This window comes from Phyllostomus hastatus, unplaced genomic scaffold (assembly GCF_019186645.2).
Source record: "Phyllostomus hastatus isolate PE091 unplaced genomic scaffold, TTU_PhHast_1.1 phas_contig_948, whole genome shotgun sequence".
Classification (NCBI taxonomy): domain Eukaryota; kingdom Metazoa; phylum Chordata; class Mammalia; order Chiroptera; family Phyllostomidae; genus Phyllostomus; species Phyllostomus hastatus.
The window spans coordinates 2,725,227-2,847,122 of NW_025333993.1; the positions used below are offsets into that span (position 1 = coordinate 2,725,227).

General features: G+C 57.6%; 2 protein-coding genes across 13 annotated transcripts in view; one reads left to right on the plus strand and one right to left on the minus strand.

Moving 5' to 3' along the window:
• WDR4 (WD repeat domain 4) overlaps window positions 1–4,794 on the plus strand; it is a 13,837-nt gene extending 9,043 nt beyond the window's left edge. For all 7 annotated transcript variants that reach the window (XM_045852438.1, XM_045852439.1, XM_045852444.1 and 4 more), the window contains 4 exons: window positions 722–786; window positions 1,595–1,778; window positions 2,609–2,678; window positions 3,181–4,794. In XM_045852438.1, the coding sequence (XP_045708394.1) occupies window positions 722–786; window positions 1,595–1,778; window positions 2,609–2,678; window positions 3,181–3,371 (510 nt within the window). In that variant the 3' untranslated portion in view covers window positions 3,372–4,794. The remainder of the gene's footprint in view (window positions 1–721; window positions 787–1,594; window positions 1,779–2,608; window positions 2,679–3,180) is intronic.
• Window positions 4,795–29,902: 25,108 nt separating this feature from the next.
• PDE9A (phosphodiesterase 9A) lies at window positions 29,903–120,512 on the minus strand. 6 transcript variants are annotated; one of them, XM_045852616.1, is made up of 19 exons: window positions 120,387–120,512; window positions 97,063–97,133; window positions 95,726–95,803; window positions 89,833–89,876; window positions 63,144–63,198; window positions 62,240–62,310; window positions 55,203–55,287; window positions 48,809–48,890; window positions 47,418–47,492; window positions 44,101–44,187; window positions 42,991–43,095; window positions 42,591–42,673; window positions 41,358–41,514; window positions 37,232–37,345; window positions 34,912–35,016; window positions 34,032–34,160; window positions 32,521–32,619; window positions 31,017–31,089; window positions 29,903–30,143 (listed from the first exon to the last, which is right to left on the minus strand). In XM_045852616.1, exons 1-19 carry the CDS (start codon window positions 120,453–120,455, stop codon window positions 30,133–30,135), a joined length of 1,593 nt encoding a protein of 530 aa, XP_045708572.1. In that variant the 5' UTR covers window positions 120,456–120,512; the 3' UTR covers window positions 29,903–30,132. The 6 variants fall into 6 exon arrangements, with proteins under 6 accessions (XP_045708572.1, XP_045708570.1, XP_045708573.1 ...); XM_045852614.1 differs by having other exon boundaries at window positions 97,063–97,214; window positions 120,387–120,479; XM_045852615.1 differs by lacking the exon at window positions 29,903–30,143 and having other exon boundaries at window positions 31,062–31,176; window positions 97,063–97,214; window positions 120,387–120,479.
• Between the last annotated feature and the right edge of the window lie 1,384 nt (window positions 120,513–121,896).

Here is a 121,896-nt window from a genome sequence, read left to right on the forward strand (position 1 = left end):
CTCGGCCTCGGTAGGCTGAGGCCGAGCCTGACTCGGGGCAGGGCCCCCGGGACCCCCAGCCACGTGCCTGCAGGGGCCGCCTGGTCAGTGGCTCCAGCTGCTCTGGTTGCCCGTGGGTGCCTCCTGCCTGGGCTTCTGCAGCCGTGGAAGTTGTGGCAGACAGAGGCCTGGTTAGTTGTGGCCGCCCGTCATCTTCGTGCCCTCACTTACCCTGGTGCCCCGGCTGTGCGGCCGGCGGGGGTCCTCTCTAAGAGGGGGGAGAGCAGGCGATGGGGGGGCTGAGGACGAGCAGGCTTCCCACCCACTCAGTGCATCCGGCCTCCGGGAGCTGAGGGCAGCCCTGCTCCGGCCGGGGGAGTGCCAGGCCCTTCCTGGTCGGCCTCTGTTGGCCGGCATCAGCGTTTCACCCCCGCTGTGTCTGACCTGAACAGTCCCTCCTCCCCCTCCTGTTCTCCGTGCCCTTCTGCCCTTGCTTTCTGACCGACTCTGCTGGCTTCAGAGACGTTCCACAGTCCGGGGACGGCCGTGGGCCGCGGCGTGCTGGAGTGACGGTGAAGCAGGCGGGCAGCGGTGGGCAGAAAGGCCCGGCGCCGTCCTCCCTTCCTCCTTCCTGGGCCACCCGTGGGCGCCGCCAGTCTGCCGGCAGTGTGTGCTCCCAGCGGGCGTGGAACAGTGGGCGGTGGGTCCCCGACACGCAGCTGATCCGCTGTCCCCCTTTCAGAGGTTCGCCGTGTCCAGGATCACTTACTGGAGCCGGGACAGCTGGGTGGCCCTGCTGTGTGACTGGTAAGCTCGCTGTTCCCAGGCCCCCCCCCCCCCGCCGCCCCCGCACCCCGCAGCTGGTAGGGGGCACGACACAGACCGCCTTCCCAGCTCGGGAGGCCTGCTCGGTGTGCGGGTGCCGCAGCGGCCTGCAGGGGTCTCCCTTCCCGAGGGCTGTGGTATGTGGCTGCGGTCCCTTTGTGATGGCGTTCTTCACACGCTCCTCACATCCACCGTTTCACAGTAGCAAGGCTTCCGTGTGTGACCGAATCCCACCTGGGGGTCGGCGGTACAGAAGCAGGGCCTCTGCCTGGTCTTCCGTGTGTGACCGAATCCCACCGGGGGGGTCGGTGGCGGTGGAATCGGCCTCGTTCATTCCCGCCCGAGGGCCAGTGGTGGATGAGGCGGATTCAGGCAGCACTCGCCACTCAGCGGCTTCCTCCTGAGCGTCCTCTCTGTGCCCCCTCCTTGCTGGTCCCGTAACAAACAGGTCCTGGGAGGGCATCTCAGCTTGTCTTAGAAATGAGGGCGCAGGCTTCGGGAGGGTAACCGTGCTGGCCCGGAGGTGTGCCGCCTGTTCCCCCCCCCACCCCCGCAGGTAGAAGGGCTGTCTTCTCCACACCGCCCTGTTTGCCCTCGCTGCCGCGCACGTTGCCCCAGGACTCGGTGATGCGGGCGTTTCTTACCTCTTGGCCTGTGGCCCAGGGCCCTGGGAGCGCTCAGCGGGTGCTCCTAGCTCGGGGTAGCCGAGACGTTGGCAAGGGCCAGGTCCCCGGCACGGGCGGGCCTGGGCTGCGGGAGTTGTGACACTCTCCCTCTTTCTCGTGGGAAGCCTCCCCGTGGTCTGTATCTTCCGGCTGGACGCCCCCGGTCGGCAGCTGGTCTGCAGGCAGCAGCTGTCTTTCCAGCACCGAGTGTGGGACGTGGCTTTCGAGGAGAGCCAGGGGCTGTGGGTGCTGCAGGACTGCCAGGAAGCCCCGCTCGTGCTCTGCAGGCCTGTGGACGGCCGGTGGCAGGTGGGTCGTGCTGGGTCCCCGCTGTCCCCTGAGCCTGGGGTGGGCGTGGGCCCCAGCTGTCACGCCGTTCCGCCTGATCACACCTGAGTGCCAGAGGGTGTGTCCAGGGTTGAGGAGGTCGTGGGGCCAGGGAGCTGGGACACTGGCCGGCGTGTCATGGAGCCTGCAGGAGGCTTTTGGGGACCCCCATCTGGCATGCTTTCTCTGTGCCTGTCCTGGTCACACCGGTCTTTTTAGCAGAGAGGCGGAGACTTGGCGTGTGTCCTTGATGTCTGCCGCGTAGCAAGGCCTTGGCCTGGGGCACTGGTCCCACTGGTTAGGGGAGCCCCCGGGTGTGGCGAGAGGCCTGGGAGCCGAGCAAACCCGCGCCTTCTTTGGGTCGGTCCCCCCCGCTGACAGAGCGGGGACGTGCTTGCCCTCCTGTCCCGCATCTCGCAGGACCGCCATGGCCGCAGATCTTCGCGGACCTCCGCGTCCTCTGCAGTTGTGCGCTGGTATGCGCGCTCTGGAGAGAGCCCTGAGCCTTTCAGGTCGTGTTACCGGAGAGGTGGCAGTGCACAGAGTGCCACCGGCCGGCCCCTGGCAGGCCCGCCAGGCTTCGTAGATAAAGTCACACGTGACACGCCAGCACGTGAAATGCCGGCAGCCCTCACGTCGTGGGTGTTCATCCCGACGAGAGGCGGCGGCCGCTGGGCTCGGTCAGCCGGCTGCACCCGGCCTTCACGGGGCGGTCACCCGCCTCTCCCGGGGCCCGCAGTGGGGAGCCCGCAGCGCTGCCCGTTACCGCGCCAGCAGCACCTGCTGACACAGGTTCTCCCTTTGCCTCCCAGACTGTGCCTGAGACGGCCGCGGTGCAGAGGGTCAGTGCTCACCTTCACAGGAACTGGGCCATGCTGGAAGGTGAGGGCGCCACGGCCACGGCCACGGACGGAGCCGTCATTCTGGGAGGTTCTGCAATGAAACCCCGTCTCCAGCGCGGGTTGTGGGGAGGCTCGGGGAAGAGAGTGCGGGGAAGGCAAGTTGACCTTGAGAACCGCGGAAGGGTGAGAGCGCCTCGGGGACTGGGAGGTCACCCGCGCAGGGCAGGCGGAGGTCATGTGTGGGGGCACAGGCCTGTGCGTCACTGACGGGCCCCGTGGAGTTTCCCTCCAGGTGAGTGGTCTCAGGAACAGCCAGCTTTCGTGCTCTGCTAGAAGCAAGTCTGGGGTCCCGCTGATAAGGCTACCGGGAGTGGGCCCCCTGGGGGCCAACGTGGAGAAGGGCCAGAAGTCCACAGAGAACTCCAGGTGGTCAGGTTGTCGCCGGGCCCATTCCCTGCTGTGGGAGGGTCTCCGGGGCCCGCCAGGTCCTGCCACCAGAGGTGGCGTCCCGAGTCACCATCTGTGCCGTTCCTCCCGCACAGGCTCTGCCGGCGTGAACGATGGCTTCAGCAGTCTGTACAAGGCCACCTTTGACAACATGGCCACTTACCTGCAGAAGAAGCAGGAGAGGCTGCAGCAGCAGCTGCGGAAGAAGCGACACAAGAACCCGCCCCCTGGGCCCAACAGGCAGACCAAGAGGGCAAAGTCCGGGGAGGCGTCCTGGAGCGGCTAGTCCTGCTCCTGGCGCGGCTCATTCTGGCTCGTCCTGGCTCGTCGTGGCTCTGGCGCGGCTGGTCCCAGCCCCCATGCAGCTCGTCCCAGCCCTGGCGCAGCTCGTCCCAGCCCTGGCGAGGCTCGTCCCAGCCCTGGTGCGGCTCGTCCCAGCCCTGGCGAGGCTCGTCCCAGCCCTGGCGCGGCTCCTCCTAGTCCTGGCGCGGCTCCTCCTAGTCCTGGCGCGGGTCGTCCTTGCCCTGGCGCGGGTCGTCCCAGTTCTGGTGCGGCTCGTCCCAGCCCTGGTGCGGCTCATCCTTGCCCTGGCGCGGGTCGTCCTAGTCCTGGCGCGGCTCGTCCTAGCCCTGGCGCAAGTCATCCTAGTCCTGGTGCGGCTCGTCCTAGCCCTGGTGCGGCTCATCCCAGCCTCGGTGCGGCTCGTTTTTGCCCTGGCGTGGCTCGTCCTAGCCTTGGTGTGGCTTGTCCAAGCCCTGGTGCGGCTCATCCCAGCCCCGACGTGTGTCACCCCAGGCCCTGCTCAGCTTGTCCTAGCCCTGGTGTGGCTCGTCCTAGCCCTGGTGCGGCTCGCCCAGCTCCGGAAGACAGGTTTTTCTCTCCCCCCTTGACGGCAGCTCCCAGGAAGGAAAACGGGGACGTCACTGCCCACTTACACTTGGTGAGGGCTATGCAGCTCCGCAGACACTGGGGCTGTCCCAGTGATGGGTGGTGTCCTGGGCTCCAGAGTGTCCTGTCGCTGACAGAGGCTCTGCTGAAGGTGCCCTTGCTGCCACTGGAAGGCCGCACCCTGTGCTGGCTCAGCTGGACACCTCCCCCCGCCCCAGCGGGCAGCGGGGAGCCCGGGAGCCCTTCGCCTTCACGCTGGGGGGATGTGGGCCTGTGTCCGCAGCGCCTGTTGGTTCCTCTGCTCTGTTCCATAGTGCCGCCCACGCTTGGCGCGCCCTCCCCCGGGGCACTCCACAAGCAAACGGTTTTACACCAGCACGATGGGTGTTTTCCTTTTGTTCCTGTTGGCGGGTCCTTCCAGGCAGCGAACTGCACCGTCCACCCTGGTGGCCACTCGCCACGGTGGGCCATCGCAGCCCAGGCAGCGTGACGGGCGCGGCCCTGGCCACGTGCTCCATCCCCACGCAGCAAGGGGCTCCCGCTCGGCCGCAGGCGTGAGAGCTCGGCGGCCGTGCTGGCGGCGAAGCGGACTTGCCTCAAGACGCGCGGGCGCGGGAGCCAGGCCGGAGGCGCCGTCCACTGGGAGGTGGTTGCTGGCATGTGTGCGTTGTTTTGACGGGAGCCGTGTGCACACGCCCCAGAGGACAGGGTGGCGGCTGGATCCCATCACCGGTCAGTGACGATGAGAGCTGCTCGCAGCTTCTGGGAATGTTCAGCAGCGACACGTGGATCTAATTTCAAAATACATTGAGTAAAACCGGTTTTGATGAGTGTGCTGTGGGCGACTGAGCCGTCCACTTTCGGTCTGAAGAAAAAGGTGGCGCGGGGTTCCCCGGGTGCCGGGAAACAAGCCGTTCCACGACGCAGGGGCTGGAACGCTTCCCGCTCTCCTCACGTGCCTTGCTTTTCCCTGCACATCTGTGTGAAGACTGTGGTTTGCCACGTGCTCAGGCAGAGGGGGGACCAGGGGTGCAGTGGGGGTCCCCGGGCGGCAGGGGGGGCCCGGGCCGTGGCCCTTGTGCGGGAGGGGCTCCGTGTCGGGCGCGGGGAGCGCTCTCGTCAGCCACCTGCTTCAGAGCGCCTGGTGTGCAGAGGGCTCGGGTGTGCCCTTGTGGGTGTCGGATCTTAAGGCCGGTCAGCACCCCGGTCTGCAGACCCAGTCCTGTGCACTGCCCGGCTTTGTACGGCCTGCGGGCTGAGAATGGTTTTCACAGCGTCAAATGGTTGTGAATCGGTTAAAAGGATGACAGTACTTGAAAGTCATACGCAATTCAAACCGCTGTGCCCCAGAGTAGAACTTTACGGGGTGTGGTCACACCCGTCCTCTCGGGTGGGGGCCTGCGTTGTCCCTGCTCCCACAGCGGCCACATTGCCTGTTGTCCAGCCCAGGGCCCCAGCCTCCGGGCCGTGGGTGGGCTCCGGTCCGGGCCTGTCCGCAGCCGGGCCGCACGGCAGGAGGTGAGCTTGAGTGTGACCCTCCTGGATCCTCCCGAAACCCCCCCCCACTCCGATCTGTGGAAAAGCTGTCTGCCACGAACCCCATCCCTGGTGCCTCGAAGGTGGGGCACTGCTGGTCTGGCTCTCCACTGAAAAGCTCACTGACCCCCGTTGATGAACTCCTTTAAAATGAGCTGGCCCGTTCGTTTGGTAAAAACCGCAACCCTGCTCTTCTGCGTTCAGGCTGACGTCTCCCCCTAAACCTTCATGGTGGTCCCTGCTGGCGGGCAGCTCGCGTCGGAAACACGTGTCTGGGTCCCGGTCATCCGGGCGCAGGGGCAGGTTGGGAGGATCCCTGGGTTGGGGTGCGGAGGGGGTAGGGCTGTCTGAGGCCGGTCCTCTCGCCCACACACACCTGACAGGCAGTGACAGGCAGTGCAGGGTGGCGCCCAGGGGAAGAAGGGTCAGGAGAGCGGAGCGGGGAGGGCCACGGTCATTTATGTCTTCCTGGTGGTTGCGTCCACGTTACTTCCATCCTTACCAAGGTCATGCGTGGTTGGACAGACCACATTATGTGGCCCGCTTGGCTGTGACCACGACCCATTCCACCTTTTCCTCCACCTCCACCCCCACCCCCCCGTTCCTTCTCTACTGTGGGTCGGTCTCCATTCGCCCACACAGGCACCCTTGCTCCCCTCTGTCCCAGGACGCGAGGACTGCGTGGACTGCGGGCTCCCGGTGGGTGTGGCCAGAGGAAGCCAGGCAGCTGGTGTGTTGGGGGAGGGAGAAGGGGGGCACAGCCCCCTCCTCTGCAGGGTCCCTCCTGCTGGGCTGTGTCCCGTCAGGACAGAGGCCTATGGGGCTCCAGCCCCACTGGCGCCAGGGGCAGAGACAGCTTCCTTCTTGGTTCTGAAACCCTGTCCACGCCCCTGGGAGTAGTCCTCTCGTCAGAGGTCCCGGCCAGTCACCGGTGACAGGAGCTGTATTCCTGGGGAGGCCCTGACTGGTAATCAGGTCTTTCCTGACTTGTCCCCAGTTGTCCCAGAGACTTTCCTGGTTGGTAAACCCATGACAGTCGTACGTTGTTAATTAAAGGGTTTTACGACTCTTAACGCTTCATCTGGAGCAGCATGTCCCCGATCTTCCGTGTCTGGCTTTTTAAGGAAGGCAGGTCCACCGCCGTCTCACAATTTGCATCTCGCAATCTTGTGTTTTTCCTTAAGATTTTACTAAAGGAGGGAGAAAGAGAGGGAGAGAAACATCAGTGTGTGGTTGCTTCTTATTTACCCCCCACTGGGGACCTGGCCCACAACCCAGGCATGTGCCCTGACTGGGAATTGAACTGGCGACCCTTTGGTTCGCAGGTCGGCACTCAGTCCACTGAGCCACACCAGCCAGGGCTCAAAGCAGTTTCTTGATTTGTCAGTTTTGCCTGTGGCCCTACTGTGGGAGCTGAGGACTTGGTTTTCTTATACACCCTTAATTGCATTTTTCCCTTTTTGTCAGTTTTTTTTTTCTATTGTGCTTTGTTCCAACTCACTGATTTTTAAAAACTTGGCTATATCACCTTTTTTAATTCTAAGGGTTCTGCTGCTTTTTTCATGTTAAGTGCAGTATACACCTGGGAAGTGCACCTGGAATACACAAACTGAAATGTCACCAACTGGACACACTTGTGTGACAGTCCCCACCAGAAACAGAGCATTTACCAACAGCTGAGAGGTCCCCCTGGCTCCTTCCAGCCTTTCACACTCCCTCTTCCCCGGTGAAGCCTGAAGCCGGGGCTGATTAACAGATTAGTTTGCTTTGGCTCAACTTTCTGGATGAGATTCATCTGCGTTGTTGCACTGGCTGTAAGTGGTTCATTCTCATTGCTACATAGTATTCCCATATGTGGAGATACCACAACGTATCTATTCTGTCAGGAGCATTTGAATAGTTTCCAAAGGGGCTGCCGTGAGCATTCTGGGCTCTGTCTTCTGGAACATGTGCAAACGTTTCTGTCCCGTGCATATTTAGCAGTGGGATTGCTGGCTTGCAGTCGTGTTTAGCTTGGATGACATTGCCTGTCCTCGTTCATTCTAAGCCCGCCACAGCGTGTACAGTTGGGTGCATTCTCGTGCTCAGCATCTGAGGTGATGCTGTCGAAGTCTGCCAAGGCGCAGACTTGGCAGCGCGGGCTGTTAACGTGGGAATCAGTGAAGCGGCCGCCTGTTTCCAGACTTAAACGCGACCTTATCCTTGGCAAGGTCACCTTAAGAACAGCGGGAATGACCCACTTCGGGGGACGCCAGCCATAAGGTGGTGAGGACACGCAAGCAGCCTGTGAAGAGGTCAGTGGGCAAGGAGCTGAGGTCTCCCAAGAGCCAGTGACTGACCGGCCACCCGGACGGAGCCACCTCGGAAGAGCTTCTTTCTACCGCAAACACGGAGCGCTGCGCACTCCTCCCGGCAGCCCCGGGCCCTCGGACCCTCCACGTGTGGACGTGTCCTCTCGTTTCCAGTGTCCCTTGTGCTTTCTCTGATCTCTGGTTCTTTGGGCGTGCGGTTTCATTTCCAGACGTTGGACTTTTTTCTTAAGATTTCTTCTGTTACTGGTTTCTGTTTTTTTTTCCCCTTTAATCCTCACCCAAGGATATGTTGATTGATTTTTAGAGAGGATGGGGGAAGGGGGAGAAAGAGAAACATCCATGTGATAGAGGAGCAGCAGTCAGCTGCTTCACACGCGCCCTGATGGGCATCGAACCTGCAGTCTAGCAGGAGCCGAACCGGCGATCTTCCAGCGCGCAGGCTGGCACTTCCGCCCACTGAGCCACCTGGCCGGGGCGGTTCCTGGTTTGGACCCCGCTGTGGTCTCAGGACGCACATCGATGTTACTCCTTGCACGTGTGCTGAGCTCTGTGCGGTGCTCCGCACGGTGCTGGCTGTTCCGTGCGCCCTCGGCTGAGTGTGTTCCGAGTCCTCGGCTGGAGGAGCGCCCTGGGGACGCGGACCAGGTCAGGCTGGCGGCCGCCTCAGTCGCCGTCAGCTGGAACTCCGTCGTCCTCCTACCTTTGTGCACTCAAATGTCTAGCTGCAGTTGTGGTTTTGTCTCATTATCCAATGTCCTGCTGGTTTTGCTTCCTAGATTTAAATATTCTGATACGTTAGCTCTGGCTGGTATAGCTCAGTGGATTGAGCTCGGGCCTGTGAACCAAAGGGTCACCGGTTCGATTCCCAGTCAGGCCACATGCCTGGGTTGCAGGCCAGGTCCCCGGTTTGGGACATGTGAGAGGCAACCACACACTGATGTTTCTCTCCCTCTCTTTCTCCTTCCCTTCCCCTCTCTGAAAAGAATAAATAAATAAAATCTCTTTTTTAAAAATTTTATTTACTTTTATTTTTTTTAGAGAGGGAAGGGAGGGAGAGAGAGAGAGAAACATCAATGTGCGGTTGCTGGGGGCCGTGGCCTGCAACCCGGGCATGCGCCCTGACTGGGAATCAAACCTGTGATGCCTTGGTTTGTAGCCCGCGCTTAGTCCACTGAGCTACGCCAGGCAGGGCTAAATAAAATCTTAAAAAAAAAAAAAAAAAGAAAAGAAACCAGGGATCCTCGGAGAAAAGGGTGATTCCAGGGCTGGGGCAGGGAAAACCCACGCTGAGCCGGAACGTTTTATGGAGCAAGAAAAGAAGGACGAGCTTAAAACCCATGGGCACTGGCTGAGAGAACGCAGGGGCCAGCCCGAAGGGGCTCCTGTGGGCAAAGCTGGAACGGTTTGAGCCGGAAGTAACTGAGGGCAGGACTGGATGACACCCCACAGCATGACACACATACCCACGGGTCCATCCCGATGTGAATCAGTCACTGAACAAGTAAACAGCTGCAGAAGGGGTGGCTCCTCCGTACAGGAGAACCCCAATCAGTACATGTGCAGAGCAGGACCGAAGTACAAAACCATCACCAGGCAAACGCCACAGTAACAATTGTTGCCAGCAAGACTTCAAAGCACCTCCTCCACGGTATTTATTAGTTACAAAGGGAGCATGATGCCTTTATGAGGGAAAAGCCCGGCAGACACCACCCTCGCTGGTGATCAGGGTCCCCCGTAGCCCAGCGTGCGGACGCCACGCCCCCGCCCTGCGGCACTGAGGGCCGACGTCACTGCCGCGGAGCTCCTGCCGACACGCACAGCCCCCGGGTCAGACAAACCCACGCAGGGGGGCAGTCTGGGCCCTCACCCTTCCGAGGCGTCATGGCTGCTCGGAAAGACGGGCTGAGCGAGGGGTGGCCTCGGTGGGGGGCACACGGGGGCCCCGGCAGCTCGGTGCCGTGTGGGAGCCTGGGGCGGGCCCTGGAGCAGGAGGGGGGTGTTGGTGGGAACGGTGTTTGACCACTGGGTGACACCCGGGCGACACCCGGGCTGTGCGTGTGTGTGGGAATGAGCTGGCAGAGGAGGAACAATGGGTGAGCTAAGAGGGAGGAGAGGCTCCCAGGGGGGAAGTCCACAGGGAGGTGGCGCGGGGTGGGACCCACAGCTGCCTTTGCGTGGTTGGGTGCGTTTTGGGGTGGGGGCGAGTGTACACAGTAGGATGGGGGGCCCAAGGTGCTCCGGGTGCACACCAACGGGGGCATCACACACTGTCCCTCGAACAGGGTGCAGAGGGCTCCACCCCGGAGACTCTGCCTGGGCTCCCAGCCATCACTGCCTCCCCGGGACCACGCTCGAACGGGGGCAAGTGGGGCCCCCACCTCGGGTGGGTCCACAGGCTCAGCAGAGAAAAGGCTTTGGCGACCCCTCTCAGGGCCCACACTTGGAAGTGCCTCCCTCGGGGTTTTCTCATCCCCCCCCCCCCCGCTGTGCTTGGGGACAGCTGACCCCACTGGTCCCTTTTGGGGTTCTCTCTGATCCTCTGTGCCCCCACTTCCCGGGATCCGCTGGTCCATCCCTCACTCACTGTCTTCGGCCACACTCCAGCATGTACATACGTGTGTCTAGCTTCTGCTCGCCCTTCCGTGTCGTGACGGCCGAGCCAGGGTGGGGACAGGCGGGTAACCTGAGAAGGGGTGGGAGGGGGTGGCTCAGAGCCCCGGGTGTCGTCTTACTGATTTGGACTGGGCAGCAGTCCGAGATCGGGAGAGAGAGCGCCCCTCAGAGGGCTGGCGGGGGTCTGCTCTGCCTCTGGTTTAGAGCCTGTTTATTGTGCCCGCGTGATTCGTATCCAGACCTGCCACCTCGGCCCAGCCCTTGGCGCTTCCCACGTTGGCGTGTGACCTCTGCCTGGCTCCCTCTCGCGGCAGGGCCAGGCGGCACCTGTGAGTGTCCCTCCGGGACCCCTGGGGCTGTGGGCAGCAGGTTCGCCCTTGCCACCGCAGCAGGTGCTGGTCGGGAAGCCTGCGCTAGGACCCAGCCTGCTCACCAGCCCTGTCTGGTTTCATCTGTTCACCTGAGAATGTCAGTTCACCAACCAGCCTGCTGGGGAGCTGCCAGCCAGCGTGCACCTGCCACAAAGGTACGGCACAGGACTTTGTGAGCAGACATCGCGACCTGATTTGTCATCGTCCCGACGGTGTGTTGCCACCTCCACATCCGGGTCAGCAGCCCCAGGAAGTCCCCCCACCTCCAGGCTCCTGTGCCCACTCCCCCCACGCCCTGGGACCACAGCCCTGGTCTCTAACACTGCAGATTGGTTTTGCCTGCTTTTGAGCTTGGTGTGCTTGGAGTCGAGTTCAAAGTCTCTTTTGTGTCTGGCGCTTTCGGTTTGTATCACAGTGTGGAGAGCCACCCACGTTGCTGCGTTGTGTTCAGCTTGGGCCACTGCGTCTGTGCGGTTGTGCAGTTGTGACTGTTCTTGTGTGTGTCATGTGTGATGAATGCCTGTGTGTGTCTTCACGAGTGTGAGAGGTCAGTCACAGCATGAATGAATGAATGAATGAATGGATGATCTGGGATTGGAATTTCCAGTAACACTTCTTTGGAACTCCAGCTCATAAGTTTCACTTGACGTTGGGCAGGGTTGGCCGGTCCCTCTGACCGGCACGGGCCACACCTACCCATGGGTTCTGTGGTTCTCGTCAGGGGACCACCGTGGGCCCGAGCAATCAGTTGTGAGAGGTGACTCTTGATTCTGAAAATAGCCTTCTCCCTGAGATCTTCGCATTTTAGGGAGAGTGATTTTGAGGACTGCGAGGGCTGTTTCCATGGATACAGGAAGAAAAATATTATTTCCCCAGTACTGCTGACCACCGGGGGAGGCATTCCCAGGGTCCATGCTGCTGCGTTTTCACAGCAGCTGCCATCACCCCACTTCGCAGACCCGGAGCCTGAGACGCGGTGACAGGTGGAACCAGTCTGCCTGCCTCCCAGGTCCAACCCTCCCCAGGACTGGATTCTTGTCTCTGTGAGATAAGGCGCTGTTGTCTTTCTGTCCCCGAGCCTGCACAGTCCCCCCCCCCCCACATAACAGGCACTCAGAGTCATGTGGGGGGCTCCTGGGGGACCGTGAAGCAGCAGCACCCCGCAGCTGCCCCCCCACAGCCGGGCCGGCCGAAGGCTTTCAGACTGAATGAGTAACAGAGGTGGGGGGAGGGGGAGGAACGGAGGACTTACTCATTTCCTCCTGTAATTTGGCTGTACATATTTTGAAAACATTTACTTAGTGGCTCATAGGGTCAAGGTTTCCTAAAAGAAAAATTGTCCGTTTATTACTAACCAAGGACATGCGTCGTCCCTGGTCATGTTCTTTGCCTCAGGGGCTCTGGTACTTGGTGCCGAAATTGCAACATCAGCTCCCTTTTGGTTAACACTTTCTTGGTGTATTTTCTCCAAGCCTTTCCTTAATCCTTGCTTCCTTATAGTTAGATGCGTCTCTTGTAAATGGTAGGTGGCTGGGTTTTTCCCTCTGCTCTGAGAGAGCTGCCTTCTAAGTGACGAGCCTGTTCCATTTACATGAAATGGAATCGCTGGACCCGCCTTGCTGGGTGCTGTCTCCTCACCGCGTCCTCCCTTACGGTGCCTTCTCTCGCCCCCTGTCCCCGGGTTCAGCTGAGTTTTTACCCATCCCCCTCTCCACTCTCCCCACCTTCCCGGCAAAATGAAGATAGGAACTGGTTGTTAGAGAAGATGACATTATTCACTGAGCTGACTGCGCGGCTGCGTGTAGTGAAATGAATGTTTTACTCGGTGATGAAGTCCTGATGTTAGCTGGGCACAGCGCTGCTCAGCCAGAGGGCGGGGCTTTCCAAACAGTAGGGGGAGTGTTGTGCGCTGTCCTCCTTCCTGGAATGCAGTCGCGATGGCTGGCCTCCCATCCATCATCCGGGCCCACGAGGCACTGTTCTGAGGACGGTGGAGCGGGAAGATGCTTATTGAACCAGTGCACGTAAAACTTAGGGGTCAGGTCTCGCTCTAAGTATTTTACAAATGTCAACTCATGTCATCCTCACAGCCAGCTCTGCTGTCCTCCAGGTCACTTCTCCTCAGCCCCAAAACAGTTCACCAAGGCTCAGATAAGAGGAACGTGGCAGGCAGGAGCGGTGCGCCACTGACTCTGTACTGGCCCTCCCCTCGCCATGCTGTCCCTCCATGTACCGCCCTCTGTCTTCATCCCCTCTGTCCTGCCCGCCTTCAGATGTGACGTTTAAGTTCATCTTACATCTTTTCCCTTGCTTGATTTCTGCCATATTCCCCTCTTTGTGGCTTTTCCATTCTAGCCATTTACTTTTGGAAGACAAAAATAAAATCATAAAGCACGCAGAGAGAGGTGCTGGACGACTCATGGGGTGGCTGTGGGCTTCCGGCTGACGGGTCATGGCGGTGGCAGCAGCTGGAAGGTGGCGGGAGAATCAGAGTGCCGAGAAAAGGGTAACTGCCAGCTGGGCTTGGTAGACTCGGCCAGGTGATCTTTCCTAAACTCGGATGAACTGAAGACATTTGCAAACAAGCAAAAAGCAAAGGGGATTTACCGTGAAAGGAAGCTTTCTTCTTGCAAAAGAAAGCTGAGATGCAAAAGGAGAGGTGGACAAAGGAACTGGAAAATGTGGGTGAACATAAACAAGTATTGACTACGTAAAATAACACTGATGATAAAAGAGGTTTACTTGGGCCATTAACAGACCATGGTAGCCCTGGCTGGTGTGGCTCAGTGGATTGAGCGCCGCTCTGTGAACTGAAAGGTCGCTGGTTTGATTCCCAGTCAAGGCACATGCCTGAGTTGTAGGCCACAGCCCCCAGTTGGGGGCGTGTGAGAGGCAACCACACATGGATGTTTTTCTCCCTGTCTTTCTCTCTCCCTTCCCTTCTTGCTATATGTACATAAATAAAATCTTTTTTAAAAAGTTTAGAACACCATGGTAAGCCCCCAAACACTGGGCAACAAAAATGCACTTAAATAAAACAAAACTTAAGTATCCAAAGATATTTGCCTTTTGCAAGAGGGCAGAGTTAGTAACTTGACTTTGTTAATTTAAGTATACAGTTGAGAATATGGAATGCACCAGCAAGAAGGCTAGAAATAGTGGCGAGAAGAAATGAAATAGAAAAATCTTAACCCAGAAAATGAGGAAAAACACCCAAACGGGCCTTGGAAAAGCCTGCGGCTGGTGCTGGGGGGGGCCAGCGCCGCCCCTCCCCCCAGCGACCTCCTCCCTGTCCCCTTCTCACTGGAGTCAGTAGCTGCCCCATGAAGTCACCTCAAGGGCCGTGAAGAGACGAGACTTTACCTGCCAGTGGCAGCCAGACTCCATCAGAGGACTAATTCCAATTACGTTGTCGCTAATGTGTTGTTAACTCACCAACTTTTTTCTCTTTTACCATTAAAAAGCTTCCAATCCAATCCTTTCCTGTTCTTTTTTGAACCGTTCTTGCTTCTGCTGTGCCAGGGAAGCAGGACAAGGCAAACCTCCCCTCCTCCCTGGGGGCTGTCCTTCCCCGCCCAGAGGGGTTTGGAGGCCTTTCCAGTTTCCTTTTCACAGGTTGGGAGTCCTTGCTGGTGGAGTCTTTCTTCCTCCCCTTTCGCATTCGAATAAAAGCCACTTCCTTAATGGAAAGAGATGAATTTCTGATGGAGGAATTTTCCGTGGGACCGTGGGTGGCAGGAGGACCCTCCCTGCCTGTGTTCGAAGGCTCAGCTGGGGGTGGCACCTCTTTGGGGGGCACGTGTGCAGATGGGGCTGCAGAGCAAGGGCTGTGAGGAGCACACTGTTCAGAGCAAAGACGGAAAACACCTCCCAACCCGTTCCCAGCAGCTGAGAAAACCGACAACCCCAGGGAAGGAAGGGCAAGTGCAGTGTGCGTGTGTGTGTGTGCATGCACTTACATGTGTATGCATGCATGTGTGTGCAGAAGCGTGTGCTTGTCTGGACCCTTTGTCAGGGAAGGAATTCACACAGTAGTTGCTCTCATTTCCTAAACACTCCAGATGCCTTGGATGGAGCCACCTGCGCCAGAGGGCTGTCCTTGCCCCTGCCTCCCGCGAGCACGCTTTCCCCAGCAAGGGCCCTCCCGCGCCCGGCTGCCCAGGGCCCTATCTTGAAAGCACACTGGTTCTCGAATGTGCAGGGCAGCCGTTTCCATGCATTTCTTCAGAAGGTAGTCTCTCCGGAACTCTGCCTTTTCAGCTTGGTTCATGTCCTTGTGTCCAGAGGACAAACCTTATCCACTTCGGAGGGAGTGATCACCGCACTGACAAGTCAGCCTTCCAGCCTGGGGGGACCTGCCTCCCTGAGCTTGGAGAGGGCCCACCAACCCTGCAGGAGAGCCCCCCTGCCCTGCCCCAACCTGGCGGGCTTTTGCTTGAACTCCCTCCTTACTCTCTGGCAATCACTAAAAGCCAGTTCTCCAAAGAGCTAATTTGCCAAGTGACCAATTCCCTGAACTGATTGTTTCTTTGCACTAATTCATTTTAGTTGAACAGTTTTCAATTCGTGTTCCCATCAGTATATTCAGACCTCTGCCCCGGTGCCCTGCAGGTGGAGGGGCAGAGAGCAGGGTTGCTGGGAAGGCCCTGGAGAGGACGGTGCATGCACAAAACCTTGACTATGAAGAGTTCTGATCAACCTGTTCCCTATTAAAGTAATTGTCATACAGCAAATATTTCATATTGAAGAATAGATTCAAGATGACAGTGATATATATTCCATAATGTGTTTTTTTCTTGTAGATTTGTTCTTCCACTTTTTCAGTCTGAAGGCGTGAAAGAGGTTGCCAGTTGTCTGTCCAGTATCCATTCTCTCTTTTCCCTGTAACAGAAGGTCTTGTGTTTTGGGGGGACACTGTTATACCCAGTAAAGATGACACTTCCTAGCCTTTGTGAAGGTAGGGGCAGCTGGAGAGTTGTCAACTGACATATCTGGGTGGAGTCCTGTAAAGAGACTCACCGGGGAGGCATGCTCTTTGCTCTTCTGCTTACCTTCTCCTTTCTGCCTGGAATGTGGTCACAATGGCTGGATCTGCAGTGGCCATGTTGGGACCATGAGGTGACCTTGATGCTAAATACTGAAAGACTGAATATACAAGTGGACAGTGGCCAAACTATGTATAAAAATAAGACTCTGACCCCACAGCCTACAGCAATCTGCCCAGGAAACCAACTGGTTCGTTATCTGTAGTAACCAGCCCAGGGAGCCGGCTGCTGTGAGTCAGACATGTAGGAAGTCAGGCTGCTACCCCTAGTGACCATTCAGGCAGCCAAACGATGCCCCCTGTTGCCAGGGATAAAGATGAAGGGGTCACGTCATGAAGAAGACATCACAGTCTTTAACGTGCACGTCCCAACAACAGAGCTTCAGAATTTGTGAAGAAAAACCTGAACTGAATGTTGCAATAAACAACACACAATGACAGCTGGAGACTTCCACACCGTTTTTCAGTACCCAGTGGAGTACGCAGACAGAACGTGTAGACAGAGGCACAGAAATCAGTGCCTCTAGCCTCCCGCTAGCCTAGCGCGGGGGCTGGACCGTCTGGTTAGGCGCTGGCTGGTTTGGTTTGTGGTTGCCATGGTTATCCTAGTGCCACAGACTTCAAATCCCGCCAGGTGTGGGCTGTAGTGGCCTACTGGCGAGAGTGGGGCCTGGCGGGCTGGAGGGTTCTCAGGGTTCCCGTGCCCCCCTCGGCTTTTAGCTGCCCCTGCTTGTCTGTCCCACCGGAGGGGTCCCTCGCCAAGCTCTTACCCCCTCCCCGACAGCCACTGGATCTTTGCTTCTGCCCCTTCCGCAGCAGCTTCGGTCTTCTGATTGTAAGAGTCCGGGAAGCACGTGGGGCCTGTCCCTGCCCCAGGAGCCTCGGAGCCCTCCACGCCCACCCGTGTCCCCTGAGCGCTCTCTCGGGCCTCCTGCCCTGTTCCCGTCTTTCTGGGAAGCAGCCGGTGGGCACCCGTGGCGGAGAGCTGGCCAGTGTGTGCAAAACTCCCCTTACTTACGGGACCCCCAGCTTTTCCCAATTGTCATTCCTACTAGTCTGTCGGGATTTCTCAGCATTCAGTTGAGTCTGCCTCATCCGTCCGTATGGCAGCCACCTCTTTGTTTCGTGCTGCGTCAAAGACGAAACCATTCTCTCTCTCTCCATTTCTCTGTCTCCCCTTAAAGGGTCTTGTTTCTTTTTGGAATTCAGTTCACTGTGTTCCTCCGTGACTCATCTGTCTGATGGCTTTGAGGATTATCTGAATTTCGTCGTCGTTAGTGTGGGAGTGATGTTCTTTGCGTTTTTTTTTTTTTTTTGCATTCTAAGTGGAAATGGAAGTCTCTGTTATGCATGTGCAAACCTAGCTAACCACACTGTGAGCTCATTTTCAGTGGAAATTTCTGCAGCAGGCATCACGGGTAATGGCAGGAGCCCTCCGGGCTATGTATGATGCGATGAGGCCACAGCAGGAAACAGATGGCACAGAAAACTGGGTCACTGGAGAAAGTTACAATGCTGGGGGCGGGGCTAGAGAACCCAGTATGTTGGCGCTAGCGAGAACAGGAGGCTGTGGCGCCCTCAGGTGCGGAAGGGTAAGGGAAGAGGCTGTTTCTCGGGTCCAGAGAGGGGACCGGCAGGGGCTGTGGCCCTCAGTGAAAGGCCTCAGCCAACCTGTGGCTGCACACAACATAAGCAAGGAAGGTGAAGAACACTGCACTGTCGCCAACCAATAGGATCTAATCAACATTCATAGGACACTGTCCAACCCAGGCACAATCCTGACTCTTTTCAAATGTCCACGGAACACGTACCCAGACAGATGGCATCGTGAACCATGACACACCTCTCAACACATCAGACACAATTGAGGTCATGCCAGGTGTGTCCCTTCACCCCAGCGGACTCCAGCTGGATTAGCAACAACAGAACGCTAACAGGAAAGTCTCCCAACAAGTGGAACTAAGCAACACACTTCCAGATAATCCACGGTTCAAAGAGGAAGTCTCAAGGGAAATAAAAAAAAAATATGTCAGACTGAATACAAATGAAAGGATAACCTATTAAGTTTAACAGTGCAGGGCTGAGAAGGAAATTTACGGTAGACAATGCTTACACTAGAAGGGAGAAACAATCTCAAATCAATGATGTGGGCCCTGCTCTCAAAAAAAAAAAAAAGGATAAAATTAACCCAAAACAAACAGAAGGAAGGCAATGATAAAGATTAGAGAAGAGAATGAAATTGAAAACAGAAACATAATAGAGAAGGTCAATAAAATGAAGAGGTGGTTCTTTGAAAAAAATCAATAACCCTTTAGCAAGACCGACAAAGACGCAAAGAGAGAGAGAGGTACACAGATTGCCAAGGTCAGGAATGGAAGAGGGCGCATCACCGTAGACGCTGCAGACTTCAAAAGGAGAAAATAAGGAGACACCTCAGACAACTCCATGCACACACATTTTATGACTTAGGTGAAATGGACCAATTCTTTGAAAAACACAAACTAGCAAACTTACCTATAATGAAAAAGATAATATGAATAGCTCTAGAACTATTAAGGAAATTGAATCAGTGATTTAAATAATCCCCCCAAAGAAATCCCTACAGCCAGATATTTTCACCGGAGGATTCTTTTAAGCTTAAAAAAAAAGATAACACCAGTTCCACACAACCTCTTGCAGAAAATAGAAGAGAAGAGAGTGCTTCCTAATCATTCAACAAAGATAGTGTTACCTTGATACCAAAACCAGGAAAAGACAGAACAAAAAAGGAAAATTACAGACCAATATCCCTTATGAATATAGACGCAAAATCCTTGACAAAATATTAGCAAATAGAATCCAGCCATCTATAAAAAGAATTAATCACCATGGCCAAGTGGAGTTTATTTCAGGGATAAAAAGTTAGTTCAATGTGCAAAAAACTGGTCAAATGTAATCTACCACTTTAACAGGATAAGGAAGGAAAGAACCACAAGATCATATCAATCAATGTGGAAAGAATTTGACAAAAACATACCACCCATTCAATGTAAAATCTTTCAGAAAAACAGGAACAGATGGGAACTTCAAGTTGATAAAGAACATCTACAAAAAGTATACTTAATGGTGAAAGATGGAATGATCTCTCTCTAAGATCAAGAACAAGGCAGGATGTCTGCACTCACGGCTCTTATTCCACATGGTGCTACCATTCCAGCCAGCGCAATAAGGCAAGAAAAGGAAATAGAAGGCACACAGGCCAGGGGAAGAAATGAAACGGCCCTTGTTTGCTGATGACATGATTGTCTACATGAAAAAATCCCAAAGAATCTATGAAAAAAGCTCTTAGAACTAATTAGTTAATCAAGGTCACAGGATACAGGACCAATATACAAAAATCGATTGTATTTCAATGGACTAGCAATGAATGCACAGACACTAAAATGAACAATACAGTTTACATTCACCGAAACAAAAGGAAGTACTGAGGTGTAAATGTAACAAGGCAGGACTCGTGTGCTGGAGACGACAAAGTGCTGATGAAAGAACTGAATGCTCGTGGATTAGACAACATAGTGAAGATGTCAGTTCTCCCCAAATTGAAATACAGGTTTTAATGCAACTCCTACCCAAACCCAGCAAGATTTTACAGATACAGACAAGGTTATTCTCAAATGTATATGGAAAAGGAAGCAACTAGAATAGCTAGTTATGTTTAAAAGGAAGATGAGAGGAATCAGTCTATTGATTTTTAAGGCCTATTATACAGGGGGTGGGCAAAAGTAGGTTTACAGTTATAATACAAATTGTACTATAATAAATGTACAAATTATAATCGGAACTGTACAAGTATAATATAAGAATAAACTCTGTTTCGCATACTCACAACTGTAAAATCTACTTTTGCTCACCTCTGGATAGCTACAGTAATCCAGACTTTGTGATATTGGGGAAGACACTGAGGGATAGACGGAGATCAACGGAATGTAACAGCGAACCTAGAATTACACCCACACAAATATGCACAAGTGATTTTTTTTAATCCTCACCCAAAGGATCTCAGAGAGAGAGAGAGAGAGAGAGGAAGGGGGAGAAGAGGAAAGAGAGAGAGAGAGAGAAATGTTGATTGGTTGTTCCCATTTGCACCCCAACCAGCAATTGAACCCTCTATCTAGGTGTGTGCCCTGCCCGGGGAGCGGACCTGCAACATTTGCGTGCAATAGGATGACGCTCCAACCAACCGAGGCACCTGGCGAGGGCCGCAGTTGATTCTGACAGTGGAGCAAAAGCAGTCCAGTGGAGAAAAGAGTCCTTTCAACAAATGGAGCTGAAGCAATGGAACACTGAAAAAATGGACCTCAACCCTGACCTCACACTTTGTATAAAAGTGAACTCAAAATGGACTGTGGATTAAAGTGTAAAGCCATTAGACTTTTGGAAAAAAAACATGGAAGAAAGTCGTCAGGATCTAGGGCTAGGCAGAGAGTTCTTACACCTGACACCAAATGTAAGCTTAGTAAAAGGAAAAGTTCATAAATTGAACTTTATCAAAAGTAAAAATGTCTGCCCGGTGAGTGATGATGTGAAGAGAAAGAAGGATGAGCTGCAGACTGGGAGGAGATATTCGCAAACCACACGTCTGACAGAGAACGGGTATCTACAGTATGCAAAAGACTTCCACAACTCAGCAGTAAAAGAAAAAAAAAAAGTAACATAGCAATTCCCCCCCTTGCCCCAAATAAGACATGAGCACACATTCTGCCACTGAGGACATATAGAGAACATCCTTCCTGACGTTCAGCATCTCAGCCGTCGTGCACTCGCACATTAAAGCCACAGGGGCCTAGCAGAATGGCTAAAGTGAAAAAATGAAAACACAAAAAACTCATGAAAGCGTGGAGAAACTGGATCACCGGTGCATTGGGAAACTAAAATGGTATATCCATTCTGGAACAACAGTTTCTTTAAAGAGTAAGTGAGCAGCCCTGGCTGGTGTGGCTCAGTGGATTGTGTGCTGGCCTGTGAACCAAAGGGTCACTGGTTCAATTCCCAGTCAGGGCACATGCCTGGGTTGCAGGCCAAGGTCCCCAGTAGGGGGCGTGCGACCACACATAGATGTTTCTCTCCCTCTTTTTCTCCCTCTCTTCCCCTCTCTCTAAAAATAAAATCTTTTTTTAAAAAGTAAATAAACAATGACCATATTACCTAGTGTTCATACCCCTTGGCAGTCATCCCAGGGAGATGAAAGGTCGTATTCAAACAAAACCTCTTAGTCAATGTTTATAGCAGCTTTATTGGGACGAGTGAAAAACTGAAGTCAGCCCAGGTGTCCTTCAATTGGTAAATGGTTAAACAGACTGTGGCCCACTAACATCATGGGACTCTACTCACCACTAAAAAGGAACAGATTCCTGACCCACACGACAACCAGGTGAGTTTCCAGAAAATGATGCTGAGTGGGAAAAGCCAGCCCCGAAAGGTGGCACACAGCATGTGGTTCCATTTGTATACTATTCTTGAAATGACAAAATTATAGAATGGAGACGAGAGGAGTGGCCGCCAGGGGCTGAGGCGGGGGTGCGGTGGAAGGAAGAGGGCATGGCTATGGGAGGGCGTCATGCGGGATGCTTGTGGGGATGGAATGTCCTGTATGGGGACTGTGTCAGTGTCCACACCCCCCGCATGTGATCCTGAACGAGAGTTGTGCGAGACGTCACCCCTGGGGAAGCCTGGGTAAAGGGCCCCTGGGATCCCTCTGTATTCTTTCCTACAATGGCATGGAAATCTGCAGTTATCCAAAATAAAAAGCTCAATGTTTTAAAATAATCATTTCTGCACTGGCTGGTGTAGCTCAGTGGATTGAGCGTGGGCCTGCGAAGAAAAGGGTCGCCGGTTCAATGCCCAGTCAGGGCACATGCCTGGGTTGCGGGCTGGGTCCCCAGTGGGGATGCGCTAGAGGCAACCACACATTGCTGTGTCTCTCCCTCTCTTTCTCCTTCCTTTCCCCTGTCTCCAAAAGTAAATAAATAAAATATTTTTTTAAAAAATGCTCATTTTCTCGGTTATGGAACTCATCAAGGAGAGGTTAATGTCCTAGACTCGTACATGTTTCCCGGCACACCCTGAGCCACGAGGACTCTCCCTGTGCAAACTGCCCTGAGCCCCGCTGCCTTCCGGACACCTGCTGGTCCGGTCCAGCGCTGGGCCCCCCAGGGAACAGACTCGGGCTGGAAATGAGAGTCTGGCAGGGATCACCCAAGAAAGCGGTCCTCTGGTTGTCTTTGAATGGTGCTTCCTGGATTGGGGGAAGGTGGGGCAAGCCTGTGGGCAGGGAGGGTGTCCTGGCAGGGGTGGACACCACCTATGGACTGGTCGGTCACTGGGCCCCGGCCTTGATGACGAGGGTCTCCCGCACCTGAGTCAGCGTCAGCTCTCCTTATGGGGAATTTAAAAGAACCACAGAAGTTCCTGCTGAGGGGGCTGTGGAGGTCCTGAGAGGCTAGGGGGCTGCGCCTGGAGACACAGCAGGAAATGACCCAGGAAGGACAAGTCCCGGGTGCGCCGCCTAGAGTGTGGGGCTCTCTCCGGCTCACGAAGAAGCAGTGTTGGCCTTGGCCCATGTGGCTCAGTTGGCTGGGCATCGTCTGGTGATGCAAAAGGTTGCTGGTTCAATTCCCCATTGGGGCACACGCCCGGGTTGCAGGTTTGGTCCTCGTGAGAAGCAACCGATCGATGTTTCTCTCTTACACCGATGTTTCCCTCCCTTCCCCTCTCTAAAAACAAATAAATAAAACCTTCAGAATATAAAGGAGCAACGCTTGTTAGAAGTGACCAACTGCACTGGGAACAAAGAGTCTTTCCTCACCCTCCTGGTGGGCGCAGGTGACAGATGTTGACTCACCGGCCAGGCCAAGCTGCGGCGAGGAGGCTGCGCGGCTGATAAACGAAGGTGTACGGGGCCTGTCGGTTTGCACCCCTCGCACCCCTCCCCGGGGCTGCTTGACCTCACGGCTCTGCATTCCTCAGCAGTGGCTGGTGACGACTGGGCAGGTGTGGTGGCCTGTGCAGAGGCCAGGGGACTTGAGTGGCTGGGACCCAGGAGGGCTGGGTTTGCCCCCTCCGTGGGCCCCCTGCCCCAGTTTCACCTCCTTGTCCCCTGCCCTGCCCCGCTGACTGGCCTCTCCATTTCTGATAGAACTACTGTCACAGCAAAGCGCTGCTTTAGCCACTGAAAGGACCCTTTATGGCCAGGAGGAAAGAGCACCCCTTTCCCTTTCTGCAGTAATGCTAATATCCCCTCCCTCCCCATTTCCCACTTAGGCCCTTTGATTTCTGAACAAAAGCGGATGCATTTTCCTAAAGACAAATACATTGGGAATCTGGGTGGCTGACGTGGTGCACAGTGGCCCGCCACAGCCACAGCCACAAGATCATAAATGTACCGCATGGCATTCCCCCCCCACACACACACTATGTGAGACCCTCTCTGAAGTGCCAGGTCTGAGGTGCTTGCAGGGAGGGCATAGCTTGCCTTTTACCTCCTGTTTCCTCTTCCAGACCTCAGGTCCATTGTGATGCAAAGCTGGTAACTCTCTCAGCTGAAAACGGGAGCACTAAACCCAGTAGCTTGACCAGGTTAGCTGTATCGGTAACAGTCCAAGCTCTGCCGTTTAATTCCTTTAGGTCACCTGCGTGCATCCCTTCGAGTGTCCATCGAGCAACCTTGAGCACTTCTTGCCCACACCAGGCTGGGCACCAGCATGAGACCCGAGAATCTGTCTCCCTCGAATTTACTGGTGCCCACCCTCATCGACCCCAGTGTGCTCTGGGCAGTCCCCGAGATGCCTCTCTCACCTGTCACACATTAGCTGTTTAAGAGAACAAAAAAAAATTTTTTTTAAAGCTTCCTAACCCTGACTGGTAATTTTGCAGTTTATAGCTCAGGTGACCTGATGGAATGTCTGGTCTGACTGACACCTTTGCTCATATCAGGTAGGTGTGGGGGAGGCTCCCAAGTTCACGGACAAGGTTAGATTTTGCAGGTGCCCAACAGAATGAAAAGATCAGGTACTAGTTAATAAACAAGTTCAACCACCACGGTTATCCCACAGACTCCACACTAACCTCATTCAGTTCAAGTCGCATGATGGATTCTGGGTGATTAAACGCCTAATTATGGCCATGAACTGCAGATCTAATCAAGCCCCAAATGCTGGCCCCATAATCACAGTCCCACTCAGGGGAGCTCTGAGGGAAGTCAGGTGTCCGCTGGGAGGGGGCATGCAGACTGCAGGGTGCCCTGGGGTCTCCAGGTGGGGCTGGGCAGAGCACCCCCAGGCTGGGGCTACAGGACCACCCAAAGTGTGGCTGCTTTTCCGTTACGGGTGGGGTTTCTCTGACCATGAATATAAAGAAAACGAATATCGCCTGCGTGTAGCTTAGAGACATGTCTTGCGTGTTCAGCATTCATAGCCTCTCACCGGAGACACGGCTGGCCACGGAGCCTCAGGCCCGCGGTGTGGCTGTGCGGCTGGGCCGCCCCACCAGAACACACCGTTGTGCCCGGCTACCTTCCGACTGAAAAGCGGTGCATTTCCATTGTGGCAGAGGTGGGAAGTGCAGGAAAAAAGGCCCGTGGCACTCTCACCCGGAAATAACCTCCTGTGAAATGCCCGTTATTGATATTTTCCCCAGCAAAACTGGGACCAGACCGGACAAGCCGTTTTGTGCCTATTTAATGAACATCTAAAAATCAAGTTCAGGGCCCTGGAAACACACAGTTTTCGCTCTAGCTGCAGCCTGGCATACCCCGCGGAGGAGCCCCGGTGTCTTCCAGGCTTCTCCCGCTTGCGAGACGCCGGTGTCCGCCCTGCCTGGCGTTGCCTGCAAACGCCAGGTCCCCTCTGAACTTCTCAGAAAACTGAGTCGCCCTGCTCTGCCACCATTTAAATTTATTTATTTATAAAAGATTTTATTTATTTTTAGAGAGAGGGGGGAAGGGAGGGAGAGAAACATCCGTCAGTTGCCTCCCACACGCCCCTGACTGGGGACCTAGCCCACAACCCAGGCCTGTGCCCTGACTGGGAATCGAACTGGTGACCCTTCAGGTCACAGGCTGGCCTTCAACCCACAGAGCCACACCAGCCAGGCCCTCTCCTACTATGTTAAACAGCAAATAGGACACTTTCTGTGAGCACAAAGGGCGTCAGAGTCAAACCTTACGCTCATTATAAAAACAAAACAAAACTCTTATGTGCTGTTCTGCAAAATTATTGTTTAAACATTCTTTACCTTTTTGTTAGGTTCTTCTGATGAGTTGGTACAATAACGATGTAGAAAATCTGGTGAGGCCGAATCACACCAGTGGTAAGAAAACGTCCCTTTGCCTGCTCACGGGTCCGGCAGGTGAACTGCAAGGCTCCCCCGACCCCCGAGGTCGGGGCCTGGATCCCATCAGCGCTGGCGGGCAGCCCGAGATGAGCGGGCGGTGGGCCTGGGGCGGTCGCTCCCTGGAAGCCAATGCAGCTTAGGAAGCTGAGCTCCCTCGATGGGCGATGGTTGAGGACCGCAGCATCAGAACCACAGCGAAGGCACGGGTTCAGCTGCTCTTTATTGGCTGGCAGGGTGCCTCCACACCTGAAATCAGGTAACCCTTGGCAGGCTTAGGGAGAAAAGGGGGTGGGCATCTGGTGGTGGAAGAGGTTAAAACAGGACTCTAGAGAGGACGGAAGGATGACTCCACCGTCTTTGGTTTGAAACCACAGTCTCCCTCCCTCTGGCAGAGGGCAGAAAATGGCCAGAAGTTCTTTGCAGCTCCTTCTGTCAAGATCTGGACTAGACCCAGTGACCTGCTGTGGCCGACAGCGTAATAAACGTGTGCCCAGACACTCTCGGGGTGCTCGAGCACCGGGGCTCATGCCTCTGGTTGTGGGTCCACTTCGCCAGCACGTGAACGAGCCGTGTCACCCAGCCACACGGCAGACGCGTGGCTGGGACTCCAGCGGACGTCAGGCAACCACTGCCGGACACGTGGGTGCAGCCATCGGGAGGAGCGGCTCCAGGCAGCGGGGCCAGGCCGACACCCTGTCTAGGCAACCCGGAGGACCGGGAGAAAGGATGAACATGTTCCGCGTCACTAAGTTTTAGGGTGGGGGGTTACCCAGCAGAGGCTGCCCAATGCACTCTCCATGTCACACTCTGACGGCTGAAGGCCGCACTTCCAGCTGGAGTCTGACCAAGCCTGTGGTCAGAATTTGTCTTCCAGGCTCCTTAGCTTTCTACCCACCGGTTCCTCCTGACCCATTCCTGCCAGCTCTTCTCTCTGAGTCACCCTGCCCCCGTGTCCCGGTCCCCTCCCAGAGACCCCACTGGCCCTTCTCCGCACCTGCCTCGGACCCTCCCTGGGTCTGCTGGTCTGCTGTCCCACAGGGGCCTGCCCTCTGCCCTCCTCAGGTCCCGCTCGTTGGGGGAAGCCTGGCCAAGAGGAAACGGCCCCAGATGACAGAGCCACGGCCCTGCCCTGGCAGGGGATGCACGTGGGTGACTGCCATAGCCCACGGAGAGGCGGAGGCAGGCTCCGGAGGGGTACCTGGCGTCGATGGAGAGCTGGGTGCTGGGTATTATGCCCAATGTCCGGCACATTATTTCGTTCGATCCTCACCACAACCCAGAGAGGTGGGAACTGACAGATTGGAAAACATACTACGAGGGTGCAGGGGTTCGAACGGTGCCCCTCCCCGCAATGAACATAGCCCCTGGCACCTATGAGTGCGACCCTATTTGGAAACTCGTTCCCTGTAGAGATAGTTAGGTTAAGATGAGGTCATATGGATTACACTGGGCCCTCATTCAGTGACTGCTGTCCCTATAAGAAGGAAATCTGGACACAGAGACACCCAGAGGAGGAGGCCGTGTGGCAGTGGAGGCAGAGGTTGGGGTGATGCGGCCACAAGCCAAGGAATCCCAAGGGTTGCTGGCAGCCACCAGAACTGGGAAGAGACTAGGACAGGTTCTCCCCTGGAGCCGACAGGCCCCGCAGACTCGCTGGGTCTGGCCTCCGGCCTCCAGAACTGAGAGAGAGTAAACTCTTATTGTTCGGAGCCACCAGGCTTGCAGTGGCCACAGGACACTGATGCAGAAGGTGTGTAGCCCACACAGTCGGGGAGCAGAGGAACCTGGAGTGGGGTTCAAACCCAGTCCTGCCAGGCTCTTTCCAGAGCAGGCAGCCTCTGGGGGACCTTCCTCCTGCTGGTGGGAGCTGGACAGCCCAGGAGGGCAGGAGCAGCCAGGTCTGGAGGCCCGTGGAGGGGACGCCGCCAGAGGAGGCTGGCTGGGACCCCCGGACACCCCTCAGGGTTCCCCTTCAGGATGGACGGGCCTGTCCCAGCCTGGCAGGTCGAGTATGAACAGAAGGAGCATTGCTGCGTGGTTCCTTCCCGACCAGTCAACCGTGGGCAGCACACCATGTGTCTCAGGCTGGCAGGCAGCCCTGGCCTGTGGAGCCGGCGGAAGTGGCCCTCGTGCTGGGCGCTGAGTGCCACGCTGCCGGCCCCTTCCTCCAGCTCGGCCAGCACCCAGGGGATACACAGCAGCTGCTGAACAGGCGCCTCTGGGCACCCACCAGCCGCAGTGAGAAGAGGCAGGGTGGTCAGCCGGCCACCACCACGTAAGGATTCCTGCTGTTCCATCCCAACTGGGATTTTAAGTTTTTTGTAAAATTATTATTATATTTTTTTAAGATTTCATTTACTTCTTAGAGAGAGGGGGAGGGAGGGAGGTAGAGAAGGAGAGAAACATCAGTGTGTGAGAGATACACTGATTGGTTGCCTCTCGCATGCACCCAACTGGGGAACCGGCCCTCAACCCAAGCATGTGCCCTGATGGGGAATCAAACCTGCGACGTTTTGGTTCACAGGCCAGCACCCAATCCACGGAGCCACACCAGCCAGGGCTGTAAAGTTATTTTAAAGGAAAAACAGCAGAGATGACTCCAGAGCTCTCATTGCCGTGAACAGCCATCAGATGCTGAGGGGGCCTGGATGCCACGTCTTGCTGCTCCGGGAGGGACCCACCGTCTGCCTCCCCCGCCTCTCTCTGCATCTGCCCCTTTGCTCCTTAGCGCAGTCCAAATGTTCCCTGATTCTACCCCGTTTGCTGCCAGGTCTGAGAAACTGCGCCAAGGAGAGACGCCAGACATCTTTGCATCGTGTTAACTTCCTTTCTGGCGGCGGGGGCGGCGGGGGGAGGCTCGGTGTGGAATAGGCACAGGTGGGCGTATAAATGTGCGTGCACGCACACACACACACACTCTCACAGAACACACGCGTGTCACTGTCCCCCCACCCCCACCGCACACACTCTGCAGGATGACCTTCCTCTCTGACGTGATTCCTGGGGGGCAGCAACCACAGATTCAAATTCACTTATTCATTTGGCAAATGTCTGAGCTCCTAACACGTACCAGTCACCAGGGCTGGTCCTGGGATGTGTGGGGACCTGGGAAATTACTTTTTGCAGGGTACGTGTCTACAGAACAACGTGGGTCACCCCAGATCAGCTCTGGGCTGTCGGAATTTCAGCGGGAGCAGCGGGGCTGTGGGGCAGGTCCTCTAGAGAGTGGCTCACGGATGCTGTGGCTCTCAGCCCCCCCCGGAGGGCTCCCCCTGCCTCCTCCTGGTGCCCACTGGTCTTTCAGAGGTGAGTCTGGAGCTGCCCTCAGGCTGTTCCTGCCGGTTCCCAGGTGTCCTGTGTGACCACAAGCAATGCAGGAGCGTGGAGCTGCACAACAATCCTTTATTTGCTGGTTTTCCCACTGGCCTGGCCGGGAGCTCCGAGGGTGCGGCCCACAGGGCACCTGATCCAGAAGGGGCACCAAACCCATTTAAGGACCAGAGGGAGGAAGGCAGGGCAGGAGGGCAAGGGGCGTGGCGGTCCCACCGCAAAGGCCAGGCATGTTGTCATTCAGCAGGAGTGGGAGGGCTCCGTGTGTTTTTAAAAGAAAAAGCAGCCCTGGCTGGTGTGGCTCAGTGGATTGAGTGCCAGCCTGCGAACCAAAGGGTCACCGGTTTGATTCCCAGTGAGGGCACATGCCTGGGCTGCTGGCCAGGTCCCCAGTAGGGGGCGCATGAGAGGCAACCACACACTGATGTTTTTCTCCTTTCTCCCTGCCTTTCCCTCTAAAAATAAATAAATAAAATCTTTTAAAAAATAACAGAAAAAGCAGGCACACGGCCTGGGAGAGGATTTTCTCCTACTTACAGGTGTGAAAATTGGAGAAATGCAGCTCTCAGAACAGATGGAAAACCTCCCAGCTCAAAAATGAACCCTGCGAGGATGGGAGCAGTGCTCTGGAGCGCACCAAGAGGGCGTGAATGCTCCGCGGACACAGAACCGGCCAGGTCATGCGTGCAGACGCCCTTGAAAGGTCCGTTCTGGAGTGGAGGCTCTCTCACAGCTGCTTTTGTCCCTACAGCGGGCATGGGTGGGGTCCACAGCCCCGGGGGGCACTGGGGTGGTGTAAGCTCAGGCGGCGGCGCAGAGTGGGGGCTCAGGAGGCACCTGTGGCCCCTCCCACACACTGGGGTCCTTCTGTGGGCTCCGTGCCAGCCAGAAAGCCCCCACTGCTTGTCCCGAAAACAAAGGCAGGAAGGAAAGGTTAGCGTCTCCCTTGCAAAAGACACTCAGATGTGCTGAGTCACCGAGGCCCCTTTTCTCCTCTGAGTTACGGTCAAGGCTCCATGCCCACCTCGCGTAAGCAGGCGCGGGAGGTGCCGTCCTGCGTGGTCTCGGTCTCGTCTGCAGGGTGACAGGCTGCCTCGGGCCTCACCTCCCCGCACAGGCACCAGCGCCCCCGCGCGGCTCACAAACACAGGACGCGCATGCGCCCTGCGCTCCGGGCGGCGGTCTGACGTTTCATGCGGGATTTACGCGGAGGCATGCGCAGAACGTCGACTGGGCAGGCGCTCTGGCCGCATCTGGGGGCACGCACAGCGCCCCGTCTGCACGGAGGGGACAAGGGGGGGCTTCCATGGTCTCTCAGACACACCACGCCACCAAAGAAACAGTACAGTACCCGTTTCCATATAAGAATATATTATTTAAAAGGTAGTTTAAAAATAAAAATTCTGTACAGCATCATGAATTTCAGTTTCGTTTTTTTTTTTGTTGTCATCAGTGAACAAAGTGGTTCTTAGAAAACGTGGTCGTGGGGTGCCGGGGGGTCAGGATCAGTTCTTCACCGGGTGAAGGCCTCGCTGGTGGGTCGGGCGGCCCGGCCCCGGACACCCACGGGCGCTCCCGCTTCCGTCAGGCACGGTCTGCAGGGAAGGGAGAGTGACTGCGGGTTTGTGTGTGTCGGGACTGCCAAGTGCACACGATGTGGCGAATGTCGCAGCATTAGACACAGACTGTGTTTGAAAAATGAGGCCGTCGGACATATTGTCGAACACATTTAGGCAAAATAAAACAATTTCGATCCCTTTTCCAAGCCATTCAAAACCCTGATGCGGCTTCAAAACCGTGAAGAGCCGGCATCCGCCGCGCGCTCTCGGGCACCAGCACCCTGCTCAGCGGGCAGTTGCTGAAACAGCAGCAGTGACGGTGTGATTGCCTTCACCTTGGCTCAGAGAGTTTGGGCGGCCTGTGCACGACACTGAGCTTGTACCAGCAAAGCCTGGCCCCAAAGCTTGGTGTGCCGGGTGCTGGGGCCTCCGCTCCCCTCACAAAACCAGACCCGTGTCTCATGCCCGGCACCTTGAATGCTCTACGAACTGAGACTCTCTCTGAAACGGTCCTCTAGACACACTCGCGGTGTGACCTTATTATTCGGCCGAATGAGCTGGGGCGCCTCCCGCAGGCACTGAGCCGAATGGCTGATGTCCGCAAAGGCGCGGGAACACGATCACAGCGGTGCCAGCAAACGCTTTCTTTGTGAAAGGCTTTCAAGAAGCGTTTTCCTTTAGAAGTGGTGCCCATGCTAATTCCTGACCTTTCTCTATGAACCAAAGCACGCCCCCCCCTTCCTTCCCAGCCCAATTCTAATGGTCATAAACAAGGACAGGAGTGTCGCGTATTGAAACATACTTGGCATTCAGGTTTCCTCCCTCCTGCTCTTCCTCCCTCCCCAGACTCCAGGCGTGTCTCAGTGATTCGGTGGGAATTTCTGAGCCATCCACGCGCAGGGGCACTACCTTCGCTTTTTTTCGCGTCTCTGCTCTTCTCCCTCGGCTTGTCGGGGCCCCCGCCCGGCCGGCTCTCGGTCGTCTGCAACCAGGACAGAGCACACAGAAGGCAAGGGTCAGGCTCCGGGGACACGGAGTGACGGCCGTCTGCTCAGGAGCTCCCTGTGGACTGAAGGGGCTGGAGTGTGAGGCAGAGACGAATGCCCGCAGCCTCGCTGTGCCGGGACGTCCGTGCGAGCCGTTCAGACGCAGCTCTGCGCGCGAGCCGCCTTCCTGCTGGGGGGTGGGGGGGCTCACCCGGCATGGTCACTGTCTGGCGCTTGGGCAAGGTCACACGGTGTGCACAGCCCCGGGGACTGGTGGTGGTGAATGGGGAGTCCATGGCCCTTTTACTGCCTTTTCGGGTCTGTCCTTTCTGGGGGCAAGAAGGTGCCTGGGAGGGTCCCAGGGGCCCCCACTGGGCAGCTGAGACTGGGAGCAGCAGTGACGGTGTGGCCCCATCGAGATGGCTCGTGGATGGCCCAGGAGGGTGAAGGCCCTGTAGCTCTCCTGCAGGGGGCCTGGGCGGGGCGACGCCTCTTCTGACATCGGTTGCCTCTGTCATTTGCTCGTAAGCTTTTAGCACTTCAGGACCTGTGACTGTCTGCTGGAACCTAACTACAGAGACCGAGGCGGCTGGTCTGCATCTCCCGAGCTCCTGCAGCACGCCCAGCGCTGCTCCGCGTGGGTTGAGAGAGACGAGAGCAGCACAGGGCGAGCCTCATCAGTGCGTGGTGGGAGGGCCCAGTGCCAAAGACGTGGGGGCGGGACACGCCGTAACAGGGAGGGGGGGGGCCTGGCTGAAGTGAGCTGTGCAGAAGACACGGTACAGGTGGGGGCACTGCCAGGGCGGGATGGGGTGAGGCCAGCCAAGGCCAGATGGGGACGGAGCCTGAGGCAGTAGGGAGACTTCAGGCTGCGCTGGGGCCTCTGGAGACGGAGGGAGGGGCCACACCTGCGGTGGCTGGAGGTCAGGTGGGGAGGTTCTTGGGTGGTCCCAAGAGGCAGGGGGCCCTGGCACAGTGATGTGCGCAGACTGGCTCGTGAAGCTCTGTGGAGAGCCTCCACCCCAGCTCTGAGCCTGGGGACTGCACCAGCGCCCAGAGCGCCCTAACGCCAGGCCTGGTCTGTCTCCCCGGACCCTGGGAGGGGCCGAGCTGCCCCGTGTGAGAGTCCGTGGCCTGAAGCTGGGACACGGTGGTGGCTTTTCCCTCGCCGGGGGCGGGGGGGGGGGAAGCGTCTCTTTCCACCGCCCCCTCCTGGAACCAGGTCCTCACTGGGGCAGGCAGAGGGGAGGGAGACACTGTGGCCGCGGACCCTCAGTCCCATCCCAGGTGGGCAGCACCATTCCCTGATTTGACCGACGTGGCTTTTCTTCGGGTGGGCGTGCGCGCCCGGCCGGAGGGGCCACCCCAGTGCCGCCGGCAGGGTGGGGGGAGTGGGCGGCCTGCTGGCCGGAGGGGGCCGCGTTTACCTCTAAGGTCTTGGCATCGTCTAGTTGCTTCAGCTCCTCGTAGCGGTCTCTGGACTCCCACAGGGGCTGCAGCATGCTCTGCTCGACCACGGGGAAGAGCTGGAGTGGGGCACAGGCTCAGTCAACGGCCTGCCACCGAGGCCACAGGAGCGTTTGGGGGAACGCAGGTGGCAGGTCCCGTGTCTCAATGGACTTCGAGGGAAACATGCCTCCAACTGGTGCTTTTGGGGCTCCCGGGGGTGCCGCCTGCCTCAGAATCCGGGGTGATGGAGGTTCTGATGCCGCCCGGGCAACGGCTCTCGGAGCCCCTTCACACCTGCCACCTGCCCACCTATTTCCAGAGTCCCCGTGGTCTCCTGATTGTCATGGGGGCCTGGTGGAAGCCACGCCCTTCCCTCTGCCTCCCGTGTCCGGCCGACTGTCTGTGCTGTGGTGTCCACGGTGCACTCTCCCCTCTTCCACGTGCCACCCTCACCCACTAGGCCCCTGACAGTCCCAGAGCCCGAGCGGGCTCCGCTCCCACCTGTCCCCCGGCCTGACAAAGGGGCTCTGATCTCCCGCCTGTCCACCTGGTGGACTGGCCCCAGTCTGTGAGACTCAGCTCAGGGGTGCCCCTTCCCGTGGAGCCTTCCCCAGCTCTGCAGCCCTGGGCGCACAGCCTCCCCCCCTCACACCCCACACTTTCTGTCGCCTGCCGCGGGGCAGGGCGACCTCCGCCCCTGCCGTGAAGGCGCCATTTCTGGAGAGAGCGCCGAGCACAAGAACGCAGCTCCCAGAGAAGTGACGGTGCTGCGGGGTTCCAGGAAGGGCGTGTCGGGGGAGTAGCGGGAGGCTGGTGGCAACAGCATGGGGCTGAGGCTGGGACACCCCAGGGGGAGGGAGGGTGGCCTTCGAGGTAGAGGCTGGAAGAAAGGTGGGGGGGAGAGGAGCTGCGGGCAGGCCATCCCGCAAGACAGAAGTGCTAGAGAGGCTGGGGGACCACGGCCCCGCATGGGGCAGTGGGGAGCCATGGACGCTTCGGGGGGAGAGGCGGAGACAGTCTCCTTGCTGAGGTCGGCCTGGCAATGCTGTGCACTGGGTAGAGTGGAGCGACAGGAGAAGGGGACCGATTAGGAGGGGACAGTGAGAGGAGAGGATGGGCTCGTGGCTGGTGCCCCGGGAGTGCAGGGTCTGCAGTGGCTCTGAGCGGCGCTGTGGCACTGTGGCACGGTGCAGGAGGGCCCCATGGGAGCGAGCGGGGCCGGCCATGCTGGCTCAGAGGGGGAAGCCAGGAAGCTCTGAGACTGCGCTGCAGGGTGACAGGTCGGAGGGGTGAGGATGCGTGTTGGACATGCTGGTGTTTAGGTGGAGGGTCACGGCAGGTGGGGTTTCTGTCAGGCAGGCAGTGACAGCTCACGTGCGTGTGTGCGCGAGCATGTGCATGCATGTGGGTACAGGCATGTGTGTGCATGGCTGTGCACTAGTGTGTTTCACGCTGTCGTGTTGTCCAGCGTGTGGTGACGGCCACTCACCTTGGCCACTGTCTCAAACATTGGGATGAGGACGAACTTGATGAACCCGATTTGGGCTGTGGCTTTGGTCACTTTGTCCCGGTCCATGAAAGGGGCCACGGGAAGGCCTTCCGACTTCTCTCGGTCGCTCTGGGGAGAGCAGCAGCAGAGGGTGACATTAAAGAAAGGGACATCTGTGGAACCTGGGGGACTCTGACAATCAGTGCTCTTTGAGAAGGAGGAAGATGAGCTGCGACACCACAACCAACCAAACCGCTCTGCGCTGCATAAATTAGCAGTAACGGTTACTAATCGTTAGAAAAAAAAACGGTGATTTCCTGAGTGCTAACAGGGTGTTCACTCGTCGGGCAGGGCCACGCCTGGAGGGGAGGGGACAGGTAGAGGCTCATCACCTGGGCCACGAGGACGCTCAGTGGCAGAAGCAGCTTGCGGAACCCCCGCTGCGTGTTCTCTTGGGATGTAATTACCAAGCTGTTGTAGTCACAGCTTATTATCCCTTCCAGCACCTTCCACGTTGGCTGGCCTGGCTTTCTGCGTCAGAGCCTGCCCGGGACCCCCCTGCCTCTGCAGTTCTTCTTGACCCTCAGGCTGTCTGTCCGCCACCCCCACCCCCGGAGCGGCTGGATCGGTGGGACCCCGCGGCAGTTTTACAGCTTTAGCGGCTCCAGGCTGCCCCTGCCCTTCATGCTGCGGGTTACAGCCTCTGCCGTTTTTGATGGGCGCCTGCGGAGAAACTCCCGCCGCTCCATCTGCTGGCCCACGGCGGCCCGTCTGTCACGTCCGCGTGGGGACCCCACGGGAGGGGCCGGGAAGAGTGACGGGGGTGGGGGTGGGGTGGACTGCTGCGCACGGGGCACTGGAGCTCGGATGAAACACTCACCTGCATGAAGTACTCCTCCAGCAAGCAGTCCACCCAGGGCTCCGCGACTTCCGTCGGACGCACCTCGTTGGAGATGTCACAGCATTTTATCAAGATCATCTTCAGCTGCAAGGAGAGATGTGGCGTCAGGCGGTGGCGCACAGAGCAGGACACATCCCTGCTCGGACTGGACTGCCACCCAGGCAGGGGGTGGGTGGGTGAGCGGTGCTGGCTGTGATGGGGGGAGCTGAGCTTTGCTGCCCCCTCCGAGGCCAGGCCAGGTCACCTGTGGTGGGGGTCCCGGAGGTCTGCAGCTAGACCCTCAGCCTCAGCGGGGGAGGAGGGGGGTCACTGCACCCCGCACAGGCTCAGAATGTTTTCCTGGAGAGACCTGAGGGATAACACAGCTCCTTTAACCCAAGGACATTCTGTCACATGAATGTACACGGTAAAGGTCAAAGGTGTCTTCTTGATTACTGAAGGCACAGAAAAAGCATGGAGAGGCATCGTTAGCGATGAATAATGGGGCCACCGCAGACAAGCTGCTAAATTAGGAAGATCATGTTGCCTACGGCGTGAGGAGAGGATTCGATGCTTGTTCTAACCCGCCTGGGAACTTCCACCTGAGCTCCCCGGTCCTGCATCGATGCCTGGACATACGTCAGCCCTCCGTCACCCTCTGAAGGACCAAGGGGAGAATGTTCACGCATCCAGACCACTGGTCACGACCAGACCTCCGGCATCTGACTGACAGCCGTGCTGGACCGATCCCAACCGGCTGGGGCAAAGGGTGCTGGGCTGACTCTTCCCAAGAATGTACTTTTTGCCATAAGAACTCTTAGCTTTTCTCTCTTCTTTGGGACACTTCTGGGTGTCTGCCTAGCTGTATTTCTGGGCTGCAAACCCTGAGACCTTTGAATAAATCTTCACCTTTTGTTTCTAGCCAAAGCCTCCAGACTCTTTCTGAGTTCGTCTGACATCAGGAAGCAGAGGTTGAAAGGGTAATAAAAGTGGAGAGTGTGGGGACCCCCGAATGACAAAACAGCACATTGGAAACATAAGCTGAAGGGGACCCTCACGTAAAAGCAGGGAGGGCATAGCCTCAGCTCGCCATTCCCCCGACGGGAGTGGCAACCGCAGTGCTGCCTGCCGACCCCATGGGCATCCTCGGGGCGGGATCTGATTCCTCCTGCCCCCTCCGGCCCAGAGGGAGCAAAACTGCTCCAGTGCCAGAGACAGCACTAGCTGCTGCCCTCTGCTCCCAAGCCTGGCGTCTTCCCTGTGCAGGCAGGGGCTCTCCGCCCGTGGACCTCAGCCCCAGCCGCCATCCTGGAGAAGCCCCTTCTTCCCCACTGCGCCCTTCCAGGTCCTGCTCTGGCCCCCCTCTCTCCACTCCCCAGGCCCCAACGGTGGCCCCCTCAGCACAGCCCCGTGCCTGGCCACATCCTGTCTGTGCTCTTCCCCAGCTGGACGCATTTCTGGTCTTCTGGGCCTGGTGAGGTCTGGGTACGCAAGGGTCTTTCTGATGGAGACTTGTCAGGCCAGAGAATTCAGCCGGACCGTTCAGGTGACCAGCCGGGTGAGTGCCTTTGGGACTAGCTGCGGCCCAAATGACTTGCCCTAGGCCCAAGTGACCGTCACCTGGAATTGCCCGTGTTTGAGCTCCGAGTGTCGGCTGCCACTCAGGGTCTGTGGCTGAGCTGGGCAGGAATGTCCTTAGGGGTCGGGGGCCCCGAATCTGCCTGGGCTGGTCTTCCAGGACGGGGGCCTGGGGAACGGGACTTGGCAAAGGACAGCTGCACTCAGCGCGCCGCCTGGCACGGCCTCAGCTGGACCTCGAGGTGGGCACTGCCTTCCAGTCCTTCCCTCATCGCCCTGACCTGTCACTCCCGGGCAGACCCTTGTGTCCTGTGTGAGGCGTCAGGCCGCTCGGGGACGCTGCCCCTGACACCAGGCTTTGGCCAGCCCGGGCACGGCCGTCCCGGAGAGAGCTGAATCAAGCCTTCAGGCCTCGGTCACCGAGTGCCGCAGTCACCCTCCCGGGGGCTGGTATCCAGTGTGTTTTCTGGGGCGGCATCTTTGTGGGAGAGCCAACTTTATTCTAGGAGACCAGAGCCAGGCGAGTTGCCCTCACGTACTTGTTATCTTCAAATCGGAATGAGGTGGCGGACAGACACCGCCGCCCCTAGGGGGCCCCTGCCAGGCAGCTTTCCCGGGACAGACGGGGGACTTCGTCGGCACCTCGCTCCAAGGCAAGGCCAGGATTTTGGTTTCACGAATCTGAGTCTGAGCTGGAGGGGAGGACTCATTCACCAGCAACCCTCCCGCAAAGCCTACTTACAAGGGTCATGTGCTCCTCATTGCTGTAGTCGAAATTCTCCATTTTTTCTTTGAAGGAATCCATGATTTCTGCATGCCTTGCCATGTCAGTGGCCAGGATTAACGTGATCATCCCCTGAATGGTGGGAGAGCAAAGCGTGAACCCCGGGCGTCACCCCGACGATTCCCCCGCGAGCGCCGGCCGTGCACGGGCCCTCTGCAGGCACTCCGTCATTCAGTGCTCACGCCAACTCTGCGTGTGTGTGTGTGTGTGTCTGGGAATGACTGCCCTCACTTGTAGACGCAGAACCTGAGACTCGAGGAGGCCGAGGACGCTGCCTGGGCCGCAGTGGGAGAGGAGGAGGCTGGGTTCAAGCCCAGGAGGGAGCCTGATGCTTCCCAGGCGGTGTCCGCAAAGCAGCAGCAGCCGCACTCCGGCCTCCCAGGAGGGCTGGCTTGGGGGCGGCTGGCTCAGCCGAGGATGACGCTTCCCCCGCTTTAGTGACCCGGACACAGGGCGTGTCCCTTCCAGATCGTGGTGGAGGTCGATGACCGATTTTCCAAGGGTATTTTTTTTCTATTGTCTGGTCTGTATGTGATTATACGCGTGTCTATTGCTTGGGAATGATGGCGTTCCTCTGTTTACAAATATGTAAGTGAGGGTGCAGTGAGCTCTTAATATAAACATTTTATTACTTTGTTACTCAAATATTGGTTTAAAAATGATGTAATTCAAAACCATGACCATCTGACCATCCATCCATCCCACCCACTCATCCACCCATCAATTTACCCATCTAACATGTCCATCCATCTGTCCGTCCGTCGATCTGCTCATCCATCCACGCCCTCACCCCCCACTCACTCATCCCGTAAGCATTTACAAACACACCTCTGTCCTGGGTATGGTGTGCTGCTTTTTCGAGAAAATAAAGCCACAAGCACCAAACGCAGAACTCAAGTCAGCCACTACAGGTCATCTCAAATGCATTTGGGGGCAGGGGGTCACCACTGGCATTTCGAATGGTGCAGTTTCCCTGTAAAGATTTAGTTGTGTAACAGTGAAGGGTCTCTGCCTGCGAGGAGTTAGTCCTCAAAATATCCCATGACAAAGTTTTATTAAAAATCAGAATGCCTGAAGTTGTCCCAGAGACTCCTTACACTGTTTTTTTATTCTTTTTTCTTCTTGTTGTTCTGATTGCTTGTTTTTTGCTTCCTTATGTTCCAAATCATTGATTTGATTCTCAGCTTCATCCACTCTGCTGTTGATTCCCTGTAAATTATCTTTTATTTCAATGAGTGTAGCCTTCATTCCTGACTGGATTTTTTTTATGCTGCTGAGGTCCTCACTACGTTCCTTGAGCATCCTTACAACCGGTGTTTTGAACTCTGCGTCTGATAGATGCTTATCTCCATGTTGTTTAGCTCTTTTGCTGGAGGTTTGATCTCTTCTTTCATTTGGGCCATGTTTCTTTGTCTCCTCATTGCGGCAGCCTCTCTGTGTTTGTTTCTATGTATTAGGTAGAGCTGCTTTGGCTCCGTGTCTTGGTAGCATGGCCCAACATTGCATCATACAGGGGCCAGAAGGAGAAGAAAAAGAGCAAGAAATTAGAAATCTCTTTGAAAAAATAATGAAAGAAAACTTCCCGAATTTGGTGAAGGAAATAGACATGCAAGTCCAGGAAGCACAGAGAGTCCCAAACAAGATGGATGCAAAGAGGTCCACTCCAAGACACAGCATAATCAAAGTGCCAAAGGTTAATGATAAAGAATCTTAAAAGCGGCAAGAGAAAAGCAGTTAGATACCCATAGGTAAATTCCCACAAGACTGTCAGCTGATTTCTCAAAATAAACTTTGCAAGCTAGCAGGGATTGGCAAGAAATATTCAAAGTCGTGGAAAATAGGGACCTACAGCCAAGATTGCTCTACCAAGCAAAGATATCATTTAGAATCAAAGTGCAGATAAAGAGCTTCCCAGACAAGTAAAAACTAAAGGAGCTCATTATCAAACCATTATTATAGGAAATGTTAGAGGGACTTATTTAAGAAAAAGAAGATCAAAACTATGGACAATAAAATGGCCATAAATATATAACTCTCAACAATTGAATCTGAAAAACTAAGCAAACAAGAACAGAGACAGAATCATGGATATGGAGAGTGTTTTGATGGTTGCCAGGTGGGGGGGGGTGTGGTGGAGTGGAGGAAGAGGTGAGGTGGTTGAGAAGTGCAAATAGGCAGTTATGGAACAGCCATGGGGATGTAAAGTTCAGTGTAGGAAATGGAGCAGCCAAAGAGCTTATATTCATGACCCATGGACATGAACCAAGGTGTGGGGGTTGCCTGAGGGCGGGGGGTACTGCGTGGAGGGGAGCAAAGGGGAAAGAATGGGGCAACTGTAATAGCATAATCAACAAAATAGAATTTTAAAAAATTGGGACGCCTGATTTTACCCTCGGAAAAAGTCTCACGTGAACATCAGTAAAGCGTAGGACGCAGGACAGCCCAGAGTGTCCCCCTGGGGGACAGCACAGGGAAGATCCCGGCTGTGGGGTAGGCCGTTCCTCCAGTCAGGCCCCTCCCTCCCGAGGGCGGGACACCGATGCCGAGTCTCAGATGATTCGCTTCTCTGAGCCGTATGCATTCCAGGTCGCTGGGCAGCCCGCAGGGGCAGCTGCCACTGTTTGCTGTCTTTAAGTCTTCAGATCTTTAGGATTTGCCCTTTCCCTGCTCCAGAGAAAGGTTCCCTAGGGCTTATCAGAGGGCTCGTTTGGTGGCTCCACAAACCTGGGACAGAGGCCAGAGCGCCTGGAGATAAGGGGAGAACGGCACCAGGAGCCCGTGACTCAATGACAACAGTGATTAAGCACTGTAATTAGCTCTGCGCTTCCTGGAAGCGGGGACCAGTGGGGAAACAATGGTTTACGAAGCTGGTTTCTGATAGAGGGAAGCTTATCAGCTCTCCAGAAGGGAGGTGAGTGTTCTCCCAGTGCTGGGTGCTGGACTGTTTACTGGGTGCCTCTCCACGCACGGCTACGGGGACCTCAGATGGGGGCGGGTTTTGTCTGTGGACTGCCAGAGTGCGGCTCCCGCCGACACTGACGGCGGCCCCTGTGCCGTGCACGCAGCCTGGTGACTGAGAAGATCGGAAAAGTGTTCCCTCGGGGTTCTGGGGCCCGGAGGTCTGAAATCAAGGTGTCGGCCTGGCTCTACTCTTTCTGGGGTTCAAGGGGAGGATTGTTTCCATTTCTTCCAGCCTCTGGTGGCTCCTGTGTTCCTTGGCTGGTGGCCACATCCATCCAGTCTCTGCCTCTGTCATCTCGCGCCCTTGTTGTCCGTGCCTGTGTCTCCTCCTCTTCTGTCTCTTCCAGAGACACTGGTCACTGGGTTTGGGGTCCACCTAGCTAGCCCAAGCTGATCTTATCTAGAGACCTTAGCTCACTTACAATGGTGAAAACCCTTTTTCCAAAGCAGGTAACGTTCTCAAGGTCTGAGGTTCAGGAGGCAGACATACCTTTTTTTTGGGCAGGGGGTTGGCTACCATTCAACCCACTGTGCTCCCCCAAGGTATCACCCTGATACCTCCCCGCCCCTCCGCAAACTCCAGGGGGTGGAGTGCACACTCGTGTCTCTACCCTCCTGTGTGAAGGGGGTGTCATTTGTGGTGAGTTGGAAGTGTCTGTCTCGGGACAGATGCCGCTCTTACCCTCCCCCCCAAGTGCCCTGGGAGGCAGGAAGGTCCCTTATCTGACATGGGCAGTGGAGCTGGCTGGGTCCTGGGGTGGCTGGGGAAGGCAGCCGGGGGCTAGGGGACACTGGTCGGGCCTGCCGTGTGTACTCCTGCTCCCTGGGCGAGTCACCCAAGGCTGTGAGCCTCGCTCCCCGGGGCCGCGCTGGAGGAAGGGCTTATCTCAAAGGGTAGGTTCAACGGTGGCTGCGAAGTGTCTTGGTGGAATCCCGGGGACATGTGCTGGGGCACCACGTGGCCTTGCAGGCGGCGGGAAGGAGGGCCGGTGCCCCAGGATCCCTGGCGGGCACTGCGGTGGCTGGGAGCCTCAGCCACTGGGCGGGGGCTCTCTGTGGCCGTGTCTGCTGTCTCCCCCTAGACACCCCTTCGCTCTGCAGTCGAGTGCTCTCCCCCGCGCACCTGTCTGATCTGCTTGAACCCGTCCGGCTGCACGTTGGAGAAGATGTTGCACTCGGGCTGGGCGAGGATCTGGAAGGCCACGGCGCAGTGGTGGTTCTCCAGGGGCGAGATGTCATTGTAGCGGACGGCCAGCTCTGTGCGGGCGTTGATCTGGTACCTGGGGCGGGGGCGAGGGGACAGGGGCCTCAGGAGGCTGCACTCGAAGGCACCTGCGAGTCAGGGCCACACGCCCAGGTGTCTGAGCGGTGCCCGTAGGGGCTGGAAGGCAGTCGTGCGGGGGCTGGTGAAGGCGACTGCACTCTGCCTGCACCGGGAACTCACTTCTCCTGCCTCCCCCAACTCGCTGCTGCCCCTTGAACGAGACAACCCCAAGGTTTTAGAGTCCCACCAGGTGGAAGCCACCCAGAAACCTCCATTTCTCCCTGCTGAGGTGCCCTGAAGGTGACCAGGTCTTTCGTCCCGGCACCTTGCAAAACATTTCACTGCGTGCAGAAGGCAGGCAGTTGGGAGACAAATGGGGTACTGGGGTGCAGGCCGGTGTGGGACCACCACTGGGAGTGGGCCACGGGGGAGGGGAGGCCCACGGACTTCCACACCTTGGAGTCCATTCCGGTCCAGGAAAGGCTGGCAAGGTTCTTGGGCACATATGGGGTCATCACCCACACCATAAACTCGATACACAAATGCACACACTTGACAGAAAGCAGCCGTACGTCACTGCAAATGCAAACCACTGCCACACTGTCTGCACTTCGGCAGTTAGGTGGGGAGAGCTCTGTGCCCTCGCCCCCCTCCCCCAAATGAGAGTGGACCAACGCTCCAGCAAAGCCCCCACTGCCCCCACTGCTGGTCAGCCCGCTCGGTCCTAGCCCTCAGCCTTGTCCCTGTTGGGAACAGGCTGCGGAGGCTGCCGAGGGGCAGTGAGATCCAGAGAACGAGGAAGGTGGGCAGCCCGCCATCCAGTCCTTATGGGGGCATCGTGCCCTGCTTCGGGGGGTTGGGAGGCCTGGAGCCGGAAGGGCTCTAGGCCCGTGCGGAGGAGCAGCCTGGAGCCAGGACTGCAAAAGGGTGTGGCAGCCTCTCAGGGTTTGGTAACCTGGAAGGGCCCTGCCCCAGAGAGGCCCAAGGCCACGGGCAGAATCCCACAGTGGGGAGCTGTGTCCTAGGGAGCCCGCACTGACCGCTCCGACGCGGGGCTGGTCTGAGCGCCCTGGGAGGCCGTCGCCCACGTACGTGTTGTTGTATCCCGGGTGGTCCAGGTCGTGGCAGATGGCTGCGGTCATCAGGATCAGGATGTCCATCTGGGAAAACTTCTCCTGCATCAGGGAGGGACGTGGGTGAGGAGGGGCGGGACAGGGTGGGGGGTGAGCGATGTGGGTGGGGTGAAGCCCCCCCAGCCCCCCACCTGGTGAGAGAGGACCCACCGCCCACCCTCTGGGGTGGGAGAGGAGGGCCCACGTGCTCCCTGAATCAGAGGAGCCTCGCCTTGGAGGGCGCCGCCACGGGCTGGGTGGCTTCCCTGGGAGGGTGCAGGGGCCGCCGGGGAGCCCCGTGGCTGTCCCCTCCGGACGGGGGGAGGCCCACATCCCTGAGCGGAGTGTCACCCCCCACCAAAGGGCCCCCCAAGACCCACCTGGAGCCCGCAGAGCCAGACCATGCTGTACATCATCTGGGCCACGCAGAAGCAGTGCCGGAAGTTGTGGAACGGGTTCTGCCGGTAGTTGTCCTGCACGCAGAGCTGCAGGGGACGACAGGGCACTGACTGCCCCGCGCCTGCTGCCCGCCCTGCCCCCCGAGGCCCCCTGCTGGCTGTTTCGGACGCTCCCTGCCCCATGCGCGTCTGAACCCGAGGCCAGCAGGGTTCCCGTGGTCACTGAAGGTGGGGGCGAGGTGGCCCCAGAGGGCGGGTATGGCCACAGGCCTGCCCAGGCTTTCAGCTGGGCTCGTGGACTCGGGTGTCCCAGGGGGTGTCACCCTGGGACACGGGGCTGAGGGGCGAGCTGGAAGGATTACTCGAGGGACCCTGGGTCCCTGTCAGCGTGAGACCTTTAACAGGTCTTTGATGTTTGGTTCTCAGTAATGTTTTATTTTCAGAAAGCTCTGCTGCTAAACACACACGCATACATGCACACACACTCCCACAGCACATACTCATACATGCATACCCAGACACACACACCCACACCCACATACGAACACACACACGAACACCCACACGGACCCACGTCAACACACACATGCCCACATGTGCACACTTATACACAATGTCACAGACACATACTCACAAACTCACACCTCTGCACAGGCTTACACTCTCACGCATGCGCACACACATTCACACATGCTCCCACCTACAGGCATTCACAACACACTCACACATGTGTTACGCATACTGGTGCACACACTTACAAATGCACACTGACACACGGACCCACGTGCACTTTCCCCACAAGCACGTACAGACTCAGGCACTTACACACTCATGCACATTTGCACATGAGTGCTTATACGTGCCCTGCTTTGGAGCACGCTGCTGCTCGTGTCCGCCCTGGGTCCTCACCGTTTTCTCGTTCATGGGAGCAGGAGCTCAGGGGCGGAGAGTGCGGTGGGGACGCAGAGACCGGCCGGCTGTCCTGGCAGAACTCTCAAGGACGCCCAGTGCCATCGGGAAGGTGCCCAATGGTCACTCCCGTGTAACTCGATGAAACCGTGCTCAGGAGGGACCGGAGGGGCCGCCACTTACCAGCCACCTCTTGAGCGTGATGGGGTTGATGCCGAAGTCTCTGACCAGGCTGAGGTCGTGGTACATGTGCTCCAGGCAGCTCAGCATCTGCGGGCGCGGGAGGGGCCAGGATGGTCCAGTGCAGGCTGCCCGGCCCCCACGGTCCTGGGAGACGTCCGCAGGGCACGCCGGGCAGCTTCTCCAGGCCCAGTCCCGGGGGTGGGCCCCCCCCCCCACGGGCTCCTGAGAGTGAAGCCTGCCGACTGAGGGGGTTCAGGACCCCCCAGAAGGGATGCGAAGTCGGAAGGGCAGTCAAAGGAACGGTATGCAAGAAGGAGCAACCAGCGACGGGATGAGAGGCGGCACGCCCCGCCCAGAGCGCCGCCCCAGAAGTGCCTTTACTTACTTCCACCCGGGAGACACGGTCTCCGTGGGTCAGCATCCCAGTGCGGGGTTCTGGGACGCGGCTCCACCGAACACGCGCCTGGGGGCGGAGCCTCACAGACAGGAAGGCCCTTCCCCCGCCTGAGCCGGGGCGGGGGGTGAGGGGCTCTGGGGACTGACCTCCTGGACTCGGGGGGCCCGCGGGGCCCGAGGTCACCATTTAACGTGCTACAAGCGGAGTCCAGAAGGTGAGCCCGTTCCGGGTCAAGGTCCCCTCCCAAACCTTCCTTCCCTGACGATCTCCTAAAGAAAGCCCTGCCCGAGCTAAAATAGATTTTGTGTTCCATCCCAGAGAAGATTTATCACCCCTGTCATCGCCTACTGAAACGGCGCTCAGAGCTTTGGAGCTAATTAAGCGAGGGGAAATGGACTGAATTATTTTAAATAAATGAAAGTTTGACAAAGAGAGCCTTGCCTCCTGGGATGCAGAGCCCGGGAGACAGACATCTGAGGAGCAGGGACAATTAAGATGTCACTTGTGGAGGGGGGCAGCGCATGACACCTGCGAGCGCTCCTCCACCAGGGGCCGCCACCTGTGCCCTGCCTCCGTCATACCCGCCCGCCGACCCGGGGCCCGCACAGCCACAGCGGGCCTCAGGGCTGAGGCTGCAGTCGGATGCCCCCCGCCCCCACCCCACCAGCCCGGGCGAGGCCCCAGGCCACCCCGGGAGCTGAGTGAAGTGTCTGCTGTGAGAGCCGCGTCAAGAGTTGGAGATGATCGGCAGACAAGACCGCCTGGTGCCACTTCTGCGGTGGGTCTGGAGCAGGCATGACGTGGTCATGCACCTGTTCCCTGGCTGGTAGCCCGGATGGTGTGGCGGGTCATGGTGGGGCAGCTGGACGACGGGGAGCATGGAGGACCCAAGGGCCGGCCAGGAGGCCCAGCCTGTATGCCCAGTGCTCGGTGGACAGGCAGGCTTGTTCCTGCAGCCTGCCAGGGACCCCAGCCACATGAAGTCACGGCCTCCTGGTCCGTGAAGGGGGGACGCTGGGTGAGGCTGGGCACAGCGTCGGCCCTGCTTGAAGGGAGATTTATAGCCCCTGTCATCGCCACCCCCATTGGGGGCTCCGACCTTCTCGGGGTGCCAGCTGCTTTGTGGGTGGCCAGGTGCAGTTTTGGGGGGGCCCAGTGAGCTGTTGATGTTTTCGGGTGTGGCCCTTTGGTTGTTCATCTTTGCCGCCCATTGTCCAAAATTTGTTGTGTCCCCAGGTTTGTGGAGTCGGGGTCCGGTCTTTGGGCATCTCTGGTGTGTCACCGCAGGCGGCTGCAGACTTTCTGGAACCCCTCACTAGTGCCGTGGAGCTGGCTGGTGGGCGCCCAGGCCGGCAGGCGGCCACGCGGTCTGCCTGTGCAGCCAGCCACCCCACGTGTCAAGGTCAGGGAGGCGACCTGCCCATCACTGATGCGTGAGTCCCTCACCCTCTCAATGTGCGGGCACATCGGTCCCCGCTCTGGTCACGCAGACCTGCGTCAGAGACAGGGATGGCAGCGAGCGCCCACGCACGCAGGTGCTGAGCCCTCGGCGGCCCCGGCTCTGCTCTAGCTCCTGGTGGGCTGAGGTCGAAGCAGCGTCAGGGACGGTGCTTTTTCTAGACGTTGCTAGCAGCGGGGCTTGTCCACCTGCTGGAAGCAGGGGTCTGCACGTGCTCGGCCATCTGCTGTGGCCTCCTGCCCACGGACAGGCCAGCCCGGGTCGCTCGTTCAGGGGGAGCCACTGGGACTGGAGGTCCTCCTCATGCCTCTTCCATTCCTCCGGGCTGCACAGCCTCCCGCGCCCGGTCCCTTTGTCACCGTTATCAGGGACGTGACAGCGTGTCGATCTGGCGGGGGCGGCCGCACACGTGCAACGCCTCCTGCTCCCGCAGAGCCACGCTCCCGTCCTGTGCGCCGCTTGGTGGCCGGGGGTTTTGGGGCACACGAGTCATCCGGCTTGATGTTTGCTGGGGCACAGTCCCTCGGACACAGGCTGGCTCTTCTCAGGGTGGCTTCGGGGGGTGGAGGCGGAGTCTGTGGGTCTCCGGTCGGTGCCGCCGAGGCGTCTCCTCTGCTGGGAGAGCAGGAACGAGTGCGTGAGCAGGGCTCCCTCGGGTGCCCTGGGTGCTGGGCCGGGCCAGGGAGCATTCGGGGTGCAGAGTCTCCTTCTCTGCGATCTGCAGGGGGGCTGCCACCGCCGCTCTCGTCCCGGTGGGCAGCTGGCCGGGGGCAGCCTTTGTGCGTGTCTCTGTGAGTGGACGCCTGGGAGCGTCCACAGAGTTTTGTGGGCTGACGTCTGTGATGGGAGGACTTCCTGTGTTCTCGAGGTTCGGAAAGAGAGGGGCACGACCGATCTGATCCGGTAGCTCGACCAAGCACAGGAAGTCTCCAGGTTTTGTGTTTTCTCAGCAAAGGGAAGCGTTAAAGAAACATCTCCCTGCAGGAGATGCCCCGCTGTCCCAGATCTCGTCCTTGCGCACGTCCGGGGGTCACGGCCGCCTGTGCCAGCACGACTCTCCCGCAGAAGCCCGCTCTTAGGGAGCTGTTTCTCCACAGCGTGGGTGGGGGTCTGTGGGCAGCAGCTGGCCCGCCGAGAGGGTGTTTGTGGGGTCAGCGCATGGCCCCTGGGACTCACGGCGACGACACAATGATGCTCCTTGGCCGGGGGGGGGTGCCGCCGGACCCCAGGGTTTGAGGCCCCTGCACTTGACCGCCTGCCCCTCTGTCCGACACCCCTCTTCCTGAGTTCTGTCTCCAGGGCCCCCCTGAGTCTACCGGTAGTCAGTTTAACTAGAACCTGGAGAGTCAAGTTTAAAAAAACCGAAAAGAACAGAGAGGAGAAAGACGAGGCGGAAGCATGCGCGGACGCCTCCCCCACGTCCCGGAGGTGCTGGTCCCGGGGGACCCCTCACTCACTCACCTCGTTGGGCTCCCAGAGCCACACGTCGAAGGTGGGCTTGCGCAGCGCCTCGATGGTCTCTGGGGACAGCAGGTACTGGAAGGACAGCGGGCGGCGTTAGCCTCAGCACCGAGACAGAGGCCGGTCACCTCTGGGGGGCGGCGGGTGTTCTCTCCTGTCCCCCCCGTCAGGGGCTCTGGGGCACAGACTGGAAGGCTACACTGTGTTAAGAATCCTGGACGGGGCCAGTGCTAGGGCCAGGCATCCCGGCGGTGGCTGCCTGCGTCAGGGCCAGAGCGCCGGGCACGGCGACGCGGGCAGGAGAGGCCGCTCGGGGCCGGCGGAAACGCTCCATCCCCTGACCGCGGTGGACGGGACGCGACCACACGGGCGTGTCCAAACCCACAGCGCTCTGCGTCTGCAGAAGACCAACTCCCTGCACGTGCGTCCCAGCTCAACCTTGACTCGGAAAAAACACGGCAGAGCGAAGCGAAGGGGAGAAACGTACTTGGTATAAATAAATTCAGCTAAGGGCTGGGAAGCTACTTTTCTTTGTTGGAGGGACGCCCGTGAGCCCAGGCAGGCTCTGCAGGTCACCGGAGTCGGGGTCCATCGCCACGGGAAGCGGAAACTATGACTTTAGATGTAAAACCGTCACGGTGTTCCCCCAGGTTTTGGGGATTTGCTATTTTTTTTTTTTTTTTAAGGAACTGCAGGAGAGCACTGAAACCCTTTCGTTTTGACCTAAGCTGGGCCTCTTGAGCCCCTGGGGCTGAACGTGAGATTTGGGTCACGTTTTCCCACAGGAAATACACCAGAGTCCGCCTGAAACCCTCAGACACCCTGCAGGGCCCGGGCCCCGGCCCCTGCGAACAAGCAGGGGTGCGAACACTCGCTCTGGAGGGTGTTGAATTTCAGTTTGGCCGGCTGTTCACTCATCAGCGAAGGCACTGTTCGGGTGGGTGGCCTTTGGAGCTTGGCTGAAGACCCTCCTCCCCAGTGCCCAGGGGCTGCTGCTTTAACAGGGGCCGAGATCTCTCGTAACAGAGACATCTTTTGTGACAGAAAAGCAGAACTTCTCATAACAATGGTGTACTGTTCAGGGACAGGAAACCCAAGAAAGCAGATTTTTAAAGATTTACTTAAAAACCTAGCTCTTACATCCTGGTCTGGGGCCGCTTTTGCTAAACAAATGTCAGGGAGAAAAATGTTCGGCCTGAGAGTAACAGGCGCATCAGCCCCACAGCCTGGGGTCAGGGCAGGAGCGGTCTTCACAAACAGGCGGACCTCAGGGACCTGCTGGGGCCAGATAGCCGGGGTGGCCGGGACGGGCGGGGCGGGGGGGGTGGGGACCTGTGCCCTGGGGCTGTGGACAAGGCCGCTGTCTCCTCCCAGGCAGAGCTGCACCTTACCTTGGGGTAAGCGGGGACATCCCGCCGAGGCGTCAACTTCTTGCTGTTGTCCAAAAAACTGTACTTGCAGGGGCAGCTGGTCCTTGGGGGGGAAAGCAAAGATCAGTCCGTTGCTCTGGTCTCGGCGTTCCCGTGGGCGGTGGGGACCTCCTCAGAGCAAACACGAGCGACCCAAACCCCAAACCAGACCACGAGCAGAACCCACACACCCTCCCGGTCTCATCTGTTGTGGGACAGTAGTCATGAAGCCAGTGGTGTCTCACTGTCAACCCCCCAGGGGCCCCACTGGGCCTCCACAGGTGACGCTGGGGGCTGGGGGCACGCCACCCGCATTGCAGACCAGCTCCCGAAACCATTAGCAAAGCACTCCGCCGTAAGAACTTCAAACAACATGGAAGTAGATAAAGTAAAATAAAAAAAAATCTAAGTCCCCACTTCACCCACTTCTTTCCTCTTAAATCTCACACCCTGAAAATGCCTCCTGCTGCTGGGTGTCCTTCCAGATTCTCCCAGGCACGGGCATGCAGGGACAGCCCTTGTGCTTTTAAATGAAGATGGAATTGTACAAGCTTACTCTCTGGCAAGTAGCTTTTTAATTTAATTATTTAAAAGTTAAAAAAAAAATCGATTCCAGAGAGAAGTGGGGGAGGAGAGAGAGAAAAAGAGAGAAACACTGATCATTGCCTCCAGCGCATGCCCCTGGGAGGGCACTGAACCTGCACCCCAGGCATGTGCCCTGACCAGGAACTGAACCCGCGACCTTCTGGTGCACGGGTCGTCATTCCCACCAACCGAGCCACCACAGTGGCCAGGCTGCCACCTAGTTCTACTCACTTAACCCACCACACACTCGGTGGGTGTTGACCTCCCAGAGATCAACTCCTTTAAGAGCAAGCCCTCCTCTGGTGCCCCAGGGTATGGCCGCACTGCAGCTATCACCCCAGCCCCCGGACAGACCTCCGGGGTGGGCCCGATTCTTCCCGCTGCACACACCCTGACAGCTGGATCTGCTCTCTGGCTCTGTTGTCTCCATCGCCCAAGGTCAGCGTCAGCCAATAAGAATGGAACAAAGGAGCCAGGTGTGCTCCGGATGGAGCGCCACCGTCTGGCACTGGGAACGGTGTGCCAGCCTGTGGGGTCACCCCCCGGGCGACGGGGGGGGCTGCTCCAGGAGATCTGGCCACTCACTCTGTGGCCTCCTCCCCACCCGGGGACCTTAACGTCCTCAGACATGAACATGCTCGCTATCCTCCCGCCGCTGGGGAGCACGAGGGGGTAGGGGTGTCTGCGCCCCCTCGTTGAGATTCCCAGGCCGGTGGGCAGGGGCCAGCCGGTGTGCAGCAGCAACTTGTGTGGTTCGTGAATAAAGTTCCACATTCGGGGAGAGCCACCGAAGACCGTGGAGGGGGAACCCCGGAGAAATCCACACCCTTTAAGCCGTGTGTCCGCTCAGGGGAGTTCATCTTAAGAATCAGACACGAGCAACAGCTCCGAGCACAGAGGGGCTCATCGCCCAGTCGTCTGTTGTTACGAAACAGTGTTTCGGACGGCAGAGCCACCGTACTCGCCCGGGGGGCGAGTACGCAGGAGCCCCTTGGTGGTGGGGTGGGGGGCAGCGGGGCTGCACTGCGCCTTCTGGACGGACGTGGGAGCTGGGTGTGGGTGACCAGGTGACCTACTTAGCGCTCACAGCGCTGCAAGCGACAAAAGACGACGACATAATATTCCTTACTTGTCCTTCAAAACCAGATGCCTACACACCAACGCTCATCCGGGAAGTCGGTGCCCAGGCTGTAACTGGGGACACGGCGGCTGCCGTCCGTCCTTGTGGTGACTCTCGCCCCTCACCGGGCTGGCCTGGTGGGTGCCCGGGGAGGCCGCACCTCCCCTTTTTGAGCAAACAGCCTTCAGCATCACTTCGGGGCACGGGCCACTCCCACTCCTCCCCTCATCCCCGTGGTGCTCACAAAAACCACCAGCGTTGCTCAGGACAGCCCCCGCCCCCGGGGGGAGAGGCTTTAACGAGAGCCACAGAATGAACCGAGAAAAGGTGCCAAGCGAACGATTTGCACTGTCACCCCGTGAAGGAGAACCCCCCCACTTCGCACATTTCTGAGGGTGAGGGACTCGGTCTGTGCACCGACCAGACGGCACCATCGTCACCTCCTCTCTGCTCTTGGCGCCTTCCTAGGAACCCCAGTCCTCGCGTGCCTTTCCCCGCAGGGCTGCGGGCGCTTCCCCGGCAAGACACTGAGACCGCTGGAATCCAGCCGCCTCCTCGGAAACCCCAGCCTTGGGAGCGCCGGCTGGGTGCCTGGCAACTGGTGCCAGGGTCTCCCCACCTCCCCGGGCGACCCTGCCTGCTCCCTCTGCGCCCTGTTGCCATGGGAACCAGCATCCTCCAGCTGACAGAGCAGTTGACACGGTGCCTTTCCTTTTCATTCTGTTTGGGGCATATTTTTGCTTCATTTCCTGGGCTCTCAGCCTCCGCCCCCCCTGAGGCTCAGTCCAGCGGTCAAGGCCATTTGTTTGGGATAAAGTGGAGATGATAGACTCCTACAGCCCTCAGATGCCACCCATGTTTCTGCAGCCCTTGCCTGCCTGGGGTCACCCAGCAAGCTCCACTCTGTGCCCTAAATCTGAGCAGGCAGCTGGACCTCTTTCCTCGTGGGGGAGAAAAATGAGAAACCCCAAGGCGAGTGTCCTGGGGGAGTGCAGCCTATTCTGGGGGTGTCTGTGAGCCTGCCCACCTCCTGACACCGCTAGCCACTGCCTGCTGCTCCCCGAGAGGAAAGGGGTCTGGCGCGCGCAGACCCTGGCCCCGAGGCCCTGTCAGGGGGGCCCTGTGTGGGTGGCTGTGGGTCAGCACTTCAGGCTCGTGAGCCATTGGTGGCTGGGGACAGGGTGGGGCTCGCCCGGCCAGGGGCCTTTTTCTCTCTGTCCTCCCGGAGAGGCAGGCTTGGGTCGGCAGCCCGGGACAGAGCCGCTCAGAGGTGCAGTTTCTGCGCCCAGCAGTGCAGGGGGGGTCGCATTTAACAGGCCGGGTCCCAGGACGCCGCAGCGCTCCACGGCACCCCTGCACGACGGGAATGGGACCCGCCGTCAGCAGACACAGAGCGTACGCAGACCGCAGGTCGTGCTGCTCCTGGGTTTGTTTCCCCCTGAGAAGGGGAGGGCTGTCCCCCTCCGGCCCAGAGCGGGCTGCTGGGCTCCCGGGCCAGGGCCCGGCGCGGGTGATGCTGCTCCGGACCCAGCCTGAGCCCAGGAGCCCGGCCCCCTTGGTTCTAAACGTGTCAGCGATGGTTGAGACGGCTCCCACCCCCAGCTGGCTCTGTTGCTGATCGAAGAGTCACACTGACGCGTCTCCCGTCTGTCACCTGAGTGGGACGCTGCGGAAACTGTCTGCTGAGAATGTTGCCTTCGGGAGCCGTTAGGACGCTGGGAGTCTTTTCTTTGGATCAGGGAGCTGTGAGCTCCAGAATGTGCTCTCGGGGGGCGGGGGGGGGTGCAGAAGGGCCCCGCATTACCACGGTGAGCACCCCCGCACCTGCCGCCCCTCGGCTCAGCCCCACCTGCCCCGGGGCGTGCCCTGCAGCTGACGGACAGACGTCCTGTCTCCAGGGCCCAGGTCGGCTTCCTCCCAGGTGCTCTGAGATCAGGTGCGCCCGCCCCCCGGTGTGTTGCGGGCTGAGTTGTACCTCACGTAAGACACACGTTCAAGTCTTAGCCCCAGATCTGGGGGTGTTACTTCATTAGGAAATGGGGGTGTTACAGGTGGGCTAACTAGTTACACCTGGAGTCGGGTGGGCTCTCACTCAGTGACTTGGTGTCCTCCTCAAGAGGGAGCATGTGGACGCAGACCCGCACACAGGAGAGGCGGCCACGTGCAGTCGGCCTCGGAGACGGGAGCGATGTCACTTCGACACAGGGAGCCCCAAGGACTGCTGGTGCCCGGGGCCGGGAGAGGCCGGGGACAGAGCCTGCCAGGGGGAGCGCAGCCTCACCGACACCTCGATGGGAGACTCCCGGCCCCCAGAACGGTGACACGATACATTCCTGTTGCTTTAAGCCCGAGTTTGTGGCATTTGTTACAGCAGCCGCAGGAAATGAACACAACTGGCATGACATCTTGGTTTTCCCTTGCGATTGGACCTGTGGGACCAGCGCACACCAGAAAGCCCCCCGGGAGCAGCCCCCCGCCACCCCTTCCCTCCTGGCTTCTACAGAGAGGGAGGGGGAGGGAGGAGCAGGGGCACCCGAGACACGCAGGGGCCAGACCAGCGGGGCTGGGGCTCCGGACTTGCCCTGGCTGCTCCGAGGGGGTGGCATTTAGTCATTTGAGAAGGGACCAGAGGCTGACGAACGCCAAGCGTTACATGGGCTCTGGGGTGAGACCTGTGGGTGGGTGGGTGAGGCGCTGCTCCCAGAGGTGGGAAGGAACCCAAGGGGACACGGTCCCAGCCTGAGACACGCCCTTGTTGGGGGGGGGTGTCCTTCAGCAGCTGCACGGACACGGGGCTGACGCGCCAACAGGACAGGCTCCTGGAGCCCTCAGTGTCAGGCTGGACACCAGGACTCGAGTTTGGACCCTCTCCTCCCTGACGCCGAGGACGACTGGGAAAGCCACTGGTGCTGCACCCGCATCCCCTTCCGAGGCCGCCTGCCCCGCCTGGGCCTGGACAGGTGGGCAGCCGTGCCAGGTGGCCCCTCCCCGTGGGCACCACATCAGGTCACAGCCCTCTGGCCACGGTGGACGTGGTGCTCAGCCACGACGGCCAGTCTGAGGCCTGTTGGGAGGGGCCGGGGCAAAGCGTGGCCGACAGGCCTGGCTAACTGGGCAACGGACTGGCCACAGGACGGAGGTCTGGCATGTGGCAGGTGGGGCACCGGGGCAGCAAGGGGGAAGCTGAACCATGTAAGTCAGGAGCCAAGGGTGACGCCATGACAAGGGTCACATAGGGTCTGAGTGTCCTTCCAGCTGCCAAACCAGGTTCCAGCCCCGGTGCTGCCCTGAACAACTAAGTCCACAGCTCTTACGAGGTCACAAGAAGGGCCGTCTCCTCTCCCCTAAAGAGCTCTTGCTACAGGACGGCGAGGATGCACTATTCACACCGTTTTCTGTGGTCGCAAACTCCTCTGCCCCAAATCAAACGGAGTGAGACCCCCTGAAATCCAAGCTGCGAAGAAAGTGTGTCATGAACGTGACCTGGTCCCTGTAGGACACAGGCCAACAGGGCTCTGAGCCCGTCAGGTCGCCCCCGAGCCCACCCGAGGAGGGCCAGCCCCGCCAGACTCTCATGGGACCGGGCTGCGACCATCAGGGACCCTTCACCGCCTGCCCCCGGAAGACCCTTCAGCGCAGCCTCACCGCCTCCCTAAGCAGGCTGCACTCCACACCGTGAACCAGGGAGAGGTCGCCCACCTGTGGGGTGACTCTGTGGGACAGCCGGGTGCATCTGCAGGGCTGCACTGGGGTTCGCCGGTCCCCCTTCAACCCTGTGCAGGCCCGGCGGTAGCCTCTGCCGCACCTGGTGGCGTGGAGCTCCGGGGATGCGGGGCCACGTCATGACCACGCGGTCCCCTGGGTGGGAACTCCAGGCAGGGCGAGAGTCCAGCAGAGCAGGCTGGTCCCTGAGAGCAGAGCCCTCCGGCCAGCCGCACGCAGGGGGTGCCCCGTGCGCTGGCTACGCTGCCGTCACCTTTGCCGTGAGTGGGCACCTCTGCCCTAAACGTGATATCTGTGATTATGGTTCCGGTCAAGGGTCCTACCGTGCAAAAATCCCACTTTGGAAGGGGCTGTGATGAAGGCTGGGGTCTTTTTTTTTTTTTTTTTTCAGGAATTTTGGCTCCCTGGGGGCATGTGTGATGGTGTGACGGACCCCCTTCTTGTTTGGCAGGACGAGTGACTTCTGTGTCCAGGACAGCTGGAGGCCTCTCTCCTCCCCTGACCTGCTGCTCCGTGCTAGGGGGACTTCCAGCCCGCCTGGGAGGGGGACTTCTGGGGCACCGGGACACTTGTCCGCTGTAAGCCGAGAGCCTTTTCTTTTGACTGTTCCCTGTCTTTGAAAGTGGAGTCAACTTCTTTCACTGTGGGGGAGTTAATCCGCACTCTTTGATCTGGAGGATTATTCCCCTTGATGCATAGTCAGCATCCCAGCCTCAGGCTGCAAACTCGCTTTTGTGATAAGAAAGCTCTGTCATTGAAAAGCAAATCCCCAGAAGAGCAGGGCCGCCTCCAGACTGCGCTCCCCCCCCCACCCCGCCCACCCCCAAGAGCTCCAGCTGTGCTTTTGGGAAAACCAAGACCCGAGCCCCACCCCCACCCCACCCCCACATCCAGGCGGAGCGCCGCCCTCCCCCACCCTTCAGCTGGCTCTCGCAGCGCAGACCTTACCTGTTGCTTCTGGCTGCCAGTTCCTCCCTCATCTTTTTAATGTCACTCTTGCATTTCTCAATCTCCACCACTTTCAGTCCTTCCACTGGCGACCAAGAGAGACAAGGGGTTACCATGGATACACAGGGAGGCTCTTGTGAGGCTGGTAAGTGGGGGCCACCTGCCCATGTCCCTGGCAGGAAAGCTGACTCAGTGCAGGGGCTCCCACTCCTGCCGGGGCCGCTGATGCCCAGGCCCCTCCCCCCATTCAGCTCCAACATCCTGGGCCTGTTCCGTGGCCAGGCATGGGCTCTGGCCCTCATCTGTGGGTTTCTGTGGGACGGAGGTCCCTTCTCCCTGCACCTTGACTTTTCCTGTACCCACTTCTAGCTTTCTTTCTTCATACCCCTGAGCTGAGGGCAAGGGACAGAGAAGTCTCTAATCAAAAAGAAAGGAAAAGTTGCGGCGGGGGTGGGGGGTGGGGCAGAGTGTGGCCCCAGGGCACTACAATGCAAGGAAGGCTCCACCAGCAACTTCCCAGCAATGGCCACGACAAACGTTTCGTTGAGACGGGAGCAGTTGGGGGTGAGGGGGGAGGGCGTGGGTGGTTAACCCCTGCAAGGGTGGGAAATTGCCAGGTCACGTTAAGGGCGCACAGAACGTGGGCAGGAGGGCATCCCTGGAGCCCCAGGGCAGAGCCCTGGCCGGAAAAGCCAGGTTCTCATCAAAGAAGGAGCTGCAGCTTAGGTCTCCAAGCCCAAGTTCAACTTCCAGACCTTCACTCCGCCCCAGAAATGCTGCCCCGAGGCAGGCGGCTTTGGAAAGGCTTTTAGATTAGAGTGGTTCACAAGAAATAGAAAAGATTGGCTTTGTTACTTTGTAATCACACCTCAATTTTTATGCAAAAAGACGCGGCCCACGATGCCACTCCGTTCCCCTTTTCATCAAGCGTGGATCTGAATACGGCTAAAAATAAAACGCTGAGATTTCTAAGGAAAACAAAGCAACGGAGAGACTTAGAGACTTTGGCAGTTCCTCCTGCCCCCCAGGAAGTGCTGCTCTGGCCCCAGAGCGCATGCCGGGGAAGCTCTCCAGGGACCGCGCCGGGGAAGCCGGCTGGAAACACAACCTCCCCTCCCCGGGCAGGTTTTCTCCACGTTTCCAGGGTCGGGGCGCAGTGGGGGGGCAAGGCTACGTGAAAACACCGCTTCTTTCTGCCCAAAGGGACCGGAATCCAGAGGACCTGACGTCCAAATCTGGTCCTGGTGACGTCCTTCTGTGCCACGCCTGGGCCACTGTCCCTCCGGTACCAGGACACAGGACCAAAGCCTGGGCCTTCCATGCAAGTGGTTCAAACCAGCGGGGTGGCGGTCTCGGTGGCCGACGCCAGGTGCACTGCCGCCGCTGGGGCAACGACGCTGGGTGTGTTTCTGCTCGCTCTGAGCTCTGAGCACACGCCCTTCCTCTCGCAGCGCTCTGCCGCACTCTGTCCCGTGTCGCAGACCCCGCCGGGAAGTCCGGGAAAGCCACGGGTCCTCTTCCCAGAACAGACGCGTCGGCACACAGCCGTCACGGTCGGCGCTCGGGCAGGGGGATGCTGTGGGTGGCCTCCCAGGGGCTCCCAGACCTCGGTCCACGCTGCAGGGCGATCGCCCCGCAGAGGGAGAGCCACCGTGGAGCTGTGTCTGCGGGTCTGCCGGGGACACACGGACGTCGGCCGATGGCAGCCGATTCCACACGGGTGGCCAGACGGGCCTCAGCCTCACCGCCACAGCGAGGGCAGAAAATCCCGAAGAGAGGGCACATCTGGAGGAGAGACCCGGCGTGTGGCGAGGACTCGGATCCGAGAGGCGGGACAGACACGGGGGAGAGATGGAGTCGCAGCGTAGGGCCCACGGGAGAGCTGACCCCCCCCCCGGTGGGGGAGGTCCACGGTTACATTTATTATGTCTCCGACATCATTTTATACGAAATGACGTGTGATAGTTGTAGGAAACAGGAAATACAGAGCGTCTCGAAGAGTATTTGAACATTTATCTGTGATCTTATTGGGACAAAAAGCAACCTGTCTAACATTGCATATATTGGCATGCATCCTTCCAAACATCCCCCCCTCCCCATGCATTCTAACTGTCTGTCTTAATGTGAAAAAAAACAAAATTGGGATCACGCTGTGTGTTCTGCTTTCTCGCTTGCTTTTCCCCATTATCCGTACGTCAGGGGTCGCCTAGCTCCCGGGGTCTGTGGGTGCGTGATGTTTGACCGTCCTGATACTGCAGTGGACGCAGCTCGGACTCCCTGGCCAGTGACTGGGGGCGGTGTTACAACGCAGCCCCCTGGGCCACACAGTATCATCTCCCTAACCGTGAATCCCAGAGATTCATCATCAGGGCAATTACCTTTATGAAGGGCCTGGTTGCCAAGGAAATGGATGGTGAGTAACAAGATGGCGCAGGTCCTGCATTAATCAACCGAAGAGCACAACAACCAGCCGTGGAACTGAAGAGCGGCACGTGGGGCGGTGGGCCCAGACGGCGACCCAGCGCACTGTAGGCCGGGCACCAGCAGACGCGGCTCCTGCCTCCCAGCCCCTTTCGCAGACATGGGGCTGCTCTGGGGAGGCTGCACAGCCCACCGCCTGGACCCACGGCAGCCCCGCCCACTCCGTCCAGGGAGGGAGGAAGCCCAGCCAGGGAGCTGGGCCTCCCCCACAGAGCCCTGCACGGACTCCACTGGATGTCAGTGTCACACATGTGGCCCTATCTGTCCATCTTGAACCTTAAACAGAGGTGGGCACAGCCCAGAAACCCAAATGACAGCAGAGGCCCCCCAGCCCCATGCAGCACAGGAGGCTGAGGTTTATTCTCCCTGGCTGGGTCCTGGCCGGGCAGACTGACTCGCAGGAGCACCCCTGGACGCCAGGCTGTCCTCCCTTGGACTTTAGAGGTGGTTCCTCGGACAAGCCACAGGCCGCAGAGAGAGGGGACCTCTAAGGATGATTTTCTAAGAAAGACTCTGGCTTTGGGGACAGGGACTCCGGCTTCGGGGACAGGGCCTCACGCGTGGGCAGGAGCAGCAGAACAGGTGCAGGGGCACCTCTTCTGCACCGGCCTGCCCGGGCTCGCTGGGCTCGGGGAAGAGGCCTTGGGGGCGGCCAGGCCCTCCCTCAGCTGCAGAGCTAGTTGGAGCTGTTTAAGGCCACGGGAACCGTGTTTCAACACTTCCTCCAGGGACTTGGGTGAGAATTCGCATGCAGCACATTTCCCGAGTGACAGGAGGACAGCGAGGCTGGGTTTCAGCGTCGAGTCTCCTGAACTGTTTGCATGGCCCACGGGGCCAGCGCTCCCCGTGGTCAGGCTCCGGTCCAGGCCCGGGCACAGAGCAGCCCTGAGCCCACCCGCAGGGGCCCCGGCGCAGTGGCCAGTGTCCAGCAAGCGAGGAAGGAAGGAAGGAAGGAAGTGGGGCCCCCATGATGCTTCATCTCCAACCAGGAAACAGGTGCGGACTGGAGTGTCCCCTGTTTACAAAAGATCTCTGAACTAAGCAGGACCCCAGACTCCTTGAAGGTGACAACCATCTTACAGGGAAAGGAAAAGAAGCTTTTAACGTGAACGAAGGAAGTGGAAACATTTACATTGGATTCAGAAGAAGCATGTGTTTGAGAAGGTGGGAAAGAAGCAGGAAATTCCATTGAAAACAAGCCAAACCATGTCAGGTTCCCCGCAGGTGGCCGGCACCGGCTGGATGCCTTCCCCACCCCGAGACGCAGAAAAGAGCTCGTGAACGCCAGAGTGCACACGCGTGTGCCCACGGCCATGGTGTATGGACGTGTATGTGTCTGTGTGTGTTCCCACAGGTGGGCAGCCGGGGGGGGGGGAAGCAGGGGCTACCTGGAGCAGAGGCTCCAGAGCGGGGTCCTGGGGGGCCTGCTGTCAAGCCCACCGTTCCTAGACCGCTCCCGCCCCCTCCCTGCCCCCGGGAGAGGCCAGCTCCCTCCCCGGCATTCCTGCACCCTGCACCCTGCACCCTGGTGCTGGAAATGCGCGCGGCTGGCCAAAACAGCAGCGATTTCTACCCATGCGGCGAGCCTGGGCGTGGAGGAGACGGGGCGAGGCCTCTTCAGGTATTCATGCTAATTTGCTGGATTTCTGCGGTTTACCCAAAGGCCCTGCGGGCAGATGCCCTCCCGCCGACGGACGAGGCAGTTCTGAATTCTGGGGCTCCGACGGGCCGGGCGAGAAGATCCTATGGGCCGCGCCCTTTAAGGGTCCTCAGTTCGCATGGTGCTTGAAGGCAAAATAAAAATTCTTCTTGGCCCGATCATCGTCCCCGCGGCCAGACGTTGGAAGCCGCCCAGGTGGAGGTCAACACAGTTTCTCTCTAGGGGTTTTGAAAACTCCTTCCTGGCCTCTTCCGCTGGCCTGTTTGCAAGTGACGGTGGGCTCTGGGGCCGGCTTCCGTGTGGGGAGTGGGAGCTGAGACGGGCAGAGGGCGGGAGAGGGAGGGGAGGAGGCAGAGCAGGGGACACCTTCCCGCTGCCCCCGGACATCTGCACGCCCGACGGTGACCTTCCCCTCTGTAAATGGAGACGGGAACTCGGCAGCAAACGTGTTTCATTGTCTGTGTTCCTTGGCTGAACCCCTTCCCGTGTCTGGAGGTTCCCACTCGGCGGGGCTTGGTGGGAAGCCGAGCGCGCCTCCCACTGCAGAAGGCGGAAACGCCAGATGCTCACCGCGGGGGTCTGAGCTGTGCTCCCCGCCCAAAGACGTGCTCACACCCCCAGTCCCAGAGCTGTGCACGGGACTTCATCTAGAAAACAGTTCTTGGCAGATTTCTCGCGATGAGATCATCTCGGACTAGGGTGGGTTCTAAATCCAAAGCCAGGTGCCCTTAAAAGAGATCGGCGGAGGGGACTTGAGACACAGAAACGCAGGGGACAGAGGCCCCGCGAAGACAGTTTGGAGTGGTCTGGCCATGAGCCCAGGGTGGCTGGTAGCTACCCGCAGCTAGAAGCGGCCTAGAACAGACTCTCCCTCAGACTCCAGAGGGAACTGACCCTGAAGATGCCTCGATCTTGGACTCCCAGCCTCCAGAGCTGTGGGGGAATTCACTTCTGTGGTTTCAAGCCTCCCAGTCTGTGGCACTTGGTCATGACGGCCTCGGGACACTCACGCACTTTTTACGGCCTCTCCTGCACCTAGGGTGTGGACACACGGTCCCCCACTGTCCAGACTTGGAATCTGGAGCCAGGCCACGCGGGGAGAAGCAGCCCGATGTCTGTGGCAGTGGGCGCGGGAGCCGAGGCTCGCTGAGAACAGAGCGCGGGGTGCTGCCGCGGGCACCACACGGGCGGGGCTCAGACACAGCCGCTCAGTGTCCTCACGGAGTCCTCGAAGCTGGAGTTTGGGGCGTCTTTCCTGTGGCATAGCGGGGCCCTGTTCCTGAGCCCTCCTGGTCGCCATGGCAGCTCCCCAAAATCCTTGGGGGGAAAGGCCCTTTTCTGTTTAACGCAGCCACAACCGTGGTCTCTGGCTGCTGCTGCATGCCCAGCTGCAGGCAGCCTGCCTCCTAGCCGGCGTTCTCAGGCCTCCTTGGTGGTGGGGGGGACCCCGGCCGGAAGTGGAGGATGCCGACCTGTCCCAGAAGGGCAGGCAGCAGGCAGAGAGAGCCGCTGGTCCCACGTTTATTCACTTTTCTCATGTGCTGAGTGAACTTGAGCACAGCGCTGATCTCTCTGTGGCTTCTCCATCATCCACGGGGGGAACAGGAAACTGTTTTGAAGTTGGCACGGCGAAGAGGACTTTAAAAAATGTCAACGCCCTTTGAAAAGTAGGGCTGTGTGAATCACGTTTCAAGTGACCTAGGTGAATTGCTCTTTGCATGACCCTAAAAACCCAAGCAATTCACGTACGATAATGAAAGGCGACCTTAGCAAAGTCCTCAGGATGTGAATCAGCAGGCTAGAGTCTGGTGCCGCCACAGCCCCGGCGGCCTTGAGTCCGCATTCTGTTTAGTCATCCTCCAAGGTCACAGACGCGGGGCTCTGAACCGCCACCCTTTGCCCTGACATTGACGAAGCGCCGCCCCCTACCCGCCCCGCCCCCACCACTTTGGGAGCGGGATGGGGATCCACGAGGCACACAGGATTCCAGCACAGCTCCTGACCTGTGGACGAGGACATAAAGGACGCGTGATGTGAAGCTGTTTCCCCCCCAAGATTTTTAGCTTCTGGTCACGGAATCAAGACTTGAGTCGACTCTTCGCTTTCCAGCAGGTTGTCCGCTGTCCCTCGGGTGGGCAGGGGAGCGGGAGGTGGTGACAGCAGACCTATCCCCCCAGAACTGCAGGTTGCGCAGGTCGGTGCGCCCTCATTCATGGGAAAGGAGACACACGGGGGTTCAGCGGGAGCTCCGGTCCTGAGGGGCCTAGACCGCGGCCTTCCTGCTCTCCTTCCGCCCGGGGGGAGTGCTTTCTTTTACATCATTTTGTTGTTGTTCGGTTACAGCTGTCTGTGTTTCCTCCAACACCCTCCAACCAACCGCACCTCCCTCCCCTGCTCCCACCCTCCCCGTTGGCTTTGTCCTTGCGTCCTTTACAGTGGTTCCTGAAACCCCTCCTCCCCACGGTCCCCTCTCCCCTCCCCTCCCCTCTGGCTATTGTCAGATCATTCTTATTTTCAGTAACTCTGGTCCTATTTAGTTTGCTTTTTTCTCTTGTTGATTACGTTCCAGTTCAAGGTGAGAGCATATGGTATTTGTCTTTCACCGCCTGGCGTATTTCACTTAGCATAATGCTCTCCAGTTCCAACCACGCTGTCGCAGAGGGTATAAATGAGGAGTGTTTTCTGCCCAAGCCCTTACTGTAACATGTTCCCGTGTACTCGCTACTTTTCAAAAACTGGGATCAGCCTCGGGTCTAGCCTGTCTGTCAACATTCATTTCTAGGCGCTTCACAAAGAAAAGACCTCACACTCCCCTCGCCTCTCGCCACCGGCTGAGGAGGTCAATTTACATAGAAGTTCGAAGACACGGAAGCAAAAGGAAAGGAGCTCCACTCACGTTCCACACGCTTCTCTAGCACTGCCAAGTGGTTTGCAACTTCTGCTTTGAGTTCGTTGATTTTAAATGCTCTAGGAATAAAAAAAAGAAGACAAGACGTACGTCATAACAAGACCCTCGAAGTGGAAAGGGGCTCGGCCAACAGCGGTGCAGTTAGTGCTGCGGAGGAGGCAGGCAGGTGGGCAGGTGAGGCGCGGGCGCTTTTAAGGAAACTTGCGCGGTCTGGAGGTGGGAGGGAGGAAAGAGAGATACCCTCAGACTATTTGGAGGGTGCATGTCCCCCAAGGTACATGGCAGTACCCTGCCGTTGGGGAAGGGCGGTGTCCTTCCCCAACTGGACAGTGAGGGGGTGCTCTGCTCTCAGCTGGGACAGCCCTGCCCTTGGGCACAGACCATGTCAGGGGACCTGGTGAGCCCTCTCCGGGGTATTCAGTTAAACAAATCTTAGGCTTTAAGAAAGCACCACCCATAGGCCTTCTCCCTGTGTGAATTCCCCTGGGGCAGGCCTGGGAAATGGCAAGTACTGACCCCAGCAGTGGGGGGTGACCCAGGATGAAAGGGACCCACGTCTGCACAGCATCTCCGTGAGAAAGCCAGTTTCAAAAATGGTGGCGATGCCTGTGGACTGAACTCTGAGTCTCCGAAGAGCCAGGAGAGACAATTCTCGGCAGTACGAGCTCTCAATCCCAAAGCGCCCACCTCACTCGGCCTGTGATAGGAGGCAAGTGTTTCCTGGCCCCCACCGAAGTGGCTAGTTACAGAGGTCACGGGAGGACTGAGTTAGGAAGGCAGCTCCTGCAGGTAGGTGTCTGCCGGCTGAGAGGGCCTCGGGGGAGAGGCCGCCGCTGTGACAAAAAGAACAAGCATCCACCTCCGGAGGTTATGTTATTTGAAGAGTCTGTACCTTGAGAATTGCTCTGCGACCTGGGTCAGCACGCTCTGGATTAACTCTTCTTTTTCTACAGACCAAAAGAGAAAGACAGATGGAAGAAGGACAGGGTCCGAGGAATAGCGCAGCCCAAGTCCGCGTGCTGTGGGCCCGTGGCGCCGACGGCTCGGGGAGGAGCGGCCTGCCTCACCTGCACCGAGGCCCTGACCCCCTGGCAGCACCTGGCCCTCTCCACCCACCTCCACATGCTCTTTCTTTCCCTCCTGGACCGTCCCAGGCTGCCCACCTGTCTTTCAATGGCCTCTCAGCAGAGCGGCCACGGCTGTCAGCACCAGCTATAAAACGTAGGCAGGTCAGGGCTCTAAATGGAGGATGTTTTCCTGCAGTGACCTGGTGCATTTTATGAGGGCAATTGCTATGACAGAGTTCAAGGCATATTTGAAGTGCAAGACGGGGGGTTCTCACGGCGGTCCAGGGAGCGGAAGCAGGTGAAAGTCGGCCCCTTTGTTGCCTGGCACGCAAAAACCGGGCTGGGTGACTGGTTTTACGAGGGTGAGTTCCCAGGCTGAATATACCCTGCCTGGCTTCCTGTTTCCTGCCTGGCCCAAAGCCAGATACCTCGCAGGGAGGAGTGGATGCTCGAAGACCTGTCTTCTCCAGCAGGTCTACGCTCTCGGGAAGGCGGCGATCGCTTCCTGGCCCCAGCTGGCCGCCAGTTCGGGCCCCAGCGCACTGAGAGCCTCCCCGAGGCTGGGTCCCGCTTCCGTGGGGTCTGTGCTGACTCTCTGCCGAACCCTTCACCGAAACCGAAAGAAACCTGCCCAAACACACACAGAAAACCCCAGTACTCCAACTGGGCAACAGGACTTGAGAGCTACACACGTTCCCTGACTTGGTGTCCCCATTCCCAGGAAATAACCACACACGTGCACAGGGATGCCTGTCAGTGGTATTTCACGAGACGAAAACTAACACCCTCACACCCTTCAAATGGCACCAAATCCACGATGGCGCACCTGTGCTGCGCAATCACGTGCTGCTCTCAGAAATAATATCTCGGAAAATGGTCATGTCTATTGTTAAAGCAAAAACAGAAAAAAGACTGTAAACCAGTGCAATCCCATTTTTGGAAACATTGGGAGGATATACTCCAAAATAATAACGGTAGTTATTTTTTGGCTGTAAGATTATATGCACATTTTATTTTCTTCTTTTTGCTTCTCTGTATCCTACACATTTGTACAGTGTGGCTCAGTAGGTTGAGCGCTGGCCAACGAACTGAAAGATCGCTGGTTCGATTCCTGGTCAGGGCACATGCCTGGGTTGTGGGCCAGGCCCCCCCCAGTCAGGGGCATGGGAAAGGCAACTGATTGATGTTTCTCCCCCACATTGATGTTTCTCTTCCTCTGTCTCTCCCTCTCTTTCCCTCTCTCTAAAAAAATAAATGAAATCTTTAAAAAATAAACATATGTTAATTTCACTTAAAAACTTAGGAAATTAACCCATCTACATGAACCTCCTGAGAACTCATCCCGAACGGAAGGTTCCCAAGGCTCCCTCTGAGTGAAGTATTCCATGACTCGGGCGAGCAGAAGGAAAACATCCTTGGGTTACATCCCTCGCCACGATCAGAGTAAAACTGTCAGGGACACTTGCACGGAGCCGGGTGCTGAGCTGCCGCTGACCCAAGGCCCTGGGCTTCTGGGGGGCCCACACCCGCTGGGGAGAGAAAGACGTGACCGCACTGGTGAGAACCAGCAGGGAGAGGCTCCACCTGCCTCCCTGGTGAATCAGCCGGACTTCAGATCGCTTGTGCGGAAATCTCTGGCACAAGTAACATAGCCTTAACCTCCAAGAGTCAATGACCTCGAGGTCGTGAGATAAATTTAGAAGGCCGTGAAACAACTGGCATTTATAGACTACTCCACCTAACAATAGTGAAACAGGCGTTTTCTTCCAGGTGTCTACCAGGCATGTGCCAACACAGATCACGTCCTAGACCGTGAAGAACTGAAACCATGTAGAGCATGTTCTCTGACCACGAGAGAATCAAACTAGAAACTGGTAACAGACGCACAGCAGGAAAACCGCCACACACTGGGAAACTAAACAGCACACATCTGAGTAATCCACGGGTCGAAGAGGAAGCCCTCCTCTGGGAAAATGTAAAAAGGCACCAAACCAAAGGAAGATGAAAACACAACACGTCGAAATTCAGCCGTGAGACACAGACGGCGCCATGCCGAGAGGGTCGTTCACAGCACCAAACGCTTCCATGAAGAGAGAACGGTCCCCACCCAATAATCTAAGAACCCACCCAGAAAAAGAAGAGCAAAATAAACCCACAGCAGCTGCAGACGGGAGGAAGGAAATAAGAAAGAGCAGAAATCAATGAAATGGAAACCAGAGAAACAATCTAGAAAACCCATGAAAGGAAGAGCTGATTACATAAAACATCAATAAACTGGCGAACTTCTAGGAAGGCTGACGGAGAACCTCGGAGAGAGGACGCAGACTGCCACCACTGGAATGAAACAGGGAGCACCACCACAGACCCTGCAGATGGCGAGGGCAAAGGGAACGCTCCGAACAATGTCACGCACGGAACTCGGACATCTCTGATGACCGTGGGCTGACGCCTAGGAAAGCACAAACCACCCCGCTCTTCCATTATGAAACGGGCAAGCTGACGAGCCTGTAACTACTCAGGAAGTTACATTTCACATTTAAAAACTCCCCCAAAGATATTTCCAGGGGCGGGACGCTTCGTTAGAGAATTCCACCAACCATTTGAAGAAGGATTAACACAAATCTAAACAATTTCTTCCAGAAAAAAGAACACGAGTGGAAAACACTTCCTGATTCATTTTACAAAGCTAGTATTCATTTGATTCCCAATCCAGATAAAGACAATCAAAAAAAAGGATAACTACAGACCAACATCCCTCATGAAAACCAAGGTAAAAGTCCTTAAAAATATTAGCAAACGGAATTCAGCAATAGATAAAAATAAGTATGTATTTAAGTGGGGTTTAAATGAGATCAAGTGGGGTTTGTTTCAGGGATGCAAGGCTGGTTCAAGATTCCCAAATCAATCAATCAATGTAATCTACCATATTTACAGGCTAAAGAAGAAAAAACTCAAACGATCATATCAATTAATTCATAAGACGTGCTTGACGAAATTCAACGCCTGGCCATGACGAAACCCTCAAAAAACAGGGAAAGAGGGGAACTTCTTCAAGTCGACCAAGAACCGACAAAAGGCCACCAGCGAACGTCGTCCTGGCCGGTGAAGGACGGAACGCCCTCGCCTGAGACTGCGGCCACGCGGGCTCCGCTCTCCCGTTCTCGCTCCGCACAGTGCCGGCCTGCCAGCCGGCGGGCGCAGCAGGCGACAAGAGGAAGTGGAAGGCGTGGGAGCTGACGGGAAGAAATAAAACTCCCTTTCTGCTGATGACCTAATTGTCTACATAGAAAATTCCCAGGGCTCTACAAAAAAACCAAAACAAAGCAAAACCCTCTCAGGACTAATAAGTGAGTTCAGCAGTTCACAGGATATAAAATAAACATACGTAATCGGATAAACATACGTATTTACACATATGAGCAATGGTCATAGAGACACTGAAACGAAACCACAGTACCATTTGCAAACTCTTAAAAACTTAGGTGTGCCCTGGCTGGTGTGGCTCAGTGGATTGAGCGCTGGCCTGCAAATCGAAAGGCCGCTGGTTCGATTCCCAGTCAGGGCATGTGCCTGGGTTGCAGGCCAGGTCCCCCAGTGGGGGCGTGTGAGAGGCAACTGATTGCCGAATCTTTCACATATCCATGTTTCTCTCCCTCTCTTTCTCCCTTCCCCTCTCTCTAAAAATAAATAAATAAAATCTTAAAAAAAAACACCTTGGGTGCAATCAGGACAAAGCCTATGCAGAAGGGGCATGCTGAAAACCACAAAACACCCAGGAAAGAAGTTAGAGAATACACGAATCAGTGCAGAGACCTAGCTGGAGGCTTCCACGGGGCAAAGGAGTCAGTGCTCCCCAAGTGATAGACGGGTTTAACACAAGTCCTATCAAAACCCCAGCAGATCTTCTTTGTAGAAGCAGACAAGGTTTTCTAACATTTATATGGAACTAAAAGGGAACTAGAATAGCTAAAACAGTTTTGGCAAAGAAGGTAAAACGGGGGGCGTTGCCGATCTAATTTGAGAACCTATCCCACAGCTGCAACCACCAAGACTTCGTGATGCTGGAGACGTTCTGAGGGGCGGACGCAGAGGCCCGGGAACCCGGGATCATGCCCGCGCACACACAGGCACAGCCGATCTCTGGCCAGCGCGCAGACGCATTCGATGGAGGGCGGGGTCTTTTCAACAGGCGGTGCCGAAGCAGCTGGACATTCACAGGCAGGAAAATGAGCCCGACCTAAACCTCCCAGTTTACATAATAACTAATGCAAAGTGGACCACAGATGTAAAATATAAAACTATAACCCAGGGGTGTCAAATGCATTGTTGCCGGGGGCCTCATCAGCCTCGTGGGTGCCTTCAAAGGGCCGAATGTAATTTTAGGACTGCATAAATGGAACTACCCCTTAACAGTTAAGTGAGAGCTCAGCACTGCTGCTGGGTAGAAACAAGGTGCCGGGCGGATAAAACAAGGTGGAGGGCTGGATTTGGACTGAGGGCCCTGTGTTTGCCCCCTGAGCTGTAACACTTTTAGAAAAATAGGAGAAAATCTTCAGGATCTTGGGCTAGGCAGGGAATGCTTACTGGACACCCAAACCCCAAACCATAAAAAGAAAAATCGATAAACCGGACATCTTTACCCTGAAAACTTTTGTTCTGAGAAAGATCGTGTTCAGAGGTTGAAGAAACAAGCTTCAGTCATGGAGAAAACATTGGCAAACCACACAGCTGACAAAGACTTGGATGCCGATTTTGGAAGACTGCCCAAACTCACCAGTAAAAGCCAACCTGAAACTGGGCAAGAGACACGAGGAGACGTCTGACCGCAGAGCACACGCAGACCGAAAGGAAGGAGGACGGGAGAAGACGCGAGGGTCTTTCACCATCAGGACGTGCACCCTAAAACCACGGAGCGACTCACCGCACACTGACCGAAAGGCGGACCCAGAAAGGAGTGACCACCCCAAATGCTGGTGGAGGTGTGGAGAAACGGCCACACACACGGCGGGTGGGCATGTAAAATGACGCAGCCCCTCGGGGCGACGGTTTGGCAGCTTCTTAAAAATTCTAAAGGTGCAACTACCGTATGACCTAGCAACTGCACCCTGCAGCAGAGAAGTGGAAACTCACATTCACACAAAGACCTGGACGTGAGGTTCCGAACACCTTTACTGGTCCCGGCCCCAAAGCGGGGACAACCCAGACGCCCTTCGGGGGGGGGTGGCCAGATAAACGAGCTGTAGTGGGTGCACCTGGGAACACAACTCGGGGCCAGGCAGCACAGGCTCGTCCGTACCCACCACAACCTGGACGAACTTCCAGAGCACGACGCTGAGCGACGAAAGCCGATCACCAAGTCACCTATGGAACGACGGTATTTAAAGAACACCCTTGAAATGACAGGATTGTGGACACTTGAGAACAACTCTGGGGTTTCTGGGTGAGGGAGCTGGAGGGGAAGGGTCGTGGGTGTATCAGGGCAGAGTGAGGGGATGGCAAGTTCTGCGTCTGGCCCGTATCGGCAGGCACAGTCCGACGGTGACGCCGAGCTGCAGCCTGCACGGGTGTGGCCATCGTGGGAAAACGGGCAAAGGCGCCACGGGCTCTGCCTGTGTTTTTTCTTACAGCCGAGTGTGAATCTTTAATTATTTTAAAATAAGAACGTTTAATAAAATGTTTTATAGAGAAAACAGAAGAAAAAGTTAAGGAGGTATTTTCTTTTGGACTTTGGAGGTGGGGCCCTTTGAGCATCATCGCATTTTAATGCCCAGATTTGACCTCCAGCCCACGTGGCCATAATGCTTCCCGTCGCTTTATCTCACACTTTCTCTCCTCCTGGCGGTGGCGTGGGCCAAGGGGCAGATGGTCATTTGCATTCTGGTCCAGGGAACACCCACACCTCAGCCCGCGTGCCCCCCAAGGCCAACCTATCAGCTGTTCTCAGAAAGGGCTCAGGTGCAGGGCTGGGCTTCTAGCAAGGGCAGCCTGGGCACCACGGCCAAGGTCGTGTGCTCACGCTGACTCTGTGTGTGTGAGGCCTTCCCTTTAGACAATGCACGATCTGCACGCCTGGGGGAAGGAGCGAAATGCTTCTGTGCACAAAGGCCAGCCCCACCCACACACCCGCACACACCCAACCTCGGTCCGGAAGTGGGGGCCTCGGCTCCCACCCCACTCACGCGATTCCTGTGGTGGCCGCTGTTTCCTCCCAGCGGATTCCAGCACTTCAAAACAAAGCGATTTTACGTGTGTCAAGCACTCGGGGCAGGGCCCGCCGCGAGTGCTGTTTGTATCAGCTCTGGTTGTCATTGTTGCTCCCACCACATCTCCAAGTGGCGCTGGTGGCCGTAGGTGGCACTACATCACTACGGCAGCCCTTTCTTGCCTCCAGCGCCTTCCCCGGGGAGTTCCTAGTTCCCGGGGGTGACAGGCTGAGTCTGGGGGCACCACCTCCAGGTGGAGAAGAGGCAGCACCCTGTCTGTGATGTCTGGAATGTGGCCCTCAGTTCCTCAGCACCTCTGGAAACCTCCGGGAGCCCTAAACTCCTAGATTTAGGGGCAAGAGGTTAAAAGAGATTTACTCGCAAAAGTTAGTCATTCCCAACCACTGTGGCCAAACCACACCTTATCTGAAAAAACCGGCCCTTCCTGGTGTGGTTGGACGTTGTTCCAGGAAAGTGAAAGTTTGCTGGTTCGATTCCAGGTCAGGGCACCTGCAGGGGTGGCAGGTTCCGTTCCTGGTTAGGGCACATGTGAGAGGCAACTGATCTTGTTTCTCTCTCACATGGGTGTTTCTCGCCTTCTCTGTCTTCCTCTCTTCCCCCCTCTCTAAAAATACATGAATAAAATCTTAAAATAAAAAAAGAAAAAACTGACATTACATGCGCCCTCCCACCTGCTCCTATGCTGGCTGCATGGCATATATGAAATTTTTTTAAATTAATGCATAGTCAAGTAATTTTGTTTTAAGAATTTCCTTTTCTGTCTTCATTTTTTTTTTTTTTTAGAGAGAGCAGGGGGAGAGAGAGAGCAAGAGAGAGAGAAGGAGATAAACATTGATTTGTTGTTCCACTTATTTGCATATTCGCTGGTTGATTTTTGTGTGTGCCCCGACCTGGGATCAAACCCACAGCCTTGGTGTACGACCATGCTCTAATCAACTGAGCTACGTGATGAGGGTGAGAATTTAATTGCTTTACGAATATCCAGCAACAGCCAGGGGTGCTGGCAATTCAAGGTTGGACACAACCGGGTGTGTGGGGTCCTTGTGGACTCAGATTTTTTTTTAAGATTTTATTTATTTATTTTTAGAGAGGGAAGGGAGGGAGAAAGAGAGAGAGAGAAACATCAATGTGTGGTTGCTGGGGGCTGTGGCCTGCAACCCAAGCACGTGCCCCGACTGGGAATCGAACCTGCGACACTTTGGTTTGCAGCCTGTGCTCAATCCACTGAGCTACGCCAGCCAGGGCTTTGGACTCGGAGTTTTTAAAGGAGCCCGGGAGAATGGACACAAGATTCGGAGAGACGGGCGGTCCGCACAGAAGGAGGCCGCGTGAGTGCCAGCGGACGTTCACAGCCCACTCGCACGTTCCCCAGAGGAAACTGCCCCTCGAGAGCAGCTGGTGGATTGTCTAGCAGGGTCCCTACGTCTGGGCACGCAGCAACGCTCAGGCACCAATGACCCTCGAACCACCAAAGGACAGAGGTTTCGGTGGGCTCGTCGTCAGCCTCTGCGAGTCTGGGCTGCTGGTCTCCAGGTCACAGCTGGACCGGCCAAGTCTGGAGTGCTTGGGTTAGATTGTCTGGCTGGCCTCTCCGGTGACAGGCACTGCTGGGCAAATGCCGGGGCTGGCAGAGCGTCTCCCATGTCAGAGAAGAGTCTAAGCTATTCCAGGGCGGTCTCGGAGGCTAGCAGAGGCTGGGTCCGGTTTTCAGGGTGCTTCCCAACCAGCCCAGCCTCGGGCCGTGCATCTGCACTTAGCGGCCTCGGGACCTGACCGCTGGAACAGAACCGAGGGGACTGGAACCTCCTAACCCCTGGAGATGACTGCGGAGTTGCCTCTCGGGGTTCGTGGACAGGGCGGAGCCCGTGGGCTGGGCGGACAGGCCCCTCCCAGCTGCTCTCATGAGTGCCCAGGGCAGAGTCTACCGGAGTGCTGCACTTCCCGATGCCCGGAGGCTGGGGCCCCGACTCCACCTTGGGCTGCTGTGGGCAGTTCAAGGAACCCGCCTCTGCCACTCCCACCCCTTCCAGGAATTGTTTACTTGCTTCAGAGACGCCGGGGCTCCCCAGCACAGAAGGACATGCAAACCTGCTCTAACTGACCCACAGGCCAGCAAAACCCGTCACTCCAGCTCGAAAGGCCAGTTTAACACAACGCACTGATTCAGTTCGCCAGCCCGTTGCCTGCCTTATCGCTTCCTCCTGTGCTGAAGAGAATGGCGGTAGTCATTCTTTCATCCTCCGCACACCTGAGTTGGTTGGGGTGCCCACCTCTCTCCCCGTGAGCAAACGAATGCAGACCCGGCCCCAGCAATCCTCGGGCCCCCGACCCGGGCACTGAGGGAAGACGCACAGGTGTCGGCACGGGCATTGGAACCCCACATTTTGACCCCCCCGATGGTGCGATGAACACCAGCCGTGAGCATGCGCGAGGTGCCTTGGAGTTCACCATTGGTCCCCATCTCTCTCAGTACGTGGGCACCCGTGGCCCACACCACTGTTGTGTTCCGATGCTGTTAATATGATGCAATGAGCCGTGGTCCACCTTATCAGCCTCACCTGAAGCCACGGAGTGAGCTGCTGAGCATCCTCCATGGAGTGGTACGGAGCAGGTGCCCTCCCAGAGCACCGGAAACCGCGCACTGCTACCCCTTCGGGAAGGGGCATCTTGCTTGGCATGACGGAAAACCCTCACTGCTTGGACCCCAAAAGACAGATGCCCCTGAGGCTCTGATTGGGGGGTGCCTTTATTTCTGCTCTTTCCAAGGCTCTGCTTAGGAAAGGCCAGGAGGGGGACTCCCCCTTTGCCCTTCTTGACTCCTTCTTGGGGTGTCACCGCCCTCTTCCAGGGAAGCTAGAGGGGCGCACTCACCTGTCCCGTTCTTGCTCTCCGGGCCCCTCCAGCCGGTGGAGGATGTCCTGACCCAGGGCTCAGCCATGGGCAATTCACTGTTTATGAACGTCATAAAATAGACATGCAGAGTGAGGACGTTTCCTTTATAACCCAGGAGCACAATAAAGTTACGTGGTGAACAGTGACCTCGTCTCGCTTCTTAAAGGCGCAGGAGCCCTTTCCATGGTCTGTCCCTCCGAGCAATCACTTTTGTTTATAAGCAGCCAAAGGGACCTATGTCCCAGATGACTTGTGGTATGACTTTAACTGGATGCTGTCAGCCATTCCGACCTAATGGCTCCAAGGACCCCGCTGAGCACATCTGAAATTCTGGGGGGTGTTTCATACCTGCCTGGGCTGCTCCTCAGGGACAGGGATCTCAGAGGGGACCCTCCTACTCTGCACAGTTTGAGTTTGACTTCAGATGGTTGGGTGTGATTCTCCCTACGCCCTCCTCCTGTCCATCCCCCGACCCCCGCCTCCACCCTCCGCTTCTCCTCAGGCTTAGTCTGCAAGCAGAAAAATGCCTGGAAGGGGCGTGGCCTCGGGGACAGCTGGCTATGCGATTTTCCTTTATTGTTTTACAGCCTGCGCCCGACCAACCGACCGTAACCATCTTGATTGGGCCCTTATTATGTGCCGGGCACTGTCCTAAGTAGTTTGCATACATTGATCATTTAATTCCCCTAATAACCCAAAGCAGCTGCGAGATCTAGAGTCAAGGCCAAGGTACAACACAGCCAAGTCATGTTCCCACGTACAGCTACAAAGATGGGGCAGCGTCACACTTACCCCGGGGAGAGGCCTCTGACCTCACTCTTCCTCCCTCTGAGCCAGCCCCACCCCCACCCCGCCGCGGTGTGATGAAGTCACCTCCGAGGCAGAGGCACGTGAGTATTGACAGTGTTTTGAGAATGCCCTCAGATGGATTCGAATGTGAGAACGGGCAGCTGACTGTACATGCAGGTGGGACTTTGTCCCTTCTGGGATAACTGGTCCCTGCGACAAGGCACCCCATGGGAAAGTTTAATTGTGGTGAGGTCAAAGGGGGTCAGCCCTGGTTCACCATGTCTGGGCTTTGACGGTGAGTCTGGTGACGCCACGAGACTGGTGGTTATACAGGTAATGCTGTCGGGGTAACTCGGTCCAATAAACTAATCGATCACGGTGCCAATGACAGGACTTTTGCTAAAAGCTATTAAAGATGGAGCCTTTCTTGCAGACCAAATGTCTTATTCCATCTGTGGGCTTTTACACGTTGCACGCAATCGTAGCGGCTGTCGCAAGATAAATTTAAAAAATAAAGCCCTAAGTGACACAGATATTGAAGTGAGCAGATGGAGCCCTTAATGCCGCCATTATAAGCGCATCCGAGGACTACAGCAAAAGATGTTAGGAAATAGTAAACAGGTGGGGGACCTCGAGAGAGAAATCTATGAGTCAGAATCAAATAAAACTTGTAGAATTTAAAACTACATCCGAAATAAATTCATGGAGGGGCGTAGCGCAGTGTGGAGTCCGCAGGAGAGTCAGGGAAATTGAGGACAGATCAATAAAAACTATGCAATCTGAAGAGCAGAAAGAAAAAGGATTAAAAAAGCTAACAGAGCCAGTGGAGGGACCATAGCAAAATTCCTAACGCATGTGTAATAAGGGGTCTCAGAAAGAGAGGGAGAGAGAATGGTGCACTAAATACGTTTAAAGAAATCATAGCTGACCATTTTGCGAATCTGGTGAAAACACAAATTTACGGACCATGGAAGCTCAATGAACACTACGCGGAACGAGCAGAAAGCACACCAGGGCCACCGCTAGCAGGGCGCACTGCTGACAGCAGCCGTAAAGGAAAGGCACCTTGACAGCGGCCACAGGAACAAGACACGTTCCGTGCAGGGGGATGACGATAAAATAAAAGCGGACTTCTCATCAGAAATCATGCGGGCCGGAAAAAAAAAGAATCAACACCTGCAAATGCCGTTTAAAAAGCAAAACCGGGAACCCAGAATTCTATACCTTGAAAAGCCATCCTGCTAAAGAAAGGCATGCTCAGAGAAACGAAAGCTGAGGAATTAGTCACCAGCGGTTCTGTAGGCAAGAAATGTCAAGGTCAAAGTGGAATTCCTCGGCTGAAGGGCTATAACACCAGTTAGAAGCTAGGATACACAGGAGGGAATAAAAGCACCAAAAATGGCAAACATGTATTTTTTAAAAATTGTGCATACATTTTACTGATTATGCTATTAGAGTTGTTCCCATTTGTTCCCCTTTACCCCCCTCCACCCAGCACCCCCACTCTCTCAGGCCACCCCCACACCATTGTTCACGTCCAGGGGTCATGCATGTGAGTTCTTTGGCTGCTCCATTTTCTACACTGTACTTTACCTCCCCACGGCTATTCTGTGGCTACCTATTTGTACTTCTTAATCCCCTCAGCTCTTCGCCCGTTCTCCCACAGCCCCCTCCCATCTGGCAACCCCATCAAAACACTCCCCGTATCCATGATTCTGTCTCTGTTCTTGTTTGCTTAGTTTGTTTTTTAGATTCAATTGTTGATAGATATGTATTTATTGCCATTTTATTGTTCATAGTTTTAATCTTTTTTTTCTTAAATAAGTCCCTTTAACATGTCACATACTAATGGTTTGGTGATGATGAACTCCTTTAGTTTTTTCTTGTCTGGGAAGCTCTTCATCTGCCCCGATTCTAAATGATAGCTTTGCTGAGCACAGCAATCTTGGCTGTAGGTCCTTGCTTTCATGACTTCGAATATTTCTTGCCGATCTCTTTTAGCCTACAAAATTCCTTTTGAGAAATCAGTTGACAGTCTTATGGGAACTCCCCTGTAGGTAACTAACTTCTTTTGCTGCTTTTAAGATTCTCTCTTTATCTTTAACCTTTGGCATTTTAATTACGATGAGTCTTGGAGTAGGTATCTTTGTATCCACCCTGTTTGGGACTCTCTGTGCTTCCTGGACTTACTTCCTGGAAAAATTACGTAAGTCTTCTTTCATTATTTTTTTCAAATAGAGTTCCAGTTTCTTGCACTTTCTCTTCTCCTTCTGGCTCCCCTGTGATGTGAATGTTGGAATGTTTGAAGTTGTCCCAGAGGCTGCTTATACCACCCTTATTTTGGGGGATTCTTTTTTCTTCTTGTTTTTCTGATTGCTTGTTTTTTGTTTCCTTATGCCCCGAATCACTGATTTGATTCTCAGCTTCATCCACTCTCCTGTTGTTTCCCTGTAAATTGTTATTTCAATTAGTGAATCCTTCGTTTCTGACTGGATCTTTTTTTTTTTTAATGCTGCTGAAGTCCTCGATGAGTTCTTTGAGCATCCTTGTAACCAGTGGTTGGGACTCCGCATCTGATAGATGCTTATCTCCATCTTGTTTAGTTATTCATCTGGAGTTTTGTTTTGTTCTTTCATTTGGGCCATGTTTCTTTGTCTTTTCATTTTTGCAGCCTCCTGGTGTTTGTTTCTATGTGTTAGGTAGAGCTGCTATGACTCCTGTCTTGGTAGCATGGACTAATGTAGTAGGTGACATGTAGGGTCCAGTCTCCCCTATCACCCAAGCTGGGTACTTGAGGTGTGCCCTTTGTGTGGGCTGAGTACACCCTCCTCTTGTATTTGAGCCTTGGTTGCTCTTGGCAGATCAGTGGGAGGAATTTTCCCAGGCTAGTCGGCTGAAAGGACTGGCTGTGACCCCTGACCACCAATATCTGCCCTCCATGGAGGATCAGCTGTGCAGGGATGGGGTGGTGGTGCTTCAGCATGGTTTGTTGCTGTCCACTGGGTGCACAGGCTCTGGTATTTCCTGGGTGGTGCAGGCCAAGGTCAGCCCTTACCTGTATTTGGCCCGGGGCCACCCTGCCTGGGCTATAAAGCAATCTGAGATAGCTGCCACTTATAGTGGGCCTGGAGAATCCCAGGCAATTCCAAGCTGTGAATCTAGGCTGGCTGCTGCTAGTGTTGGGCCTGGGGCCACTTAGCAGGAGGTACAGGGACTGGGAGCTCACTGAGGCCAGCTGTTGCTTGAGAGGATTTAGGAAGTTGTAAAGTATGAACCAAGACCAGCCACTCATATGGTAAAGTTTCTCTTAACAGCTTGGGTGGCCCTTAAGTTGGGTGGGATGGAGTCTCAGGGGATCTCCAGGATGGAGCAAACAATGTTAGCCAGGTTGATGGAGTCTCAGATATGGCACCCACCTGCTGGCTCTGTGGCTCTGTTGGGGGAGAGTTCAGAAAAGTGACAATGGCCTCTGCCCATCTTTCTGTCTGGGAGAAAGCTGTCCCCTAGCTCCTGCCTTGATGCTAGACTCTTCGGTTCCTCCCTGTCTGCCACTGGTGCCTTTCAAGCTGCTGCCCCAGTGCTGGGGCTCAGAGGGAGTGGGTCTGAGCAAGTTTGTGTGTGGGTTCTTTAAGAAAAACTGCTTGGGACTCCAGTAGTTTCTTCTACCAGCTCAGTCCCCACTCGTTTTTGCAGTCAGAAGTTTTGGGGACTTATCTTCCTGGCACTGGAACCGAGGTTGGGGGTGCCTGGTGTGGGACTGGGACTCCTCACTCCTGAGATATCCTTCCTGGATTTTTATCCACTGCACATGGGTATGGGACCAGCCCGTTCCATGTCTCCTCCTCCTACCAGTCTGGATGGATGTGGTTTCCTCAATTCCATAGTTGTCAGGCTTGCGTTCAACTTGATTTCTGACAGTTGTGAGTGATGGCTGCTCTATAATTTAGTTGTAATTCCAATATGGCTGTTCAAGGGGATGAGCCGTGTTTACCCATGCCACCATCTTGACTGGAAGTATCCCTTTAGATTGCAAACATGTATTAACTGTAAAAAAATTATCTTTAAGTTTCTTTTCGTGATTTCTTCAAAAGACAACTGGCTGTTTAAAACAGAAATCATAATATTGAATCATGGAGTTTATAATGTATGTAGATTGCCTCCGTCCATCTGGGCTGCGCTAACAGAACACCATAAACTGGCTTATAAACAACAGAAATTTATTTCTCACAGTTTTGGAGGCTCGAAGTCCAAGATCAAGGTGCCTGCCCAGATTTGGTGTCTGCCGAGGGCCATTTCCTGGTTCGCAGATGGCTGTCTTTGCACTGTGTCCTCACGTGGTGGGAAAAGGGGGGAGGTGTTCCCAGGGGTCTCTTTCGTTAGGGCACCAATCCCATTCACGCAGGCTCTGCTTTTGTGAGTGAATCACCTTCCAAAGCCCACCCCTCCCACCGTCACATCGGGGGTTAGGGTTTCAACGTATGAATGTGAGCGGACAGCAAACATTCAGTCTACAGCACAGACGTAAACTATACGGAAACAGTGGTTCACAGGTTGTGGGGAAGGAAGGACGTAAAATTATACTGCTGCAAAGTCCCTGCCTTTATTGGGAAGTGGCACAACATTAATTATGATTTAAAAATGGGCAAGAGATCTACAAAGACATTTCAATAAAGGAAGAGATACAGATGGTAAATGAGCATATAACAGGATGCTTCCTATCCTCTGTCACCAGGGAGCTGCAAATTAAAACAACCAGGAGATACCACGGCCCACCTATCAGAGTGGCCACAGTCCAGCACGCGGACACCACCAAATGCCGACGGGGATGCAGAGCCACAGGGACTCCCAGTCACCGCTGGTGGGAGTGCAGAGGGGTGCAGCCGCGGGGGAAGACAGTTGGGCGGTTTCTTACAAAACTGTCTTCTAAAGAATGGTCAACATAGGCTACCACACGATCCAGAAGTCACGCTCCCTGGTATTTACCCAAAGGAACGGAAAACTTACTTCCACACAAAAACCTGAACACGGTGCTTACAGCGGTTTTATTCACCATTGCCAAGGCTTTGAAGCAACGAAGATGTCCTTCGATAGGTGAATTGATAAACTGACAAAAAACAGAGCTATGAAGCCGTGAACAGGAATGGAGGAAGTGTGACTGTGTGTTACTAAGTGAGAGAAGCAATGCCCTCTGTCTGATTCCCGCTCCATGACGTCCTGGAAAAGGCAACACTAGGAGATGGGAAAAAGGTCATGGTGTCCAGGGATTTGGGAGGAGGGAGGGAGGGACGAACAGGCAGGGCACAGAGGACTTTTAGGGCAGTGAGACTACTCTGTGTGATACTATGGGGGGGTCCACGTCATCACGCATCTATCAAAACCCACAGGATGTGCCCCACAGAGTGGGAACCCCGATGTCAGCTGTGGGTTGGGGTCAATACTGTGTCAGCACCAGCTCATGGGTTACAGCGAGGGTGTAATTCTAACGCAGGGGCGGGGTGCTGGGAGCGGCGGAGGGAGCTTGTGCGGAGGCAGTAAATACGTGGGCACTCTCTGGACTTCTTCCTCAATTTTGCTGTGAACCGAAACTGCTCTAAAAATAAAGTCTGTAATTTTTTTATAAAGGTTAAGGATGCATCATGTAATACCTAGAACAACCACTGCGACAAAAAAAATAATGCTAAAAAGTATAGCTAAACAGCCAGAAGAAGGGTGTTTATAAAATAGAAAACAAAAATTTATCCAATTAAGCCAAGAGAAGGCAGAACAGAAGGAGCAGGAAAGAAAACCGAGATCAATAAAAAGCAAACAGCAACATGGAAGAGCTAACCCCCACCATATCAAGAAACACATTGCATAGAAAGGGATTCCAGAAGAAATAATACCGACATTACATAAAGCCTTTCAGAAACCAGAGAAAGTACGTTTTGTCATGTTTCCATACGGGGCTGAACACAACGTGCTGGAAGTTGACTTTCTTCTCCGTTTTCTGAATGATCTGACGTAACGTTGGCAGTTTCTTACAAAGTGAAACACACTGGTCATGGCCACCAGCAACATCCCTCCTCAGTGTCACCCAACATGCCCTCAGTGACACGTCCACAGTAAGACTCACGCGACGCTTACAGCAGCTGAACCCCAATCTGGGAACTGCCCAAACGCCCATCAGCAGGCAGGTTAGAGGACGCGCTGTGGACACCCACGAAGTGGGACACTACTCAGCAACACAAAAGGAAACCACCAACTGCGTGAATCCAGAACATGCAACACTGAGTGGAAGAACCCACTCCCAAAGGGGCACACGCCACAGGATGTCTCACTGGGAAACTCGCGGTCAGGAGAGGACGCAGCTTTGTGACGGCGTGTGCGGCTGACTTGAAAAGAGGCACAGGCTGGCTGGTGTTGCTCAGTGGATTGAGCGCAGGCTGCGAACCAAAGTGTCCCAGGTTCGATTCCCAGTCAGGGTACATGCCTGGGTTGCAGGCCACAGCCCCCAGCAACCACACATTGATGTTTCTCTCTCTCTCTCATTCTCCCTCCCTTCCCTCTCTAAAAATAAATAAATAAAATCTTTAAAAAAAAAGAGGCACAGGGAACTTCTCTGGGGTGCTGGCAATGTCTTTAGTCTGGATCGGGGCGCACTTCTATCAAAGCCATCATCCTGGGCAATTTCACGCGTGTGTGCCTCACGGCTGTTCCACCAGACGTGGACGCCTGTGGGTCCTGCCTGGTCCCGTAAGTGCCCAGAGGCAGGGGGCGCTCCGAGTGGCTGCCTCCTCGAGGTGCCGGCAGGAACGTCCAGAGGTCATCGTCGTCTTCACTACACTAGGTTCTCAGGTCGTGACCCTTGGGTTCCGGTGTTCGTGCTGGCCACCCACACGGAGCGCAGGAAGGGTCCGAGCGATGCTGTGTCTGTGGGCTAGACCGCCCCACAGGGGGCAAGAACACATACTTCCACGAAGGCACAGGAGACAGAAAGGGAGGAGCCCCCCAGGCATCGCGGGAGGACGGTTAGCTCTCATTTCATGCACCGCATCCTATCTGTTTTAAAAATGAGGCAAGCCAGGACGACGAAGGCTATGATTAGAAAGCTGTCTGCCGTGAAGTTTCACTAAAAATAGGGACTATTATGAAGGAGCTGCATTATCGCTCACACGCAACGTGCCCGTGCTCCCATTTCAAGCATTAGCTTCGCTTGCAAGTGAAAACCGAGCCAGCGGCTCGTGCGTGGGTTTAGCCTTCGGAAGCATCCGTGTTCTACCGAAGCCCAGCAGTTCCGGGGACACGGAGCTGCAGCCCTTCGCACACGCCTGCAGGCAACTCTAAACGCCAGCCACCCTTCCCTGAGCACCGACCGGGCGGCAGGCACTGCGCTAAGTAAGCATTTTGCTCCAATCACTTCATTTATCCCCTTAAGAACCATGTGAGGCGCGTATCCGAATCCCTGCCCTGCGGGGGCCACTGGAGCGCCATGGGGTCGGGAGTTTCCCTGGGCCCATTTCTCCCCCCGCCCGGCAGATGCACGAGGGCAGAGGGGTGGCCCATTGTCCTTACCCTCCCAGTGCCCCAGTCTACGGCTCTTAGGTTGGGGCCCTCGAAAGCAGGCTGGAGCCGAGGACTTGGGTGCCTGTGATGTATTTGGGGGTGACCCCAGGAAACCCTTGGAGGGCGTGGGAATTGAGGCAAAGAAGGAAGTAAGGCCGCAGAGGGGGCGTCAGGGAGAGGGTGACCGCGGGGGCGGGGTGACTGCTGCCACTCCTGGCTCTGGGGTCCCTCTGGTCAGCGGCATAGATGACGCTGGAGAACACGCGGTCCCACCGCGGGGCAAGGGGGCCAGCCTCTGTGCGTCAGCTCCCTCTGCCTCCAGGAGGGCCATGCTGGGGCGGACGCCCTCTGTGCCCCTGCCTCGCAGAGAGGAAGTCCTTGGGCAGGCGGGGACTCGCCCTGGCACTTCAGCAGACACGCCTCTTGTTGTCCCTTCCCTCCAAACCTCACGGCGCCGAGAGACTGGTACGACTCTTGTGTGCTCTGCAGCACCGTCTGTTAGCAAACCTCTCTGTGGCTCCTGAGATCCCGGGTTTGGGGGTGTCTGAAACAACCCCCTCCCCCACCGCCCACCCCTCCGGCTCAGCCACCTATGGGGGCCCCATGAGGACGTGGAACCCAGCCCTTCACCCCAAGTCCTACGCGGGCAGAACTCAGTCCTCAAGACAGCCAGAGCCACTCACACTGGCTCTGGCTTCCGTTAAGTTCCTTCCCTTAAGGGGCCCCCAGTCCGTCTCCCACTGGTCCTCGCTGGGCTCCAGAGTGATACAGAATCCCCTCCATTCTTCCCCCCGGGACAGTCTGGTACGTTTCTGCACGTGGATGGCGGCGGGGCCTCCAGTCTTCGCTCCCCGGAGCCCATCCCTGTGTCGTCCGCCCCTCACTCGGGGGCTTCCCAGCCCCTGGCCCTGCGTCCTGGGTGGCGCCAAGTGGCCAGTGCCCTCTTCCTTCTTCTGGAATTCCGTCCTCGGGTCTCAGGGCTCAGCCTGTAGCCCCTCCTGCTCCCTCCCCCCTCCTGGGTGAGCTCACCCAGCCGCACAGCCACACACATGTCCCACCCCCGTGTCACACCCCCAGCTGGGGGGGGGGAGCTCCAGGCTCCTCTCAACACGTCTCCTCAACATTGACTTTCAACAGCCAAACCACGTCCAACACGTCCCAAACCGGGCTCCACTCCCCTCTCCGTACCTGCGCCCCCCTCAGCGCCACCCTCACGGGGACGGGGTGTCACTCCACTCTTTCAGTGGCTCAGGCCGGACCCCGGAGGCTTCTCTGACTCGTCGGTCTTCCCTGTGTCTCTTCTACTCGGGAAATAACCTTGACTCTCCCTTCACAAGACGCCAGGATCTGACCACTCCTCACCACCTCCACGGCCTCCCCCTCCCCCTTCTGGTGTGGCCTCTACATGGACCGCACTGTTACCTGTGATCTGCCCCCAGCATCCCCCGGACCTCACGTCCAAATGTTCAAGCTCCCAGTAGCCAGAGTGGAGGACGCCTGGGGAGCGGCCTAGCGTCCAGTGATGACCCAGGGTGGGAGGGGTCATGCCTCAGCAGCAGGACTGAGCTTCCTCCACAACCGTCCGGGCAACCTTGAGACCACGTCCCAGAGGCATCAGACTGACTGGCGAGCGACCCAGCTGCTGCCAGGGCAGAGCCTGCGCTCTTTTAATGAGGGAAACAAGACCCAGACGACCAACAGTATGGCAAAAAATGCAAACCCGGATCCATGCAAAGAGATGAAGACAAGCATCCCTGAGTGGAGAAAGCAAAAGCGCCAGCAGTGTCTCACGAGCTTCTCCGTGAAGGCAGAAGCAAGCGGCACGGAGAACGGGGTGGGGGACAGGACGCGCACAGCGGTCAGGCGCTTACGCTGCTGAGAGCACAGAGACTGTGACGACCGAGGATCCGTAACGTAAAACCAAGAGCAGCCACGAAGAAACACAGTAATGGAGTGTAGGTCACAAACTGAGAGTGGAGAAAAAACGGAACGAAGAAATCCTCACTATCCCCCTGGCTGGCATAGCTCAGTGGATTGAGCTTGGGCTGCGAACCAAAGTGTCGCAGGTTCGATTCCCGTCAGGGTACATGCCTGGGTTGCAGGCCATGACCTCTAGCAATTGCACATTGATGTTTCTCTCTCTCTCTCTCTCTTCTTCCCTTCCCTCTCTAAAAATAAATAAAATCTTTAAAAAAAAAAAGAAATCCTCACTATCCAAAAGGCGTAGGAAAAGAGAAAAATACCAAAAAAGGATGAATGAGACAGGCAGAAAAATGAATAGCCAGGCAGTAGATTTAAACTCAACCGTATGGGTAATTGCCTTTAATGTAAATGGTGAAAAACTCCAGTTAAAAACTGGAATTGCCAGCATCGATAAAAGCTGCCCGTCAGAAATCCAGTTCAAATGTAAAGACGCAGATACACTAGAAGTAAAAAGATGGGGAGGGATACAACACGTGAGCCCTGCGCATAAGGAAGCTGGGAGTGGCCATGTTTACGTGAGACAAACAGCACTGTAAAACAAGGAATAGTGAGTACCGAGGGTAAGGGGCAAATTCCGTCAGGATAGAGGCGTAGATCCATCAGGAAGACACCACAACCCTAAATAAGTGTGTGCACAAAAACAGAGATTGAAACTGCATGAAGCCACAACAGAGAGAACTGGGAAAAGAAACACATCCATGATATAGTGGATATTTCAAGCTCATCTTTCAGCAATCGGTAGAACAAATAGACAAAAATTAGTGAAGGTGTAGGACGCTGAAACCACACTATCAATGAACTTGACCTAACAGCAGAACAGGCAGTCACCACGATATGCCGTGTATCTCAAAAAATTTAAAAGAAAGACCTAAGTTATACAGGGTTTACTTTTGATCACAACAGAATTAATAGAAACCAACAGCAGAAAGGTAACTGGAAAATACCCAAATATCTGAAAATGTCATAGTATACTTCTAAATAGTAAACAGAGTATAGAAGGAACTACAGGGTAAATTAGAAAATATTCTGAACTGAGTACAACTGAAAACACAGCATGCCAGAATTTATGAGATGCAGCTAAAGGATGCACAGAGGGAGATCTGTAGTTTTAAATTTTATAAAAAAGGAGGGGAAGGGTGGGAGCAAGGGAGGGAGGTGGGTTTGGCTGGGGTGGCGGGGAGTGGTGGGGGAATATGCAGACAACTGTAACTGAACAACAATAAAATAACTTTAAAAAAGGAGGATCTAAAATCAGTGATTGAAGTAAGCTTCCACTTTTATTAGATAGAAGGAGAACAGCAGATTAACCCTGGAGCAAATTAGAAGGAAGGGAATAAAAAAGGTAAGAGAGTGGATTGAGCGTGGGCTGCGAACCAAAGTGTCGCAGGTTCGATTCCCAGTTAGGGTACATGCCTGGGTTGCAGGCCATGACCCCCAGGAACCACACATTGATGTTTCTCTCTCTCTCTCTCTCTTTCTCCCTCCCTTCCCTCTCTAAAAAATAAATAAATAAAATCTTTAAAAAAAAGGTAAGAGGGGAAATCAATGACACAGGAAAATAAATAGAGAAAACCAATGAAACCCAAAGCTGGCTCTTTGAAAAAGAAATCGATAAAGCTTATAAATGTCTACTTAGACTGATTAACTTAAAAGAAAGATAATATAAATTACTAATATCTTGAATGAAAGCAAGGATTTCATTATAATCCTGTGGACACAAGACAGATCACAAGGACATATTTCAAACTCTGTCATGCCAATAAATTCTTAGATGAAAGGAACACAATCTCTTAAAATGAATTCCCAAACAAGTACAAAACCTGAGTACACCTGTCCATTAAAGAAATCACCCTGACCGGCGTGTCTCAGCTGTTGAACACTGTCCGGCAAAGCGGAAAGTCCTGGGTTCTGATACCCGGTCAGAGCACATGTCTGTGTTGCAGGCCAAGGCAACTGACTGGTGTTTCTCTCACACATCACTGTTTCTCTCCCTCTCTTTCTCCCTGTTTTTTCTTCTCTCTAAAATTAAAAAGAAATTGAACTCAAAATTTAAAACCTTCCCTCAAAGAAACTCCAAGCACAGATGGGTTCACTGGGTATTCTATTAAGCTCTTAAGGTAGAAATAGGGCCAACTCTATACAAACTCTCCCAGAAAAATTGCTTGTCTCTCATTCTTTTTCTGCGGTTTTGTTCTGTTCTTTCATTTGCGCCATATTCCTTTGTCTCCTCAATTTGGCAGCCTCTCTGTGTTTGTTTCTGTGTATTAGATAGAGCTGCTTTGACTCCCTGTCTTAGCAGTGTGGCCTATTGTAGAAAAGTGCGCCATTTAAGTTGGATGGGGCGGAGACTCAGGTAATTGCCAGGGCGAGACAACCTGTGTTACCACTTTGTGGCTCTGTGTGGAGAAGAGCTCAGACAGGGGACAAGGCTGCTGTGTGGGAGGAAGCTGTCTCCCAGAAGTACAGAGTCCCAAAGAAGATGGACCCAAAGAGGACCACACCAAGACACATCATAATTAAAGTGCCAAAGGTTAAAGATAAAGAGAATGTTAAAAGCAACAAGAAAAAAGGAGACCGTCACTTACAAAGGAGTTCCTATAAGACTGTCAGCTGATTTCTCAAAAGAAACTTTGCAGGCTAGAAGGGACTGGCAAGAAGTATTCAAAGTCATGGAAGGCAAGGACCTGCATCCAAGATTCCTCTATCCAGCGAGGCTAATATTTAGAATGGAAGGCAGATAAAATGCTTCCCAGATAAGGTCAAGTTAAAGGAGTTCATCATCGCTGAACCATTACTATATGAAATGGTTAAAGGGACTTACTTAAGAAAAAGAGGATCATAACTATGAACATTAAACTGGCAACAAATTCACAATGATCAAAAACTGAATCTAAAAAAACAAACCAAGCAAACAACCAGAACAGGAAGAGAATCACAGAAATGGAGATCATTTGGATCACAGAAATGGAGATCAAATGGAGATCAAATGGAGATCAGCAGGGAGGAGGAAGGGGGAGGATGGGAGAAAAGGTACCGGGAATGAGAAGCATACATTGGTAGGTACAGAGTACACAGGGGGAGGGTAAGAATAGTACAGGAAATGTGAAGCCCAAGGACTTACATGCACGACCATGGACATGAACTAAGGGGCGGGACTGCTGGAGGGAAGGGGGGTACTGGCTAGAGGGGGGCAAAGGGAGAAAAATTGGGACAGTTGTAATAGCATAATCAATAAAATATATATTTTAAAAAACTGTCCCAGAAAAAACATGAGGAGGCCTGGGAACACTCCCTGGTTCACTGTACGAGGCCAGGCGAACATCGTAAGAAAAAAACTGTGGACCAATATCCCTCATAAACTTCACACAATATCTGCAAATTGAATCCAGAACAAACAGGAAACATACCATGGCTAAATGGAGTTTGTACTAGGAATGTAAGATTAGTTTAATGATGTAAAAACCTATCAGTTAAATTCACTATTCATAGGACGGAGGGAAAAAAAAACCCCCACATGATTCTCTCAGTAGAGGCAGAAAAAGCATTTGACAAAATTCAACACCAATTTATAATGAAGACTCTCAAATAAATTAGGAATAGAAAGAAGAAAAGCTCTCAACCTGATAAAGGACATCTAAAGAAAATTACAGCGAAAGTCATAATTGTTGTTGGAAGACTCCACACGTTCTCTCGGCCACTGAGTGCTGAGCAAGGATCTCTGCTCTCACACCTTCCAGCCGTCTATGGGCCAGACATCCTAGCGAGTACAGTAAGGCAAGAGAAAGAAATAGAAAGCATCCAGATGTAAGAGCAAGAAGCAATTCTCTACAGGCAGAGGTAAAAAAATCAGGAAATCCATAAAAAGGTACTAGACCTAACAAGTGATAGTTTAGCTAGGTCAATACACGATAGCAATTATGTTTCTATACACCAAAAATGATAAGAAATTAAAATTCAAAAATCCACTGACAATAGCATTAAAAATATAAAATACTTAGTAATAAATGTATCAACATGTTAAGAACTTCACACTGACAACTATGGCATACTATTGAGAGACATTAAAAGAAACCTACATGAAAGATACCCCATAGGCATGGGTCAGAAGACTGAACATTAAGACAGTAATTCTTCCCAAATTTAATCCTATATATTTATCCAATTTCCATCAAAATCCCAATAGACTTTTCTTTTGGAGGCAACTGACAGACTGATTCTAAAATTCATTTGTAAATAAAAGGAACTTGGAATAAGCAAAACATTTCTGAAAAAGAAGAGAAATGCCTGGACTTGCATTTCCTGAATCCAAGACTTACTACATAAGCCCTGGCTGGCGTAGCTCAGTGGATTGAGCTCGGGCTGCGAACCAAAGTGTTGAAGGTTCGATTCCCAGTCAGGGCACATGCCTGGGTTGCAGGCCACGGCCCCCAGCAACCGCACATTGATGTTTCTCTCTCTCTCTCTTTGTCCCTCCCTCCCTTCCCTCTCTAAAAATAAATAAATAAAATCTTAAAAAAAAGACTCACTGTATAAATCTACAGTAATCAAGATGGCGTGACATCGCTCTAAGGACAGACATGGAGGTTAATGCAACAGAACGGCGAGTCCTGAGGAAGACTCGTACATACACAGTCAACTGATTTTTGACAAAGGTGTCAGGACAATTCGATGTGGAAAAGGATCGTCTTTTCAACAAACGCTCTGGAGGGAATGGGTGTTTGCATAGAGAACATGAACCTCGGGTCTTTCCTCTCCCATTTGAAGGTGGGCTGGACCCACAAGGCCAGAATGGGGGACACACTCCATACAGGCTTCTCAAGAATGCCGAGTTCCTGACAGCAAGGAAAGTCTGAGAACCCGTGAGAGCGGAGGAGGAGCCTGGGGAGACGGAACGACGGGTGGCTACGTGGGGACCTGGGCTGTCTGCGGGGACGGAACAGGCACGTCAGGGGAAAACAGGTGAAATCCCTAAAAAGCACAGGGTTTAGTTAACGATGATGTGAAAAAACTTATGATGAAGTCAAGGGATTAATAAGCTTTTTATGTTCGACAGCATTTTTGCAGTAGAAAAAGCTAAAATTCATTTTCTATTCTAAATGTACTCTCCAGAGAACGGAACTGTTTTCTTTTTGAACCCCCACCCGAGGACATGCTGACTGATGTCAGGCCGAGGGGTAGGAAGGGGGAGAGAGAGGAAGGGAAACATCGATGCGGGAGACGTGGGCGGGGTGCCTCTCGCACGCACCCCGGCTGGGCACCGAACCTGGAACGCAGGCATGTGCCCTGACTGGGAATCGAACCACAGACCTTCTGGTTTACGGGACGACGCCCCAGCCCACTGAGCCTCACCAGCCAGGGCCTGACTTGTTTCCCTGAAGAGCTGCGCAAGCAGAAAAGCGATGTAAAGCCACCAGTGCTCCTGGGTAAACATCATCACCTTAGAAACAAGAGGCGGGTCCAGAGTCCTCAGCGTCCCATGCGCACCACCTGGCAGGCTACCGGTGGTTTCAAAATCCTGCTCTGTCGCTGTCAAGCTCACAAAAATTAAAATTGCATGAACATTCAATTTGGAAAGGGAAAAAGAGACCTCCACTCTCGCCTCACACCACACACAAAAATGAACTCGCAATGGGTCACAGACCTGCAAAAGCGAAAACTATAAAAGAAAACATAGGAGAAAACTTCCTAATTATGGAATAAACTAAGATTTCTTAGGTAGGACACAGAAAGCACAAACCAAAAAGGAATAAATTGATAACTTAGGCCTAATCCAAGGTTAAGATGGCTGATCATTAATTAAGAGACACTAATAAGACAACGAAAAGGCAACCTGCAGGCTGGGAGAAAATATTATAATGCACAGGCGACAAAGGGGGTGCCCCCCAGATACACTGGGAACACTCACCGCTCAGCAACAAGAGGGAAGCAGCCGCCACCGGCACCGAATCAGGAGGGTTTGAACAGACACTTCACTGAAGAATGATTATGAATGACCAGCAAATACTTTAAAGACACTCACTGTCATTAACCACTAGGAAAACAGGAATGGACACCTAACGCAATTCCACCGCACACCGTTAGAACGAGTAACATGAAGACTGCTACTACCAAGTGCTGGGGAGCGAGTGGAACAACTGCCCCCCCCCCCGTGTGGGTGGGAATGCAAACTGGTGCAGCCACTTTGGAAAAACCGACACGCGATTTTAAGAAATAAAGTGAAACGTGTGCTTCACCGTACGACCCAGCAGTCCCATGGAGAGGAAAACATGCGTCCTCACACACGTTGTCACGGCAGCCCGGTCCAGAAAGCCCCGGACTGGGGACAGCCCAGACGCCCTTCCGCAGGTGGCTGCATGACCCAGCCGGGGTCCTTCCCCCCACGGAATAGCCTCCCCAGTGAAACGGACTGACCTACTGACACGCGCAGCACCCGGGCGAGGGGAGACGAGCACACAGTGTGCGATTTCTTTTATCTGATTCCCTTCAAAAGATAAATCTCGTCCACGGTGTCGGAAAGCAGGTGGGTTGCTGATGGGGGGGGTCAGTGGGAGGGGGCACGAGAGACCTTTTCCAGGTGATGTAAATGCCGTGTGCCTTGATTTTGGTGCTACTTACAGCGGTGTCTACATTTTCCAAAGCTCACCAAAATACACGCTCCAATAGGAGCGTTGGCCTATGCATGAGGCTTACGTAAGTGACAGGGAGAGAAGGCCCAAGAGGAAATGGGAATTTAAAGCAGCAGCGCCACTGACTGACAGACATCCCAGGGGGGCGGCTGGCTGCAAACGGCCCACCTCTGTGGCTCACGGTCTAAACGGGCAGGCCGGGCTCGGCCCGCGGGAGGACACGAGTGGGCTATCTATTGCCCAGTGTCTGCTCAGTCCTCGGAGAGAGGGTGGGGGGTCCCTCAGCAGTCGTCACGAGCAGAGTGTATGTAAGGTTGTCTCTGCGGCTGCGTATGGCTTTAGGGCCTGCAGGAGCGGGGGCTTTACATGCTAATGCGCAACTAAGAGAGATTCATCCCGCGGGCAGCCTGGAGCCTTCCGCTCTTCTTTTAATCGTTAGGATGGTGGCAGGGCCTTACCGGAGAGCTGCTTGACGGCCACGGGTCTCACTTTGTAGGGCGTGCTGCAAGAGAGAAGACAGTGCACCGTGAGAGGCTGCCGAAGTCGGGCGCGGCTCGTCTGGTCCCCGAGATAAGCTCCCGGGTGAATTAGAATTCAGGGGATTAGGTGTGTATATGTTTTTTCAAATTAGTTCCTTCGGCTGTTCTGCTGACGCTCTTCGTTCAGAAGAATTCTAAATAGTTCTAGCAGATGAGTGAAATGATGAACTTCCCTATCATGTTCCTATTTGGCCAATGACACCAATCTTGTCCTCAGTGCCACTGTGGCTGCTCGGGCGTGGCGTCCAGCTGGGGTGGTGGGGACTCCACCAGAACTGCCCACGTCCGCCCCAGCCGCTGACCAGGATGCGGGGGGTGCTCTCTGTCCTCTCCTCTCCTGGTGCCTGCATCTCCCGAGGGGGCCACGAGGATGGGGCCAAGGGCTCCATTGAAAATACACTGGCATCTTGGCGATGCCACCTCAGAAATCATGAGACCCAGACAGGATGGGGAGAGACTACCGGTGACATTCAAGACCGATGAAAGGTCAGTCGCTGATGTACAAGGACCTCTGGCAAAGGGACGGGAAAAGACAATTAAGCCAATGGGAAGTAGGCAAAGGATGGAAAGAAGCAATAGCTATTAATAGTAAAAAAAAAAAAAAAAGGAAAGAAGGAAGCAAGGAAGACTAACCTTAAGAAAAATGCCACCAGGCCCAGGGAAGCGGACTCTCATGAGTGTCGCTGGTGCAAGTGTGGCCTGCCACGGCCCTGGGGAAGGCAAGCTAGTGACCCCAACCAGAGTTGAAGGTACAGAACCCTCTGTGGATGTGGGGGCAGATGCAGCCTGAGCTGTGGCTGGAGACAAAGCTGAAGCTGTCCCATGTCGGGCACATGGCAAGGGGGCGGGGCCCTCAGGAAGAGGCAGTGCTGCTGAGGAAATCGGAGGCAGCGGGGACAGACAGAGACCAGAGATAACATGGACGGAGTCCAGGGAAGGAGCCGGAGGCCGAGTCCACAGGAGCGAGCCAGGCCTGCTGAGCACCAGGCGGTGTGGCTGCCACGCACTCACGGGGTCGCCGGGAGCCAGAGCAGACTCCACGGCTCGTGACAGCAATCTGCAGTCGCAGCACGTGAAGTTGGGAACGGACAAAGGGTCAGTGCACGCGGACATCTGCGGAGGTCATTGGCTCCCCACACTCACTGGGTCACTCCTCCCCTCGGTGACTGGCTCCCCGAGGGCTCCCCGTGAGCAGGTCCCGGTGATGGAAAGGCGAGCACGACAAACACGCTGCCGTCCTCCCGGGACTGCCCTCCACGTTCGCGTGCAGACTGAAAGGACGTGTCTGGCCATGGTCTGGAAGGCTGGCACGGAAACGCTGTGGGCCGTCTCCACAGGGGACAGATGCTGCACTAGCTGTCCCGGGGAGGGTCACTCAGTGCTTAAAGATGACCTGGAGGGATGCCGTGGGGAACAAGGCTGGCTCCACACAGGGATGGGGGTGGGGAGGGACAGAGACGGGTGTCCTGGCTGAGGACAGACGCCCCACGGACAGGACTCAGGGGCGGACTCAGGCAGGGGTCCTTCCATCACCACACAATCCCGAACGGACTCTGACACTCCCCGCAGAGCCATCGCAGTCGCGCGAAAGCGTGCAGAGGAGAACCTCTCGTGGGTGACCTGGGGGATGGGAACCTGAACTGGTGACTGAAGCGACAGTGGGCGTGGGGCCGGGCAGTGAGCCCGAACGTGCCAAGCGGCCACAGGGACCTTCCAGGCTCGTGACCCACAGATGCCGGCGTTGCCTTGCGGGCTCCCCGAGATTCCTCCGGGCTTCCTGACCCCCATCCTGACTTGGAACAGCGGGGCTGCCAGGACCGAATCGGCTCCTGGCTCATCTACCACCAGCAGCCTCTCGTCTCGCTCTTCCTCAGCAACCAAACCGATGCAGGCTACTCTCAGGATCCACTGGCCTTGAACGTCTACAGTGTTTGTTTTGAAAACACTACCGCCTGGGCGCCCTCTTTTCAAATACGCTGAGTGGGGAAGGCGCCCCGCCGGGACCCAGGGGGCCCGTCTCCCAGGCTGGGGGACGACCGAGCACGCCACCTTCATGGGCGCACAGCTCCTCGTCCACCAGAACGCTGCACATGTGACACCTTGGCTGGACCGGGAAACCAAAGGAGGGCTTGTGCGAGGGCACACGGGCTGTGGCCCTCTGGACCCCTCCTCTCTCCACGCCCCAGTTCTTCTCATGCCCTGTGAGCGTCTGTTTCTCTCCTCGGAGGAGGCCTTGAAGCCACTGCTGCAGAAATGGACGGGGTGGCGTTGTCCAGAAGCAACACCTTGGTGGGCTGGCGACCAGGGGGTCCAGAACGGTCCCCGTCCAGAAATGACCATGGGGACGAGCGGCTCAAGGTTCCTCCGAGCGTTGTCGGGACAACACTGGGAAGTGTCTCTTTGTACTCGCTGGTCGCCAGGGATCAGCGTTGCTGGGTAATCCGTCGCCGGTCTAACCAGCTCCCCGAGAGACGGAAGCCACTCAGCCCGCTGCTAGAAACCAGAGCCCCCGACTGGCGCCAGCAGGCTGCAGGCGAGTCACAATGCTGGTCTGGACCTTCTCTGACCGAAGGGAACAGCCAGGGGCCTGGGGCGGGAGGGGGCCCTCGGCGGGTTCTCGCCTGCCTGCCCGGGGAAGAGGAGCAGCTGGGCATGGAGCTGCCGGCGGGCACTCAGGTGTCTGCGGAGGGAAGGCGAGTGTCCTGGTGGCGGCGGTGGGCCCTGATGCGGTCGTGTATGTGGGCACCGGTGTTTCGAGGAGGACTCGGGCCACTCTGACAGAGGAGTGGATGACCTCCTGCAGCTAATGCAGCCTGGAGAATGCCCCGCTGGGGCACAGTACAGAAAGGCTGTGCTGGGGGCCAATTTTCCCGGAAGGCAGGTAGGACTCAACCGCGGGGTAACCGGAGGCACAAGCCCGGAGTCTGTGTGTGGGGAGCCGGGACCCGAAGTGACGGTACACGCTGGGGGGCAGCCGGCTGAGGAAGGCATTGAGGCCGGACGCGTTTCAAAGGAAGACCCAGAAGGTCACGGTGTCTGGTTTGCAATGAGCCACAGCGTTCAGACAGAAGAGATGGGACCCCCGGGGTCCCCGCGTCTGATCAGGCAAGAGCCCTTGGCATTTGGGGATGACATCACGAACTGCTCACCCTGTGAGCGGGAGATGGGGGGCGATGCTGGCACTGGCACCCAGCCCTTCCCACCAGGTGGGTCCCGAGCCTGAGGCTGGGGGGCAGGGAGGTGAAAAGGCCAAGCCGAGAGGCTGAAAATGTCTTCAACAGCAGAGGAAGCTCGAGGGACACACACAGCCTGACTCACGGCGCCCTTGACCTGGCCGTCGCTGCTGAGAAGAAACAAAGTGAACCCTGCACGTCTCCTAGAAGGGAAGGGCCCGTGCGTCTGTCTGCAGACACGGGCAGCTCCGGCTACCGGCGGGCTGAGCACCAGCCTGGGGTCGAGGGTCACCCCTCAGGGCTTCCACACTTTCTATCAGTGGTTCTCAGCTGGGCTGCATGGGGAGCTTTAAAAACCCCTCACAAATTCCCGGTTAATTGGTCCTCGCTCCCTGGTGGTTTCAACCGGCAGCCGGGGCTGAACATTATGCGTTTATAATGCTGGACGAGTTAATGCTGTGTGTTTAGAAGGGAGAGGACCCCCCACAGCGATGGGGCAGGAGAGAGGGAGGAAGGGGACAGGGAGGCCATGCGGGGGGCCGCTCGGACGTGACTCTGGGGAAGATGGGCCAGCTGGGGACACCTCTGAGGGCGGGCGCCACCTGTCCCAGGCGAGGGTGTGAAGCAGACAGAGACGGGGCAAGTCCAGGGGAGGCGGCAGGTCCCCAGGCGGGAAAGGTCACATCTCCAATGTGGGGAGAAGGCGAGGGGCTGAGGGTGGTGGGAAGCACAGAGGTCAGAGGAGGGGTTCTGCTGGGGTCCCAACCGACACCCTCACTGTCACCTGGAAACCTGCAGAAACGCTGACTATGGGCCCAGACCTGGAGGGTCAGAACCTGGTGGGCGTGAGAGGGCAGGGAGGGGCATTCTGCTGCCACAAGCCACCCCCCTCCCCAACCTGGGGGTGCTGACCAGCACTGCGCAGACGCTGGCGACCTTCGGCGATGGCCAACAGCTCTGTGAAGAGAAGGTGGTGGAGACCTCACGGACCAGGGTTCCCCGCCTCTGACCATGGACGCTGGGCAGCCCGTTTCTGTGGTGGGGCCGTGCTGGGCAGGGTGTACCTTGACCTCCTCGCACTGGACGCCTGCTTGTGACAGCCACAGTGTCTCCAGACCTGACCAGGTGGCCCCCTCGCCCCCACCGAGAAGTACTGACATAGAATTAAGTACCAAACCAGTGACAAGGAGTGACCGAGTCTGAATAGACAGACTGCAGAGAAACGGCTTTGGAGCCAATTAGCAGCACTCCGTCCGGGGAGCCCGGAGCCCATCACTGGGGGGCAGAAGCTCCTGATGGGTGAAGTCAGGGGGGCTGATGGGCACTGCGGCCGCAGGAGGCCTGGCTGAGGCGTCCGGGTACATGGGGAAGGCCAGTGCTGGCCACAGTCCCCTAGGGCTTTGCTCTCCCCTCACCCCAGGGTGCTAATTGGCCTGCTCCCTGCCCCAGAGCCTCGGCTGTTCTCTTTCCTCAGGGGGACGGCACCCTCGCCTGGGCTTGGGGGGGTCTGCACCCAGCCTAGTGGGGGATCTGCACCCAGCCTAGTGGGGTGGCGGAAAGGCTGGCTCCTGTGGGCGGGGGGAAGCGAAGCAGGTGTCCATCCCTGGGCGCCCAAGTGTGCACGTACTCGGGGTGGGGTGAGCCTGCAGGGGAGGCCCTAAGGCCCCGACCATGGGGAGCCCCAATATTTCCAAGCTGCCACGAAGCAGCTGCGAGCCCACCAGCTGCTGAGTGTCGGAGGGGCTGCTGGGCACAGGCTTTGTCCTGCGGGCTCAGAAAAGCTGGCACGGCTCCCTGTTGATGGGACATCCCGAGGTCCGGACTAACACCGGTCTCTTAGGACCAGAAGACATGGACTGGGGACCCAAGCGGCTCCCCAACCCCTGTCACACTCCTGTTCCCTGCGGAGAATGCTGTTTAAACCCTGCCTCGCCCAGCTGCCGGGGTGGAGGGGGGACCGCTGGGGACTCGGCAGGCTGCTGGGCAGAAGGGCCGGCCAGGGGTGGAGTGGCCATGGCTCTGAGTCCTTGTCCTTTTCTCCTCTGGCCACACACAGCTGGGCTTTACCACCTGGACTTACAGCCACAAATGTGTTCACGGCTGACCCCCGCCCAGGCCCTCCCCTTCACCTCCTAGCCAGGGCTCCCTCCCCTCCCCAGTGCAGAGAGGAGTTCTTCGGGCGGGACTTCATCAACACCAGGATTCGTTCCACTGGGGAAACTGTCCCCCGGGGGCGCTGGTCAGCGGATGTCCTGCTCCCCTTTCTGAGGTGGACAGGGGGTGGTGGTGAATATAGGGTCCCCCAGCCTGGTTCCACTACTCATCACTCTGTCCCCCCCGTGCCTCAGTTTCCCCATCTGTGAAGTGGTGATAACACCGATCCGAGCTCCCGGAGCGCTTGCTGGGAACCGGGTGCGGAGCCCTGGCGCACTGCAGGTGTTACCATCTCGGCCAGGAAGCCTCGGAATGAAGACCCCTTCCCCGCCCCTCCCACCCCCACCCTCCCACCTCCAGCTTGAATTCAGACTTCTCCAGCAGTAAATTATGAAAACCGCCGCAGAGATCCTCGTGTGGGCGGGGAGACATGTCAGAGACACGACAGAGGAGGCAGGATGGGGCGAAAGCCGCCGGCCGCTTACCGTTCGGAATTTGCGGGCATGGTGGGGTCGATGGAGACCATGGCGTCGTCCGTGGTCAGCAGGGAGATGGTCGTGTTCCTGGAAGACACGCCGTGTCAGCGCCTCCCCCCAGGACGGTCTCCCTGGGGCGCATGTACCCTCGAAGGGGCCTCGAGCAAGATGGGAGCCCGGAAACCCAAGGCCAGGGGCTCACCCTTCAGGCCCGAGGCTCTGTTTGTGGATAAAGCAGAAGGCTGGGCAGTCCTAATGCTTCATAGACTTGCAAGGAACTTCCAACGGGAACCTGAAAGTCTAATTTACTGAGCTGGAAGGTTACGTGAAACTGGGGTAGAATGGAAAGAAACACTGTATCGGCTCGTGATGGATTCGCTCTGCCTCCCCCCTTCGCCCCTTTGGGTGAAGCCCACCTACACGGGCACGGCTTCTCCCACGGAGCAGCTGCGGGTGGGTAAGGTGGGCCTTCCCGCAGCCCCTCACCCCAGGGGGGGGCGCTGCCTGCTCTTCGGCTGTGTGTTTGTGAAATCTGTGCAATGCGGGGGGAGGCACTCAAATCTTGGGGTCGTCCTGGAGAACAGCATGTGTGTATTTCCTAGCACAGGGCTCGTGAGGGATGCCCCATCTCTGGGCTACTTTTGCCGCTGCAAAGTGCCTGCCGTTTGCTGTCATTTCAGCTCCAGACCCCCTTTCTCACGGGTCTCTGACAGCCTCCCATGGTGCTTCCCGGCCACCTTGTTGACCCAGATTCTGACTTTAAAGGCAGTTGTCATGCCCAAGCGACTCTGGGTTGCTTCGCAATCAAAAAGCCGCCACAGGAAGACGCACTTGCTCTAACGCACTGTGGATGTGGGAAGATAACTCTCATGGAATTCTGACGGTTCCATCAGGCAGAGCACTGGCCTTTTCGACTCATTTCAGAAGTCGGTCCTTCCCCAAATACGGATCTGCTATGACCCACCCCCTGAGACAGGAGACACCTGCTGGACCATTTGGGGACGGGGGGCCGAAGCCAGACATGGCCACCCCCCTTCATCCCTTCTGCAAAATCAAATGAACAAACGAAAGAAAAAGCAAACTCTCAGTGGTGCCGGCTGCCTAACTCCGCCCAACGGCTCCCTCCTTGCGGGCACAGCGGTGCCTGCAGGCGCCTGTGGGCGGGCTGTGGCTGAAACCGCCAGGGTTCTGTAGCGAGGTGGGCCCGTGGGCCTCCCACTCCTCTCACCCCTCCCTTCCCTCCTCCCCGGGCGACCCGCCCTCCCCGGGTGCCTCCCTGTCGAGGCGAAGGGGAAGACACGGAGGCAGAAGGGTGCCTCGCGGCAGGCCGAGGCCGCGCCACTCACCTCGGCAGGCCGGTGGCGATGCAGAAGAGGTCCATGATGTCGCTGGAGTTGCAGTACTTGCTGAAGACCACCTGCAAGACAGAGGGACGGGCCGTGAGGAGCGGCGGAGCGGGGTGGCCAGTGTCCGTGCTGATGTCAGAGTCCGAGGGTTTCTTTTAAAAAAGAAATAAAATAAGCCCTGGCTGGCGTAGCTCAGTGGATTGAGCACGGGCTGCAAACCAAAGTGTTGAAGGTTCGATTCCCAGTCAGGGTACATGCCTGGGTTGCAGGCCATGACCCCCAGCAACCACACATTGATGTTTCTCTCTCTATCTCCCTCCCTTCCCTCTCTAAAAATAAATAAATAAAATCTTAAAAAAAAAGAAATAAAATGTAACCGCGGGCACTGGACCGTTTCACAAAATACTCCTCATTCAAAATACTCCTCCTCCGGTGCATGTAGAGAGCATGTGACGAACCTCATTCCTTTGTCATTGGGAAGGGTTGTAAGAACAAAGCTACCACCTCGTGAATACCACACACCTGTCACCGGGGTGTCTGACTCACTGGAGACAATCTGGGCCTAGGGATGTCTCACCGCAGGGAGTCCCCAGTGGCCTCAGGAAGGCCGTGATTTGTAAAACAAATTTTTTAAAGGTCTTTACTTAGAAAAATTTGTCTTTTAGGATTGGGGCTGAGGCGGCATGACTAAATCAAAGAGGAAATCACAGGGAGGAGGGATGCAGAATGAATCACGCGTGACCGCCTGGGCGCCCGTGCAGCCCATGGGGGAGAATGCACTGGTATCAGCGCCTTCTGTCCACGGGGTCTCGAGTCCCACCCTGGGGGGCCCTGAGCACAGCGAGGGAGGTGGTCTTCACGGCTGGACAGCACAGGGAACGGTCCGCGCTGCAGCCCGCTTTGCCACGAGCCTGGGCCGGGCCGAGAAGCAAGCCTGAGTGGGTGGTGATTTTTCAGCTAATATCAGTTTGCATCTTTCTTTATTGGAAACACTTAAATATAATGAGCAGATATTTCCTCCCATAAAGGCAGCTGTTCTGTGACTAACACCACTTCCTGTGTGCCGACGGCCTGGCCACGCCGAGACGAAGTCACCGTCAGTGACGGTGCCCTTGGTCTGCACTGCCCACCCTGCAGCCGCGGTCCTGGCTTGCAGCCCTGGACTCTCGCAGCAACCGATCCCCGCACCGGTCTCTGCTTCCGGTCTCGCCCCCGGGCCCAGCCTCGGTTTCCGGAACTCAGATCTGGTTGTGCCACCGAAGGTCCACCTCCTCGCCTGCCCACGGGAGGTTGCAGGGTTTTTCCTTTCTAGCCTGAGTCCCTGCCACGCCCCTATCTCCGGCCTTCACTCCAGTCCACGGGCGTCCCCACCCCTGGCCCTCTCTCTGCTCCGGCCACTGCTCCAGTCCCTCCTCCTCCCCTTCCCTTATTCTTTCTCTGTTCCCAGCCATTAGGACTCAGTGACAACATCTCCATAAAGCCTCCTGACCCCACTGCCAGAAAGCCTGGCCTCTGACCACGTGCCAGGCCCGCGTTCTCATGACAACGCACCACCAGGGGTCCCAGCACAGGCCTTGGTGTTCCCAGCTGTGCTGTAAAGGGTGTGGTGTGGGAGGGCTGTGCCTGGGGTCCTGGCCGCTCACACACTGGCATGGGAACATCCCTGACTTTGCCGTCTTGAACCTTGTGAAGTTCATTTCCATCCCTGGGTAGGTCAGGTGGCACTACCTCTGCCCAGGAGAAGGGGCACCTTTTGTAGTCAAGGCAGACAAGGCTCCTTTATAAAGGTCCCCACCCCTGGAGGGGCTCAGGTGCACAGACACCACATGTCCAGCAGGAGTCCTGTCCCAGCCCTTGGGAGTTCTCGGGGTGGGGGGGCTGGAAATGATCTCGGGGGTTACTTCTCTGCAGTCTCACCGGGCAAGACAGCTTCAAGCCATGGGCTTTTGGAGGCTTGACTGAAGGAGCCGCTATCGACAACAGCACCTCAGAGGGCGAGGGGGCTGCTAATGGGATCGCAGCCCCTTACGACTGGGGGGCTCCCTGACTTTGCAGAAGGAGCTGGACTTTGCCGAGGGCAGCCGTTGCACAGACCACAGCGGCTGGGATGAAGGCGTGGGAGCCGGGCTGCCGGGCTGCCTGGCGGCCCCTGGACGCTCCCTCCGCCTCTTACCTCTGCGACTTGCGCGAGCTACTCGGCTCCTGTGCGCTCCAGCGTTATCTCGCACGGAACAGGCCAAAGCACAGCGCTGCCGCCCACCGACAGGCGGCTTGACTCAGACACTTGCCCGAAAGGCTCTGCGATCCGTGAGAGGCCAGCGCGTGACTCCGCTGAAAAGGGGCCCTTCGGAGCCCCAGAGAACAGGACCGTGGGGACAGGCGTCTCACAGCCTCATCTGGACGATGTCCAGACCGCGCCAGTGCGCCGACCGGGATTTCCAGAGCTCTTTGTCGTTCAAGAACAGACAGTTTGATGGCGTGGCTAACCCGACACCCAGCGGGAGGGCATTGCAGGACCTTCCACTGTGCTGGTCTGCTCTTTTCTGGATCGATTCTGGATCAATTCTGGATCGATTCTGGATCGATTCTGGATCGACGTGAAGCAGCTCTTTCTATCCTCAACTCTTTCATTTATTTATTTATTTATTTATAGAGGAAGAAGAAAGCGAAGGAAGGAGAAAGTGAGAGAGAGAAACATCAATGTGTGGTTGCCTCTCGAGCGTCCCCTCCTGGGGGACCCGGCCTACATGCCAGGCATGTGCCCTGACTGGGAATCGAACCAGTGATCTTTGAGTTTGCAGGCCCGTGCTCAATCCACTGAGCTACACCAGCCAGGGTGCTATCCTTAAGGCTTAACAACCTAAGAGATGCTTTTGCAAAACGAGAAGAAACAGTTTCAAATGGCATCTGATTTTTATTGTCTGCCCTCCCCTAATACAGGAACTTTTAGTAAGCCTTTACTTTTTACAGCCGTGTTGTTATCTGCAAAGTGACCCTAAGAATCTGTCCCCCTTCTGACCAGGGTACACCTGGGGGAATCAGTTTTGAAGCCAATTTGCTCATTTACTCAGGTGTGGCCAGACTCCTATAAGGAGCTAAGTGTGACTACAAGGATTTGGTGCTTGCCAATCCCCCCTGACCCCCCCAGGGCACTGACCTGACCCCTGACCCCCAGGCCCTGCTGTCCTGGTAGGAAGAAAGGCCTTACCTACTGGGAGCACAGGGGCCTTGGGGTGTTCTGGGGACCCCGACAAGAGGTGAGTTCAAATTTGTAAGAGAGTTTTGTGCCCAGACCTTCCCAGCCCTGGGACAGCGCACAACCGAAGCCTGGCCAAGCCCCGGTGTGAGGTCTTCCGGCGCAGCCAACACCAGGAGGCCCACACGGCCGCCCGCCGACCGTCTCGCCGCCCCGCATAAACTACGCAGCCAGGCCTCGGGAGGCCGACCCCGTTCTGTGGTCCGGAACAACCTTTCCTTCAGAGTACTTTCGACAACGGGCTGGGAGGCTGGACGGAAGTTTGGGACGAGAAGAAAAGACTCCACGGCGGGGGGGGGGGAGGGGGGGTCTCCCGTGGTCACCCGCGCTGCATCCACTGGCAAATGTCTTCCGACATTCTGCACAGACACACAAGGCTCTTTGATTCCTCTCTCAAACCGGCTGTGACAGCTTAGCAGGTCCCTCGCTCCCCTAATGCGCTGGGTGGAAACCTTTGATGCGCGGCCCTTCTATGCCTTTGCCTCGAGCATTCAGTTAGTTAGCGAGCCTCCAGCAGGGCCGAGGCAGGCGAGAGGCCGGGGTGAGGCGGTGGGGGTGTGCACCCCCATGTCGGGTGTGTTGGGCAGGGTCCCGCCGCCACTGGGCAGGGTGTCCGAGGAGCTCCGGCCCACATCAGGCTGCTGGCTGTGGGCACGCAGCCCCCACAGTGTCCGCCCGTGCTGGACGGCCTGGGGAGACTCGCCCCTACCCCACCCACCCCCTCACCCCCCGCCCTGAGGAAGCCTTGTCCGGAGGGCACCAGGCTTTTTGTCCCCAGGCCGACTCATTCCGCAGCTCCTTTATCCTTTATCCCGAAACAAAGAGCGCCAAAAGGGGGGGAGTTATAAAATAAGTGAGGCGTGGGGGCAGTAAGATGAACGAAAGGGATTTCGTTCCCACAGAGATTTGTGTCCCGCTGCCCCACGTGACGCACACCGAGGCTGGAGCTCAGGACTGAGCGTGGCAGGTCACCCCCAGCTCTTTCGTGTGGTCTGACTGGCAGCCTGTGACATTAAAACAAGGCCCGAGACAACGAGAGGGCAGAGGCCTCCCGTCCCCGGATACTGATCTTTCCTTGGAGGCAGCTGGGCCTGTGAGCGCCGGGAATTGGAGACCACCCCGCCCCCCTGGCCCCTGCAGCACAGAATAACTGACGCCGAGCATGAACCCCAGGGCGAGCCCCAGGCCGAGGGGTCTCCACCAGGGACCGGAGGTACACAGAGCCACACAGGGCTCCCACCGGCCCAGTCAGTGGGTGGCAGCCAGGACTGCACCCCAGGCCGCCGCTGTCCAGTGTCCACACCTGGGCACGGCACCCACGACGCCACTTCTCTGCTTGTCTTTGACGTCCACACTCCACCAGCGGCCTGGCAGTAGTGGTGCCGCGGCAGGCGCCGGGGGGCCAGTGCTCCTCCCACAGTTACTCCTTCTGCCTGCCGTCTTCTCTCCCCCCCAACCTGGTGAGCAAGACCATTCTGGAAGCAAAGGGGGTTCACCACATCAGCTCTGCCTGCCTCTCAGGGCTGTGAGGAGAGACACACGAGGCAACGCGTCTGAAAGGAAGCGCTCAGAGCACCTGCTGCTCGAACGCGAAACTCAGTGTCACGCCGTCTCTCTCTCAGGTGCCCGGGAACCCTGCAGTCCCTGCTCGGTCTAACACCTTGACTCTGGATGCAGGTCTTCAGGGGTCTCCGAGCTGCCGAATGCATCATCTGGCTGCACTGTGCTTGGGACCCAATTTTATGTTAGTGGGAATTCAATCTGCCGAGTTTCCACAGCTTAGAGCAAGAACGTCTAAGGCAGCTCCTCTGTTTCCTGTGTTTCTTGGGGGAGGGAGCTGCCTTTGACTCTGGAAAGTCAAGGGTGAGGCCGGGGGGGCCTCCACCCCAAGTTGCACGCGCACAACTGCGGGGTCCTCTGCTTTGCTGGGACTGACGGACAGCCAGACTCGACCAGGAAGAGAGGCGAGTGCTCCTGGAGCACATGCTGGCTGACTCCCTGGCTCAGCCCGGGCTCAGGACCGGCCTTGATGCACCCGTCGGGGAGAGCCGCAAGCTGGGGCCTGGTGCTCGGTCAGGGTGGGGCCGGGTTGGCTGGTGGGCACCTTCCCGGCAGGCGCCCTCTAGTCCTGTCCTTAGGAGTGGGGACGAGGGCTGAGACCCGGGGGCCTGCAGCGGCCAGCCAGTACCTGTCACAGCGCAGGAAACCTCTACCAGCTGCCTCTCCAGCACACTCCCTACAGCCCTGGACATGCGGTCCTGGCTCCTGGCGGCCGGCCCCGCCCCCAGGGTCTGACCTGTGACTGCCCATTACCCAATCACCTTTCCTCACCAGAACTTTCCCCACATGACTCAGAGCTGCTGGCTCAACCAGGGTGAGTGCAGGGTCTCGGGGAATCCGTCCTCAGCTGACCACAGAGGAGAGAGAGAGGAAAGCAGGGGGCCAGGACCCCCCAGACTTCTTGGCACCCTGGATCCCGGGGCTTTTTCTGGGGACCCTCAGTGTCTAGAGCTCTGGGCGAGCCCCCCTTCCGGCACCCATAGACCCCCCACACGCACCTTCCTGAACTGGCGTAAGAATGGTTCTTGGCATCAAAAGCGCCTTGACCAACACACTCAGCAAAACACGACTAGTGGCTGTGAGCCGGTGGCTCGGGGCTGCCACACCCGCGTCCAGGTGGCCTCGGGGTTAAAGAGACAGGACAGGGCCGTTTCTAAAAGCCTGGGAGTGACCTCTTCTCAGTTCTGGGTCCAGAGGCCTCTTCCCGAGACACGACTCCAGCGACAAAAAGCGGAGGTTCTGTGCTTCCCTTTCTGCCCCCGGACGCCCACGCAGGGGCTCACTGAGGGGAGGCTGCAGGAAGGGGCCCCCCCGCCAGGGCCCGCCTCCCAGGTACATGCTGTGCTGGTTGTGCCAGAAGCCGGGAGGACGCTGTCTCCAGACCGCCGGGCAGGCCCAGACAATCACATTTGCCGTTACAAGGTTAGGGGTGCAGATCTGATCAGCGCTGCGCGGAGCTTCCTGGAAACTTTCCACCCGGGAGGGCGGCGGTGCCCCTTGGTGAGACGCGCAGTGAGAATGTGGCAGGGCCCCACGGCGGGAGAGGAGGCCAGTGATCGAGGACAAGCTGGTGGCAGGCTCTGGAGGGGAAACAGGCCTTGGGTGACGCGAGCCCTGAACGGGGAAAAGGGCACCGGCGACGCCAGCAGCAACGTGGGGGCGGGGCCGGGGGGTCCCGGCTTCAGCAAGGCCAACAGAGGCAACGAGGCGTTCACCCACAGATGGGGGCAGGCCCACCTGTGCCAGACCTTTTCCGGAAGGTTCTTCCACTTACTGAGAGGGGCCTGGCATCCGGGCTTCCTCCCCCTGGGCCTGTGGGGAGAAGCCAGGGCTCGCCTTTGTCACCGCCTGACCCTGGCTGCGACCCCCTGCCTGGACCGCTCCTGCGGTTCTTGTGGATATGAAAGGGGCTGCGATCAAGCTCTACGTCCAGTTTGGAGGGGCCGGTCCAGTGAGACCCCTCCGGCGACCAGTCCTTTAACTCAGCAGCAGACCACGGCGGGGAGGCCGCCCGGGCTGTGCCGCGCGCAGGTTTGGGAAGCCCAGGCTCCCGGCCGGCACTGGGGAGGGAGTGAGCGGAAGGGGTGCGCACCACCAGAGGTGGGCCTCCCGGACCTCACCTGCGACCTTGACCGTGGAGTGCCGCAGGCCCAGCGCCTGCTTCCATGCCCACCCGGCCCTGGCCACGGGGGGTGCTGGCGGCCACGCCGCCCGTGTTCAGACGTGGAGGCCGTGTTTGTCCGTGGGCCCACAGCCCCAGCGGGGACTGCCCCGCAGGCGCCGTGTCCCGTTTTCGCCAGACACCAGGTCTGGTTTTCGGAGAGCGCACCCACGGATGGACGGAGGCTCCCCCACGCGGGCGACTCACACCCACGTGCGGATTCGCCCTTGTGAACACGCTGTGAAACGGCGCTTTAAGAAAAGCACGTCTAGCCCTGGCTGGCGTAGCTCAGTGGATTGAGCGCGGGCTGCGAACCAAAGTGTTGCAGGTTCGATTCCCAGCCAGGGTACATTCCTGGGTTGCAGGCCATAACCCCCAGCAACTGCACATTGATATTGCTCTCTCTATCTCCCTCCCTTCCCTCTCCAAACATAAATAAAAATAAAATTAAAAAAAAAAAAGAAAGGCGCGTCCTAACGCCCATCATCTGCTCCCCTTTTTCTCCTTGCCTTTGTCTTTTTGGGGTGTTTGACCAGTTGCGGTGGAGGGTGCCCGGCCCGCAGCCGGGCCCGTGCGGTGCCAGGCCTTCGGGCGGCCGGAGAGCGGGCAGCCCGAGGGAGGCCCCGGCTGCGAAGCGCTGGGCAGGACCGCACGGGAAAGCGCGGGTGTGGCGCCTTTCATTCGGGCTCCACACGAGTGAGAATGACTCGTCCTTGTCCCCGCCCCACGGACCCTCATCACTTCGGCGTCTGTTCAGTCCAAAGGCTGCCGGCCGCGGCTGCTGAGGAAGCGGTTCCTTCTGAGCAATGAGACGCCCGTCCCGCCCGGCGGAGGGTCGTGGGAACACTACAGGGGCCTGAACAGCAGAGGGGCGGCCTGGCCCCTCTCCCAGCGCCCCCCCCCCCGCACGCATCTCCTTCCGTGTCTTCCACACACTGTGGAACTGGGGGGGAAAAGACCCCCCAGTTTGGCTTCCTGTTTCTGTTTGGATAGGAATCCCTCGCAGCTGCTGAGAACATTTCCTGCCGGGCTGTCAGATTCCAGTTTGGGTTGGCATGAAGTCTGTGGCCACTAGAAATTGTGGGTTTCTCACACGGATGTTTGTGGGGCTACGTTATGAAATGCTCCCAACCCAGGACACATAGAATAACTGTCAAGCAATTTAGGCTGGGGCTGCATTTGGAGGCCGGGAAAGACAGACACCACCATGGCTGCAGCTGCGGGAGAAAAGCTCAGGGCGTGGGGGCGGGCAGGGGAGGGGGTGGTCAGAGGACCGGGGGTCCCGGGATTTTCTCTGTGAAGCCCGATTCGAGCTTTTCCACCCAGGAGACGACCCCATTGCGCTGCGGGGGCGTCCGTGCCCTTTCACGACCCCAGAGCACACGGGGTCACCTTCCTAAGTGAGGAGACACTCCCCGAGTCAGGTAAGCCGCCCTGGGGGCCGGCTGCTGTGCCACACGCAGCCCCGGTCACCGCCTCGCTGGCGCGGCTCCCTCGCGCCCACCAAGTCTCCTCCTCCGCCGCCACAACGGCGGTTTCCCAGCGCTCCTCCGAGGGTGGAGTAACGACTCTCAGGGCAGAATTTTCCACCTTATAAAGGGTCTCTCCCCCAGGTGATGTTACACGGCTGAAGAGGAAGGTGAGACCAGTAGACACCGTGGTGCCAGGTCCCACACGGAGCCGGGAAGAAAGGGACCTTTTCTTTCCACGAGTGGCCTTCCCGGGGAGCCAGGAGGCGTGACCTCTGTGTGCCCTTCCTGCATTAATCGGAACCGGGGGCCTCTTCCAGCCACATTCCCTTTCCGCCCCTCCTCCGTCTCTTCCCATGGGCTCCTGCTGTTGCCCCCCCAAAACCCCTTAAGTTTCAGCATAGCACGTCGCCATGGCTTCAGTCCCTCTTACAACTTGACGAGGATGCGCATTTATTACCAGCGTCACCCCGACATCGGAAACCTCTGCCCAGCCCGCAGAGGGAGGGGTACCGGCTTCCACAAACAGCCCCCCGGCCTCTGAGGAGCTGACTGATTTCATCAGACTGGCCCTCAGGAGAAGGGTGCGTGGCCCAAATCGGGAAGCGGCCTGCACGCCCTTCCACGGGCGGACGTCAGCCTGCAGGCGGTGCCCGCGCCCTGCCACCTGCCCAGTAATGGAGACGGACGCACGGCCCATGCAGCCGCTCCCACGGGGCTCCAGGGACTTGGGCCGAGCAAGCAACAGCCAGTCCCCAGAGGTCACACGCCGCAGGATTCCATTTACAGGACCTTCCTGACCTGACGACATGACAGACGCGGAGAACAGAGCAGCGTCCGCTGGGAGCCAGGGACCGGGGGTGGGGTGGGTGGCACGGGGGTGGGGCTGGGGCTGGGTGTGGCCAGGAGAGGGACGAGCTGCTCTGCCTGGCGGCTGTGGGGGGCGGGGGGGACAGGAGCACCTGCCCGTGGGATGAAAGTGTCCTGACCGAACACACACGCTCGGGTGGTCCCCGCGCACAGGGGGCATCTGAATGATGTGGGGGACTGTCCCGCTGCCGACATCCTGGCGGGGACACTGCACGGAATTTTTCCAGGCGTCACCCCAGGGCACACAGGCCTCTCCGTCGTCTCTCCTCTGCGGAAATCTGCAATTGTCCCTGGGAGCCTGTTTGAAATAAGGCGATGGCACCAACTTGGGGTCGCTGTGGGGGACACCCCCCCCCCAGGAACCCGAGTCCACAAGCCGGGGCGGTGGGCAGGGAGCAGGCAGGGAACACTTGGGCCCTCGGACCCAGAGTCCTATTTCCAGGAATTGCTCTCAAGGAAACGACAGCAAACAAGAGAACAGAACCGCCCGTGACGTGTCGGCCCCTGCCCTGGGCGCTCTCCCTGCACCAGCGCGTCTTCCCGGCGAGCCGGCCGCCTCCCGGGCTCACGCCCAGACCGCTGCGGTCCCGCGACTTCACTGTGCCACCCACCACGCGCCGCTGGGGGAGCTCCGCTCGCCTTGCTTCTCACACGGGGTTCGGCACGCATGACGAAGGGCCACCTGTGAGTGAGTCGGCCTCCGCGGTGGAGCCTCACACAGGCACTCGCGCCCCGTGTTCCAGGGCGGTTGCACGCTGCACCGGAAACGCTGCCGACGAGGTGCCGAGGGCAGGCGACCGGCACAGAAACTCGCGTGGAAGACAGACACGCACGTGTGCGCGCACGGAGGAAACACCGGCGGGGGCGGTCTCCCCTGTCTGGGGAGAGACAGACAGGTCAATAACCCGGTCACGGGTTATTGCATTTCCTCTTCGTGCTGCTCCGAAATTTTCAAAGGCTCCACCACGAACACGCAGGGCCTTCACCGCCGGGGACAGAGACGCCCCCCGCCCTAGCTCTGGGGCCGGGGATGGACAGCAGAGGCAGCTCTCGCACGCTCCGGTCCCACGGCGGCATTGCTGCCCTGCGCTCGCGTCGAGTTCTCAGGAGAGAAGGGGGGTCTCTGCTGTTTTTATTTGGAAAGAATACTCCTTGGCCTTATGCCAAGCAGATGAGACAATTAAGTGATGGTGAGCCAGAGGGCAAAACCCAAAATTTAAATAGCATTCAGCTAGGAGTGGGGGGAGTCAGTGCATGAGAGGGAGGCCACCCGGAGGGATGCAGAGAAGGGGGGTGTGGGCAGAGACGGCATAGGGGCCGGAGCACCGGTCAGAGAGCAAAGACCGAGCCAGGCACCTTCTGGGATGGGACGGGGAGAAGGTTCCCTGGTTCCATGCCGGCCACAGGCAGGCAGGCAGGCGGAGCGACCGGATGAAGATCACGGGAGCCTGAGGCCGTGCACCCGGCCACGGGAACCAGAGGGAAATGGGAGTGGGGGGACAAGGCCCCCTCCCCTCAGAGTCCCTCTGGGTCCTGGTAGCCATGGATTCCGTTTTCTCTTCCTCAAGTAGATCTACTTAACTTCTTTAGACACTAATGACAACGCAAGTGCTCAGCTTAACGTGAATTAATTTAATGAGACTTAATTGGTGGGGCGTAGAGAGAGACCTAAGATCCCAACTGTCACATGCAGCTGGCCGGCAGACCGGGGGGGGGCCATCAATGTCAAAATCACCCCCGGAAACGAAAGTGCACGTGATGGGTGCTGGGAGAGAGGGCGGACCTTGAGGGCCCGCCCGGAGAGCACAGGGGGCAGGGCGGCACCAGGCAGGAGGGGACGGGAAGGGGTGGTCTCCTCACTCTGCCCGTCCACCCTCCAGCCCAGTGCTCCCGCTGGGGCAGGGCGCAGTGAGGAAGCGAGCCTGAGCCACTGGGCCTCTGCAGCCGAGGACACGTGGTGGGAGCCAAGCCTGGACACGCGTGTACCATCCACTCACAGCCCCTGAGTCATGTCCCACCTCCCAACGACACACATCCCCACCCCAGGAGCCTGGGACTGTCACCTGGTGAGCACCTGAGTGTCTGCAGGTGCGATGAGATTACCCCAGGTGACCCACGCAGGCCCTAAGGGAGACCGCAGAACCAGTCGCCCGGGAGGCAGAGGGGCTGATGACACACACAGAGGAGGAGGCTGGGACCGTGACCGCGGGCAGCGAGTCCTCCAACCCATGTGAGGCACGGATGGTATGTGTCAGTGGGGCCAAACTTCAGGGGGGATCCACGAGGGACGGGCTGGAGGGAGGAGACACTGAGGGCTGGGGAGCAGGCCCCCAGCTGCCCCCAGAAGAGCTGGTGTGGGCCTGGGCAGGAGCTGGGACGTTCGCAGGCCAGAGGGGGCTGCCTGGGAGTGGGTGGGCCCCTCCTGTCCTGGGGGAGGACGCTCTGTAGCAGGACGCAGCTCCCCAGGCTGTCTGCAGCTCCCCAGGCTGTCTGCACGCAGCGCCAGCTCTGACTCCCGTCTGGCTGGGCAGGCCTCGGGGCCGCTTCCCCTGCCTGCGTCTGCGGGGTCTCGGGCCTCCCCCGCACTGAGCTCATTTGTCACGGCCGCTGCGATCGCCGCTCCTGCCATCCTCCTGGGTTGCCTTGTTTTGTGGTTTTCACTTCTGGTGTCTGAGGCCCGTCTCCACGGCCATAAATAATGGATCACAGGGGACCCGAGAGGCAGAAAGCAAGGAGCGGAGAGCACAAGACGTGAGCTGAGCCGGAGCCCGGAGAGCTGTGTCAGCAGGGGACAGACTGAAGGTGTCTCTCTGGCTTCAATGTGCTTTACTCCTTGAGCTCAGGTTCAAAGAAGAGGCACCTGTGGATGCACAATCCTTGCGATCCCCCCCACCCAGAGCCCTCCCCTGCCTCTCCGCCCACTTCTCCCCTGCGCCGACCCGGCTCTGCTGTATCGGTGTGCTCCACACAGGCTGTCCCTGGGGTCAGGGCTCCTGGGCACGCCCGGGGACAGGGAGGGGGAGGGGCTGGGGAGGAGGGCCCGGGGCCACAGACCCTGGAGTGCCTTCCACCGGGAGGCCTTTCCTAACACGCAGCCCTGCAGCCCCGTCTCCAGGCGGGCTGTGGGAGCGGCAGTGGCTGGGCAAGGGTGGAGAGACGTGGAAGGAACCGCGTGAAAGCGAGACCTAAGATCGGGAGGCAGGAGGACGCCTGGCCCCAGCCTAGACCCAGAGAGCTCCACCGTCCTGGCAACTGAGCACCACGGAGCCGGAGCCGAGGCCCTCGCACAGGAGCCCCGGACAGCATCCAGTGCGCCCCAGTCGGAGGCACCTTGGGAAGAACTGGTGGACGGGCGGGCGGGGCCCCAGGAGCTTCTGTCCGCCTCGGGCAGAAGGCCTTCCTCCCTCCCTTCCTTGCCTCCTCTTTCTCCTTTCCTTGTTGTTGCTTGAAATTCCATGAGAAAAACTGAGCGTGGTTTTCCTGCCAGAAAAGAAATGTCTCGGAACGTGGGCAAGAGGGACCTCGGGTCGGCCCAACTTGGCTCCCCCGCCTGCCGCCAGGGCGGCTGGAGTCACCTTCCCGCCCGTCCTGCTGCGTGTCCGTGCAGAGGCCGGCCTGCTCCCGCAGGGTTGCAGACCTCGCCAGGCTGCAGACCTCGCGTGCCTGCTCTGCTTCAGGCCCCCCGCCGGTCCCCGGCTCCTGAAGACGCCTGTGAAGCAACATCAGTGTCTCCCGGACCACACTGAGACCAGCTTTGCACCGCAGCCACAGCCCGCATCACGCAGCACCCACGTCCCTCAGCCTGTCACTCGCTGTTGCGCTGAACCAAGGACTCGCTCTCGGGCGCAGTGTGTTTGGTGTGATGCCTGGGTTGCCTCACGGTGGTTGGTTGGAAGCTGTTGACCCCCGGGCTCCCTCTCCCAGAAGCCAGGCCTGGTACTTCACAGGGGCAGGTGGGAGCGGGAGGCGCCTCGCGGGGCCCCTCTGGCGTCTGGGCCTGATGCGGCACCAGGGCTGCCTCATCCGTCATCGGGAGGACACACAGTGCGGTCACTGCAGAGGCCGAGACCGAATCAGAAACCCCAGACCCAGCAGGGGCCCAGAGGCTTCTGGGAGGCCTGGCGCCCAGCCGCAGCCCTGGCTGCTCTAGCTTCAACACCAGGAGACTCGGGGTCCCCGGTCCCCGGAGATGCCTGGGCTTCGGGGAAAGGCCTGGGAGGGGGGATGCGGGGTGAAACACTGGTTTTAAAAATGGGGTGCGGGGCTTGGTACTCTGTGTCAGGTTCCGGTGACACGGTGGGGAGCAGGGAGTGAGGGTGGCCGGGCGTCTGTAGCTCAGCATGTCAGCCCGAGTCCGCTGGCCCACTCAGCCCGCATCTTCCAGGCTGGTACACGGGAGCCCCCCCACCGCCCCGACCAGGTGGCGATTATGTGGGTACACACGTTCACGCCCGGGGCGACGGCTCGGACTCTGAGAGGAGCCGTCTGCCTGCCCTGCCCGCCAGGCGTCTGTCCGAGTCCCTCCGTCACCCGGGCCCCGTCTGCACGGGCGTGTCCTCTCAGCTCGCGCAGGCTGGGACCCGTCTCCGTCACCTTCTCAGCACGGCGCCACACAGCACTGTTTCGGGAAACATCGCAGGGGACGCTCGCCGCTCCCCTTTACGACCTGGCCGTGGGGACTCCTCTCCTGGCCCCGGCTTCTTGGAAGGTTCCAGGCTGTCCCTGCCAGCTGGGCGCAGACGCCACCCCCGTCTCTGCTGTTCGGGGCCCAGCCTTCAGGACACCACACGCAGAACGGGACTCAACCCTGTGTTGGAACCACATGTGCACAGCCCGGCGGTGCAGGGGGACGTCCAGTCCTGAGGACCCCGAGTGGCCACAACACGGTCACTCACGGGCCACCTCTGGAGTCACGCTGCCCGGCGCTTCCCGTCTCTGAACCGGACTGTGGCTGGGCTTCTCCTCACTGTGGCAGCAGGACGTTCTCAGATTCCGGCGTATGTCTGTCTGGCCGTGGACTGGGAACCTTGAGCTGCCGCTCACACCGTAACCTTTCCCTGTGCGCAGCGCAGCCCTGAGCGGACGCATTTCTGGCGGCCGTTCCCCGGAGCACTTGGGAAACAGCGGGACCAGAGGACTCGTGGCCCACATGGCCTCCCGCCGCCCCAGCTGCCTCTGCTGCTGCTCGTCGGCCCTCGGAGGCCCTTGGTTCGCTGCTCCGGGCCAGCTGCTCTGTCGGACGCAAACTCCAGGCGGAGAGATTATTGACCATCTCTAGGTGATAATGATGTCAAATACTCTGCCTCCCTTCCAGCTATGTGTAAGGCAGTAAAAGCTTTGAAAGAAATCCCAAAGGCAGAAGCCGTGAGGATAAAGACAGCCTGAACCCCCGGGCTCTGCCGCCTGCTCTGCTTACAGAATAAGTCAGCACAAGGTGCGAGGGGCCCCGAGGATGACCGAACCCCGTCTGGACAGCCGGCGCTTGGGTCACCCTACGGCGGCCATTTAGCGGCGGTAACTGGAAGAGGCCGGGGCGGCACTCCCTCCTGGCCGCAGTGTCCTGGGTTCACCGAGGAGAGCCGGCCTGTGCCAAATCCTGCCAGCTCCAGCCATTCTGCAGCGGGCTCTGACGTGGTGTCCCCCAGGCCCCCGTCCACCTCCCAGAGGCGAGCAGCAGCTCTCCCTGGCTGCACCAGGGGGCTGAGGGACGTGGGGGAGGTGTGGCCAGCAACCAAGTGAGCAAGCCAGCAGAGTGCTCCGGGGCTGTGACGGACAGCGCTGGCCACGCCCTCTCCAAGCACAGCACCACACCTCACCTCACTGTTAAGTGCTGCGGGCAGCACTGCCATCCCCTCCAGCGAGACCAACGGGCCTGGAGCCTGGGAACCGTGCCTGCGCTGCATGCTCACCCTCCCTCCCTCTCTTCTTCCCCCTCCCCTCCTCCTTGCAGCCCTGATGCAGCTTCACCTCTGACAGGGTCGGAGGAGAGATGAAAGGCATTCGCCCATTCACAGGCCTTTCCTTGGTGGGGAGAATGGGGAAACCCTGACTGGTGTGGTTCAGTTGATTGAGCATCGTCCTGCAAGCCAAAGGGTCGCAGGTTCGATTCCCGGTCAGGGCGCATGCCTGGGTTTCAGGTTTGGTCCTTGGTTGGGGCGCCTAGGGGAAGCAACCAATTGATGTTGCTTTCTCACATCAACATTTCTCCCTCCCTTCCTTCCCCTCCCTGTAAAATCAAAAATAAAAATTAAATTAAAAAAAAGAAGAATGGGAGAAGGAGCTCGGATTGGGGGCTGAGGTGGGACACGCAGTCACACGGTGTCAGTGAGCGGGAAGCACCCACAGATCACGCCTGGACACGCGGCCCTGGGCTGAGATGACGGCAGATGCCCACAGTCCGCACGCCGGCCCGGGAGCCCGGGGCGAGGGCTCTGGGGGAGGCTCCCCCGCCCAGACACGGGGATGCGGCTGCCTCGAATCCAGAACACAAACCAACAGATAATAGACAGATAACAATAACCACGACGCTGCAGAGCACTCCTCACGTGCCGGCCCCATTTTACACTTGACACGCATTCACACCTCTATCCTTCACCACCCACTTAACGGAGGGGACCCCGAGGTGCGTAAGTAACTCACCCACGCGCTCCCAGGTTCACACGCTGCCGGGTTCGAGCGCAGCCCAGCGTGCCCCAGCATCCGTGCTCTGGACCATGGCGACACGCTGCTGCTAGACAGGCTGGGTGTGATCGAATCTGAAAGGCACCTGTCCGCCCTGGAGAGGGTGCTCCTCTCCCCACCTGCAACGTGTCACGGGCTCTGCCGCACAGGGGCCTCCCGCACACACGACTGCGACCGGCAGACGGCAGGGTTTCGGGGAGCAGTTTCTGGGAGACACAGCAGCGCACCGCTGCAGCCGGCCGGCACCTTGCAGGCCAAGGAAGTGAGCACGGAGGCCGGGGGCTGAACAGAGTCAGGCAGATGCGTGGAGGACGGACGGGTGAACAGAATGTGCACCCCCACCCAGCGGGACGCTGTTCCGACTTCACGTGGGGGGCATTCTGACACACGCTCCAACACGGAGGGAGCTGGAGCACGGGGTGCTGCGTGAAATGAGCCAGTCACGCAAGGACAGGGTCCGTGTGATTCCACGCCCAGGAGGTCCCGAGAGCCGGCAGGGTCACAGAGACAGAACGCAGAAGGGTGGGCAGCAGAGCTGGGGGTGGGGGGTGGGGGTGAGCATTTAACGTGGGCGGGGTTTCAGTTGGGGAGGATGGAAAGTTCTGGAGACGGACGGTGGTGACGGCTGTGCGACAGTGTGATGTGCTTGACGCCCCTGAGCCGTGCACTCAGACGCGGCTGAGATGGTACAACTTCATGTGTCCTTTCCCACAATTTTTAAAAATGGAAAAAAAATGTCCGCAGGGAATCTAAGCCAAGTGAACACAGGTTCTGGCTCGTCTTTCATTGTGTCTGGGCCACGTTTTGAGGGGTGCTGTGAGTTCCGTGCCCGGCGCGTGCTCGCGGTGGGGTCAAGGGGACAGGCAGCCGGGGCGGGGGGGCGGACTGCCCCACACCAGCACAGGCAGAGGTGTTTTCTGAGCTCGGAAACATCGGAAGCCCTCTGCACAGCCCGTGAGTGCACCTGCAGGTGGCCCGCCACAGGGCTGCGAGCCGCGGTGCCCGGAGAGATGCATGCACCTCTCCTGCAGGCGGGTTTTTAGGTCTGCACTATATTCAAACTTTTTTTCTCTCAAAAACACTCAAACCTCGGGAAGGCAGATCCCCAACCACAAACGCAGGAGGACTCAGCCTGGTGAGCTGAGCGAGGGGCTGCACACCCCTTCCGAGCTGGGCCGCTGACCTGCCCCTGCACTGGCCGCGTGCCGCCCTGCCGGCTGGGGCTTCCGCTCTGTGGAGCGGGAGCAGGGCCCAGCCCGCGCACGTCTGTCCCCGTGGAACTCCTCCAGGTGGACAGCGCTCATCTCCCCACCTGTCTGGCCCAGGGGGCAGGACGGGAGGCTAGGGCAACTCCTTCCCCGGGGTGAGACCAGCTGGTGGGCTGCTGCCGTCTTGTCAAGGTGGACACCTGAGGTCCCTCTGTGTCCTCTTGAGACTCTCTGAGTCCTCACTGCCAAACACCAGCGCCCCCACAGTGTCCAGGAACACCGCTTGCTGGGTCACCCACAGCCGGGGAGCGGGAGGCTGAATGGAGACGGTTCAGCTTGTGCCGCTCATGGTGGGGGAGACTGTTGGGGGTGGGGGAGACTGTGCTGCGGGAGACTGTGGGGGGGAGACTGTGCTGGGGGAGACTGTGCTGGGGGAGACTGTGCTGGGGGGAGACTGTGGTGGGGGAGACTGTGGGGGGGGGACTGTGCTGGGGGAGACTGTGGGGGGGGAGACTGTGCTGGGGAAGACTGTGGGGGGGAGACTGTTGGGGAGGAGACTGTGCTGGGGGAGACTGTGGGGGGGGACTGTGGTGGGGGGGACTGTGGTGGGGGGGACTGTGGTGGGGTAGGTGGCATCCTCAGGCAGCAAACCCCGGAGAGGGGCGCAGGAAGCCAGCCTGCAGGGACCCAAGGCTACCTGTGGGCCAGTTCCCGAAGCACAACCCCCACCCCCCCAGCCTGCTGACCGCCGGCACGGAGACCAACCTCCTGGCTGCACCCCACTTTGTCTCTCATTTGCATGCTGCTCACACGCGCAGTCTGATGTGAGTGTGCGCCCCCCCCCCCACACTGCCCTTGTCCCTCTTCCCTGATGCCCAGAGTGCATTCTGCACGCTTCCGAAGCCAGGCAGCCCCGTGGCCCCTAATGGCTCTGGCAAGGACCCCTCAGCTTAGGGTGTGAAGCACCCACTTCCAAATAGATGAGTAGCTCCCGCCAGGCTGGAGACAAAGGTGCCCAGGGCAGTGGAGCCCGGGGTCTTGGGGTCCTTGGCACTGCCTCCCTCTTTGTGGCTCAGGTTCACAGCGGGTTCCCAGAGGTGCAAAACAGATGCCAAGGAAGTACCTGCTGTGGCTTCTTCCCGAGCCTCCTAGTGGACAGGCCCAGGGGGAGGGGAGGGCCGTGCTGTGCCCGCCGGGGCCAGAGGACGGGCCGGGTTTGCTGAGCCTCCCCAAGTGACCAGCACGCTGTGGGAACCGCTTAGTGCCGTCTGCGGTCACCCCATGGGAGGCACCACCGCTGAGCCCACTTCGCCGAGGACAAAGTGACTTCCCAGCCGGCATGCGACAGAGCCAGGCCATCTCCCAGCACCAGGCCTGCCCCCCTCCGTGTGGCCAGCAGGAGCGGCCCCAGCCCCTCCAAGAAGGGGCGTGCGATGCCGCTGCACTCGGTCTGCGAGGGGCCCACGTCATCATCTGTCAGCCCCGATGCCGTCAGTGGGGTTCACGCCTCCAGCCACCCCTTTCCCGGGGCCTCTAGCTGCCGAAATGTCTGGTTTAAGCGGCCTTCAGACCTTGGCACGTGGGAAGGGGAGAGGGGGGAGGGCGGGGAGAGGAGAGAGGCCAGCAGCTCCCCGACTGCTCCGCATCCCGGGGCAGGGATTTGGAGACGTGTTTCCAGAAGTTCTCTATGGGCTGCAGTGGCCGGGCTGGTTTGCGTCAATGGCTGATGTGCTTGTTGAAAAAGAGACCGAAAATCCCGACACTCGGTTTTCACAGCCCAGCTCTGACGCAGCCGGAGACGGACGGCGCCGTCGAGGGCCGGGGTCGGGCTGGGGTCAGAGTGGCCTGCTCCTCTGCCCGCTCACCTCCAGCTGCACCCCTGCTCCGCACTGGAAACCCAAAAGGGAGCGGAAGCACCCCTTTCTCCAACCTGCCTGGGTTGCCATTAGCTTCTGTTACCGTTTTAACATCTCCTTAAAGATCTTAAGTTATAAACACGTACAGGAAGGTACATGGGCTTTGCTGGAACTACTGATGATGGCCAAGGGGGTCCACCTGGCAGGGACCGGGGCAGCAGCAGGCGGGCTCTCAGAAGCCCAGAGAAGCGACGGGTCCGCCCGCCCTGCACCAGGGTCCTGTGGGTCCTGCGGGCCCTGCGGGTCCGAGGGACAAGGATGCTCTGAGCGGCGGGCTGAGCAGAGGGGCCGGCCTTAATGTGAAAGGGAGTCTCCACGGGGCTTCGCCAGGCGGCAGGACAGACACATTCCAGCGGGGAAAAGGTGCCTGTGGAGGGGACTCAAGGTCCTGCTGCGCTGACCACGCCGGACAAGACCCGGGGCAGGTGACCCTCTGACCAACAGAAGACAGGACCGCCCCGAAAGACGGGCAGTGAGTGGGAAACGCCCGCTGTGTTTGCGGCAAAGGCAAGAAACAAAGGCAGAGGGAGCTGGGGTCCCTTGGGCGGGGCAGGGCGGGGCAGGGCAGGGCAGGGGACACAGGGAGAGACGGGATTCCCTCCTGCTGGACAGCCAGCAGGGTGCGCAGAGGCCTGGGCTCCGAGTGCAGGCGGGAGGCCTCAGCCACAGAAGAGAGACCGAACCTCCAGGGCGGGGCGGGACGGTGGGCCAGGGCCCTACAGCACCACGGCGGGGGAGGGGGGCTGTGTGCTGGCCTCAGAGGCGTCCAGGGGGCATGATCTGGGGTCCCAAGTCGCAGTAGGGCCAGGCTGTGTGAGAGACACGCATCTCGAGAAAGACCCACAGGCTGAGCATACCGGGTGCCCGGTTCTCGCCAGGGAGGGGGAGCAGTCTGGGTTGTGCGGGGGGGGCGGTTTGTTAGGAAATAGGAACCGTCCTCTGTCGACATGCTAACAGCTTTTGAACACTGCTCTTCCCTTCCAGTTCTTCTCACTGGTTCCCTTGGTTTAGAGCAGAAACAACTCAGCGAGTGGCTGTTGGCTCATCAAGACCTGGGAGCCAGCTGCAGGTCGAGGCGGGGCAAGCGCACACCAGCTGGAAGATGGTCCCAGCAGAGAGCCGGCACGAGGGGACTGTCCCCAAGGGGACTAACTGGTAGACCAGGGCAGTGCACCCACAGAGGCCTCAGGAGCCCCAGGCCTAGCAGCCTGGCCGGGACCAGGCTTCCCAACACGCCCCAGCCTGAGCCCAGGCCTGGGGACGCCACCAGGGCCTCCCTCTGCCTCACTCGGAAGGTCGGCACACCCAGGCCTGGACAGGCCACCAGGCAGGAGCCCCTCGGGCTTCCTGTGTCAAGGGCATTGTCCTGTCATGCCAGTGGGGGCCTTCACTCAGTGGGACTACCTGAGAGTCGTGAATGGTGTGTTCACACCGGACCCCAGCACTCGGCACATAGTAGCTGCTCAGTAAACGCCTCTGGAGACTTGACTAAGTGGTTGGCCTGGCCCCACTGGATTCTTCCAACCAGCAGCGCTTCAGCGTTATACACATGTGACGGCCAAGAAACAGTGACACGGGAGACAGGAGACTAACCCAGGGTCAATACGTGGAAGTAAGGACACAGCACTGGCCTCTGTGCAGACACTGTGGCTGTCCCCCTGGAGCTTTGCTGGAGCAGATAACACCCATGGGAGCCACCTTTTGGAGAAAGCGTGGAATGACAGCAGTGGGGTGACTTGGGCGACAGACGGCAGAAGGAATGCAGGAGCCACAGGACAGATGACCAGACAGGAGGACAAAAGCCACCTGCCACAGTGTCACACCCACGCCTTCTGTCCTCCCTCCACTCCCTGTCCTTGGAGGCGACTCGGGGTCTGTGTCCGTGACCTTTCACAGGCAGGACGGGACGGACACAGGGGAGACAGAACCTGGCGGCGTGTGGGGGAACGTCAGAATTAATCCGGCGTTTGGGGCCTGAAGAAAACGCAGCCCTGAGTGGAAAGAGCCCTCGGCTGAGAGAGACATCGGAAGTGTGGTCAGAGCTGCCGGTGTGGAGTCCCGAGGGGACCAGGGTCCGGCACACGCTTGGAAGCCCCGCAGGATCTGGCTCTTGGCCAGGCTACGAGTCCGGGTCTGAGCTTCCAATAGTGACGACAACACAGGGAGAGGCCACCGAGCAAGGTCAAGGATGAGTAACAGACACCGCAGGGAGGGCAGCGGTGTGGAGACCATGGCCCACTTCCTCCTCACTTGTGTCGGGTAAAGGACATTGGCGGGCCGGAGGGAGCGCGCACAGTGCCCCCGCGCCCCGGCGGCGCCCCAGCTCTGTTCGGTGAAGATGTCACACCGCTTCACAGGCTAGCGGCCCAGCTCAGGGCAGCCCACGGACGCGCTGGAGATCACAGAAGTGGCGGCGCCAGCACAACCTCAGAGCCGGCCCCTCCCAAGGCCACGGCCTCCCTCCCAAACGCAGGTGCCCCGGGTCTCCCAGAGCCACCCACAGGCTGCTTTTCCTGGAGGTCACCCCAACCTCGGGTGTGTCGCCCTGGGAAAACCACCCTGCCCACAGTGACAGCAGAGCAGCCGGGCCGGACTCCGCGCTCACCGCCCGCCCTCTGACCCTGTGCCCCTACACCCACCTCAGCGGAGCCTCCCCGGAGCCCTTTGGGAAGGAGCTGTCACTCCCGACCTCGCGACCACATCCCGTGGTGCCTCTTTGAAAAGCTGAAAATGGCCGATCTTTGACACTCCTTCTCTGGTGGGGCGGAAAAGAATGCGCCAGTGTGTGTGTGCATGTGTCTGCCTGTTTGCATGCGTGTTTATCCATGTGTTTTTGTGTTTTACATGCATGTTGTATGTGAATCCATGTGCACATTGGAGCAGGGGTGGGTATTCAGCAAAGGGCCATTTCTTCCTGTGTGTGTGTGTGTGTGTGGGGTGTTATACATCCCTGTGCAGTCCTGGGTGCCCAGTCCTGGGAGTCAGGGGACTTGGGTGGGGGCCTGTGCCTGCTGCCGCCCACCTGCCTGTGCAGATGCCGCCTGTCCCCCGCTGTCTGGTTCTGTTAAAGTGGACGACAGCGGGGGAAGGGGAGGCTGTGCCTCTCACTCCACCAGGACCAAAACTGGGGACAAGTGAGAGCAAGGTGGCTTGTGGGCAAGTGGAGCCGCTGGAGGAGGCCCGTCTGAGAACCAGAGGGCCCCCCCCTCCCCCCGCGCCTGCTCTGTGCCTGGCTGGGCATCCCGGCCTGGCTTCCTGACTGGGGTGCTCCTGGGGATGTGCAAGGTGACACAGTGTGCAGCTGACGGCTGGAAGGGTGGCCTCACTATGGCTTTTCCATGGGGGGAGTGGAGTGGGGGCTAAGAAAGCCCCCCTCTAAGCGGCTCACTTATTGTCCCTCTCAGCCAATCAGAAGCAGGGGTCAGGGCTTTCTGGATCCATGCCAGGGGCTTTAGAAGAGGTGGGGCCACCAACAAAGGGTCTGCTCTGGATGCGTTTCCCGTGGGACTCAAGTTGGCTAAGGACACGACATTTGGAGGGCTTCATGTCTCCAGAGGAAGGCGGATGGACAGCAGAGCCCGTCCAGCAGGCCACTCAGCCTCTCTGCGGGCCCTGGAGGTAGCGCAGTCCCAGTCCGCCCACCCCTCTACTGTCAGAGCCGACTACCTGAGGGAAACGGGGACAGGGACACAGACGCGCAGCTGGGAGTAGCCCCCGCTGAGCCAGCCCGCACCTGCTCCCCACCGGCCCGGCCCGGAAGCCGCACCACCGCGCAGGGGCGGTGGGGGGGGGGGCTTGCTCCGGTGCCCTCCATGCGAGGGGACCGTCCGCAGGTCTGACCACCAGCTCCAAGGCATCTGCCCTGGGATCGTTCCGCCGGAAATGAAGTGGGTTCACCTACCAGCCTCTGAACGTACAAACTCAGCCTACTCAGATTTGTTACAAAGAAAGCTCTGCCCACGAAATCTTAAAACTATCGCCCTGCGAATCGCCCCCTCCCACCGCGGTCCAGTTCTTCGGGAGACCCGCCCCGCAGAGCCCTGCCGCCCCCTGCCGAAGTTGTCGGAGACCACAGTCCCGACCGCGGACCACGGTCCCCCGCCCGCCGCCGGCGCTGCGACCCCGGGCGCTGGCACCCGGGGAGGGGCGGACGCTGCGGGCTAGCGAGGTGGGGAGGGGGCGTCGGGAGGTGGGGAGGGCTACCTTCTGAATGCGTCCGTCGATGTCCAGGTAGATGGCCTTGGGCCGGTAGCTGGAGGGGCCGGATCCCATCTTGAGCCGGCGGCTGCACTTGGACTTTTTACTGTACTTTCTCGACGCCAGCGGCGCGGGGAGGGCGGGGAGGAGGAGGGGGCGGGGGCGGGCGGCGGAGCACCGGGGCCCAGCCAACCAGAGCGCGGCCGCGCACCCGGCCGCCCGGCTGCCGCCTCCGCCGCGCGCGCGTCTGCGGCTCGCGCTCCTCCTTCTGCCGCCGCCTCCCTCCGCCTCCTCCCTCCCCCCTTCTCCCTCCTCCCTTTTCCCTCTACTTCCTCCCTCCTCCCCCGATCTCCTTCCCCTCTTCCCCCCTTTCTCACCTCCTCCTCCCTCTTCTCCTCCTCCCTCCCCATACCCTCTCTTCACCCCCCCTCTCCCCCCTCCCCCCTTCTTCTCCTCTTCCTCCCCCCTCCTTCTCTTCCTCCCCCCTCCTCCTCTTCCTCCCCCTTCTCTCCCTCCTTGCTCTCCACTCCCTTCTTCTCCTTCCCACTTGAAGACACACTCTCCTCTTCCCTTGGACCCAGGCCGGCTTGCTGAGAGGACCAAATGGGCAGCGCCTCTACACGTGCCCTCTGGACAAGCGCCCACGGCTAGGGACACTTGGAGCAGATTCCCATAGCGACCCCCTCTGGCTGCAGGGCTGGTCACCTCCCCCCACAGAGAGTTGCCTGTAGAGACCTCCTCAGGTGGACAGCCAGTCCTCAGCCAGCACCTGGCTGGCACGGGACCCTGAGCTGTGTGTGGTCATGAAGCAAACCCAAGCAGCACTTAGCACTGGGAAAATTCTCCTAGGTTCCCCTCTGCCTGCTCATTTAATTTGCATGGGAAACGGGACAAGTTTCTTCTCAATTCAGGCACGTCCTTCCCCTAAGTTTTCTGTCTGTTCTTGGGAGCGACAGCCTCTTCTATCTGCCCCAGAGCCAACATGGCGAATTTTTCTGTCCTTAATGTAGCCAGAGCAAGGACTGCCCAGCCCCCCTGCTGTGTTCTGGTTTCAGCACTCCTCTGCCCCTCCCCCCTTATTAACCGTCACAGGGAGCGTCGGGCGGGCATGCTGGAGGGGAACGCAGGGATGTCAGGCAGACGTGACCCGAAAACCGCACTGGGGCCTGCCCCTGAGGCTCCCCAGTCCTCCGCAGGCTCACCCAGGGGGAACAGGGTGCAGGGAGGGTGGAGGGGCTCCCAGCCCCCGTTGCTTGGGGAAGGGGGTGTCCGGGCAGTTTGTTTCCTTCTAAGCGGGTCCCACGCCACCGTCTTGCTTCCGTTGCCTGTCTAGATTTTGCACCGTCCCTGGCTTTCCGGACTCTGGGTCCAGGGTCACCTGGCACATGGGCTAGGCTGCAGCCCTGGGGAAGGCGAGGCTCATCATCCTCAGGTGAAACATCTTCAGGCTTTGGGCAGCCCAGCGTGTGTCCCTTTATGTCCCTTGTTGGCTCACGGGGGCTGTCAGAGAGTGATG

Coding starts and splice junctions, on each gene's coding strand:
- PDE9A (XM_045852614.1), bottom strand. CDS start 120,455: ATGGGATCCGGCCCCTCCAGCTACCGGCCCAAGGCCATCTACCTGGAC. Junction 41,515..42,590: donor CACCCGGGATACAACAACAC/GTACGTGGGCGA, acceptor CCCCCGCCCCAG/GTACCAGATCAACGCCCGCA. Junction 37,346..41,357: donor GGTTCAAGCAGATCAGACAG/GTGCGCGGGGGA, acceptor CCCACCATTCAG/GGGATGATCACGTTAATCCT.